This window comes from Mytilus trossulus, chromosome 10 (genome assembly GCF_036588685.1).
Source record: "Mytilus trossulus isolate FHL-02 chromosome 10, PNRI_Mtr1.1.1.hap1, whole genome shotgun sequence".
In the NCBI taxonomy this organism is placed as follows: Eukaryota; Metazoa; Mollusca; class Bivalvia; order Mytilida; family Mytilidae; genus Mytilus; species Mytilus trossulus.
In genome coordinates this window covers 66,664,281-66,808,459 of record NC_086382.1, presented here as the reverse complement: position 1 = coordinate 66,808,459, position 144,179 = coordinate 66,664,281, and the positions used below count along the sequence as shown (strand labels likewise).

At 31.1% G+C, this 144,179-nt stretch overlaps 5 protein-coding genes across 6 annotated transcripts; 4 read left to right on the top strand and 1 right to left on the bottom strand.

Annotated features, from left to right (window-relative positions):
- The first annotated feature begins 1,717 nt into the window (after positions 1-1,717).
- LOC134688094 (uncharacterized) lies at positions 1,718-12,251 on the top strand. Its single transcript, XM_063548563.1, has 6 exons — positions 1,718-1,738; positions 3,087-3,158; positions 3,784-3,916; positions 4,574-4,705; positions 11,812-11,889; positions 12,223-12,251. Exons 1-6 carry the CDS (start codon positions 1,718-1,720, stop codon positions 12,249-12,251), a joined length of 465 nt encoding a protein of 154 aa, XP_063404633.1.
- Positions 12,175-15,796, top strand: LOC134686518 (uncharacterized). The gene is made up of 5 exons (XM_063546185.1): positions 12,175-12,294; positions 13,030-13,237; positions 14,105-14,208; positions 14,604-14,697; positions 15,525-15,796. The coding sequence occupies exons 1-5, from the start codon at positions 12,283-12,285 to the stop codon at positions 15,764-15,766; spliced, it is 660 nt and encodes a 219-aa protein (XP_063402255.1). The 5' UTR covers positions 12,175-12,282; the 3' UTR covers positions 15,767-15,796.
- Positions 15,797-38,148: 22,352 nt separating this feature from the next.
- On the top strand, positions 38,149-48,133 carry LOC134688093 (uncharacterized). The gene is made up of 7 exons (XM_063548562.1): positions 38,149-38,216; positions 39,639-39,800; positions 41,513-41,592; positions 45,973-46,044; positions 46,754-46,877; positions 47,336-47,476; positions 48,027-48,133. The coding sequence occupies exons 1-7, from the start codon at positions 38,195-38,197 to the stop codon at positions 48,131-48,133; spliced, it is 708 nt and encodes a 235-aa protein (XP_063404632.1). The 5' UTR covers positions 38,149-38,194.
- A 1,966-nt stretch (positions 48,134-50,099) lies between these two features.
- LOC134686517 (uncharacterized) lies at positions 50,100-53,092 on the top strand. Its single transcript, XM_063546184.1, has 3 exons — positions 50,100-50,208; positions 51,044-51,146; positions 52,830-53,092. Exons 1-3 carry the CDS (start codon positions 50,170-50,172, stop codon positions 53,063-53,065), a joined length of 378 nt encoding a protein of 125 aa, XP_063402254.1. The 5' UTR covers positions 50,100-50,169; the 3' UTR covers positions 53,066-53,092.
- A 33,813-nt stretch (positions 53,093-86,905) lies between these two features.
- On the bottom strand, positions 86,906-143,806 carry LOC134688402 (aryl hydrocarbon receptor protein 1-like). Of its 2 annotated transcripts, XM_063549104.1 has the most exons (12): positions 143,747-143,806; positions 143,350-143,409; positions 122,753-122,940; positions 101,029-101,132; positions 100,568-100,657; positions 98,470-98,605; positions 97,444-97,517; positions 96,549-96,742; positions 91,384-91,490; positions 90,422-90,563; positions 88,528-89,754; positions 86,906-87,888 (listed from the first exon to the last, which is right to left on the bottom strand). In XM_063549104.1, exons 2-12 carry the CDS (start codon positions 143,400-143,402, stop codon positions 87,687-87,689), a joined length of 2,517 nt encoding a protein of 838 aa, XP_063405174.1. In that variant the 5' UTR covers positions 143,403-143,409; positions 143,747-143,806; the 3' UTR covers positions 86,906-87,686. The 2 variants fall into 2 exon arrangements, with proteins under 2 accessions (XP_063405174.1, XP_063405173.1); XM_063549103.1 differs by lacking the exons at positions 143,350-143,409; positions 143,747-143,806 and adding an exon at positions 141,406-141,574.
- Positions 143,807-144,179: the final 373 nt, after the last annotated feature.

Genomic DNA, 144,179 nt, shown 5'->3' with positions numbered 1-144,179 from the left:
GTAATTTGTTACTCCACAGAGTACCAGACACATGTACCAACTCGTGTCTGTCTATGTTCTGTAAACGATCATGTGGGAACTGTGGTATGTATTATATATCAGACGTCGACAACATACTATGTAATTTGTTACTCCACAGAGTACCAGACACATGTACCAACTCGTGTCTGTCTATGTTCTGTAAACGTTCATGTGGGAACTGTGGTAAGTATTATATATCAGACGTCGACAACATTCTATGTAATTTGTTACTCCACAGAGTACCAGACACATGTACCAACCCGTGTCTGTCTATGTTCTGTAAACGATCATGTGGGAACTGTGGTAAGTATTATATATCAGACGTCGACAACATACTGTGTAATTTGTTACTCCACAGAGTACCAGACACATGTACCAACCCGTGTCTGTCTATGTTCTGTAAACGATCATGTGGGAACTGTGGTATGTATTATATATCAGACGTCGACAACATACTGTGTAATTTGTTACTCCACAGAGTACCAGACACCTGTACCAACCCGTGTCTGTCTATGTTCTGTAAACGATCATGTGGGAACTGTGGTATGTATTATATATCAGACGTCGACAACATACTGTGTAATTTGTTACTCCACAGAGTACCAGACACATGTACCAACCCGTGTCTGTCTATGTTCTATAAACGTTCATGTGGGAACTGTGGTAAGTATTATATATCAGACGTCGACAACATACTGTGTAATTTGTTACTCCACAGAGTACCAGACACATGTACCAACCCGTGTCTGTCTATGTTCTGTAATCGATCATGTGGGAACTGTGGTAAGTATTATATATCAGACGTCGACAACATACTGTGTAATTTGTTACTCCACAGAGTACCAGACACATGTACTAACCCGTGTCTGTCTATGTTCTGTAAACGATCATGTGGGAACTGTGGTATGTATTATATATCAGACGTCGACAACATACTGTGTAATTTGTTACTCCACAGAGTATCAGACACCTGTACCAACTCGTGTCTGTCTATGTTCTGTAAACGTTCATGTGGGAACTGTGGTATGTATTATATATGAAAGACTGATGCTGGGTCTCTAGATCTTATATGTATATCCGATGATTTGTCTTACATGAATCTGTCAAAGTTGAAACAAACTTTAGGTTGTGTCAAAAAGAGCAGTCATTGTAATTGGCTAATACCCACGTCCCACGCCATTAGTCGGTTGCTGTTTTTCATATTTGGTTTTTGTTTATTGTTTATTGTTTATTATATAAACCAGGCTGTTAGTTTTTCTTTTTTTATTTCGGGCATTTTTCATAGCTTTTGGGGTTTCATTGGCAATCATACCATATCTTCATATCTTTCAGGGATAATATCAAGCAATTTTACAATAGTAACACAACGTGTATACCTTGGTGGTCAGGGACTATTTACTCTTTCTTACCACGTAAGTTCAACTCTGTTTTTGGTGGGGTTCGTGTTGTGCAATTTTTAGTTTTAATTTTATGTTGTGTTTTGTCGATTGATAACCGTGGGTTTTTTTTTGTATTGTCTGTGGCCATAGTTTCTTCTATTCTTATCGTCGACTTTCAATCTTCTCCACTTATAGAGTACACTATAAAGGGTCAAATAATAAGGTCTGTATCTTGTATTTAGGAAATGTATGCATATCAAATAACAAGAGCCCATATCACTTACAATTATATATGATTGTATAAACACACTCTGATCATGAGAAGTAGAACCACCGGGGTTTGTCAAGAAATTAGCAATCAAAGTCAATTTCGACGCGTTGGGTTCGAACTCACAGCCTAGGTGTTGACAGGCTTGTGATACAGTACTTGTACTACTATTTACCTCTTCTTAGACCGCGAGGCCACGACAGTTTGTATAATATGCAATCAAATAAAAATAGATACTTTTTAAAATTCATTTGTAGTTTTCTCCTTTTTCTGTAGGTTTCTGTTTACTGTTGTTTATTCTGTTCAACAGTACACATATAAAAGTTCCACTATGTACTATGCATTATAGCTAATCAAAATGAATACTTTAATATTCATACATGTACATGTAGTTATTATAATACCTTGACGATTATTATATATTTGTCTGTTTCCTTTTGAAGCCCTGAAATGTTATGATTGTACTGATATCAAGGATCCGGGTAACTGTACCAGCTTTAAGACATGTTCCAGTAATAATGAGGTAATTAGTCACGTGTTCCATTCTAACATCAGATAAGATGCTATTTCTGCTATCTCTTCGTTGTGATAAAAAAAGAAAAGGAATTCAATGAGACATCACCCAACAATAAAACAACGTAATGACTTTATGTTAATAATATGTTAAGCAGGATAGTAAAATAGAGAATATTACTTTAATATGTTTTTATAGATTTTCTCATTTATATGACGCATGATGCATTCCTTTCAAGAAATTAACGCTTTACCACTAGTAACTTTTGCTATTCGGTGTGAACCTAGGCACCGCGTTGAAGACCATACCTTGACTTACAATGGTTTACTTTTATAATTGTGACTTGGATGGAGAGTTGTCTCATTGGCACTCTTACCGCATTTTCCTATTTCTATCAGACAGTTAAAATACATGAGTTTAGTTTTTTTCGAGAGAAAAATATTCGACACCAATGTAGTGTGTTTATCTAAGGCCATCTTGATATTTTGGATGACACGTAACATTTTTTAACATTTTTTAAACTGAATCTTCTATTAAAATTATGAGCTGTTAAACTTTTGGTAGTAAGACAAAAAAATCATTGCGTGTTTTACTTTTATGAAATTTTAACTTAAGAGGGAAAAGGAGTTGCTTGTTCATGCACATTACTAGTTTGACTCAACTACACAGTCGCGCTACATCAACCATGTTTATTATATCTTTGTGTGTACGCTTATTCTATTTCGGAGGGTATGTGATAGGTTTGTTATCTGCTCTTTCGTCGGGTTTTGTTCATTGGGAATACAAAAAGGTGAATGAGTTTTTCCTTTTGTCAAATCATATAAAAATTTGTAATACAATAGTTTTTTTCTTTTGTTTCTCATTATATTTATAATGTACACTAACACTTAAAGTTACATTGCAGTACTGTTTCAGTGCCCAGTCATTTACTAACGATTTACATCTGGCTTTTCGTCTTGGTTGCAGTACTAAAGATGTAAGTGTTACTTTCAGTTTAGATTATGTCAAATATTTTATGGAAATAGAATAATACACAAAAGGACAAAATGTAGTCTTTTTTAGGAAAGAAAAAATAGATATGGTGATACAAAATAAAAAGTTTCAAAAGATAGGTGGAGGAAACCAAAAGGATACTCAAATTCATACGTAGAAAACGAATTGACAAAAAATAGCAAACAAACAAAAAACGACAAAATAAAACACCAGTTTATACAACATCGATAACTAATGACTGATCACAAGGGTTTTATAATTCAGGGGCTATGCGTATTCGTGAAATAATTTGTTGTTTGGTGACTCGTCTGTTTAGTTTTGAATTAGTAACTTTAGGTATTTTAAATATGAATAACGTATTTACGTAAAGAAAAGCTGTATTTTTTTTATGAAATATTGTAATAGTAATTCATATTATTTAGATACATCATAAGTAGGTAACCACTAAATGTAAACACACTATAATCCTTTAAGTCAGTGATTGTCGTTGATAGCTTTTTGTCATATATCTTTTGTTCGTTTATTGTTTTGTCAAAAAATAGGCCTTTGTTTGTTTTCATATGAATTTCTTCAAATTTTGAATAAACACGTAGTATATTTTTTTTCAGACTTGTGAACAGTTTGCCAGTTCAGAACAAAAGAGAGTAAATTTTGATGAAGGGTGCTGTAACCATGATAAATGTAACAACAAACCACCATCTTTGTTACATTCGACGCCTTTACCAACACCTAACCCAATCGGTATGTGCATGTTAACAAAGAACGCCAAATAACCCGATCATTAAATGTATACTAGCTTATATACAATAAGTTCCCACACATCTAACCAGAGTTAGTACAAAGACTAAAATATTAATCATTAGAATAACTTACAATAAATCAAGCTATAGGTCAAGGTATATACTGGATGAGAAAATAATCACAATTCCAGAATCACAACAGATTCAAAACAAAAGGGACGAAAGATACCAAAGACACTGTCAAATTCATAAATCGAAAATGTACTGACAACGCCATGGCCAAAAATGAAAAAGACAAACAGACAAACAATAAGAAACATGACACAACATAGAAAACTAAAGTATAAGCAACACGAACCCTACCAAAAACTAGGGGTGATCTCATGTGCTCCGGAAGGGTAAGCAGATCCTGCTCCACATGTGGCACCCGTCGTGATGCTTATGTGATAGCACTTCCGGTAAATAGTCTAATTCGGTAAGTCACATTCATGAAAGGGAAGGGGATCGATGTAAGGAACATATTCGATATCATCTGCGAAACGGTTATTCTATAACGGTCAACATATTCAAAATATATATATCAATAAAGCATAGATCTAAGGTTAATGCTATTAACTATCTTCTATCAAGTCTCCACTATTTTCTTTACATAACACAGTGCCTACTTCCGGTAGTGATTTCTGCGTCAACAAAGACGAAGACACGTGTCAAAGATTTGCTCTATTGTATCCTAATCCATGTCAGTACGACTGCGTCAAATCACTGTGTCCCCACATGTGTCAGCAATGTTGTAAGTAATGTAGTTATATTTATACCACTATCTATATCACTCTATTTAACTATTTATAAAATTGCATATCAAGGCTATTCGACGTCAATTACGTTGACCCTTTCCTAATAACTCAGTTAACCCGCACATATAGGCGACGTCATATGTACTGTTTTAATCGAGTTTGTTAAGTTTAACTGAACTTGTCCAATCATCTCCCGGCTTGCTGGGGAAACAAAGAACATACTTTCAAAAGTCGTAAAAACTGCCCAATAAACCAATAATCAGGTTATCTGCATTATGATATTCTAACAAACCAACTGATCGACACAAAATGAAGATTCGAAGTTGTAATTTTACAATATCAATATGCAGACAACCTAATTATCGGTACATATGTGTTCGTGTGACTTTTTAGCTCACCTGTCCCGAAGGGACAAGTGAGCTTATGCCATCACTTGGCGTCCGTCGTCTGTCGTCTGTCGTCTGTCGTCTGTCGTCTGTCGTCGTCTGTCGTCTGTCGTCTGTCGTCTGTCGTCTGTCGTCTGTCGTCTGTCGTCTGTCGTCTGTCGTCTGTCGTCTGTCGTCTGTCGTCTGTCGTCCGTCGTCTGTCGTCGTCTGTCGTCGTAAACTATTTCAAGAATCTTCTCCTCTGAAACTACTGGGCCAAATACTTTCAAACTTTAACTGAATGTTCCTTAGGGTACCTAATTTATAAATTGTATCCGAAGTTTTGATCTATCAACAAACATGGTCGCCATTGCTAAAAATAGAACATAGGGGTCAAATGCAGTTTTTGGCTTATAACTCAAAAACCAAAGCATTTAGAGCAAATCTGACAGGGTTAATATTGTTTATCAGGTCAAGATCTATCTGCCCTGAAATTTTCAGATGAATCAGACAACCTATTGTTGGGTTGCTGCCCCTGAATTGGTAATTTTAAGGAAATTTTGCTGTTTTTGGTTATTATCTTGAATATTATTATAGATAGAGATAAACTGTAAACAGGAATAATGTTTAGCAAAGTAAGATTTACAAATAAGTCAACATGACGGAAATGGTCAGTTGACCCCTTTAGGAGTTATTGCCCTTTATAGTCAATTTTTAACAATTTTTCGTAAATCTTAGTAATCTTTTACAAAAATCTTCTCCTCTGAAACTACTGGGCAAAATACTTTCAAACTTTAACTGAATGTTCCTTAGGGTATCTAGTTTTAAAATTGTATCCGAAGTTATGATCTATCAACAAACATGGTCGCCATTGCTAAAAATAGAACATAGGGGTCAAATGCAGTTTTTGGCTTATAACTCAAAAACCAAAGCATTTAGAGCAAATCTGACCTGGGGCTATATTGTTTATCAGGTCAAGATCTATCTGCCCTGAAATTTTCAGATGAATCAGACAACCTGTTGTTGGGTTGCTGCCCCTGAATTGATAATTTTAAGGAAATTTTGCTGTTTTTGGTTATTATCTTGAATATTATTATAGATAGAGATAAACTGTAAACAGCAATAATGTTCAGCAAAGTAAGATTTACAAATAAGTCAAATGACGGAAATGGTCAGTTGACCCCTTTAGGAGTTATTGCCCTTTATAGTCAATTTTTAACCATTTTTCGTAAATCTTAAAAATCTTTTACAAAATTCTTCTCCTGAAACTACTGGGCCAAATACTTCCAAACTTTAACTGAATGTTCCTTAGGGTATCTAGTTTGTAAATTGTATCCGAAGTTATGATCTATCAACAAACATGGTCGCCATTGCTAAAAATAGAACATAGGGGTCAAATGCAGTTTTTGGCTTATAACTCAAAAACCAAAGCATTTAGAGCAAATCTGACCTGGGGTTATAATGTTTATCAGGTCAAGATCTACAATGTATCTGCCCTGAAATTTTCAGATGAATCAGACAACCTATTGTTGGGTTGCTGCCCCTGAATTGATAATTTTAAGGAAATTTTGCTGTTTTTGGTTATTATCTTGAATATAATTATAGATAGAAATAAACTGTAAACAGCAATGATGTTCAGCAAAGTAAGATCTTCAATTAAGTCAATTTGACCAAAATTGTCAATTGACCCCTTTAGGAGTTATTGCCCTTTAAGGACTTTTTTCGCAATTTGTTCATCATGTTGACTTACTTTAAAAAATCTTCTCCTTTGAAACTGCTGTATCAATTTCAGCCAAATTTAGGCTAAATGAGTTTCGGAGTATTTAGTATAAATTTTATATTTTATTTCCTTGTATGTCAGGAAATATAGCTACTATGGCTAAAATAGAACATAGGAGAAAATGATTATTTTTTTGGGCTTTTGAAGAAAATAGGACGATCCAAAAAACATTTAAATAAATTGAAAAGCCAAAATAATCATTGATGAGAGATTTAACCAAAAGAATTAAGGTGAGCGATTCAGGCTCTTGAGAGCCTCTTGTTTGTATATGAATAAACTCATGATAGATACCAGTATTAAATTTTGTATTCACGCCAGACACGCTTTTCGTCTACAAAAGACTCATCAGTGACGCTCAAATCCTAAAAAGTTAAAATGCCAAATATAGTTCGAAGTGTTAGAGCATTGAGAACCAAAATTACTAAATGTTTTGCCAAATACAGCTAAAGTAATCTATTCCTGATGTAAAAACGCCTATATATTTATGCACGTTTCGGCAACAAAGATTAACGACAGAATGTAGGTATCCCTATGGACACTTATTGTGCCCCTTTAATAGCAGACTTGTTTTTGTACTGTTCCGAATCACAATTACCCAAATGGAAATACAGCTATGAAATGTTGATGGATTCAGTCGAGGATTTTGCAAAGCAATGTGATAGGCACGATAAGGAAGACCTAGACACTCTTTCCTAACGGATTAATGCAGTGAGGTCGTTAGTACTATTCAGAATTAAGAAAATTAATGGGTCTATCAATACCCATGCTACGTCAATCTTTAAACACCCAAAGGTTGCAAAACACTAATCCTACCTCTATGACAAATATGTTGTTGTCCCAGAAGATAAAGCCCCAAACAACATCGTGTATGTGTGTAAAACTCACAACATTAACTACTTGATAAACGAATAAGGTATTGATACTTTACTTGGAAACTCAACATATACCCTCACGACAAAAGAGGAAATCCTGGACTATCAAAGGTCTGTTCTATGTTCCTTTGGAATTTCAACCAAAGATGAAGAACTGGATCTTCCATCACTGTATTAGATACCTTAACTAACTACATAAGTGTCCTAACAAACAACGGTATATTGCTGGGTCTTCCAAGTGCTCCACGAGACCTCTTTCTAAAGTATTAACATCTATTTTATCAGCAATCAAAGATCGTCTTCAAAGTTATTGTGAAACTGTCTATTCTAGAGGTGGCGTGAATCAGATATGGATACTTGAAAATTCAAAGATCTTTTAAAGTACATATGATCTAACTTTCGTTCATCTTGCAATAGTATTAAAACTTTTGACTTTTCTACACTTTACACAAGTATTCCACATTCAAAACTAAAAGACAAATTGGAAGAGTTTGTATTGCTTTGTTTCATAAAAAAAGAATGGCTAACGTTGATGTAAGTATCTTGTCTTAGGAAAGGACAAATCCTTCTTTGTAAAGGATTTTTGAATTGATAACATGTTTGTTACGTTCGGAGAACGGGTTTTTCAACAGACTGTCGGCATTCCAATGGGAATAAAAAGTTAGCAATATACTTTGATACTTCTTTCCGCTATATAGATGACGTTCTTTCACTAAATAATTCAAAATTTAGTGACTTTGTTGAACGCATCCATCCCATCGAACTAGAGATAAAGGATACAACAGATACAGTTAAGTCGGCCTCATATCTTGACTTACAAATAGAAATCGACAATGAGGGTCGTTGAACACAAAACTTTACGATAAAAGAGATGATTCATGTTTCCAATTGTGAACTTTCCATTTCTAAGTAGCGACATTCCAGCAGCACCTGCATACGTAGTATATATCTCCCAATTGATACGATATTCCCGTGCTTGCATTTCCTATCATGATTTTCTAGAAAGAGGATTGCTGCTCACAAGGAAGCTATTGAACCAAGAGAAAATTTGATGGACGCCATTACGAGTTTGTTGACCGTTATGGAATAACCGTTTCACAAATGATATCGGATATGTTCCTTACGTCGTAACTACAATCCCCTTCCCTTTCATGAATATGACCTACTGGATAAGACTATTTACTGGATTTGTTATAACAGAAGCAACACGACAGGTGCCACATGTGAAGCAGGATCTGCTTACCCTTCCGGAGCACCTGAAATCACCCCTAGTTTTTGGTGGGGTTCGTGTAGCGTATTCTTCACTTTTCTTTGTTGTGTCATGTGTTTTTTTGTTTGTCTGTTTGTCTTCTTTCAATTTTAGCCAGGCATTGTTAGTTTATTTTTAATTTATGAGTTTGACTGTCCCTCTGGTATCTTTCGTCCCTCTTTTACGACTAAACTCAGTAATTGACAAATTCAATAACATTTACCGTTATCTTGATGATGTTCTTTCGTTAAATAAAAAAGAATTTTCTCAATATACTGCTGAAACTTACCCCAAAAAACTTACTTTGAATAAATCAAATTTTAACGGTAATAACTGTCTTTTCTAAGATTTAGGTATTTCGGTTTTAAACGGTTAACTCCACACTAAAATTTACGACAAAAGGGACGATTTTGCGTTACCTATTGTTAATTTTCCATTTTTAGATGGTGGTGTTCCTTTGGCACCATATGATGGCGTTTTAAATATTGCACAGTTTGTTTGCTATGCCCGTGTCTGTTGTGACGTTCTTGATTTTAACAAACGTATTCTATGTATAACTCGTAAATTATTATTACTAAATAGTTACCATAAATTACTTAAAACCTTTACATATTTTTTTCATAGATATAAAGATTTGGTTTTCGAAGTCAGGTTGTACCTGTACAAAACTTATTCAAAACGGGATAGTTGATCCTCATTTTTACGGAAATGTTGTTAATCGTGCACGGAAATTTAGAAATGATCCTTGTAAACTTATCGCTCCTGTAAATAAACTTATTCTAGAAGGTTACAAATTCGACACTGTAATAAGATCAATGAATATAGTTTTTATTTGTATAAATACTGATTTTGTTCTCGGTAAACTGAAAGCAAACTAAGAAATACTAGTATGTTTTTATAGGATTAAACGCCTTTTTTAAGGAATTTATTGATTATAAATTGGACCAAGTCACTCACAAACATATCATGAAGTCTTTTAAAGAAGTTTATTGGTGTATAAACCCGACCAATTCTCTCACAAACAAATAAAAGTCCGAAAGACTTCAATGATGTTTGTTAGTGACTTGGTTCAGATTTTACACCAATACATTCTCTTAAAAAGGCGTTTAATCCTTATAATTCTTTAAAATTAGAGATAGGGAATATATTTTACAACACTCGTTATCTCTATCACACATAAATTGTTTATTTATTTCATTAAATAGGCCTGGCGCGTAAAAATATATTTGTTGGTTAACACCTGTATGTTGGCATTGCACAAGGTCATATTTTTCTCTGACTGTTTATGACGTCTTTACACTAAATCCATTGGATGTTGGATGTGTACGGATTGGTAATTTAGATTTAGAAGCATGATTTATTTATTAGTTATCAGGGGCTTTGAACTAGCTGTCAGTTAACTGCGATTACTCTCAGACCTGTTCCTAGTGCCCTTTGTTGATGGGATGTACAAGTACCCGACCACGTCCACTTGTATTTTTGTCCATTCGATAGTTAAGCCCTTTTCAACTGATTTTTATAATTCGTTCTTATATTGCACTTTTATACCACTTGCCTAGGTTAGGGGAGGGTTGGGATCCCGCTAACATGTTTAACCCCGCCAAATTATGAATGTATGTGCCTGTCTCAAGTCAGTAGCCTGTAATTCAGTGGTTGTCGATTGTTTATGTGTTACATATTTGTTTTTTCTTTCATTTTTTTAAATAAATAAGCCGTTAGTTTTCTCGTTTGAATTGTTTTACATTGTCATTTCGGAGCCTTTAAGAGTTGACTATGCGGTAAGGGCTTTGTTCATTGTTAAAGGCCGTACGATGACCTATAGTTGTTAACTTCTGTGTCCTTTTGGAGAGTTGTCTCATTGGCAATCATACCACATCTTCTTTTTTATAATTAGTATTTCAAAAATTCTAAAGTTTTGTAAACAGTTTATTTATAAATATAAATATGACCATATCAATGATAACTCATGTCAGCACAAGGTAGACTTGTTTTGCTATGACAAATAAATACCCAGAACGGAGATAACATTGAATTGAAATGAGGAACATGTTACATGTAAAGAGTAGAAAAAAGGCAGTCGATGGGTCTTAAATGCAGCGAGAAACTCTCAGAGTTAGTCCTCAGCTGGCCCCCAAATAAAATTGTGTACTAAAATTGAGAATGAGAATAGGGAATATGTCAAAGAGACAACAACCCGACCATAGAACAGACAACAGCAGAAGGTCGGCAATAGGTCTGCAATGCAGCGAGAACCTCTCGCACCCGGAGGCGTCCTTCAGCTGGCCCCTAAACAAATATATATACTAGATCAGTGATACCGAACGTCATACTAAACTCCAAATTATACACAAGAAACTAAAATTAAAAATCATACAAGACTAACAAAAGCCAGAGGCTCTTGACTTGGGACAGGCGCAAAAATGTGGCGGGGTTAAATATTTTTTGTAAGATCTCAACCCCAACCCCACCCCCGACCCCTATATATAACTCCAGGCAACAAAGAATAAAGAAACACATAGCAATACGCTCCGTAAAACTCAGTTTAAAAGAAGTCCAAGTCTGATGTCAGAATAGGTATTAAGAGAAACTAAGCAAAAAAAAGAAGATGCACTTTTGTAACTTTCAACAGGTTAAATGTCAGCTCCTCAAAGGTCAAGGACGTCAGAAAACGAATTGACAAATTGTTAATTGAGGTTTAATATTTTCTTAAATTTATTTATAATTTCTGTCGCTATATAACAGAAAGTAATGAAATACTTTCACAGAAGGATTTAAACAATCTTATCCAGGCTGAATAGTTACATTCCTATTTTATATCTATGTTTTTTCTTTGAAGTTTATTGTCTTAACTGCGACGGAATTTCAAACCCCAATCAATGTAAACAGATAACCGTCTGTGGGAATGGGACGGCAAGTATAATATACCTCATAATAATAAGGGTGGCTTCAGAAGTCACATTAACACAACTAAAAGCATTACACTTTATGGGATCACATTTAAATTGGTCAAAATAAATAGATCCAATAACTTAGCTTTTAAACGTTTATTTCAAATATTGTAATTTTTCTAATTTATAATGAAGTAGAAAAACAATTTGAAAGGATATGGGGTATCCATCGATAACATATATTATTATGTACACTTTCATGTGTTAACTAGTTAAACGAAGATCACTTTACTTTTTTTGTACAAACAATACACGTATGATATATCTTTTATTATTATATTGAATTTTATTCATTACAGGTTTGCTATGGTTACGAGAAGCTAAATAATGATCTGCAGATTGTTGTGGAATTAGGCTGTATGGATTCTCAGGTATACATATTTATACTAATATTGATTGTTAATTCATATTATTAACAATGATGAAGCAGAATTATAACCATTCAATACATCATAGATATACATTGTATACTTTTTATGCAGTGACTTTTTTTTTAATTCAAGCTGAACTGTATATATCATACGATATTTGCAGTAGTATGAACTTCAACATTCAGTATTTCCCCGTACATTTCTAATATCACAACGCTTATGTTGTTACATCACCGGGAAGCTAGATAGATATAGTAAAATGTGGTTTGAGAGCATATTGTTTTCTGATGTCGTTTAAGCTGATTTGCCTCGGGTTAACCGGTGCTCTTCTTTCATGAAAGTAAACTAAATATTTTTTTATACAACATTTATTATAGTATTGCGATTCTATAACTGCTTAAATAAAATAATTTCAAAGTGTCATGTTATTGCCGTTTTAAATGTTTTAAACTCTTGATTATTTTTAGTTTTAAAAAGATTCCAGACTAAAATGTTCATTTGTTGAAAAGGGACGGATGATCATATGCTCTATGTCCGAACATCCTTGCCATCATATGGAATTGATATTTTGAAACAATAGACAAGTTTAAAGTTCCCTCCATTTCGACGATGCATAATGTGCGGTTTCTCATCATTCTCATTTCTTGAAGAATCTGTTCGCATACAAAACAGTATTTAGTTATCTCAATTAATAATGCCTTGATTTAGAAAACATTACGTCGATTTCTGTTATAGCAATGTTCGAATTTGATGTCACCTGCAAATCACCCATTCAACCAGTTTGGTAGAAAACGAGACTTTGGTTTGATTGGTGGATGTTGTACTGGTGACCGCTGTAATATTCATCCAAACGGGGTTCCAGTCGTAACTACAACACCTCTACCTACTTCAGCGATTCCTACCACTACTGTTACAGTGCCCAATCATACAGTTCCTGTTAATAGTATGTATACCTACCATACTTCAACCATTCAAGTAGCGTCTGCTTTTATAACATGTATTCCCAAGATAATTGCAGTTCCTGTCATAGTTTCCTTGAGATGATTGTTTGATTCTTACAAGGAAACTTTTAAAACTACAAGGGTTCCAAGTGGTGTAATTGATGGCATCCCATCGAAAAGTTTAAATTCCTGTAAAGAACATGAAACTTGCCACTATCCAAAACTGGAAGGATCAAATGGCTTAGTATTAACTCCTTCTGTAGATATCTGTTTATGTAAGGATTCACAATACAGTTTACTTTGATAAAATATGGTAAATATGGTCAAAGGGGTATAATAAAGTACACTATAGAACACGTGTACGTATTCATTAATTTCTAAGTGTATGTCAGTGTAAAGAATTGAATGAGATGTGGTAAGAATGCCAAATAAAAATCTCTCTACAAGAAACCAAATGACGGAGTATTTAACACCTATATATCAATGAGAAAACAACCAACGACAAGCGAATTGAATTCAACATAACAAGCTCTAATTTACTCGATCGTACCTTATATAAATCAAAACAAATTATGAAATATAAACTTAAGTAGTACCATCGAATGTCGATATTAACATAACCCAAATAATAACTTTTTTCCTGATTTGTAAAAGGCACATAAATATTCGACTAGGCGTAACTATGTAAAGTAAATCTATTTTTTTCGTCCTAATAACATGTAAAAGTATTTTATTATTTGTCTAAATGTTACTCTGTTTTAGTGATATCCATATGACGGACTCTGTACTTAGACATCCCGTCATTTTGTAAATGTTCAAGGTGAAATTTTTGTATTCTTTTCTTTCACTTTTAATATGTTTTATTGCAGACTGTACGAGCTATGTCTATCGGGACTGTCCTCCAAGTTTTGTTCCACATGGGCATTTCTGTTATAACATAGGAAATCAGACTGTTAACAAACAACAAGCTGAGGTATGCATGTATTAAATTATAACTATAATGTCTATGATTTCATTTCCTAAATATTTTATCAAACGTTTATTCTGCTGGATGTGGTCCTTAAGTTCAAAATTTCAATATAAAAATAAAAATGTGGTATGCTTGCCAATGAGACAACTCTACACAAGAAACCAAATGACATAGAACAACTATATTTAAACCAAAGTTGCCCTTCATTTCATATTTTGTTCTTTATAGCAAATGCATGGAAGTGATGCACACGAAGCACCAATATATATGTGTTGTAATTACCCGTGCCTATTATAATGAACAGATAATTGCTTAGATTGCATTTTTATTGTATCAACCGCTCTTGTGACATTGTGCGGCGTTATCTTTTTAATAACTAGCAGCATCTTTGATTTCAGGATTATTGCCATCAGCGATGTGCTAGTTTAGTCAAATTCTCGGATAAAACAGAGATTTTACAAGTATTCTCATATTTCCAGCATAAAAATCATGGTGAGTGTTTCGTTTCCTGGGAGTTTGCATAGAATTTGTCCTAGTAGAATCGAAATAATTCATGAGGGCTTGACTGAATCTAGATAGCCCCCAAGAATTATTTCTTAATTAAAATTTATCCAAATCTATCTAAATACGTTATTGTAAATAGTTTGAGCATGTCACTTATTCTGTTTGCTCCGTTCTTTTACGCCAATCTAAAAGTGCATTAATTTATGGGAACTGCATATGTTTGCCTTCACCTAGAGCGCTTCGATCCAAAAGAATTGCTGTATTTGTCCTATTAGGATCGAAATAATACATGGGGGCTTTAATATATCTAGATTTTACCACAGGTTGTCCCTTTATGCCGATATTTTACCCCCTCGCTGTGGCTCAGGTTAAAATATTTGTCATAAAGGGCCAACCCGTGGTAAAATCACGATATATTCAAGCCCCCGTGAATTATCTCTGATTTTTTTGTTTTTTTTTCAATAAGCAGATATTTTGCTCCCAAAATAGAAAAAGGCAAAGTTAACTAATTAATTATGAATAATATATATAGGAGACCAGCAGACGTGATATCACATTCAATAAAGGCGAAAGCAATAATTCGGATATTTAAAACGATTACCAAAATTCATTTTATCATATTTGGATTCAATATATGGCACTGATTTGTTTAGTTACCGAACAGTTAATTTTAAAGAAGTTCCGTGAATCCTTATTCTATCTACATATGTGTAAATACATTAGTTTTTTAAAGGGGATTTCAATTACACACCTGCAATATTTTTTTATTCTATGCACACATATATCTTTATATAAATAAAATATTTTATTTATAGAGGCGTTCACGTCACTTACAAGAGATATAAAGCACCAGTATTGGTACTGGGAAAGCGATGACACTATAGTGTCCAGTCAGCTGTTGGAGAATGATTTCCAGTTAACACAGGACTCGTGTGCTGTTGCCTACATTACGTTTTCTGTTGGTATACATTCACATTCAGTCTATACCTATGGACTAAGTCCAGTATCGTGTACACATAATGCAGTTCCAATGTGTTATATCCGGAGGTCCACATAGTGTCCTTTTGAACTTCACTTGTTAGCGTACTAACATTGCAATTGTGTCTAAATTGAGATTGCATTATGATGTTTATTAGAATGTTATTAAACCTTTAAACCTATATCGACTCCGATGTCTTATTTGTTATGTCGAATTTGAACATAATGAACCGACGAATGTTGTGTGTTGATATGGTAAATAAACTCATCATAGATACCAGGACTAAGTTTTGTATATACGCCAGACGCGTGTTTCGTCTAAAAAAGACTCATCAGTGACGCTCGAATCCAAAATAGTTAAATATGCCAAATAAAGTACGAAGTTGAAGAGCATTGAGAACAAAAATTCCTACAAAATTTGCAAAACGTGTGAGGATGATTGGGAAAGGTAGAATACCACGTACATGACATCATATACTAGTCCCCATAAAAAATTCAAAGTTAACGACAATCAGAACACGAGTCAATAACACTAAAAGATATCTTTTACAAGATGGGCGCCAGTGAAGTTGTGATCTAAACTAGCTCTGCAGTTTTGGCAGTTTTTATAGTGATTTTTGATATTTTCATGAGATAAAAATTTATACCAGAGTGTTCAACTTTTGAAATGCAACCGGGATTTGGGTTTATTTATGGACATAATTTCAATTTGTGAAAGAAACTTTTTTCTATAGTGAAAACAGTTTTGAGTGATTACTATTCAGTGTATTGAAAGTGAAACCCTAAACATGCCACCACCTCCGGCCATTAAGATTAACACCAAGGACAATAAGGAAATTAAGAACAAAGATGGAAATAAAACATTTCAGGCTTTATTAGCACCAAAGAAATATCAACAAATAGCTAATCAAGGAAATCCACCACCAAAGCGTGACAAAAGAACTTTCTCAGATGTGTCAGAGGAGAGCCTTGAGGTTATTCATTCAGATTTTAAGGACATCATAAAAGCCTTCTAGAGACTGTTAAAAAATCTGACTTATATAATCTTGTCAAACCAAAGGACTTAAAAGATCTTGTGACAATCATTGTAAGTAAGCTATTGTCTACACTGAAGGAGTCAATTACTGAGGAATTTAACACCAAACTGAAGGAAAGAACTGGAAAGTTGAAAGATGAGATTGATGCTCTTAATAAAGACAATGAGAACTGAAAAGAGAGACGTAGAACAAAAGATAGGCAAATAGAAGAGCTTCGAAAAAAGTGGAAGATTGCAATCATAGGTCCATAGATGCACTTAAATCTGCAAACTATATGAACAGTGCACCAGAAAACATAATATAAGAATGGTGAATTTTCCAGAAAAGAGAAATGCGAACTTACGAGATGTTTTCGTAAAAATGGTGAAGAAAGACTTAAATGTTGAGATAGAACCATCAGATGTCATAGCAATACATCGAATCTCTGGAAAAGAAGGTAACATCCGTAACACAGACATTAAAATCAAGATAATGAGAAATAAGAAGGGGTTGAAGAATGACATTAAATTTCATGACGATATAACCCAAAGAAACTCTATTTATAAATAGTGGAAAAGCTTTCTTGATTAATGGGAGGTAACTTTATATAACTAGAATGTTTTTTTTAGATATTTCATATATTATAAGAAATTTTTACTCATAACTTTCTAAAGAACATATGTTCAAAGATTTGCTTAGAGTTGAATAAAACATTCAAACTATATTATTGTACTAGTTCTTCATTTTCAAAACCATTATTTTTTATTTTTATCATAAAATCGTTCTCAACACACTGAAACTTTATATTGATATTGAAAAAAGAGAATAGTATACTAGGTTCTCATTTCTGTTAATTTGAAAAGGAAATAAAGCATTAACACCAAATTATCAGAATAAAAAATATGTTATTTATCATATGAAGCCAATCTGTAAAAAGTATCTGATGTATATTGAATATTGTTTCAAGCGCCATCTTTTGTGTATGTTTGTGATGTATAAATGTTTAATTAGTATGGGTATGCATTTTTATTTGAAGTATTGTACTGCTTTGCTTTTCTATTGTCTGATTGAACATATTACTTAATGAGTATTGATAATAATATTACAGTTTTATCTATGAATGTGAGGGGCATATTTTCGAGCAAGAAAAAAAAATTAGATATTTTTGATTGGGTTAGCGGTAAACATGCATCTTTTGTTTGTTTTCAAGAGACTCACAGTAATGAGGATATCGAGAAACAATAAAAGTGCTGGTGTTAGTGTGATTTTTAAAAGGGTCTAGATTTTAAATTCATGATTCTAAGATAGACCAGAAAGGTCGTTTCATTGTTTTAGACTTATCATTATATTAACAAAGGCTAACCTTTGTTACTGTTTATGGATTTAATACTGATGACCCATCATTGTTAAGTGATAGTTTACATCACATCTCTTGCTATACTTATACTAGCATCTTGATGTGTGGTCACTTATAATATTCTGCACAATAGAAATTTGAACTCTCGTAATAAGATTGACGAAATTTCACAAACTTTTGAACTTTTAGATCCATGGAGAACCTGTCATCCAGATGACAAAAAGTTTACTTGGCATCAAACCTCCCCGATCAAGCAGATTACGTTTTAGTGAGCGAAGACTTATTTTCACTTATGAAAAATGCAAAAATTATACCTGAATACAAAACCGATCACTCAGCCATTGTTTTCACATTTTCTGCCAGTCTTGATAAAAGGGGTAAGGCATATTGGAAGTTTAATTCACAGTTGTTGAGAGATACTGTATATATTGATAAGGTAAAGATTTGTATTAAAGATACTGTTTCTGAGTTCTATCTTTCATACAGTAGAGATGACCTATTTTATGTACAATTGTCTTGTAACGCTCATTTTTTTCTTGAAGTACTGAAGATGAAAATCCGATCCTTGTCCATTTCACACAGTATATCTATAAAATCAAAAGAAGAAAAAGAGCTACTCTGAAACTTGAAGAAGATATACTAAATACACGATGTTGCCCTCACCCATGATCAACATGACCTGTGTGAGGGTAACTTGACATACGAGGAATGTGCTTTAACATTGAGTAAGATGAAAAATGGGAAAACCCCAGGAAGCGATGGATTTACTGTCGATTTTTACAAATTCTTTTGGAGAGATCTTGGACCATTTGCTAATCGATCATTATTCTATGAATATGAATCTGGATTTTTTTCAGATTTTCAATATCAAAGTGTCATATCTTGTATACCAAAAGAAGTAAAAGATAGACGATATATTGGTAATAGGCGACCTATCAGCCTATTAAATGAAGACATTAAGATAGCTTCTGCAGCTATAGCAAACAGAGTTAAGTCTGTATTATCCTTTATTATAAGTGACACTCAAAAGGGATTTATCAAGGGGAGATTTATTGGGGAGAATACTAGATTATTGTATGATTTGATGCATTATCTTGAATATCACAACATGAGCGCCTTACTTTTATTAGTTGATTTTGAAAAGGCATTTGACTCTGTTGACTGGGTATGTTTACAAAAAGCATTAAAAAGTTTTCATTTTGTTCCTTCGATGTGCAGATGGTTTGAGACTCTCTACAAAAGTGCTAAAAGTTGTGTAATCAACAATGGCAATTTGTTATTTGTTTTCAATCTTCAGAGTTATTGGTGTTGAGTTATTATCGTTGAAACTTAAGTCAAACCCAAAAATTCACGGTATCCTTTATCAATAAAAAACAAACATTTTTAATTCAGTATGCAGATGATACTTTTCTAACTTTAGATGGTAGTGAGACATCACTACAAGAAAGCCTTAATTGTTATTTATTCGTTTTATATTATCTGGATTGAAAATGAACAAATCAAAGACAAGAGCTGTTAGGATTGGTAACAAAACATTTCTGATTAAATATTGTGTCCTAATTACAATCTTATGTGGTCACACACAAACTTTAGACATTTAGGAATATATTTTTCGCTTGATTTAAAAAGTATTCTTGAAATTAATTTTAGAAAAAAAGATCAAAGAGGTTTCAGCTATTCTAAAAAGCTGGCAACATAGAAAATTACCATTACTAGATAAAATTACTGTAATTAAGACTCTGGCATTGCCAAGACTGATTTATTTGTTGACTGCCCTGCCAAATTTACCTCACTCACGATTAAATGAGCTGAGTGCTATGTTTTTTAGTTGCATTCGAAATTGTAAGACTGATAAAGTAAAGCATTGTTCTCTTATTGCATATTTTTCACAGGGAGGATTTAATATGGTGCATTTGCATTCTTTCTGTACATGTCTTAAATTATCTTGGGTAAAGCGATTTTTATCAAATTCAGATGGTACTCGGCATACTTTATTGCTAACAGAACTGAAACAGTTAGGTGGTGACAGAGTCTTTACATTACAAAAGGATTAGATTAAAGAAATTTCTAATTGTGTAAACAAATCCATTTTTGGAAAGACATATTTGAATGTCTACACATGGCAAAGCCTTATACAAAGTTATGTGTTCCAGAAATTTTGTCATTGGATATTTTAAACCTTATACCACTATCTGAATACCCTGTTTATATGAAATGGAAATTATAAGGTATACAGTTTATAAGGGACATTGTAGATAGCCAAAGTAAATCACTACTAACATTTCAACAAGTAAGACAAAAACTTGATTTGGAAAAATTTTGAAATACTATAGTGTATTATCTAACATTCCAAAAAATAAAAAAAAATATATAAAAAATACATCTTCTGACATCAAACTCGGACTTCTCTTGAACTGAATTTTAATGTGCGTATTGTTATGCGTTTACTTTTCTACATTGGTTAGAGGTATAGAGGGAGGGTTGAGATCTTACAAACATGTTTAACCCCACCGCATTTTTGCGCCTGTCCCAAGTCAGGAGCCTCTAGCCTTTGTTAGTCTTGTATTATTTTAATTTTAGTTTCTTGTGCACAATTTGGAAATTAGTATGGCGTTCATTATCACTGAACTAGTATATATTTGTTTAGGGGCCAGCTGTAGGACGCCTCCGGGTGCGGGAATTTCTCGCTACATTGAAGACCTGTTGGTGACTTTCTGCTGTTGTTTTTTTTATTTGATCGGGTTGTTGTCTCTTTGACACATTCCCCATTTCCATTCTCAATTTTATCAAAGATTATTGTGATTTGAACTTAGAAAATTTTGCTCCTTTTGGTGCATTTTCTAAAAGGATCTTAAGAAATAAGAAGTTAAAATTTGTATACAGAGATCTTGTAGATAAAATATACATACTCCCATATGAGAAATTTTTAAAATGGGAGGATGTAACAAATTCTGAAATCTCAGAATGGTCTAAGTATTTTTCGCTTTTGAAGAGATGTTGTAGGGAGACATATTTAAAGAACTTTCAATATAAAATATTACATAGAATTATACTTACCAATACATCTTTATATATAATAATTTTTGGTTGTCATTTTTACAGAAAATTAAATTATTTGATGAGCATTTCAGCATTAGCAAGATGGAAATTTTATTGGGATTTAATACTAAGAGTTTGTTTACAAATTTGTTAATACTTATAGCTAAAAACAACATCTTAAGATGTAAGTTAAATAATATAGCTCTTAGTTTTATAGGACTTAAATTCAGAATTAAACAATACCAATCAAATGAATTTTATATTGCAAACACAATAATAGAGCAGCATCTAATGAAAGATGCATGTCCCCACTACATACAATTTTTTCATGATTTATTATCATTTATACTTTAAAATATTCTATATATAGTGAGCAGTGGTATTTTGAATTTTTACTTTATATATAAACATGCATGCATACTAATGGTAAGATTGCAGCGACTGTGTGTAAGTAGTGAGAGAAAGTGTGAGCTATATTCTTTGTTTTCTTTAATAACTATATTCTTATGAATTATGAATATAAATTTAAAAAAAACAAAATGGATATTCTTGTATATAACTTTCAATATTTACCCCAAATATCATAGTCAGGTGGTGATTGTAGGGGTATTGTAAAATCCTGATTATTGAAAAACAAATAAAAGATAAAACAAAAAACAAAAAACACTAAAGATCCACAAGTATGCACCTGTAGTTTCATAATCGCCATTTTCAGATTTGCTGCAAACAATTAAAATATTTATCTGTTTCCTAGATGTGAAATTAAAATCTTTTTGTGATGAAGATAGTCTATCATCTCAACGTATATTAGGTTGTTATAGTGATATAATCAATCATTATTGATATAACAAGTTATTACATTCTGTGAATGATATACCTATATATTTATGTAGCACAACAAGTATAAAATAATGAAAAAAAAATCAATGCGGAAACCAAAATTTTACAATACAGACATCCATGTGATCAGCAAATTCACATTTTTATCTAGTTTCCTGTTTGTAATGAAACACGCGTATTTACATGTGAATATTCACAAAGTTGTAAAGGCACACTACATGTAATTTGTCTACTTATATACTGGATTCGTGTATAAGGAAGGTATGTTTGTATATATATAATTAGACCTAATCTACTCTGAAACCAAAATATGCTTCTTAAAACGCCTTGAAAGAGCTTCTTTTATTTTTTCTTATTTTTCTTTTATTCTTTATTCTTTTTCTTTTAGTCTTGTGTCTCTACTGCTTACGGTTTTTTGACACTGTACTATTTTGGAAACGAAAAGAACGACCTGAGCATATGCATAACAATCACATTACATGATCGTACATTGTGTATCAATAATAAACACATAATTATCCAGTAAATATTACATGTAATAAGTATGTGAATGTGATAGAATGGCTATCATGACTAATACATATCAATGTCAGTTTAAATAAAAAGATGTAGTATGGTTGAAAATGAGACAACTAAAGGTTTTTATTTATATTTGATTCTAATATGGATCAGTTTGAAATAAATTTCATCTACAGCCCCTTCAAATATGATTGGTTTATTGATAAATTGATCAATCAAAAGATTAATTGATTGATTGATTGATTGCCATTGGATTGTAAATTTCTGCAAAGCAGATGAATAAAAACACTAAAATATAAATTTTACCACTACATCGATAGTGAACCTATGTTTCGCATATCGAAACAGTTAAAAAAAATCAAATCTGTAACGCAGGACTTGCCGAGGATCTAATATATTCAAAAATTGATTGCCAAAGTTATACGATCAACAACATAAAAAATTAGAGAAAAAAAAGAATAAAGCTTAAATCATTATCCATGTGATCCACATGAAATAATTTGCTTGCTGAGTTTATATTCCGTTTTGCTATTTTTAAATTTTAATCTTACATAATTAAATGAAATATACCAGCCTTTAGTTCTAATCAACAATATACGCAATGAACAAGAATAATTTTTGCCCCTCCTATATATCAACAAAATCTGAAACATAACGCACCACATTAATTAAACATTCTGAAGGATGTACACTTCTGAGGAGCCAAAAAGTTCTGGAATTAAACTTTTTTTTTAACCTGATTTTTGGGTTGATATGACTGTACAAAAATAGTTGGTGAGGAAAAAATCATATGGTGAAACACTTCTTTTGCTACAACTCTTTGAAAGTACCTCTATTATAAAGCTTGAATTACGATTTTCAACAACACAATTTTATCTTCGCATAATTTTATCAAAATAAATCATAATTTGACACACAAACATAAAAGTTTGAAAATTTATTCCAATTTACATGGCATCTTATGCCTTACATCACAATTTTATTAAGGAACATATAAAATATATGCCAACCTTGATGTTGGAATTGCTAGTTCGGTCAAATAAAAGTAGCATTTTTAGTTTTGCTTTAAATAAAGTAGATAAAAGGCTGAACATAAAGAAAAAATAACGTAATAGTGCTAAAACTTTCACTTATCATGTCACAAGGTTACATATTTATATAAAGAGATGATTTATTTTGCAGATGTGATGTTTGCAAATGTCCAAAATTACTCCTTATGAAGATTCCAGGCACGGCCAGCTGCTTGACATGTTTTCTATCAATAATGGATGGGAAACGTTTTATTCATCAAGTCCACCGTAAAATACGTCATCATCAGAAGTTGACCGCTTGCTGTTTATTAGTTTGCTGTTTATTGTCATTGTCATTGGTAATTTTGTTTAACATTTTCTTCCGTACGCTTTCAGTTGATTATGCGCCATTTATTTGGAGTTATTACAATCCGAGTTGGTTTAATGTAACCTTTATAGAATCCGCTTCAACTCCTGGTCAATTATTTGGCAGTGTCACAGTAGACTCAGAAAATATACTTAATCTGAAAGAAAATCACAGAGAAAGCTACAGACAACTCGGTGCTATATTGGATGATAATGATACCCAGAAGTTAAGGGCATGGCATGGACTAGATACTCGTTTAACACTTGGCGGGAAAATAGCAACATTCAACAACGTAGTTGTGTCGTCTGATGGTTGGATCGTAGACAGTAAATATGACCTTGCGGTTAGAAATGGTGGCTGCCATACAACAGCAAACTTCTTTGTTCGGAAATTTTTGGTGACGCGATACCAAAGTGTTATAACAATCGCCGCACGTTGGTGTGAAGGAATATGGCACTTTCCAATGGAGGCATTAGTTGGTTTAGCACATATAACAGATCTCAATTATCATAATAGCTTCATCCACGTCTCAGAAGAAAATAAATGGGTAATGCAATGGCTCGAATTGATTGGCGTGAATAGAAAACGAGTAATCCAGGGGACTATATTTGCAGATACATTAACTGTCCCTCAAATGGCAAAATGTGGTAGTCCCTCATTTGGTCAGCTCCAATGGTTGCGTAAAAGTATTTCTCTAAAAGTTCCGTTTGACAAACGCAGCATTTTATTAATAAAAAGAACTCGAAAACGTGTGATGCCGAAATTTCATGAAATTCAAAGCTTGGTTGAAAAGTTTGCCAAAGAAATGGATTTAAACTTTGTTCTCCACGATGATCATTCATTGCCATCATTAACTGTTCAGTTAGAACGTTTTTCAATGGCTTCCATTGTAATAGGTCCTCATGGTGCCGGAATGGTAAATCTTATTGCATCACACAATAGAACATGTGTCATTGAATTTTCACCAACTGATTCAAACACTTGTTATATGAGTTTAAGCTACCTATTAGGTCATAATTATTTTTCTGTGCCTTTGTATGAAGATCAAACAGTTCAAATAAATAAAGTAGAGAAAGCATTAACTGCTTGTAGACGAACTAAATAATGCATTGAAATCAAATATATATTTTTTTACTTGTTATGTTATTACTTCTTTACAATTGAAGATCTGTTAAAGCACCTTTGGCCACATGACCTTGGTTTATTACTTGGTTAAAAACAACTTTGTTCTTCCATATCCTTTTATGAATCAACTCCTATCGAAAGTGATTTCTTGATATCTTGCCATTATTTCAAAGAATCTCTGGTTAGTTACTAGACTTTTCAACAATAAGCTACTATAATAAAAGAGGAACGAAAGATAACATAGGGACAGTCAAACTCATAAATCCAAACCAAACTGACAACGCCATGGCTAAAAATGAAAAAGACTAACAGAAAAACAATAGTACACATGACACAACATAGAAAACTGAAGAATGAACAACACCAATCCCACCAAAAACTAGGGGTGATCTTAGATGCTCCGGAAGGGTAGCATCCTGCTCCACATGTGACACCCGTCGTGTTGCTTATGTGATTTCAAATCCGTTAAATTGTCTAATTCGGTAGGTCACAAGTAATAGGTATCTTAAAAGAAGTTTTTATTCCGTAATCGAATGTGTTCTTAACGCAAATTTTTATTAATACAAATTTAGTTTATCAAAGTAAGTTGTGTTATTAAACTTCCATTTAATGTGTACTTTTACATGTTTTATGACAGCATTGAAGTATGCACTTTGAAATTAGAATTCAAAGGTAATATCTGTTTTTCCAATATTACTACTGAGAGATACACCAAAACAAAAGAATGACTGAAAGATTTATCACACCATGGCTGTCAAACAAATAAAACAAATAAAACAAATCAAACAAGACACGAATCTGAACCAGGAAGTTAGAATTCTACGATTATCTTTTATTCAAGCCATTTATATATTTATTCCATATAGCTGGTATTCTGCGTTTGTTAAAAGCAAAGTTTTGCGCAGAATAGAAAAACAAACTTAGGTTGCATTTTTATCATTTTGAGCTATACCCACATATTTATGTAGCAGACATTTAATGAACATTGCAAACAAACATACACAAATCACGTCTTTTAAATAAAGTATTTTCTGAAAAAAAATATTGTTATTTTTATTTGTCACGTGTCGTATATATGATATAACATCTTAACTAGGAGTAAAACCTCCAAGCCACAAAAAAGCCTTGTAGATCATGTAAAATTAGCATTCGCTTAGAAAACTGCTTTTATTTTGCTTGCTGCTTTTCTTGTAAAACAAAATGGTAATATAAAGATCGTAAATTTATGAGCTCTCAGTTCAGTCACTTTGTTTATCAGGGGTTTAAAAATGTAAAGCGGAAATGGTCCCTCTGTGGTCTACCTACCTTCTACTCATGCATTTGTATGCGCCCATAGTGATGAATCAAATACATGTTATCTTTAATCTTCCACCAATTCATACAAAGAATCGAACTATAAAAGAACAACTGTCATATTCTGACCTGGTAAAGGACAATCTAAGATAAAATGTTTGGTTGAACCTGGTGTTGTGGCTAGCCAACCCTCGCACTTTATGGCAATGTCAAATATACCGCTAATATGATATTACAGGAATCCGGTACAAATAAATACAAGTACACTCAGGACAGAAAATACACAAATAAATAAGATATGATATTATATTGCCTCCTATACACTTCTAGGAATATGATTGATTAAAAGCGTCCGCGTGGAGGACGTTTATAATCAATATTATATTAGTAGGGAGGTGTGTCTCATTTCAATACACGGTTAGTAGTTGATATTTCATATCCATTACAAGAATATTATTATAAAATTGTAATTCTATAACTTATTATATTATCTTTAAACCAGACTTTTTGATTGGTACTGCATAATGGTTGCACACATAATTACATAGTACTAATGTTTGTTCACTTGGGTGCATTGTCGAAAAAACATTTCAAAACAAATGTCGAGTAAACTGCAGAGAAATACGCAAAAGTCATAGCTTGTAGATATACCCCTGATGTCTTTCGTAGATCGTGTGGATTTTACTCGTTTAACAGCTGTTGACATTCAGCTCAATCTGTTCCAAAATAAACTCCTAGACTTTTTATTGGTCCTTTATTCCATGTTATATTTTCAAACTTATCTTTACAATGTTTTAATTGTCCTAACCAAATGCCCTCATCTATGATCTATTTAATTTTAAACCTGATAGTGTTCCAAAGATTTCAATAATATTAAGAGTGTGACGTACTTAATCTTTTGATTTTAGAAAAAAAGTGTTGTGTCGTCAGCTAATTGAGAAATCTTTAAACTGTGTGTTTTAGTATCTAGCTTAATTTGAAAACCTTTTTTGTTGTTGTCTTGTCTTATTCTGCAGCACAAAATTTCTACAGCAATAACAACCAGATGCTCCGCAGGGCGTAGCTTTATACGACCGCAGAGGTTGAACCCTGAACGGTTGGGGCAAGTATGGACACAACATTCAAGCTGGATTCCGCTCTAAATTTGGATTGTGATTAAATAGTTGACACAACATAGGTTTCTGACACAGAATGAATGTATTCAAATGAACTTAAAATTTTTGTTTTCTCTTAGAGCAATTCACTATGCTGTTGAATATTAATCCTCTCAAAAAAATGTTTGAAGAAATTTTCTTTTTATTTATGAAATTTCAAATGAGAAAAATTTAACCCAATTTTTTATTCACATCCCCCTTTCCCTTATTCCAAAACTAATTTCAATTAAAATATTCTAATGGAGTTTGCAACAATTACTACTCATTTAAATACATGATGTAAAAAAACTGCTTGTTATCACTGAATGGTAAAGATTATTTAAATTTATCAGTTGGTAGTAAAAAGTGAATATACATTGTATATTGTATATAAAAAAGATTTAAGTTGATTCTGGACAAAGAAAGATAACTCCAATTAAAAAAATTCTTGCAGATATTTCTTGCTTACTATACTGGACAAAGAAAGATAACTCTTAATTAAAAAAAAATTTGCTATTTCACAATATTGTGAAATTAGATATTTCTTGCCATTGCACAATACTGTGCAATTGAAAAGACTTGCTATTGCACAATACTTAATATAATAATTTTAGATCCTGATTTGGACCAACTTGAAAACTGGGCCCATAATCAAAAATCTAAGTACATGTTTAGATTCAGCATATCAAAGAGGCCCAAGAATTTAATTTTTGTTAAAATCAAACTTAGTTTAATTTTGGACCCTTTGCACTTTAATTTAGACCAATTTTAAAACTGGACCAAAAATTAAGAATCTACATACACAGTTAGATTTGGCATATCAAAGAACCCCAATTATTCAATTTTTGATGAAATCAAACAATGTTTAATTTTGGACCCCGATTTGGGCCAACTTGAAAACTGGGCCAATAATCAAAAATCTAAGTACATTTTTAGATTCAGCATATCAAAGAACCCCAAGGTTTCAATTTTTGTTAAAATCAAACTAAGTTTAATTTTGGACCCTTTGGACCTTAATGTAGACCAATTTGAAAACGGGACCAAAAATTAAGAATCTACATACACAGTTAGATTCGGCATATTAAAGAACCCCACTTATTCAATTTTGATGAAATCAAACAAAGTTTAATTTTGGACCCTTTGGGCCCCTTTTTCCTTAACTGTTGGGACCAAAACTTCCAAAATCAATACCAACCTTCCTTTTATAGTCATAAACCTTGTGTTTAAATTTCATAGATTTCTATTTACTTATACTAACGCTATGGTGCGAAAACCAAGAAAAATGCTTATTTGGGTCCCTTTTTGGCCCCTAATTCCTTAACTGTTGGGACGGAAACTCCCAAAATCAATACCAACCTTCCTTTTGTGGTCATAAACATTGTGTTTAAATTTCATTGATTTCTATTTACTTTAACTAAAGTTATTGTGCGAAAACCAAGAATAATGCTTATTTTGGCCCTTTTTTGGCCCCTAATTCCTAAACTGTTGAAAATAAAACTCCCAAAATCAATCCCAACCTTTATTTTGTGGTTATAAACCTTGTGTCAAAATTTCATAGATTTCTATTAACTTAAACTAAAGTTATAGTGCGAAAACCAAGAAAATGCTTATTTGGGCCCTTGTTGGCCCCTAATTCCTAAAATGTTGGGACCAAAACTCCCAAAATCAATACCAGCCTTCCTTTTATGGTCATAAACCTTGTGTTGAAATTTCATAGATTTCTATTCACTTTTACTAAAGTTAGAGTGTGAAAACTAAAAGTATTCGGACGACGACGACGACGACGACGACGACGACGACGCCAACGTGATAGCAATATACGACAAATTTTTTTCAAAATTTGCGGTCGTATAAAAATCAGCAAACTTAACGGGCAGCCTTGTCTTATACCGCGTTTAATGTTAAATGGTGATGAGACCCACCCGTTGTTTAACATACGACCGGTTATGTCTTTGTACAGAGTTTTAACCCATTTGATAAAAGGATTTGGAAGGCCGAATTTCTTGAGTGCTTCATGCATAAATGGCCATTCCAATGAGTCAAAGGCCTTGGAAAAATCTATGAAGAGCAATGCTCCTTCAATATTGAAGTATTCTGCATGGTCTATTATGTCTTGAATTTGACGAATGTTGAAACCTATATACCTATTTTTTATGTAACCATTTTGGTCACTATGGATGATTTTAGTTAGTATTGGTTTAAGACGTTGTGCTAAAGAATATGTCATAAGCTTTGTATCAACATTGAGTAAAGTAATTGGTCTATAGTTGTCTATAAGAAGTGGGTTTCCCTTTTTATATAATAAAGAGACTACTCCTATTTTTTGTAGTGTGCTCATTTCTTCCTTTTGATAGCATGTGTTAATCAAAGAGCAGAATGCTCTGAGGGATACGATTGCCATAGTTTTCATTGACACATGTATAGCAGTTCTGCCAAATTTTCATTAAACAAATGCATGAGATTTGGCCAAAATTCAAAAGATCAAAGAGGAAAGAAATAGATCCAAGAATACTGTTGCAAAAAAAGCATGAACATGCGCGAGTCTCAAGCATTTTTGGCCGGTAACCCTGGTACAGCTGGATAGTAATATTCTCTAAACTAATTCAACTGCACATGCAAAATGTAACAATCTGAATAGTCACTCATCTTAAAGAATAGCCAATCCCCGTTACAAGTGTATGAGCCATGTACTTATTGTGTTTTATCGAATTATAGTTATCCTGTACCATTGTAAACTCGTACCATTAAAAAAAAACTTGTACCAATGCAAACTCGTACCATTGCTAACTCGTACCAACTTATTTAAATGCATTCAAATGGTGTTAAATGATGAATATACATGATATACGTTACTTTCACCCAATACCTCTTAAGTCTGTAAAATGTATATAATTTGAAAGTACAATGACCAATTTGTAGCTTATGTTCCTTGTATATTGGATAGAAAATACTGTGGCAGATGTAGATAATTAAGGTATATACAGTTTCACCCGAAGAAAATTTTTCATGAATAATTAAATCTTAGCAGTTAGTCAAATTGATTGCCAAAATTATTTTTACTGTCTATAAATAAATGTAACAATGAAATTTAACTGATTCCTGTTAAGGGGGTCCGCATTTTCCCCGCAAAAAAAGCACATGGCTTTCAACAATTGTAAACATAGCATTCAATTTGTGATCATGGATTACAGCTTTAATTAACTTAAATTGGATATATACATATATTCAACATGTTCAATTTTAATAAGGTACAGTTAAAGCAATGTTTTAACTTTCCTCTGGATTAAGTTCTACAGTGCCGGATCCAGAACTTTTCCTAAGGGGGAGCCCGCTGACTGACCTAAGAAGGGGCCCGCTCCAGTCATGCTTCAATGATTCCCTTTATTATCAACCAAATTTTTTCCACAAAAAAAAGGGGGGCTGGATCCGCCTATGTTCTAGTTTGAAAGATCAGTTAAAACATTAATGCTTTAAAACATTCTTTGTTTTTGTCTAAGTTTTCATTTAACTCCTGTGTAAAATTCAAGTAATTCAACTTTATTTCTATTAAGTTTACAAACAGAAACCCATAAAAGATCATAAAACATCATATTTTTTATATATTTTTCTGAATTTTACGATTTCCCAGTAGTACAAGTTAACTTTTTTGGTTCCAATGCCGTGGTACGAGTTAACTTGCTTCCGTATCTTATCACCGTAATTCTAGGCGGAACCCTAAACTGGACCCCTATTGTGTTCTCTTATCGCTACACTAACCTTCGGTGCGAAGCTATATATAGAACGGCGGACCAGTTTAGGAGGAACCCCATTTCTTACTCTTCAATTATTGAAGTTCCTTTGGGTCAGAGGGCATGACTCCTTTCCGTACACACTCCTCTGTTTACATTGAGATCGTTCTTAATATAATACGACGTTTACCGGCATTAACGAGTTAATTCTTCTTGACGTATACTTCGAAAAGGTAGACAACTCAAAACGATAACATGGAAGATTCCATTTCTGCTGAAGGGGTGTTATAGGTAATTTTTACGATGAAACATTTATTTTGATTTAAATTATGCATGTGATTTAAAATTATGCAACAACAATAGCCCTCCATATGCAGACAGACATAGAAAGAATCCCATGAGTTTCAAATTAATCAATGAAGCGGGGAATCACTCAATCTGATACCCCTTGAAATCAGGAAAACTACACGCATGTGGGGTCTCACTAATTAGCGACAAAAAGCGTCAAGAAGCGACAAGAAGAAAAATAATAAGTGACAAATTAAAAAGCAACAAGAAGCTATTTAGCGACAAGAATACATTTTGTTATCACATACATTAAAATATGTTTTAGGATTATATTGAAAGATGAAGAAATAAAAAAAAATCGATGAAGAGATTGTGTACTTTTTATTATCATATTGACAGATGTAGAAATTAAACATGTGTAAGAGCAAAGGAAATGTAAACGCTATAAAATGAAAATAAAAACAAAGATTTGTCACCTTCCTTTTGAAGGATTTAATAAAACAAAAACATGAAATATTATTTCCTTCCTAACTGTACAATTATTTTTTCCTGATAGGACCAACATTAGCTGTGGCTTCACTCTAAGGTAATACACAATTAAGAGCAACAAATGAGATTAACTAGGTGCGTGTCCTTTGTTTTATTGCAACAATAACATCCATTAACACCTTCATCAATTACACGCATCAGAATATAAAATTATTGTACCGAATAGTGAACACCTGTTGAAAACTCAAGATTGTCATCAGTTTCCTTTAATCTTCAATCTATATGCATAAACATGATAAATATCGTTAAATGAGACAATACACTAAATAAAATTATGAAAAATATTCACATTTTAATTATGTTTTCCTCTTGTTTGATTTCAGTTCTTAATTTGTATTTCACAATTTGTGTATGTATTTTCTGGACAATTATGCACAAATAATATATTTTGCAAGTTAATTATATATTGTACAAAAATGGTTTTAAAAACAAATAAAAAGACAAAATATACTTCCTGTGATACCTTATAAAATATCATTTAAATAAATGTAGCAACTGAATTCGATTTACAAGTTTCATTTTTCCCACTATCAAAATTAACTTTCCTGTCTTTGAAATTGTTTTCTTTTGCATATTTTTTTAATATTTATTTCGAATAAGTAATATAAATAAAAAAATGTTTTCTTGTCGCTAAATAGTTTCTTGTCGCTAATATTATTCTTCTTGTCGCTTCTTGACGCTTTTTGTCTCTAATTAGTGAGACCACGCATGGACATTAATACATAAACAAACCGCGACTTGCGATTTGGAACAAGAACGTTTATTAAATGATATGATGAATGGTTCTCCATTTCTTTATGAGAGTACAGTATCAAATATCAGTTTCATAACGGTAAAATATAGAAATACTCCACTTCAGTTCTTGTGACAGAAATAGAATTATCGATCGGCTTTCAGAGAACTCTCGCAAGTTATCAAAATTTGGGAATTCCCTCTGACGTGTTTCTAAATTTATAAAAACACTAAATATAAATACTGTTTAATTCTGATTTTCCGTATTGTTAAAAACACGCATATAAGTCCAGGAAAATATCACACATGAAAATTATGAGTAAAACATTACAGGAAAGTTGTTTATGTTCAATTGTTTTGCTTGTTTTTACCTTTTAAAACAAGACAATCATAAGAATCTGAGATGTTGCCGAATGTTTAGAATAAAACGAATGACGTGAGGGAGTGTGTCATAGGGTCAATGGTAAAAGTCTACAGATTGCTTGACAGCAATCGTATCCCAAAAACTTTAACAACAATTTCTTTTATATTTGTCCAGAAGGTTCGATAAAATTCTACACTGGTCCCGTCGATGCCCGGTGATTTATTTAATTTCATAGATTTAATAGCTTCTGTGCATTCTTTTATGGTAAGCTCCCCTTCTAGATTTTGAGTTTCCTCATGAGAAAGAGTTTTATCTACTTTTGTTTCTGTTATATATTTTTTTATTTCATTTTCATTAGGATTTGTACTTTTATATAAATTTTCATAGAACTTTAAAATTTCAGATGAATCTGTTATAATTTCTCCTTTTTCATTCGTAAGTGCAGAAATATTTTTATGAGTTTGTCTGGATTTTTCAAGGCCTATATAAAAAAATGTGTTTTTTTCTCCTTCTTCTGTCCATTTTACACGTGATCTAACCTGAGCTCCCTTTGCTTCATTTATGTAAAGGTTCTCTAGTTTTTTCTCAACATTGTTTATTCTATATTAACATTATTATCCTGTAAGTTTTCTACATTTTCGTTCAATTTTTTTTAATAACAGTTCTTATTTAATTATTTAATTTTTTTTTTAGCTTGTTTTTGCCTACAGTATTTAATAATTATGTCTCTTACTTCAGCTTTAAAAACGTCCCACTAGTAAGTATTTTCTGTTTGTAAGTTTGAAGTTTGAATTAAGTTATTAATGAGATTTTGATATTTTGTGTCATTCAATATACTGTTATTAATTTTAAAGAGCTGAATGTGATAAGCTGAATACTGAAAAAATAATACCGAAATTAATAAGTAATTGGAAAAAAAGAAATCTTACAATGATAGGTAAAATAGCAGTTGTAAAATCTCTTCCTATACCTAACCTTACATATTTAGCTTCAGTCATAAACCTATCACATGAATTTATTCAACAGTTTAAAACTATTATCTACAATTTTATATGGGATGGTAAATGAGAAAAAGTCAAACGAACCACCCTTAGCAAAATACTACTGAGGGAAGGCTTAAGATGACAGATATAGACAATTATATAACTGCACTACAAGTAGCATGGATAAAAAGACGTACTGCAGATGATTTTGGAAAGTAATTCCGACATTTTTACTTTAATAAATTTGGTGCTAATTTCATGCTACTTTACATGAATCTAGACAACATTTACTCAATAAAAACCTACATAAAACTTTACCAAAATTCTTCTTAGAAATTGTAAAGTCTTGGTTCAAAGTACAAAATTTAAATAATACCAAACTCAATATAATTTTAAAAACATTAGACAACAAATCTTATGGGAAAAAAAAACTGATAAAATTTCAAGGAAAGTGTTTAGTTTTTATAAATTGGATAAAAGAAGGTATTATATATGTTAACGATATAATAGACCAAAATGGTAATATCTCTCAAGAAATAATATCTAATAAAATATCCTCAAAATCCAATTTAATGTTTGAAATTTCAAAACTTAAATATGCTATACCAAATGAATGGCTCAAGGTAATAAAATCAGAAAAATCAATAAAATCAAAAGTAAAAAATATACTTAACCTTTGCATTAATACAAAAGAAAAAAAGTAAGATAATCATTTTACAAGTAATGGAAACAAAACAGATATACACACACATTAATAGTGGAAATGATGACACGCCTCCAGGTTTCTTTAAATGGAAACGTGTCCTAAATTTAGATTCGTTAATTCCAATTAAATCAATGCTAAACTTTATATTTACTTATTTAAAAGATAACAGATAAAAATATTTAAATGGAAATTGCTGCATCATATCCTTCCTTGCAAACACCTGCTTATTCAATGGAAGATAAAAGAAGACAGTAAATGAGACTTATGTAATGTAACAGAAGATTATAAACATTTTTTCCTAGAATGTCGTTACTTTAAAACTTTTTGGGAAAAGATCAAAATACTATTAAATAAAGTTAAAATAGGTCATCATATCCTAAACTACAGAAATCTCATTATAGGATATAAAATCTGTGATATCAATTATTATGATATAAATCTGTTGGTGACACTCATTACAATTTCTATCCACAAGTGCACTCACAGTTCAAATTATAAAACTACAAATTTTGATGTGTATGCCCTGTTTAAAAAAGATTTTTTGAACTACTTAAATATTTCGACACTTTCAGGTGGTAAACATGGTAAAATTTTGAAAGAAATAAGCTTGTACATATAATTATTCTCTATATATGCTATATGCTAATTTATTCAGCAATACATGCGTCTCTAAATTATTTAATCTTAACACCACGTGTTGTGGACTTCGTCATGATCATGATCAGTGATAAAGATTAAACCCCTACTATCCTTGACACATCCTTCATTTAATATATCACATACTCATAAATAAATATACTTACATAATGTACTTCAATTCGCAACCAAGTATGTTCACCTACATAATTAATATATAACAAACTGCTTCGACTGTTAATTTGCCTCCATCGTGTAATCCTTGATCAATAGGTCATGACCAGGTCAACTGACATATATACAGAGTCAAAGCGGTTCACGAATGTAATTTTTTCCGGAAAATAATTTCTGTAGTAATCTGTATAATCTATTAACACATTATTGTAACATGTAAATCTAACCATTTATTATTATTATTAATTTACTGAACAATCTCCCTGTTTGTTCAGTAAAACTAACACTTCAGGGATGCCCTGTCAAATGATGTGGGCATGGTATTAATTATAACAGCAATAGTGCAATAAATCAGATTTTAGATAAAAACAAAACAAAAAAAAACAACAAAAAAAACCCAACTGTTTACGTCACTGTCATAGTTTTTACTCAATGGTAATGAAGTGATTCCTAGGCTATCTGATCGCGAAATAGTATACTGTAAAACCAATTTTCAAGAGCTATATATTTACGAGTGGACAAATAGGGCAATTATAAATCGTCGCGAATATGCAAAACTTGGATATTATTCTTATTCAACTACACCAAGAACATTTGAAAATCACAAACTTTAAAAGAGTGGGCGAAAGATACCAGAGGAACAGTTAAACTCATAAATCGAAAATAAACTGACAACGCCATGGCTAATTAATAGCCACTTGTAGATGGACCACCTATTATCTGCTTTTAACGCCAAATTTTTTATAAAGAAAACCCAACATGAAATTTCCAAAGTTACTGACGTTGGATAGATATACTGATTATTTGTCTTCCTCACTGGAGACAGGTACATTAAACATACAATTTTTGTGATAATAGAAATTGTCTTATGTATTTTACCCTCCCGGTAGTATTTACACTGGAATTCCAATGGGGACTAACTGTGCACCACTTATTGCGGACCTGTTTTTGTATTTCTATGATTTACAACTTATGATAAAAAAAAAGACCCATCGAAACAACATATGATAAACAAATTAAATAATACTTTTAGATATTTGGATGATATTTTGGCTCTCAATAATGACGACTTCAGTATTTATACAAAAGTTTTTCCTGTTGAACTTACTTTAAATAAAGCTTATACTAACAATGACCACTGCTCTTTCCTCGATTTTGATATCTATATCACTAACTTAAAGCTTAATACTAAAATTTATGATAAAAGAGACGATTTTTCATTTCCTATCGTTAATTATCCATTTTTAGATGGTGACGTTTCGGTCGTATATGTAACAATGTTTTAGATTTTAACGAGAGAAATTCATGTATTACTGAAAAATTAATACACCAGAGTTTTCGATATCACAAACTAGTCAAAACATTTACTAAATTTTATCATTGGTATAAGGACATCATTCGTAAATATAGCGAAACATGCAGACTTCTTATACGTTCAGGTATTTAACATCAATTTTTTCATGGAAATATTCTTTATAAAGCACAAAAATGTCAGTATTCACCTCAGAAACTAACAAAACCTTTAAATAGACTAAAAGAAGGGATATAGTTACGATACTGTTGTCAGGTCATTAAAGATTGCATATTTTGGCGCTAATATTTATTCACTTATAGGGACTTTGCATCGGAACTAAACAAATTTATTCAAAAACCAGTTGTTGGCATGACACGGGTTATGTTTTTCTCGTATATGTTATGATGGTATGATACTAAACCACTAACGGAAAGAATTGTGCCTGATATTTATATGATGAAATCATAATCTTCCAATCAGTTTAATTGAATCTTTATTGCATTAGCAACAACATTGCTTTAGCATAAAACAAGTTATATACAACTATGACAAATATGACAGAATACAGAGAACTATTAAATAAATTAAATAATGCAGAGATAACTTATGATAATATGAATAATTATATATTAACTGATAATTTGCAATCTTAGTTTCCATGCAGCTTTTAGATAATTACATATATTTTTTTTAAGCTTTTTGACCCAGCTTGTAACAGAAAAATTAGCTTTCGTGTATTTGGCCATGAACAATGATACTTTGGCAAAAACATACAGCATACTGTTTTATATGCAGGACAAATAAACACAAAATGATATTCATCTTCAATATTATTCATTTTACAACATTTACAAATACGATTGTCTGTAGGAATATTGTCATATCGACCTGTTTCTAAAGTTTAAGGTTAATGTTAATTGAAGTGTGCGTATTGTTATGCGTTTACTTTTCTTCATTGGCTAGAGGTATAGGGGGAGGGTTGAGATATCATAAACATGTTTAACCCCGCCACGTTTTTGCGCCTGTCCCAAGTCAGGAGCCTCTGGTCTTTGTTAGTCTTGTATTATTTTTAATTTTAGTTTCTTGTGTACAATTTGGAGTTAAGTATGGCGTTCATTATCACTTAACTAGTATATATTTGTTTAGGGGCCAGCTGAAGGACGCCTCCGGGTGCGGGAATTTCTCGCTACATTGAAAACCTGATCGTGACCTTCTGCTGTTGTCCTTTTCATTGTCGGGTTGTTGTCTCTTTGACACATTCCCCATTTCCATTCTCAATTTTATCTTATAGTTGCCAACACAATACATATCTTATCTTGTTTGTAAAAGTTCATAAACTTGTCACATATTTGTAATGGAACTTCTTGTACTAATCTGTGAGTTTTATACTATTTTTAATGTTAAAAAATTAATAATGAACTTAGCACCATTGAAACATATAGCTACATCCAGATTTATTTATTTTTGTATTTTGATACATCCTTCGATAATTAGAAAAACTAATACCTTACATCTGACTATATGCGGCCCCGGAACGAAAAAAAATCAACTATTCAATTGAGAAAACAATCCGCCTATTTAGTAACAAAACAATAAACAATTAAGATAAACGTGCTGTTGTGACGTGTTTGATTTTTAACTTACGCAATCTATGTATTACTGGTAAATTATTAAACCAGGGATATCGTTACCATAAATTACTTAATATCTTCTCTTCATTTTTCTATAGATATAAAAATTTGGTTATACCTGTAGAAAACTTATTTCAAACGGGAGTTCACATCCTCATTTTTACGGAAATGTTGTCAACCGTGTCCGGATATTTAGAAATGATCCTTGTAAATTTAAAGCTCATTTAGATAAACTTATTGTAAAAGGTTACCAATTGAACACTGTAAAAAGATCATTGAATATTGTTTTTTATTGATATAAATATTGATTTTGTTATCAGTAAGTTAAAACCAAACTAAACATTACTAGTATGTTATATACATATATACATTCACGGATCTACAATCTGTCGACACCTTTACCTTGGCATTCACGAGGTCATATTTTTCTCTGACTGTTTATGACGTCTTTACACTAAATCCATTGGATGTTGGATGTGTACGGATTGATAGTTTAGTCTTAGATACTTAGTACATGATTTTTTGGTATTAGTTGTTAGTGGCTTTGGACTAGCTGTAAGATAACAGCGAGTACTCTCAGATCTGTTCCTAGTGTCTTTTTGGTGTCGGGATGTACAAGTACCCGGTCACGTCCACAAGAGTTTTTGTCCATCTGATGAGTTTAGCCTTTTTCAACTGATTTTTATAGTTCGTTCTTATGTTGTACTGGTAAACCACTGTCCCAGGTTAGGGGAGGGTTGGGATCCCGCTAATATGTTTAACCCTGTCACATTATTTATGTATGTGCATGTCCCAAGTCAGGAGCCTGTAATTCAGTGTTTTTCGTTTGTTTATGAGTTACATATTTGTTTTTCGTTAATTTTTTATATAAATCAGGTCGTTATTTTTCTCGTTTGATTGTTTTACATCTTATTTTGTATATGAACAAACAACAATCACTTGGATTTAAAGAATGAAGCAAGGTTTGTGAGCGCTCAACTCTCGTTTGTATGATTCAGAATTGAGTGTCGGGTCTATCTTGTTAAACTACTATACATTATTGTCTATGTGCCAGATGAAGCCCGCCTCAGGGTGTTGGAAAATCTGCAGGTTTAAGGTAACATGCCGTTGTTACTTACAATATGCAAGTAGCAATTAATCAACTATTATATCAATGATAATTTACAGCGATTCTGGTTATTTCCGGTACTCGTAGTGAGACTGTAGAACAAGCTGAAACATGTGACGATGTAGATAAAACTTTATGCGATGAAATATTTGCTAGGAAACCTGACATGTGTACAGAGTCTTGTATCACCAAACTATGTAAACGTTCGTGTGGATTATGTCGTAAGTGCTTTCTAATAAACAATTATAATGGTTTTTCCTTTACAAATTGTGACTTGGATTGAGAGTCCTCTCATTGGCACTTATACCACATCTTCTCATATATAGCAAACGAACCACACGTTGATTACAAATAAATAATCAACATGTCTGGAAAAGGATAAATGTCAAGAAAGGCCAAGAATACATATATGCGGTGGTGATGATACACAGTGATATTGCTTTTTTTTAAACTTCCACGCGGATTATGTATTAAGTCGTATTAATTGCATATTTCTCCTGGTACATATGCACAAACTTATTCAGTTTACAATTCTGACATATGAAATATTTTCAAATCCTGATACGTTCTCGATTATTTTTTCAATATCATGGACCATGTATAAACTAAAATCACAAAAATACTGAACTGAGAGGAAAATCGATTCGGAAAGTCCATAAGCACATGGCAAAATCAAATAACAAAACGCATCAAAAACGAATGGACAAGAACTTTCATATTCCTGACTTGGTACAGGCATTTTCAAATGAGGAAAATGGTGAATTAAACCTGGTTTTATAGCGCTAACTCTCTCACTTTGATGACAGTTTATTTTGATTCTACAAAACCATGAACCTCTTCATATTGACAAACTAGTCACAACGTATCCTACCGTAGTCTAAGATCGTTCATCTTGTCAGTTCGTTAGGTATTTGTGTTTGAACTTAACACACGGGGAAACTCCGCATTGACGTCACTATGGTACTTCTGGCGTAGAAAAACAGTGCAAAATACGTTTTTTCTGCACTTTTGAATAAAAAAACATTTCTAAAGGTAAGTTTTCATTGTTGTTCTCAATTATTGCCAAACAATGCCAATTTTCTAATGCCCGTTTCAATCCCAACTTCCGAATATTTAAAAACATTCTAGAACTTCACAAAATCCCATTTCCAGCCTCCATTGCTTTGTGTACATTCCATTCAGCGTCATCAATCTTGTGACAGGCAATATAGGTCAAGCAAAACGTATTTTTAGGAATTTAAAAATGACATGCTCCTTACCTCTTTCTCGATTTTCCCGCGAAAAAAGCTCAACCAAAATGAAAGGAAAACTATATGAAAAAACGATGCCCATGCCATAATTTTGAACAGGCATATAGAGTTGGTTAATAAGAAACCATTTACATTTATTTTTCATAGAATTTTCTTTTTATTCATTATAAAAAGATCGATATTCTGACCATCATGACTGTATGTAAATATTCATACAAAATTCCCTTGATGTCAAAAGGGATGGCAAAAAAAGAGTTTTCCTGTTGAATAAAACCCAGAACTATTGCAAACTATTTTGAAGCAATATCCCAGAAAGAAATAACGTAATTGCTGTAGACTGAAAAATCCCCTAATTGACAGTAGAGCAATTTGATTGGATATAACGAACTGACATCACGTGATTTTGACGCCATTGAAATTTTAATGTAAACAAACAAGGTCAGAAGGTTCCGTATGGGACATCATTGTACATTTAGTTACTGACAAACAATTACGAGTTATCAAGCTTGCCAATGCATGGTTATAAAAAATTAAAGCTAAGTCTACAGAAAAAAAAAGAAAAAAAATAGCCTTAGTATAACGACTTATCATTACACCTGGATACATTTGACATTTTGTTTTTGAAATTTCGTGTTTTATCTTTCGTATGTTCATATTACAATATGTTTTTTTTTTATATTAAGCACTACGATGCTACACCTGTCATGAGGTATCTGATGTCACTAATTGTACCGCAGAGTCTGCCTGTACTAATACTGAAGAGGTAGGTATTCTTTTATCTCAATACATTAGTCCAGTCGAAATGTGAAACAATTGCTCAGAAGGTGGTAAAAGCATCAAACTTTGCAGAGTGTTAGTTGGGGTCATAACTAACATTTATAGCTATGGACCCAATTCAGAAAATCAAAATGACGGCTCTGGGCGGCCATTTTGAAATCATGTCCAAAAAGTCAATAAAAATTATTTAAAAAATATGAAAAATCTGTTACTTAACTAATTTTGATAAACTTTCGTGTTTCTTATGACAAAGAATATAAACTGAGGACTATTGAAGTATTTAGTGGCCATCTTGAATGGTGGCCATTTTGGAAACGTAAATTTGCAATATATTATTATTCGCTGTCCTAAATTGTTTTTTGAATTTAATTTAATACTAAGTTTTATATGCATTTACAACTAGTTTTGCTAATCATTTATTAATGACTGTTGCTTTTCATATAAGATATATTCACCAAGTGCTCAAATAAGGTATGCTTATGTTAACAAATAACTGTATTTAAAGAAATACGTAAATTCTTTTAATTGCAGTTTAGTATGTAGGGCTTAGGTAATTTTTTACCATTAAAAAAATCCGTATATAAAATATGAGCACTGTATGTTGAACAGGAAAAAATACGTAGGTATCAAAATCACTAGAGTTGAACAAATCTAATAAATGAATAAAGAATTCCGCATCGGGAAGAGAGGACACGTGATGATTTACAATGCCAAGCAAATACAAAAAGAGCAGACATAGACATTTGAGCTTGTAATCAGTCATTTTTTGTAAGCATACAACTGTTCAACGATGATGAAGGCCATACAATGGGAGAACCACAAGGCAAAAGGTACTAATCCTGTCAAAGCAAATCTTAATATATATAGTCAGAAAAAACAAAATGAGTCAAGGATTAAAAAACCCAGTAGAATAACCAGCCACAGTTGTGATGAATTAACAAGAACAATGATTGCAGATATTTCTTTATTTCTTTGTGATGAGGTATCTGACTTTTATCATGAAGCATCAACAATTGTGATTGACAATAAAGTATTGGACTGTCACTTGAACTACTAACCATTGTTCTTTGAGCCAGATACAGTGCTGAAGATTAATATTTCAGGAGCCGATCTCATGCTAAATGTGTGTTAAAACTGCACAACAAGTCAATAAGACAGAATTCGAGACACAGAAAGAAAGACAAAAATATGTTATCCATTGCAATAGGGGTTGCCAAAATATTAGAAAACAGTGATGGCTCACAGTCTGGAACAGATATTGTTTTAATATTTGAAATTGATGATATGGAAAAATGGTACAGTAAACGTCCTTAGTAAATACTAGTTGTCATGGATGGAATAATTAATACAACATTTATGAAAAATTGAATACTAGCTACAATAGATGATATGCAAGCACACATGAAAGGTTGCGTCTTTCTCTGGATTCTCAATGAATATGTCGGGGGAAATCTGAAACAGGCCATGTCTTTTAAAAATGTTTAAGTCGTGATGGGGAATGCCTCTTCATAGTCAAAGTAACTAGAATAGTTTGAAGGGTTAGGCTTGCTACTATAGAAAGATTTACAGGGACATTCATTGTAGGCTTTCAAAATGATTCCGTTCCTCAATCTTTGAGACATCTTGCTCTCTATTGGAGGACTGATCAGTTGCAGTTGCATCCCTTCGATGACGAGTTGCACAATTGAACTATTATAGCTGAGAAATGGTGAGTGTTGTCTTCCACTCATCGATATTACTGGATTGTGTCTCGATGGTTGGCCATCCTTTGTTAGTTACATTCCTATTTTGTTAGATGCGTTACATCAGTCCTTCCTTCCATGATAACTACAAGTTGTTCCAGGCGTTTATTGTACAATTTAGCGTGATCTGCAAGCTTGGAGATTGGTACAATACCTCTGCCAGACCGTGTGTCGTCAATCTATTTTATATTTTTGAAAAGCACAACTCCAGGATAAAAGATTCTTGGCTTTCTTTCTATGTCTTTTATTCCGCCTATTTGCTATGTCAAGTTTTATCAATCATTAAGCAGGATACTGGTGCTTTGAAATCTCCAGCTCTTACTTTGGCTAAGGAAATATGTCTTGTAGTACAGTTGCACAGTCATGTCCCATTTTTGTCGATTTTTAAATTTCGAAGTATCATGGAAATCTTCAGATACATCACCACAGAAAAAATACATTGCAGTCATTGTTTGTGTTGATTCAGTATCACTTAACAGTGTCTAGTTACTTCTTGTTTTCTTTCAACTGGCAATTTATCTCCAACATCAGAAGTATGTTTTCCCTTTTACTGATGAAATATTTTGAGGTCTGAAAATTTGTTTGACAGGATTTGTGCCGTCTTGAGTGCTTCTGCAGTTCCATAACCCTCATTCAACTGTTTCAAATTGAGCGGAAGAAAAACAAATTCAAGACCCAACATTGTTGTATGCCTGCATCAAAAAGAGTGATTGCCAGCTCAAATGTCTATGTCTGTTCTGTTTGGATCTGCTTGCCTTTGCATGCAAACCCTCACATGTCCTCTCTTGCCGTTTCACACATTCCTTCTACTCTAAACGCTCATTATTTTCTTCTGATATCTAGCTCCAGTGTTTTGGAAATCTATAATTTTGATATTTTCCAACAACAACGTTCAGTCATAAATTATATTATATTCGTAATTTCTGTTTTACAAAGTTACTTAGGCAAACGTGTAGGTAACAGTTAGAAATTCTTATACTGTTATCTTTATTGTGTACACATGTGCATGCCTTATCTGACCATTTTATAAATATCTAATGCATATTAGTAGAAAAAAGTGTGAATGCAATCAGTGAATAAATAAGATTAGCGAATAATGTTATATTGGAAATTCATGTTTTCAAAATGGCCATCATTCAAAATGGCTACCAAAAAATCAATACATATGAAGTCCTCAGATGACAGTCCTTGTCATCTGGGATGAAAATACCATATGACTTTATAATAACTTCTTGCAGCAAGCGCTTAACTGATAAGTCAAAGTGAACACGGTTACTAAGGAAATGCAAATGTGTAAAGGCAGTATTACGTATGTAAATGTGGAGGACAATGTGATAGAACATGATAGACAGAGTGATGAGGTTTGACAAATCATGTACATTTCAGTTTTTGTTAAATATAATTGAGAACATTTGAGCAGTTGGTCTTCCTATAACATTAATTACTTGTATGATATGAAATTCATTATGTCTGCAATCAAGGTTTTTGAAAGTTGTTTCAAATGAACAATATCAACAAAACGAATTTTCCTGTAAGCAGCCAACTATTATAAATGACAGGTATACAAATATTTTTTTTTGCTTTATTTATACTTGTAAAATAAGATTCTCCTGTTATTCTATGTTGAACAAGCGGTGGCAGGAATATTGCTTTTAGAGTTATACATGTTATAGTTCATTTTTTGATCTTCTTTGTGGTCGCGTTTTAACTATGTCGATTACTTTTGAACATTAGAGACATGTACATTGTCGGAAAATATAAAGTTATTTGTACCCTCTACGAAACAAAAGAAAAACTCGGGGAGGGGGTTTATAGGGTCGCTTTTCGTCCTGTTTATATGGCTCAAACAAATACATTTGTATATCTTCGACATTGGTGTTTTTTTTTAAATTTTCATCGAATAATGACTACTTTTTTTGGCTTAAAAAACAAAGATTTTTCAAGATGGCCGCCATTCAATATGGGTAATATTTTCAAAAACTTTGTTCAACAAGACAATTGGAATCAGCACTGTTATTATATTACCCAGGTTTCATGTCAATATCTTCTCTAATATTTTTTTTTAGAATTTTGTTTATTAATCTATAGAGATCAAACGGCCGCCATTTTAAAAAGGCCGCCTCTTCCGCAAATTTTGACTTTCAGAGTGGGTCCATAGCTTAAAATGTTGTCCATGACATATACTTCCTCTATTCCAAATTTCATGCTTTTACCACAATCTGAGCAATTTTGTCAAAAATCTGCACAAATCGACTGGACTACATAGACAAAATACTAATAACGTAAACAAATTATATGGAGTATGAATTCCTCCGTAATTCCAATGTAAACTGTTTAAGGTAGTTCTTATTGTGTTGATGGAATAAAATAACTTACAAGTAAACGATTTTTAACAAGAGCTTTTGAGTTTTTCGTTCGTTTACCAAAACCTCTGTTTCATTGGGTCAAAGTATTTTGTCCAAAATATAATGAATATGCTTCCAAGGCAATCAAGAGAAACTTCACTTCCATAAAAGTTTCTGCATTTTACAAATCAAATACAACTTTTGACACAGTAATATGTATTTCCATAAAATGTTATCAGTATTTTAAAGCTTTATGTGTACTTTTTATTTTTCTTTTAGTTGTGCTTTACCGTGCAGACGTTCACTGACAACTTTGAAGAAGCTTACAAATTGGGGTGTGCTAAAAAATCGGTAAGATTATTAGTGTTTTTAACAGAAATATCTTTTAATTAAGTATCACACGATTTTTATCCAAGACAGCTACAGCTTACACAGTCAGAAAGTACCAAACTTATTCTTAATATTGCATAACTGAAAGCACAAAGGACAAACATATAAACTTTACTTACATAAATTCGAGTGCTGCGCCTTTTATAATTTTATTGTGATGTACTGTTGTAGTGTCGTACATTTATGAAAGGTGTCCGTTGTTTTTCGGTGGTCGGCATGTTGTACAAAACTATAATATTATTTATCTAAGTATTTCAATGTCCTGAGTGTGTATATTTGTATTGTATTCCTGTCACGTTATGTTGTCGTTTAAGGTTTATTTTTTATATTGCCAAATAAGCGCCAGGTTTAGCCAGCCATAAAACCAGATTCAACCCACCTTTTTTTTTTAAAGTTCTGTACAAAGTCAGGAAAAGTGCAGTTGTTTTCTAACAGTCCTTTTCTATGTTGCCCTCATTTTTGTTTCGTGACCCAGATTTGTTTTTAAGTAGAATCGATTTATGACTATTGGACAGTGGTATACTACTGTTACCTTAACATACATGTTCTATTATCAACTTGCTTTTAACAAAATCTAACTTTTTATTTTGTTGTTGTTGTTGTTTACTACGTCAGTTGAACTACTACTATTATAAAGATTAAATGCATTATGTTCTTGTCTTCCTAAAAGTTATGTGATAGCATGTCTAGTAAGAGAAAAGTGAATGTTGATGCTGGATGTTGTAATTCCGAGTTATGTAATAATAAGCCTCCCATACTACTCAATATTACAGACTCTCAAACATTATTAACACGTAAGATTTAATAGTAGTTAATGTATTTCCAGTAATATAAACATCTTTAGTTATTCGTTTATACAAGTTAACTTTATAGGATCTGATATAGGTCGTTCTCGTGTTGCAATTAAGTACTTAAAAGAATATAAGCCCTTTACTTATATTATAAAGCTATTGTTTTATTAATGGGTTTAATCTCGTACAATGCGATGTCTTTCTTTATATATATCCATGAACAAAGGTTCATTTCTAGTACAATGGATAATAATAGAGGGTAACACGTCACTTAGAGAATAGAAACTTTTTTTTAATTTAGTGTTTTATGCTGTCTTTAAACCGTTTTCATTGAAAACTACCAACTTGTTTACCGATTTTGAGCTTCCAAGTTTTCAACAAAGAGTAATACTGTTAACAATAATTAATATCAACCATTAGTTTAAAGAGAATTCAAATTTATTAGATGTATTTATTCACAGATAATACAACGATGAACGATACCAGCATGTGCGATGACATAGACAGTGACATATGTCAGAAAATGATGAAGATGGATCCAAACATGTGTAGTGATGACTGTATTGCTACAAAGCTATGTCCACATATGTGTGGTAGATGTTGTAAGTATTAGTTTGAACTTTACTGGATAATTGTCTCACTGGCAATTATTCAATAATTTATATATGTATTATGCACAGTTGGTTGTTTACATGATGTAGGTGACATAGTATTAAGTAAAATAACAAAAATACTGAACTCCGAGGAAAGTCCGTAGTCAAATCTTAAAATTAAAAGCCCAAACACATCAAACGAATGGATAGCAATTGTCATATATCTGACTTGGTACATACATTTTCTTATCTAGAAAATGGTGGATTAAACCTGGTTTTATAGCTAGCTAAACCTGCCACTTGTATGACATTCGCCTAGAAATTCATTGTATTGACAACAGTTACGCAAAAATAATGTCGGCTTAAAGCATTAGACATATTTGTGCCAAATACCGGTTTCTTGCACATGTATGTGTTTGTGTCCGCTTGTCTGTATTAGGTTTTGTTATAAACACGTGTGCACTTTAAATTGATAAACTAGATGTGAGCATCGGCTAACTACGGTTGCCTCTAACAAACATAATTTTCATTTTCTTTTATTTTTGTTATTTTCTTGTAGTTCAATGCCTGTATTGTGATGAGATAGACAATCCCAAAAACTGCAACATGACTACTACATGTGCAAATGAAAAGGTTTGTTTAATTCTATGTCCTGATTTGATATAAGAAAAATAACCTGATAACTACACAATACACAGTCATGGTTTAATTTGATCCTCAAGACTCGCTGATCCTTGGGAATTAAAATCCAGTTTACTTCTAAGTTTCTATCTATTAGTAATTCATCTTATTTTGTGTGATAAGCGGTTTATATATTTCGTTTTCTTTATCATATATTTAGCTTTTCCCCTTTATTTTACCTTAAGATCTTTCAATAATAGTGTAATGTTTTATTCCTTTTTTTTTGCTCTCATGTTCATCCTGAAGGATGAAGATCAAAAACATGTACGGAATTTAAAAAAGACTTTTTATATTCCTCAATTATGAAGAGGAGTCAACTGCTAAACAACAAGCAGCCACACACAAATAGAAAATAATAGTTCTCAGTAGGTTTATTTACATTATGCATAGTAAATGACGCCGCAGAATGTATAATGATACAAGACATGTTTGTTTCAGGAATGTTTTGCTTTGGAAACATTAACCTCAGAAGGAATGATAGCCACTAAGCTAGGATGTATGTCTAAACAGGTGAAATTTTACTAGTTTTTGAACTATATTGAAGCGATAACTGTATTGTATTCGGAGCTTTGCGAGGTCCTTTGGTAGTTTTTCTGTTGCAAATTGAGTTTGCGACGCATTGAATGTCAATAGTTTCATCTTCTAAACATTATTAATTTAAAATTATGACCTAAACAACATTACAAATATGAACGTAACGTTAATAATATAATAACGTTGTTTTTGTATCAAAATCAAGATAGCTAGACTTTGTTTTGTATCCAAATAGTTTATCCAGTCTTTCCTTAACGGTGCAATGAACATTTTGTATATAGATATCTTCTGTAATATTTCGTCTTATTTCAAGGTTTGTCAAAGAATTCAAGATCCCGTCAACCATATATTTGGCAAACGACAGGAATCGTTTTCTTTCAAAGGAGGATGTTGCACAGGAGACAATTGTAACCGAGACATTGCATCAACTACTACCTTGTCAACAATACAACCTACACAACATACAACAACAAGTACAACTACACATGAGGTGCAACATCTTACAACTCAATGTAAGACTTTTTCTGAAATGTATATTTCTTGTAGTCTTAAAAATTACGAAATACACATGAAAGTCACGTTAAAAAAATGTATTGTGTGTCGTGGCGATTTCTTGTCAGTTGTTCAGAAAATTGGACCAAAAATATCAAACGTCGATCTTTATATGTTTTGTTGATAGAGAAAAATATTAACAAACAGTCTGATTCTCAACATGCTAAATATTTATGATTCTATCAATGTTTAAAGTGCAAAACGTTGTTGCGTAGTTTTATCTACAATTTTCGGGCCTTAAACCAGTTATTTTTTTATATATTTTTTTTTCATCTGCGCAGGCTCTTTATATTACGTAGATAATTAATTTGAATTAATTTGTGTTTTCTTCAAACTAATGCATAAATCTTAGTTTTATACGGAATCCTACATATTTATAAAGTTGTTACCAGGAATATAACTGCCAACTTAAAGATTAAAAAAATGTTTAATTTTATATAGTTGTACAAGTACTAATAAAAAAAAATTGTCCATGAATCGTTCTGTAAAATAATAATTTCTTAAAATGTAACTCACAAATATACTTTAGTTCGAGACGGAAAGTCCCTAATCAAATGGGAAAATCAAAAGACCAAACACATCAAACGAATGGGTTACAACTGTCATATTACAGACATAGAATCAATGTTAGAGGTATTTTTCAAAGTTGTCGGTTCTGACTTAGTTTTCTAATGTTCAACGAAAACGAAGTTAAATATAAACATTTTAAAAACATTTTGTTTTTGTAGTTTAAACATTAATAAAATCATATACATTGAGCATGTTGAGAATCAGACTAGAAAAATAACTTCTATTACTTTCGAACAGCGGAGTACTACTGTTTACATAACATATGAAGAACTAGCTGTATTATCTGATTTACAGCTACACATTTTTGTAATCATTACGGACGAGGATGTCCACCAAACTACCAACAGATTGGCAATGGTTGTTATATGGTAGAACGACAGAGATTTAACTATGCAGAAAGCAAAGTACGTAAACATTTAATATTGAAAATGAACTATTTTTTATATTTTGTCCTTTCAATCACACATAAACTGTTCATACATATGACTTTTACCTTTCTGATTAAATGTATCAACTATATACATACACTTTTATACTGAAAAAAGTTTAATTTTGCTGCATTAATTTGTTTATTAATATAGATAACGGCTAGGTAAAAATAAAAACGATTTAAAAAATGTATGATAGGGAGACGTTAATCTCGATTAGAAAAAAAGGAGAAATAAATGGGAAACGTTATATTAATAACACTCAGTTTTGACTAGTTTTTGATAATAAATGATCGAAGAAAAAGAAGAATATGTTGTATCAAACTTTTATGACCGTTCTAGTAATAAACAGAGAAACGTACTTTTGTCAGAACTATTCCTTTGTTAATATATTAACAGAGGTCCGAAGCAAGGTTAACCAAGGATTACACACAGGGTTAAATTTAACCACTGGCTAAATAACAGAAAAATAATCTATAGTTAAATTTTACCAAGTGTATTCAACCTCAGGCATATATTACCTTAGCTGTATTTGTCGAAACTTTTAGAAATTTTGGTTCTCAATGCTCTTCAACTTCGTACTTTATTTGGTCTTTTTAATATACTTTTTTGGATTCGAGCGTCACTGATGAGTCTTTTGTAGACGAAACGCGCGTCTGGTGTATATACCAAATTTAGTCCTGGTATCTATGATGAGTTAATTTGGTACCGTTTATATTATGCCATTGTGTACTATTTAATTTGCTGCTCAGTATTATTTTGTTCGTAAAGAGATACAACTCTCGCTTTTTCAATGGAACTCTTATTGTAGACGTTTTGCAAAACACGATGTGGCGCACACCTCGCAGAGTTCACCAGCGTAGCCAAGTTTTACGAAGTCATGTCATTTTACAAAAAGTTTGTTCCGTTTATAGGTGAGAAATCTAAATGTAGAAATATATATACCAGTATCCGCATTTTAGATGCCTGAGATAAATCTGTTAGTTAAGGAGTGTATCTCCCTCTAGCAAAACTCTAATTCCTTGCCCGGCTTTGGCTATGCATGTTTGTCCTCTATGGTTTATAGCTCTGCCTTATTGATTATCGAAATAAACATCTGGTGCAGAAATTGGTACCTTATATGTTATTGCAGGATCTGTACTTCGACAACTAGTCTTTACAATCTATGTTATCAGTTTCTTGTTTCATATTTTATAAACCTCTACTAACTGCATAGTATTTGTGACTTTCATTTACTATAAACAATTGTCCAAAAATGTTATAGCCTGGTACCAATTGCTTTATTTTTAAATTCTAACACTTAAAAGAAGGGCGAAATATACATAAGGAATATTCAAACTCACAAGGCGAAAATAGACTCATATTGATATAGCAACAAAGAAAAAACAACGAAAGGACGAAAACGGTACACAAAACACAACATACAACGAAAGTGCTCATAATCAGGACTGGGATACAGGTCGTATTCACATGTGACACGCGTCGTGTTACTCGTGTAAGTATATATTGGGAATTAAGCTTGATATTACACATGGAAATGTCGACCCAAATGGATTAAATTTAGGATTTATATTTTTTTTATGAGGGATAACCTTATTATGGGGTGCAATGTTAATTTGGCGCAACTTCTGAAGTTAATTAAGTTTTATTACTAAACATTGTACTTAACGAACTTTTTCGTTTACAATTTGAAGATGCATATCTCATTTTCAAAAAGGAATTTGAAATATTTTTCCATCAATTTGATTAACGTTTTAGTATCATAGCACAATATGTGTACTTTTTAGGTTCTAAACGTCTGTTTTCTTAAGCATCCACATTTTTAGTGGTGACCAAAAATATTATAGACATGAACACATTAATTTCAAACAGGACTTATTTTTAAACTTTGAAAGTGGAGCTTGCTCGGTTTCTGACATCACAAGCACCTGACAGGCTTTGACATATCTCACTTTGAAACACACATTTATCAACATTGCTTCTTTTTTTTCAATAATACATACAAGGAACATTAAAACTATTAAACATTCCGCAGAGAAAAAAGACGTTCGAAATGTGAAAGGTTTTAACTGGACGAAATATACTCCTTCACTTGTTTATCGTGTTTGCTAAAAAACGAAAGAAACACACTTAGCACATTCTTGCTACCAATGGAATGACATCTAACGTGTTAACAAGATTCCTAGTAACACGTCATTTATGCATTTAATACTATGTCACATTCTCGGCAAAATTAAAGTGTATTATAAATTTGAGTAGAAGTACGATATACGGTTCGAACTCTATTTGACAATTTTGACCGTAGGTGGGTTTAGCTCTTCTTTTAGTGTCCCGTTTTGTCCTATTTCTATTTCAGAATACAAATTCCGATTCTTCGTTGCTTTCAAATATTTAAATTGAGCTTTTCTTGATGAAGATAATGTCAAAAAGACGCATGGAGGATATTTGCTATTCAACAAATGTAAGTTTTTAACGACCTTGACTGGCTATACAGCCCTTGCACGGTCGGTTGCTATTCATACTACATAAATTTACTTTTATTCAAATAATGCAAATTATATTTAAAAAAATGATAATTCATACTTTTTTTTTAACAGATATGGATCTCTATATCGGAGCAATTAAACACAAAGATAGTAGCATTTGGTCTTGGGAGGAAACCCATGCTTATGTGGCAAATAATTTATGGGTGGAGAGAAATGAAGCAAGAGGAAGTTGTGTAATGGCAAGAGGAAAATACAGACTGGTACCCTATCATTTAGAAGAGGGACTGGTTTCCGTATCATGTGATGAGCTCTTCAATCCTCTTTGTTATGCTCCATTACATTATTAGACTTATGTTCTAATTCGCCATACTTAAACGAAGATAAATTAGTTATACAATAAAACTCAACACATGTATCAGAAATGAGCTATCCTTGTGAGGGTAGCATGATTTTTATTAACGAATGTGTATAAATCTAGATCAAACAGTTCATTCAAGCACACTGCGGCCTGTTCTCGTTATTGAGACACTAAAAACAGTCATACTGGCTCGATTACAGTCAGCCATCCATAATAAATACAAATATATAAATATACACCAATAACAAAACAAGAAATACAAGTTAAATAAATCATTGTAAATAAAACACTACTTTCTACATGAAAACAATAGAAGGGGGGGGGGGGGGGGGTAATACAGACAATGCAGTAGTACGGCGTATGCTAACCAGCGTAAGGCAGAACTTCGATAAAAAACATTATACATTCAATTTAATGTATATCAAACAACAAGCACTAGAAACACGAGCCAAAATCATACGACATCTAGAATACCTGTTTTTAAGTCGCAATGCGACACAACATTGTCCAATGGAGTACATTGTAAACATAACATGCATTCTAAAAACACGTGTTGATGTAAACAATCAATTATAAACAAACACACGTGTTTTACCAAAACAAAAACATGTGTTCCCGTACTATTATTAAATATAAATAAACTTATCATAGATACCAGGACTAAATTTAGTATATACGCCAGACGCACGTTTCGTCTACAAAGACTCATCAGTGACGCTCGAATCAAAACAAATTAAAAAGGCCAAATAAAGTACGAAGTAGAAGAGCATAGAGGACCAAAATCCCAAACGTTTTGCCAAATACAGCTAAGGTAATTTATGCCTGAGGTAGAAAAGCCTTAGTATTTCAAAAACAAGAAAAATTTGTAAACAGTAAATTACCTTGTCATAACATTATTTCAGATAATGTCTTCGTATTTTTATTATTTATGCAAGTTGACAAATTTAATCTGTCATGTTTGCTAAACGTATATTTCTGACATAAAATCCATCTGTAGCGCCAACATTTAAGGTTATCGAAATTTTACCTTATTTTTTTAAGGGCAATATCAAACAGTCCTCAAAAGAGTAAAAAGAAACGAGTGAAATGCAAATTTCTCAATTGGTACAGGCATTTCCCGACGTAAATTGTGGCTTAAATCAAGTTTTAAAGCTAGCTTGACCTCCTATTATATAAAAGTTGTTTAAAGTTCCGTTATATAAAAAAAATATAGTAAAACATCCCAAACAGACATTATAGATACGCATTACATTAGATGGGAGTCTACAGTCTAAACTGTATAAACATACATCACAACTGACTTTAGTATTAAAAAAACCCAAAGAAAACCAAACAAAGACACTTACAAAACAATCAACTTACTTTTTACAGTTTGATAATAACGTTAAATTTACCTTAGTCTCAAACTTTCTAAAGATATCGTGCAGAATCGGCAAACTAAGGAAAATATACTTCAACTTTACAATATAAAAAAACAGAACAGTAAGATAACAATATTCTGAAATAGGAAAAGATACTATGAAATAAACCAATACAATATATACTATGAGTCGGGTAACGAAATTACCAAATATTTTACACTTTTGGTCGAAGGTAGAGCAAAGGTCGTAAGAGTATTTGTCAAATTTTATGATAAGCTCTTATGGAATAAAGTAGTTTACCGATGTTCAAATCGCACAACTCGAGTGAGACAATACAAATCGTGGCAACAGAGAGATACATTATAGTTTGGAACATAGTGCCAACATTATTTGAATATTACCTTTGAAAACTCATCAACAATACCAGAATTATAATGGGAGTTTGGTAGACATACAATTCATCATTACGACGAACCAAAGCAGAAAACTAATTCAAAAGTAGACAGTTTATGATTATCTACCTCCCCCCTTTCCCACAAAAAAAGATTTTATAAAGCGTCCAGTCAGACACTTTTACTTGTGAATTTATCACGGTGTGGTTACTAAACTCTGGTTGGATTATCGCTCTTTCACCAATGTTGTATATAAGGTTTGCAGATTCACAATAGTTTAATTGTAACCAAAAATATCCAATTAAGTGTGTGTTTTTTTGTTATTGTATTGCTTTTGTCGCCTGTAGCTTAGTTTTCATAAATTTTTGGAATATTTCTTTTTTCCAATGTAAAGTCTGCCAGACATACGCGTAGTGTTGTTTCATCTTTTTCTATGTCTATTTTGAATGTTTTCTTTTGACAATATTTGATCATATTGAAGGTTTCTTGCATTAGGGTAAAACATGAAAGATGTACAAGTTCATTTGGTTAGAGCAATATCGTCGACCATAATTTTACCAAATCCAAGATAAATAAGATGAGGAACATCACTATTAAGGACTATTAAAACAGTGGTGAACCCTATGGAACAATAACATCAATACTAATATGTGGAGTATTGGTAGATTTTCACTTACTGTGTTTTGTTTATTGAAATGGATGGTTTTTTGTTTCCTGTGTCAATGGTACTGTCTGTCTTTTATTCTGTTTTACAGTTTCGTGCTACCTCCTTTTATTTACATACGGTTACTTGTTCGACTCTCTCCTTATAGTACTGTTAGATTTTTATGTCTGTTCATAATTATATCTTGTAATCATGCTACTTTGCATACTAAATGTTTGATAAAGCTTCATTCAGTTCACTTGCTTTTTTATGCCCCACCTACGATAGTAGAGGGACATTATGTTTTCTGGTCTGTGCATCCGTTCGTCCGTCTGCCTGTCCGTTCTTTCGTCCGTTTGTTCGTGCGTCCGTCTGTTCGTTCGTCCGTCTGTCCCGCTTCAGGTTAAAGTTTTTGGTCAAGGTAGTTTTTGATGAAGTTGAAGTCCAATCAACTTGAAACGTAGTACACATGCTCCCTATGATATGATCTTTCTAATTTTAAAGCCAAATTAAACTTTTGACACAAATTTCACGGTCCACTGAACATAGAAAATGAAAGTGCATGTTTCAGGTTAAAGTTTTTGGTCAAGGTAGTTTTTGAAGAAGTTGAAGTACAATAAACTTGAAACTTAGAACACATGTTTCCTATGATATTATCTTTCTAATTTTAATGCCTAATTATATTTTTTATCCAATTTCTGGGTCCATTGAACATGGAAAATGATAGTGCGAGTGGGGCATCCGTGTACTTTGGACACATTCTTGTTTAATGATATATTGTACAAAAGATTGGCAAAATCTACCAGAGGGACAGTCAAACTCACAGATTGAAAACAAACCAACAACGACAGGGCTTAAAAAAAAGATAAACAGATAAACAATAGAAACATAGATAATTACAAGCCAAGCAACACAAATCCCACTAAAACTTGGTGTTCTCGGGTACAAATTTCGATAACGTAGTACTCAGTAGGCACACTCAATGCCTAATATTGTTGAGGCTAAAACCATTAAGCATTGTTAATCAAGGTGCGAAAAGAACAAAAAGAAAAGCAAAATAATGTCAAATTTGCAAATAAGTACGGAAATTACTAATAATAACGTTTTAAGTTACTCTGTGGTATAAATGATAAGGTTCAATACCATACTATCAATTTCGGACAAAAAAAATAATGAAATTTCGATAACTTGAAAGTGAATTGAAAGTGATACAATCGTGACAAACAATCGACAGCCGTTACATCAGGTCAAATGTGGGTGTGGATGACACGTATTTATATCTAGGTCTAACCTTTTTCTATATATTACTTGAACATGTATTTGCAACTTCATTTATCAAAAACGGTTTTCATGCAGCAAGTGATAACCTTTTGTAATGTATAACAAGTCCAGTGCTCAGAGATTAATTTTCTTTTTACCTGTTTATTGAGACAAATTCATCTTCATTTCATATAGATGAACATATGTTACTTTGAAATTTTTGAAATACTAAGTCCTTTCTACCTCAGGAATATATTACCTCAGCTGTATTTGGCAAAGCATTTGGGAACATTTGATACTCAATGCTCTTCAACTTCGCACTTTATTCTGAACCTTTTTTGTGGGGATTCGAGCGGCACTGGTGAGTCTTTTGTAGACGAAACGCGCGTATAGCGCAAATACAAAATTCTATTTTGGTATCTTTGATGAGTTTATTTACTTGAATGCTGTATGATTTAATTCAGTTTCCATCGTACATTTATTTATTTATGCATGACTTTTGCTGTTACCAAGACGGGACTCATACAGGCTTAATGACATCAATCATCTGCTACATAGTAAATAATGTTGCCTGTTCCTTTCTGCTGTATTACAATACTAATATTAGAATATAACATTACAAGATACAAATGTTAAATTTACGTACCATATGTGAATTTCTTAAACGGATTTTTCGACAGCTGAGCACAAAACAAAACAAAGGGTCGAGCAGGAGTAATCTGAAATAATACTCATACAAGTTACACATGTACATCGTAAATATATCCCGAGAACTATAAAAAAATATAGTATAGAGATGAAAATCAGGTTGATATCCTTGGTCGTTGTTCCTACAAAGAATTTTCGGTTTTTAATACTCTTTGAATTATTTTTTTTAAATTATTTTTCAACTGCTTTGGTAATGGCGCGACTAAGTATTTTGTAGTTTAAACGAACGTCTGGCGTACAAAATTATAAATCTGGTATCTTAAGTTGTTACTCTCTTGCAATGAATATTGTGTAATTTGTTTCCGCTATAATTTTAATGAAATTTCGTTGCGATGTATGCAGTCTTAGTACTCAAAATTCCTCGTAGTTTTATCCGTCATATTTTTTTTAACAAACAATGTGTTTTCATCTTTATGGAGTTAAAACAAAGGCAACAGAAGTATACCGCTGTTTACAAGTAAAATAAAGTAAACTAACAAATATACCGAACTCCGGGGAAAATTCTAAACGGAAAATCCCTCAGCAAATGGCAAAATCAAAAGATCCATCATACAATAAGCTACCAAGTTAATGATGCCCTCGGGCAATACTCCACCGGCAAAGAAACTTGACATAGACATGGTTGTTATAAAAGTAAAATAACCAAAATACCGAACTCCGAGGAAATCGATCGGGAGAATACAAACCCGGGTTACAAACTAAAAAAAGGGAACACAACAACTATGAGAAGAAGAAAACAAAGAAACAACAGGAAATCTGCTGTAAAAAAACCAACACCAGCATACAGAAAAAAAGAACTATTTGATAACACCTGGCTGGGTACTAGCAAGGAATTATAAATATTGTTTAACTGACTTGTGATAACACTTTATTTTGGCGATGATTTTGATTTTGGAAAGTATCTACATCATGAACAGCTAAATTATAGTTGGTTAATTGGTAAAGGGATTTGGATACAGACAGGCTGTGTTATCATTAATGTCTCAATAAACTATGATTAAAACCAAATGGAGGAAATGAATTTGCTTACTATGTAAAAGATATTCGGTTCTTTTAAAAGTATACGTATTTTATATCTACTTGCAAGCTTTGCTGGTGCACTTTATTTTATTTTATATACAAACTATCTTACACAATTCTTTCTTTCGAATTTGTAGTCTTAGAACCTAGATTTATAATAGAAGCGTATCTATTGATAATTTTCACTTAAAACATGTGTAATTTGTTTTAAGTGAAAATTATCAATAGACATGTACTTATAAGCAGATAGGTCTGTTTACCCTTATTATATTTGAGTTTGAGATTTAAAAAAAAATACGCTTCAGTAAAAGAAATAAACAAAAAAGTAGAAACAAATTTAAAAAACTTAAGGTCGAATTAAGAGAAAATAATTAAGGTAATACATTGTCCAAACTTTAGCATTTACCATTGTTAACAGAACATTGTATCACCAAGTTATCTCCCTTTTTTCTGACCTGTTATAGTGGTATATGGTTGATGTGTTATATATATGTGATTAAAAAATTACCCACCGAAGTTTTTCTTACAGTATATTTACATAATCGCGATGTCAAAGGGGAGTAATTTCTTATATTTTAATTCAAATTTAAACGAAATAAGATTGTTTTTGTTTTAATTTTACATGCAGTATTGAAATACGATTATCAATGGTTGAAATCCATACAATTAAATCAAATATGTATCGATTAATATTATGTATTTGTATATAATATCGATTTGTAATATTAAATCTATTTTTAACATTCAGATTTAAAATTAGACAATCGTTATTTACATTTTAAATATTTCTTCGTGCTCATCTAACACATTGCTTCTTTATTGTAAGTTTTTTTTGAGATATGTAGTCGAGCATTTGGTTTTAGTTCTCAAAAACCCCTACTCCTAACAAATAAAGGATTGAACCTGATATCATGGCTAGCCAAACATCCATATCTGGCAATGTTAAAAAATATCGCTCAAATGACAACATGATAACAGACGACATAGATGTTATACCATACGCAATGTAAGGCTTGTGAATTTCACAGACTTGAATTCAATTAGTAAATTCGTATTAACGTAACTACTCTATTCCTTATCACATTTAAATGACTTTATCCTTTCAGATATTTATTCGTGTATTTTTGTTGTTGTGACTTCGTTCGTTAACTGGCCTTTTAATCTGTGACAAAGACAAATCCCTCTATTGTTTATGCGCATATACAAGCGCAACAGTACTATGCCGTCAGCGATTTATGACGTCGGGGTTTCCGCGAACTGGAAACGTTTATAAGAGTTATTCCTCTTTGAGCCGATGGAGAGAGTAACAATCGCTTTGATAGGTGAATTTGCCGAGAAGAAAATGAAAATTGTTTTTTATATATATGACATGTTCCAGAATTGGATAAAATATGAAAAATGAAAAGAGAGTCAACTATACAGCAATCTAACAACAACAAAAAACACAAAAATGACTGTAAAGAATCGAAACAGAATCTGGATACTCGACAACAAGATGAGCCAATCAAATTATAATGTAATACTTTTTTTCATGAATATTCTACATGTATCGACTTTCGTAGGTTCTTAATTATATCCATACTTTACGTACCTATATATGGATATGGCAAATTGCACTGACATATTTTGAATGTGTACGGCACTTACATTTTTACATCAACACATAAACACCAGCAAAACAGTAACCGTACGTTGCATACATGTAAAACAAAGTACATCTAGAGATTTTAACATATAAGCGATGCCTTATAACATTGTATATTTTTTTATGACTATTCCGAGTTTGTTCCGATTTACCAAATTTGATATTTATGTATAAGCTGCGTAAGTTTTGTATAAAACAAAATAATCGTGTTGTGTTAAAAAGTTGTCGGAATGCATATGGAAAAAAATCAATTAAAAAAAAAAATTGAGACAAGAGGTCGGACTAGGTTTAATTCAAACTTACGGTATGACAGCTGTATGATTATACTTAGACTGAGTTTCTAGCAACATTACGGAATATTTCGATATTCTTAGATGCCGAAGGATGAATGATCAAAACAGAAATGATATTAATTAGACCCCGTTAACACTTGCACAGAAATTAAATCGATCTCTGAAAAGCATCTCGCATTTTCGATCTTAAAAGAACTTGTGCGTTTACATTTAGTATACATTCTGAAGGATGACTCCGGGTGCGGGAATTTCTCGTTACATTGAAGACCTGTTGGTGACCTTCTGCTGTTGTTTTTTCTATAGTCGGGTTGTTGTCTCTTTTATACATTCCCCATTTCAATTCTCAATTTTATTGCAGATCTAAATAATCGGTCTAACCATTTCGATAACAAAAAATCGTAGAAAATTGAATAAGGAAATATTTGGTTCATTAGATAATTATATGCTTCTGCATTTATTAATTCTATTTTTTTATTTACATGTTATAAGTAATTAAAAACAAAGAATTGGCAGAAAAAATACTTATAACGGTCATTTCGTTTGAAGATAAGTAATTTACAGGAAAAAAATAAAATAATGAATACAATTGAAAAGATTGTTTTTAAAAGGTGCACCGAATAACACACGTATAGTAAGCGAATATGGAACGAATAAGTAACAGGGCATCAGTCGAGCACTGAAACGAGTATTTACGCCTTAGTATAGGGTTATTTTACCTCTTAGAACCAATACATTATATAGCATCAGAGGCAAGAACAAAAAAAAAATGAAAAAAAAATGTCTAAAAAAGTGCGACCTATAACAAACACATTGTAAGCGAATAAGTAGCAGGTCATCGGTCTAGCGCTTAAACTGGATAATACGCGCTAATAGGTATGCTTCACTTTTATGAACCCATAGCTAACACCAGAGACAAGAAAACAACGGAAAAGATTTGTTTCGTAATAGATGCAATGTATTTCAACGTATAAGCAAATAAGGAACGAATAAGTAACGGTATCAGTCGAGCGCTGAAACGGATCCTGTCTCAACTCAGGAGTCTGTAATTAAGAGGTTGTTGTTTATAAAAAAAAGTTACATATTTGATTTTCATTTAATTTGTTTTTTTGTTATTTTCTAGTTTGAATTGTGTTACATTTGTCCTTTCGGGACCTTTTATAGTTGTGTATGCAGTATGGGATTTGCTCATTGTTGTAGGCCGTACGGTGACCCATAGTTAATTATTTCCTGTGTCAATTGGTCATTTGTGGAGAGTTGTGTTATTTGCAATCATACCACATCTTCTTTTTTAATTAATATATTTTGAGAAGAATGACGCAAAAACGTCGAATATATTTATTTGGTTTGTGTTATCTCCATGGCACGTTCTGTCAAATCATTTGAGAATAAACACTGAAATCAGTTTTTTTTTAAGAACATTTTTAAACTGACCATGCGCAGATTTATTTTCACATCTTCATAAAACACTTGGAATGTTATATCGATTGATTGATTGAAAAGTCGATCGCGATGTATCTTAAGCGTTTTCACTTGAAGAACAATTGGTTCATAAAAAAAATCGGTCTTTTAAAACTACATCTAGAGATGGAATGTTTACGTCCGATTGAAGATCGATCTTTCTTATTTTTGCAATACTAAAGATCGTCGATCTCAGAAATGATCGGTCTTTATTGTTAGTGGAATCGGAGTCTTAGATTTCTAATGATTTTAAGCAATTGCCATCAAAATAAAAAGGAACAACATTCTTAAACGAAATTAAAACTCATGACACCGGAAGCAAAGTTCTGTCTTGTCTTTCAGATATACTTTGATTGAACAATGATATTATATAAAAATGTCTTCACTATTTTAAAAAGAATTTCTGTTCAACACATAATCACTATGAATAACCTGAAATGAAATGTTCATAGAAGCATTCGTCTGTACATTTGTACAACGCATTGTTTTCCAACCACCGCATTTATATTACGTGTCTTTGATACCGACTGAAAACTAAGTACTATCATGTGTAGATTTATGTGAATTTATCGTAGATTAAAACAAACAAACAACAAAACAGCAATTGACAAGAACTGGGTTGTCCCTAATTTGCAAGAATATAGCCTAAACCGGCCGAACGTCTTTCGACGTTGTTTTTAGAATTGGCGCAATGTGTTCCCGCCAATTCAATTTGTTTACCCCTTTTTAGAAATATCTCTTTTTCCATTACGGTGACCCCATCTTTTTATTTCCTTATTTTGTTAAGATATAAACAACGCATATTCTATCAAAGACTCGTGGAGATATTATTGGTCAATTTTTTTAAAACTTGATTTTTTATAGGTATTTTACAATAAAAAAAAAGGCGGGAAAACTATTATAGCAACTTATCGTTATTATTTTCCACTCAGAAAATGGTGATATTAGTAAAATAGTTTGTATTAACAATTAGGTTAACAAAACCGACAAGTTTTTATTGGATACGGACTTTAAAAAAAATATTACACTGCTATTGACTAGAAGTCCTAATTTCCAAATTGTGTGAAAAAGATGGCGTTTTAAATCGAAAACGAGGTCGGTGACCCCATTTTTTTATTTGCTTATTTTAAAGCTTTTACCTAGCCTAAAATAAAAATAAAATATAAATAAGATATTATTGGTAGATCTGAATAGAAGGATTGGTCTTTAATGACGAGTATCGCGAGTATATGGAGTACACATCTTTAACTTTGGTATACATGATGGGTTTATTCTATATTACATTGCCATGTATCAATATTCCAACAGTACCTGTATATTGCATTCAACCTAACAAATGTATACAATTTCACAAAATATGCTGTAAGCTTCAAAACTTCATTAATGAAATATTGCTGCTTAAAATGGAGCCTAGCTTTATTGTGAAACTGCCTATTCTAGAGGTGGCGTGAATCAGATGTGGATACTTAAAAATTCCAAAGATCTTTTAGAGTACATACAATCTAACTCTCTTTCATCTTGTAACAGTATTAAAACATTTGACTTGTCTACTCTTTACACAAGTATTCCACATTCCAAACTTAAAGACAAATTGAAAGAGTTGGTATTGCTTTGCTTCATAAAAAAAAATGTTCAACGTAGAAACAAGTATCTTGTCCTAGGGAGGAATAAATCCTACTTTGTAAAGGACCTTTCTGATTCAAACAAAAAAATCTCTAAAACTGATATTATCAAGATGCTTGATTTCTTGCTTGACAACATATTTGTTACGTTCGGAGAACGTGTTTTTCAACAGACTGTCGGCATTCCAATGGTAACAAACTGTGCCCCGCTACTTGCCGACTTATTTCTTTATTATTATAACGCTGACTTCATGCAGGAACGTCTCAGGAAGAAAGATAAGAAGTTAGCAATATCCTTTAACTCTACTTTCCGCTATATAGATGATGTTTTTTAACTAAGTAATTCAAAATTTGGTGACTACTTGGAACACATCTATCCCATTTAACTAGAGATAAAGGATACTACAGATACATTTAAGTCGGCTTCATATCTTGACTTACATCTAGAAATGACAATGAGGGTCGATTGAAAACTAAAAAAGAGATGATTACAGCTTTCCAATTGTGAACTTTCCATTTCTAAGTAGCAACATTCCAGCAGCACCTGCATACGGGGTATATATCTCCCAATTGATACGATATTCCCGTGCTTTCATTTCCTATCATGATTTTCTTGATAGAGGGTTGCTGCTCACAAGGAAGCTATTAAACCAAGAGTTCCAAATGGTGAAGTTGCAATCATCCCTTCGTAAATTTTACAGACGCCATCACTAGTTGGTTGACCGTTATGGAATAACCGTTTCACAAATGATATCGGATATTTTCCTTACGTCGTAACTACAATCCCCTTCCCTTTTCATAAATGTGACCTACCGAATTATACTATTTACCGGATTTGTTATCACATAGACAACACGACGGGTGCCACATGTGCAGCAGGATCTGCTTACCCTTCCGGAGCACCTGAGATCACCCCTAGTTTTTGGTGGGATTCGTGTTGTCTATTCTTTAGTTTTCTATGTTGTGTCATGTGTACTTTTGTTTGTCTTTTTGTCTTCTTCATTTTTTGCCATGGCATTGTCAGTTGTTTAAGATTTATGAGTTTGACTGTCCCTTTGGTACCTTTCGTCCCTCTTTTATCCTAGGTTTTGTGTGGTTAAGTTTAAGTCATCTCGTCGAAAATTTTACAAGCACAATCTGGACTTAATCAATATCTCTTCTCAGTTCAGGACAATGCCGCGTCGATATTGACTATCATGTCCACAATATTATTTAACAACTACCTATTAGTTTATTTTTTGTATGTGCTTTTCCACGAGCACCATCATATAACTATGAAAACTTCAAATATATATGATACTCAACACTAAGCTGTAGATAATCAATACATATTCTTAGTTTTGTGTAACTGAACCAAGATTTTCAATTTTGGCTATTCACAATTGTTTTCAATAAATATCAGCAATAGAATGTTTTCATTTATTTTTGATATTTTTGTTATTATTTTTTTCATGATTTTTTTTCGTTATTATATTGTTCTTTTCATTAATCTTGCTGTTGTTTTCAAATTGGTAACTTTGACACAAGTTGTTATCCATTTGTTTCATGTGTTTGAGCTTTTGATTTTGCCATTTAACTAGGGACTATCCGTTTTGAATTTTTCTCGGAGTTCAGTACTTTTGTGATTTTGATATTTTTCTATATTTTGCATATGTCGTTGTTACATATTTTACTTATGTTCTTTTGTATTCTTACTTTACTACAGCTACCTTGATCATTATACCACTATTTTTGCAAGTATATCGAGGCTTGTAATACTTGCATGACATTACATTGACGCTTGAGTATTTGCCGTCAGTAAAATTAAATGTGTTTGTATTTCAATAGTTGTCATTTTATCATATAGATGGCCCTTTAATTGATAGTTTTTTATTTTCGTTTTATTGTTGTTTGCAAATATTCACTCATTAAATTTTTTCTGTGTTCTTAAGATATATAAGAGCTGGTGGCGGTATAAAAAAAGAAGGAAAGTGAAAATAATGGTGTATAGATAGAACATACGATTTGATTCTGTATTTTGTAGTTATATATACTAAATCTACAAAAAGTGTTAATTTGATTACTTATATGAAACATATATTTAAATTCATCTGATTTGTTAACTGTCAATTAATGTGATTTCTATTGGTTTGATATTGTAAAATGTACAACCTTTTGGAGTTCTACCGTGCAATCTCTTGAATTTCTACCTTAAATGAGGTGTAAACCTCTCGACTTCTGATAAATTTATATTATTTTATGTTAGTTACTAAAGCACTGTGAACACCATTAAACAAAATTTCATGGCCAAATACAAATTTCATCAAAATAAAACGAGCACAATAAAACATAAGACTTAGTTCTATAAAAATGTTACACCAAAATATTGGAATATACAATGCAAATTATATTTTTATAAAATGATGATTTTGTAGTTCCTTCGGCTCTGCTAGATAAAGGCAACTGTAGTTCGCCGGTGTTCATTTGTTTGGCTTTTTAACTATTTTGATCTGAGCGTCACTGATGAGTCTTATGTAGACGAAAAGCGCGTCTGGCGTATAAAATTATAATCCTGGTACTTTTGATAACTATTCAACACAATATCAAAAGCAGACAAAATTATGTTTGAATGCTCTTTCCGAGAGGAAATGACAACGTAATTGATTCTTTTTTCAATGCATTTCAAATTAACTTCTCAGATTGAAATAAGAAGAAACATTTTGGATAAAGAGATTGCGTAGGAAAATAAATATACATATTGGTGAATTGAGAAGACAAAATGATGAAAGTTAGAAGACAAAACGTATGCTTCTTTTTCTTCTTAATAAGATTTATTCACCTAATCAGATTACTAGAACAATATATAATCTTTTAATATAAAGTTCATATTTTGTTAACAGCTTTTGAGACTATTTTACGTTTTATGGATAGGTTATCATCAAATACTGCCAGTCACTGTATTAATTTCCAAATTAGGACTTAATTTCCGCACAAAATTTCATATTGGTAAAAGAAAATCAAAGTAACTTATTGGGATGAGATTGGAGTTAGCGTGTCGTCACGAGATTGAACTTCATAAATCTGCCATTTTATCAGGTGTGTATAATATGAAAAACCACATGACGGACTGTCAACCCGGAGAAGTTCATATACGGATATTGGACAGTAATCCTGTTAATTATCCAAAATCATGCAAGTTTTTAAATTTGATATTGTGTTATCATTTCGATTGTAATAAAATATTGAAATATGATTTAATTTTGAAAATGGAACAAACAATGAATATTCATTACTTCAGATTATTTCATGTTAATTTATAATCCAACTCAACATTTAAAAGTCGAAAATAAAATAACAACACCTTTTAAAAGAACAAACAATAGTTCACGAAATACAACATAAAAAGACTAATCAACACGGACCCAACAAACTCAGCTGCTGAGAAGGGCAACATGGATGCTACATACCTGTTATATGCCTGAATAGAAATCACTATTCGATATCAATTTTTAATACTTTGTTTCCTGTAATGCGTAGATTTGAAAGGTCAATAAAAGTCTTCCAATATTTCCAGATATACTCATTCTTTGGTACCAAAAATCAGAAGATATGGTTGGATTTCCAATTTGACGACTATTTATTATAGTCTAAATGGCGTGGATATAAGTAGCAATAGGTCACTGTAGTCACTTCAACAATGAAAAGAAAACGTTTTTATACATTTCTTTAATTGCAGCTGGTTTTACTCAAAATCTAGCATCTCTTTTTTTTAATGTTTTGTTGTTTTGGTCGCATTTCAGTTGTCATACTGGCAGCATTTTCAATTTGTGTCTGTCTTCTTTTTGAGTTTTTGAGTTTTTTCGCTTACCATTTTTCTCATTTATATCCATATTTTAAAATCAGTTATGAATTAAGATTGAGCATGATAAAAATGATAAACAATGAAATATTAATTCAAATATGCATTCATGTATCGTCTACTGTTTATAACTTTGTATTTATGATACTCACCTGAAACATGGTTCCCCTCATTTTCATTGTTTTATGAATCTCCCAACTGTAATTACATTTTCCGCAAATAACAGATGTAAAAAGACTAGTAACTTTTTTTTATTAACATAAGCTATAGTTGTAAGCACCAATGTCTAGGAACTTGCCCAATTATTTTTGGTAAAAGTACAAGCATCTGTATTCAGTGAAAAGGTCTTATAATTGGTATTAGTTAAATTTACAATATTAAGAAAAGGAGAAAAAAATAGACAACAGAAAGGCTAAATAGAAATCCAACGAAAAGACAAGACGGAACATTTGAAAATTAGCAGCACGAACTCAATCAAAAACATTTCCTGCTCATTTTATGACTTTCACAACAGTTCTCATGTTATTCACTTGACGAGTCATGCCAAGTGAATAAACTCTGTGCAATAGCAGATTGGTAAATGACTCATAGACATAACCAAATGCATAGAAAAAAAAAATAACAAGTGACAGCAAAGAAAAATATATATGCAAATTTCAATTCAAACTTTATTCTAGTTTTTTTAGATCTATATCCCACTTTAAATATAATGAAATACTGGCTGATAGCTACTTGCGCGGACGTTTATGAATCAGTAAAGTGGTAAAATCGGAGTAGAATACATGTATATTTAAGTTTGATAATACATTCAGTATAAACTCACTGTAGAAAAAATTAACTTGCACTTTGTTTCAATGATATATAACCGCAACTTTTGTAAGGCTGACCCGTATTATTTCTTGGCTGGTTGTCTTCAGCATCATGCATAAAAAAATAGTATGCATTATCTGAAAGAATAACAACTTCGAACGTATAGAAAATGGTAATTATTTGATTATTTTACTCTGATGTGATGGCATTTGTATAATTCACACCTCAAAAGAAATTTAATAGTTGTAGTTTTTCAGAATACTGAAAGAGAATTTAAATCAAGGCCTTAATTCAGGTATAAAAACTGATATATAGCAAAACATTAAGTTTTAATGATTTTCTTTGTTCTTTCGGATCAGGTAAAGCATTAAGAGTTTCATTATTGATAAAATCATTTTATATCAAAAATACGTTAAGTACACATCATTTATAAGTTAAAATTAAAGTAAAATCTCTTATTTTCTGATCTAAGACGGAATTACGACGGCCGCTGAACCGTCTTTGAATCTAAAACTACTCAGCATTAATTGCAATTTGACACGAACGGGCCGACTTAATCAGGTAACAGGTTAATAATGTATTCTTTCCATGTTGATTAATTACCATGATAACGCATATTGGACGGAAGTCCATCGATTTGACTAATTGTCTACCGTTGTTTAATAAAAGATGAAAATAAAAATGAAATAAAAAATACAAACATGAAAGTGAATGATCAATTTAAAAACGTACCGTTGATGACATCATTAACCAAGTTAAACATAATTTTAAAATATTAATGCAATAAAATAGCAAAATATACTGAAAAAGGTCAAATGTATTAATCAAATGAAAGGATTACATAATCAAAGTTTAAACGCATTTTGATTTGTTTTGATTTGTTTGTTAATCCTATGAATAGTCTGAACATTAAGACAAAAAGTCAATTTATTAGGACGAAAACAGCCGAAATTCACTTATGACAATTCTGTTTTATTTGCGATTTCTTTTTTAATAATAAGAGGGTTTTTTTCAACTTCTAATTTTTTTTCTGCAAGTGTTAAATTTTGAACCAGATGGAACAAAATTGAAAAGAAATCCGCTACCCAAATGTTTACCAAAAGAATTTGTGCGTATTATACGTAAATTGTAGATCCACAATTTGTGTTTTTTTTTTGTTTTCTATGGTGATGACATTGAAATATTTATTTGAAATTACATGGCAAAGCAAGTTTGCCGTTTTACATCTCAATAATTTTATAAGAAATCAGAAAATTCAGCCGCTGTGTATCTGTATCCTACCATCAAGAGGAATGTTAGATTATTATAAATGTTCTATCAAATTATTTCTTTAAAAAGATTTATAATAAAACCACTGTATACTGAACAAGTATGCCAAAAAACATATGACGTGATATAACTTGGCTTTGTTTCTAATAACTTTTAAATAATTGATCACTTCAAAAAAATTCTACGAACAATGTTTTCCTGGTAGAAACATTTTGACACATCAGCATGCCATATAAGGCTTGACGGTGACTGGACTATCTAATAAGAAGTTATGCGACACGATAGTTTAATATTAAGGTAATTTGTGTTTTTATTTTATTTTACTGTCTTACAAGAATTGTAGGGAACATGTCATTTGGACATTAGCCCAATGAGACTATTTTAAACATTTGAGGTCAGTTTAATATTCCCCCCCCCCCCATTCAATGTCAAATGTAATTTCATGAAGAAGCCATATTTTGTAAGTGTTCAAATTTAAATTATCATATACTATCAATGATGTACACATCAACCCTAATTTTCCTGATACATTATGTAAGATAATATAAAATATTGGATGATTTGCACGACCTCATCCTATTTGGTCTTCTAATTGTCTTTATTCAAATGTCTAGTATAAACACGGTTCTCGGTCATGAAAGATCAACCACATTGCACTCATTGTGTGCTTGATTTTACTTCATTTAATTGCTCTATCACTAGCCCTATAGTCAACGCTTATGACGTACAAAATTTGTAATCCTGGTAGAATGTGTTCGTTGAAAAGTAAGTCGAAAGACATCAGAGGGACAGTCAAACTCATTGATCGAAAAAAAATGACAACGCCATGGCTAAACAATAATAAGACACACAGACAAATAATAGTACACAAGACACATAAATAAAAACTAAAGACTAAACTAGGAACAAGAATCCCACAAAAAATGGGGATAGAGAACCAGAATGTCCTACAACAGAGAGATGTTTAATTTTATACAATCACTCCGGAATCAAAAGTTTGTTAAGTCTATTGAAAACGGATTATTTCTCGTATTGGGAAGATTACTAATAAGTGTTCGCTTCAATGAACAATGAGAGAGAGCAATGGAAGCAATGAAAGCAAAATGTTATTTTTTATATTTAGAAAATGCCTGTACCAATGCAAGTTAGAAATATGACAGTTGTTATCCATTCGTTTGATGTGTTTGGACTTTTAATTTTGTCTTTTGATTTTGGACTTTCTTTTTTGAATTTTCCTCGGAGTTCAGCATTTCGGTGTTTTTACTTTTTTATATACAAACATTATCAACCTTATACAGAGTTTAATCACAATTATCTGAAAATTCAAAATACAATGTACTATTTATAGTCGTTATATTAAAAACAAAACAAATATTATGTTTAAATCAGCATATGTTTAAAAGCTGTAATCACTGACTTTTCATTGTGCTTCCTTTCACAGAGGCGTTCCATTCCCGACACGGGAAAAACAGCTTCAAATGTTAGTTTCACTTTAAGATTAAGGATTCTAGAAATGAGTTTCTAGATAACACTATATATTAAATGAGTCCGGCGTAAACAAAATTATTAGCAATGTATTTTTGATAAGTTTTTAAATGTACATTTACACTTATTTTGGGCCCTAACATGGAGAATATATTGTTTTTCAATCAAACTGAATAGTTCTTACGCATAGATGTAAAATTCAAATCGCGTAAAATACTTAGGTGATTTTGGTATAAAATGTAGTCTTGATATACCTGGGATCACTGGTTGAAAGTTCACTTTTAATATTAAACAAGATTGTATGAAATGAAAAAAGAAAGGCATAGCTTGCTTATTTCTAGCTTAAATCCGAAGAACCTGTTTTACTTTCGAACACTTACGGCAACTTGTGTCCTCTTATATGCAATTAAATGTATGTTTAAAGTCCGTTTTATGAACTGGTATTTAGTTTTTACATGAAATGAGTTTTACCTAAAACTGAAGAAGTAATGTGAATAAATGCTGAAAATAGTAGAATCTTAGACAGAAGGATACAGGGTCATTAATGATTTTCCATTACAAAGATAAGTTGTAATATTACCATTGAATATGATATAAAAACAAATCTAAATTATTCAAATTCATTTTTTAAGTTCGGTTTTCAACATGAAACCAAAATGAAGTTAAGCTGTGTATCTACGTCTGGCACAGTGGTAAATAGACTCAGTTGTATACATTCAGTTGCATTTAACTATATTAATTTGTATATCATGAACCAAAAAAGGTTACAGTAGAATACTGATGTTCAAAGTCATTGAGAGAAAACTAAAACGCGGGAAACAAATCGTCTATAAGAGGAAAACATATAAGTAAAATCACAGGAATACTTAATAAATAAAGGCAACAGTAGTATACCGCTGTTCGAAATTCATAAATCGATTGAGGAAAAAAAAACAAATCCGGGTTACAAACTAAAACTGAGGGAAACTCATCAAATATAAGAGGAGAGCAACGACCCAACAGAAACACAATATTAAAATGTAACACACACAGAAACGAACGATTAAATAACAATGGCTTTTTCCTGACTTGGTACAGGACATTTAAAGAAGAAAAAACCTCCGACGAAAATTCATACAGGAAAGTCAAAATCAAAAGCTATAAAACACATCAAACGAATGAATAACAACTATCATATTCCTGACTTGGAACAGGCATTTTCTTGTGTATGGTACTTCTAGTTTAAATCTTTATAATATGTAATTTCTTAAATATTTTTGAAATCTATAACATAGTTGTCTCATTGGCAATCATAACACAGCTCCTTTCTCTATATTAATTTGATTTTATAACTAATCAGTTTTTAAACAGATTACTCCTCGTTGTCGATCATATACTGGTTTTATACCGGACATAATGACTTTTGCATACGCAAAACATGATCAGTTCAAAATGATTTATCTGCGTATGTTTACTATTTCTATTTAGATGTACATGAATATTAAATGTGATTTGAAAAAAAAATTAAATATCTCACACATTACGCAACACAGATAAACTTGCTTTTCCCGCTAGCTTTCAATTTACAATCAAAATGTATATTCCTCCTGAGGGAGACAACTAAAAAGGGGTTCTAGTATTACAGGATAGGTTAGGTTAATAGACTATTCCAGCACATAAAAATAAGATAAAGGTTCCTATGCCACCTAGTCAATCTCAAATGGATCAAGAGTGTAATGTGCTGCAATAATAAATTTGCTGCAATATAAAATTCAATTGTGCTGCAATATCAAATGTGCTTAAACGGGTTGAGTTTTTTGATGAAAAGATCGCTTTTTATGAAAAATATATTTGATAACACTCACGTTAAAAATTAAAACTGTCTCTTACTTCCAATTTCAATTTTTTTTTTTATAGTTAACTGTTTTGCCTTAACTGTTGTAGCAAAAACACATCTTTACCTGACTTTAGAAATGACATTTTATGGTGAGCTTTTGTCGAAACAAATGTTCAATTCGCCAAATATATTGTCCCAGATATATTAAGGTTAAAAAGAAAGAATTTACTAGAATATTCAATGTATTTATGTTGTACGGAAGGTTTAATAAATTCTTGAATATATAATTACCTTTTAACAATTTCATATATTCCTGTAAAAAAAGATTAACATTACACCGGAATGTTGGGGAGCTTTGAAAAAATAACTATTTATTTTTACAAAGCCTTGTTGAAACATTATTCAAAAGATATTTAAAAATAGCAATAGAAAGAAAAAAAGTATGTTTCTTATGATCATTTATATTTTAAATCGATAAATTTATCAAATACATCATACACCATTTTAGCGCAAGACAATTAGAAAAATAATTCATATATTATTTTTAAATTCAACCTCCATATTTACCTTGATTGTTTGTACAATATTAGTTTTATGCATAAATCACGACGGTAAATAATAGTTCGACAGCTGTAGAAGGAGGGACATGTTTAGTTGGTTGTTTTTTTTGTTTACAAATATTGGATGTAGTATATAAAACTTATTTAACCACAAATATACGTTATTCTACCCTAATATGAAAGAGTATTTTGGTTATAATTATTTTTTCAAACAAAAATATTTATCATACAAAATAAAAAAGTGCTTCATTTGATATATATAAAATTATGACTTGGTACCTTCGATAACTATTGATCTACCTAAAAGTATTATATGATTAAACTATTTTTCAGTAAAAAAAAACAGGATTTATTTTAAGAAAGCAGATATAATTGGTTATTTTTGTTTATGGTAAATTAAGGGATTGTTGATTTTAATATATATATATTGAATAATTCAAACATTTACAATTATCAACTTAGTTGTGCATGCAGGTAACATTGAGATATTCAGGTAGTCGGGCAGTGTTCAATAATTGATTTGCTGCACAAAAACAGTAAATAAAATTCCAAGCAATAATGTAATTAATAATTAACACTTGATCTTCCACTTACAATTTCCGATAAAAGCCTAATCCAATCTAGAAATGGACACTGATGGTGTCAAATCAAACGCATATTATTTGACGTATTCCGTCGTAAACTATATCCGTACACACATTTTATTATTCGAACGTATCCAAATAATTTTTGTTAAGAATTTCCCAGAATCAGTTATACACAATTGAAATATTTTCAGATGTAGAAAATCCAGAACATTTGCCTCACTGTAACATATACAAACGGTTTGGATGTTACAGAAAAGCTTACAAATATCTAAATGAGCTCGTGACAGTGGCCTAAGTCTTTTTATTCATGTCTCGCATGCTACATGCAAATTTTCTACATTTCGTGTGTTTCTACATTTGATGGAATATAGATTAATTAACCATATCTAGAAGAAGAAAAAAAACGCGACAACACACTTTATTTGCGTGCAAATTTCTATAATATGGGTGCATAATTTTAATCATTATTATATAGAAATACCGACAAGACCGTGTTTCGAGAATCCCTAAATTGACAGAAAGTTACTAGATGCACGAACTTTGTGCGTGTATTTGTAAATGCGTGATACACTGACTTGTCAAAGTCTCATCCTTATTTAAAAGCTTGTAAAGTGACTAAAATCACCTCTAAACATGAAAAATTATTTAAGGAAATTGGCCGTTGAAATGAATTACGGCTTCAATACTATTATTCGCCTAAGACACGATTTGAACTAGGTTTAACAGGAATTATATCCTTATAGACACATGGAATAGCTACGATTATTTCATTCAATGTCGGAAGAAAAGGCACTTATTTTACAATAACGTGACGATCATTCTAATCTCTTTTCAAATTTAAATAATCAAGAATTTAGATCAAATATCATTGTAATGACATTTATTTCAAAATCGTTTTGTAGCGTTTCTAAAAAATAAGAAGAATTTAAATGAATAAATGTCAAATAAAGTACATATTTTAGTATTAAGAATGGAAATATTTCTTAGCATCTGAGTATATATCTCAAAGACCTTGCTGGTGAGAATTTACATATTTTTTGTTTTGTCAATTCGGAGACCAAACAAAACTAAAATAGTTTAATGTTTACGTTTTATACTCTATAACGTTATCCCATTTATAATATTTCAAAAAGCAGAGCAAAATCTACAACAACAATACAAATAATAATACAAATAATAACTGAGAAGGCGTTGTATTAAATGTCAGATTTTCCATGCAAGGTAATTGAAATATTCTTAGGTGTAAGAAATAGTTGATTTTAATGATGATATTTCTGGATGATAACTGTAACAGAGCCTTTGTGAAATTTTCATCCAATCATATGATATTAGGTTTCACGTCAAGATTAACCTTCGACATCTTACTTATCATTTAACCAACCCCTTTTCAATAGCTCTATAACTTAGACCAAACATTGTGTAAAAAAATGCTTTCCTATCATAATCGTTCGGTATAATTGCTTTTGTATTACTGAAAACTGCAGTAATTTTAATTCAGATGTTGTATGTTTTTATGTCAATGAATCTTGTAAAATTGTACTCATGCGAACTTGTAAGTGATTCCGCCTGGTTAGTTTTATGTAATGACCCTATACATGACACAATCCATTTCCTTACGTTTCTACATGAAGATTTGGAATACAATAGATTATCTTGATTTTGTGGTGTTTTTAAACAAAGAATAATCTGTCATATGTACATATAATAAATGTAGTATTCACAGTTTTACCCTAGAAATACATAAATCACATTGTTTTACACCTGGTTTGGTTCTGGAACCAAATATTGACAGGTGGGAGAAATACATCAATTTCAACTCTGACAGAAACATGATCTTATAATATTTGAAATTGTATTAGCTAAGATTTCCTTTAATTAAACTTATTTTTATTATCAATAAAGGTAGCTGATTGTGTTTATTAATGCGTACTGTTTCGTGCCTAAGGAATAGATGGCCATAATCAATATTTGGCAAAGCCTTTCGGAATTTTGAGTCCACAATACTTTTTTTTTTTAATCTGTTATACAATATACTAGAAAAACTCGTATTTGGCAACGTCTTTCGGAATTTTGGGTCCTCAATGATATCCACTTTGTACTTTATTTGGCCTTTTTTTACATTTTTATTCGATTGTCACTGATGACTCTTTTATTATTGAAAAGCGTGTCCAGGATACAAAGTTTGAATCTTGGTATAAATGATGAGTTTATCCATGATGAGTTTTGTTTTAGCATTTAGTGCAACATGCGCTTACTGCTATTTGAAAATTAAATCTTATCTGCATTTATATATATAAACATGTACCGATTACTGGTTGACGAAATTTAAGCCGCTTCCGAATGCATACCCTGTGTGTTTAAAGTTTCCGAGTTCCAAACTTCATTTCCAAATTTCCTGTTTGGAGTACCTAGTTTAGCAACAATTTTGTTGAAACCGGAGTGGCAACAATATATCAGTAAGATTTCTTTAAAACGTTGATTTTCATTTTCAATTTGAATGCTAGTTACATTGACTTTACATTGTCTTCTATATATGTGCTGTAGGGCTTTTATAAATTATATTTCAAATGGCAATGTATATGCGCATTCTATATGATATTTAAAAAGGCATGTATGTAATGATATAACTACCAGTATTAAAGCAGGCAAAATAGGGAATTTTTAATTGTACTAATGTTGAATATTAAAAAATGGGATTGTTTTGTAAGTTTTTAGATTTTTGAACGATCTTCGAAATTAATTTGGTTTTCAAAATCTTTCACGTTGATAGATTTATTACGTCAATCATATATCATATTTATCAGAAAACGACCTTTCAAGAAAAGAAAACTTTCAACATCTCTTTAAGGAATCAGATGATGTCTTGTTTTTGGTCCAATAAACACGCTGATAATATTACACTTATTGAACACTTTTTTCATAACACTGTTGCTGCTGGACATTTACGAAGCAACCAACGGCAAAGCAATCACGGTATATATCATACCAACTGTTAGTTCTTTTTTCAATTTACTAAGTCATTTTGTAGATTCTCTGAAGTTAGTAAAATCGAAATGTTGATATAGTGGTAGTTTGAAAATAATGCAATTGAAAAAGCTTCTTTCCTTGTATCTGTCAGAGTGCATGTTTTTGGAAATAAAATCTGATTACTTTTGCAATACATCAAGTTTATCATTAAACGAAAGGTCTTATTTTACAAAATCTAGCAATAAATTTCCAAGTACAATTTGAAAAAAGGTTAATTAATATTCTGTATTCCTTTATAAATTGTTTACTTTTCTCATGTGGCGAGCAGTAATGAAACATTTTCGTAATCTCTCTTATTATTGTCAATTTGAACAATGTTCCTCAGACGACAAATGAACATTTCCAAGACAACAAATTCGAATATTACCACCGCAAAATAACTTTATTCATTTTTCATTTTATTTCTTTTGCAACTTAATTTTCTTAGTGTTCCCTGAGCGAAGCCGGTACCGATACATTGTACCAAGTTATTATACACATATTAACGATTGCGTGCGAAGAACGAAAAGTGAATTCATGCTTTGCATCTCTGGGATTTACCTCGCGTGCGGAAAGTCAGACGATCACAAAATGTGATGGCAGCTGTCGAAATTACCATTAGATGCGACAGAATCGTTTGTTTACTAATTTAGATTGTCAAAAAGAAGGGAAAATGCTAAATAATTGTCAAATGGTGCAATATTTCAACATTTGGCAGTATTGTAGTCATTGACGGTATCATCTTAGGGTCATTTTTTCTGAATGCTTAAGGTCACCAAATAACATAAAACGATTACAAATTTTCAACTAAGATCGACACAGTATAATCTTAGTTTTTTTCAGATATACTTTAAATTGGTGGGGGTTTTTTTTGTATAAAAAAGAAGTACGGTTTCGTTTCTACAAGGTGAACCTTAGCTTTATACATATATATTTTAACCAAGTGTAAAATATATAAAAGAGAGTAAAAACAAAATTGCTCTGTGAATATCTTGACTTTAAAGATAGAATAGTTCTCCATACTGTAAGGATTTGGCATGGTTGGTATAATTTACATCAGCCATGTTAGTGTCACTGGCAGGTAATGTTCGTACCGAAAAACTGTATGTGCACGTGGTTGAAAGTATCAATCGCCTACACTTTGCTTCTCTAGATCATAAATATAACTAAAGATATTCAGGTCATAAAATATAAACTGTTTTAGACAAGGCTTCCAATATTCTTTGTATATAAACAAACTCGTCATAGATACCAGGATTGAATTTGTATTTGGACCAGACGTGCTTTTCGTCTACAAAACACTCGTTAGTGCCGTCGAATCCAAATAAGTTGACCTTTGTAAAGAATTGTTGGTATGTCTCATAGTGTTTTTGATTTAATTGTGCATCTAGTAACTAAAGTATCAAAAAGCACTCCGAATGCAGACATTTGTTAATTATAAAGTTCGTAGTAGTTGTTAAAGACATAATGACTAACATTTGAGGGTTACCTTATAACTGCGCAGTTTTACATAGAGTTTTCTGTAATTAGTTTTGATTAGGAAAATTATATTTTGACAACTCTTGTTATTATTGAAACATAAACTGAGTACAATAGGAAGTCCTATGTTAGTCAATTATCTTTCTTAATAGTTTGTCAGTTATACATATAATAAGTTACAAATAAGGGTTGATTGAAATTAGCGGAAATTTATTTCTATACAATATACAAAATTATCAATTATTTTTTTATATATATTAATAGGACTTGTTAAATGTCTTTAAGATTTTTCGTAAAACATGCATTGTATTTATTCATAAAACAAGAACAATTAAAAGTTATGTCTTTGAAATGATATTTAGTTATGTCAAAATAAATTGAATATAATCATGGACACTTGTGAGTAAGTATTAAAAACAAACAAAACAAAAATGCTGAAGGAGTAAAATACATTTGTCAGACACTTAAATTATGACAATACAGAACCTTACGATATTTACCGTTTTGTCAAAATAAAGTATTTCGATAAGTTCTGTTGTCAAAATTTCTTTTAACTGATTATTTTTGATAGAATAAAGTTTACTATATTAATGCTGCATAGTATGATAATACAATCTTTAAATTGAGAAATGAAATGGGGAACGTGTACAAGCGACAACAAACCAATCATAGAGCAGACAACAGCATTCTCTAAACTTGAGTAAATCATTTCCAAGTAACAAATGTATTTAAGTGAAAAAAAAGTGGCAGTCGTTGCAACTCTCTAAATTTACTCATCATAGATACCAGGACTAAATTTTGTATATACGCCAGGCGAGCAGTTCGTCTAAAAAAGACTCAACCGTGACGCACGAATCAAAAAATGAGGACCAAAATTTCTTATGTTTTTGCCAAATAGAGCTTAGATAATCTATGCCTGAGGTAAAAAAGCCTTATTTAAAAAAAAAATCAAAATGTTGTAAACAGTTAATCTATAAATATAACTATATCTAAAGGTTTCTTATTCCGTACCTTTTTTGTTGGCATTTGTTTCAAATTATGAGAAAAAATATGAAATCGTAATAAAAATAACAATGCATGCAGGTATTACATCCAAATTTGCATCTAGTGAAAAATATGCATAATAAGGATGTGTTTACCTCTAATAATGTATCGAAGTGGTATAATACAAAACAATATAGTTAGTACACACTTTTACCTAGATTTAAAAATATTATCACATTAAAATGTGTATCTTCTTCTTTGATATGTATATCTACTTATAAAAAATAGATATTACAAACGACATAGAAATAATCATAAATAGGTATGCTTTGTAGATTTAAATGTAAAGTATATCGATATTTTATAATTTAAAGATATAAGTTAGAAAGTCATTCAATTATCATTAAAATACACAGCAATATGACAATTAGTCGAATGAACTTGAATAGCTATCTACTGATTATCACATTGTATTTAAACCTGTCTTATTGAATAAACATGTTTAATTTGGAAGAGAAGCATAATAATGAGTTAGTCCCCTTTAAAACCGATATGCAAATATCTCTTACCATTAGAAATGAATAGTTTAGTTTCAGTCATGTATATATTGTATTCCCAACAATTATTTATATAACAGGTCGGAAAAGGGAAGTAACCTTTGTAATACATTGTTTGACAACGAAGGGTAAATGTTAAAGTTTGAACAATGCATTATCATAATTATTTTCTCTTTGAGTCGACCTTATGTTTTTAAATTTTATGTTTACTTAACGTCTGTAACTATGATATGACGATAAAACAATTGACTTCCTTGTCAGTAAAAGTCTTCTGATAGAATTTACAAGCGATATCTAAATCAGGTCATATATAATAACCTGCCAACAGCCAGTAGCAGGGTCTAATACTGAAAAATATTATATTCAATATTGAAAAGATGTTTAAGTAAATAAATAATAAACATCTCCTAACATTTAAGAAACAAATACAATATACATCTTTATTTTACATTCTGATTTCAAGAGTAATGACTTCTATATCTTACATACAGGAAATTATGAGAAATGCACGAAATTTGTTGGGAATCAGATACTAGTTACTCGCAGTAATGTTAAAATAGGGAATAAACTAAAGTCAAAGCATGAATGTCCATCTGGTAATTTCCATTGTTTTTCACCCGACTTTACATGTCTATGGTGAAAAACTGAAACGTACGAAGCGAAAGATGTTTATGGAAATTCTGTCAAGTGGTGAATTTTTAAGAATGAAGCGTGGATTGAAAATTGATAATTAACGCGTGTTTTATCAAGCAAAACGATGTTAAAACTGCATTCTTGCGCTTATGATTTCAAAATATTTCCCTCATATCAATTTGAACTATAACTGATAAGACATTAACGTTTTGAGCGCACATGAGATGCCTTACCCCGTACACTATGAATGTAAATACAGATTTCATTTCCTGGCAAATTATAGTTGTATACTTAGTTGTAAGTTATCAAATGGCAAAATCAAACACTCAAACAACTGTTGTAAATTATGGTTACCGGTCCTTAATGTATTGGGGCACCTGTTGTTAATTATTGCCCCTTGTCGCCTTAATGTATTAGGGTACCTGTTGTAAACTCTTTTTGCCTTAATGTATTGGTGTACTTCTTTAATTTTGATGACTCTTCTGTAGAAGAGACCCAGACGCTTTACTTAATCATAAGCCAAGTATATTATATTTAGTGAGTTTTTATCTAACACATTTCCACAAACAAGCAAATGTTGTATCGCTAATTTGTATTCCCCTAATGATAGTGTTTCACAAATAACAAAAACAAAAACAAACTATATATATGAAACTAGTAAATAAACCAGGATTTAAATTGTATATTTACGCCAGGCGCGCGTTTCGTCTACAAAAGACTCACAAGTGACGCTCGAATTAAAAATGTTAAAAAGGCCAAATAAAGTACGAAGTTGAAGAGCATTGATATCTCTAAAGGGTGTGCCAAATACAGCTAAGGTATTCTATTCCTATAGATATAGGAAGATGTGGTGTGAGTGCCAATGAGACAACTCTCCATCCAAATAACAATTTAAAAATTAAACCATTATAGGTTAAAGTACGGCCTTCAACACGGAGCCTTGGCTCACACCGAACAACAAGCTATAACGGGCCCCAAAATTAATAGTGTAAAACCATTCAAACGGGAAAACCAACGGTCTAATCTATATAAACAAAACGAGAAACGATAAACACGTATATATTACATAAACAAACGACAACTACTGTACATCAGATTCCTGACTTAGGACAGGTGCAAACATTTGCAGCGGGATTAAACGTTTTAATGGGCCCAAACCTTCTCCCTTTTTCTGAAACAATAGCATAACATCACAACATATAAAAACATACGATAAAATATCAATTAGCAGACTTAACTCAACCAAAAAACGTATGATTACACAAAGAACGAATAAATTTGATCTAACTAGAAAAGCTTTAGTATTTCAAAAATTCATTTTTTTTAACAGTTAATTTATGATTATCAACATATCAATGATAACTGACTACTAAGCTGGTGATACCCTCGAGCAAATAAAGCTACACCAGCAATGGTATCGACCCAGTGGTTGTAAATAAACTCAACATAGATACCAGGATTAACATTTTTATATTTACACAGTAAGAGAGGATAGACAGTAAAGCTAAAACTTAAACAAATACAGTCATACAAATGGATAAGTCAAACCTCAATATATTATTTCAGTGTATTTAAGGCAGATATGTTTTTTCTAATACTCATAGCGCATGTATTTAGAATAGATAACTCAAGAAAATAAAGATTGCATGTATACAATTTGTTTCAGTACAATCTCTCCCTTTTTGCACGATAAATAATAAAGATTGCAGGTATACAAAATTGACTGTTTGCGGAACTTTGAATTATTGAGATACTAAGGCTTTTCTTCATCATGAATAGATGAACTTAGTAAAACTTTTAGGATTTTTTTCTCGGTGCTCTTCAACTTCGTACTTAGCATTTGGCCTTTTGACATTTTTTGATTCGAGCGTCACTTATGGGTCTTTTGTAGTTAAAACGCGCGTTTGACGCAAATGCTAAATTACGGTCCTGTTAGCTATGATTAATTTATTGCCAGTACACTCTTCTTTTTTGCTTGAAACATAAATAGAGATTGCATGTATAAAAAATTCATCAGTACACTCTCCTCTTTTGCATGATACATACATGTGTAGATACCAGGATTAAAATTGTATACTCCACAAAAGACTCATCAGTAAAGCGTGAATAAATTATATTCCTTGAGGAGAAAATGATAAGCATTTCGAAGTTTTGTGAAAAGTTTGTTTATAATTATGACAAAAATTATGATATCAATGATGTATTAACACATAAGTGCTAACTACTGGTCTGGTGATATTCTCGGGATAGAAACTTCCATCAACAGTGGTATCGACCCAGTGGTTATAAATGATTTCATCATTAAGATACAAGGATTAAAAATATATACGCCAGACGCACATTTCACCTACAAAAAATCTCATCAGTGCTCGAATAAAAAATTGTTGAAAAGGCCAAATAAATAAAGAAATTTTATAGAGGATACAACATTCCAAAAGGTTTTGCTAAATACAGAACAAGTTTAAATGCACAGTTCATTTTAACCTTCGGTTGGCTTATTTGTCAGACAGATGTTAAACATTCCTTGATACAAGCAAGACCTCTGCACAAACAACCATGTTAGTATTGTTATGTGAAATTGACTACCAGGCTGGTGATACACAAGGGAACAGGCGTATAACACCAAAATATGAAGAAAACGGAGATAACAAAAGTTGGTGAATTCTAAATACAGGATAGTATTTAATCATTTTTTTTTTGCAGATGGTCTTCAAATAAAGTAAGGATTATTTTTTGTCATGCTCTATAAAATTGAGAATGGAAGAGACAACAACACGTCCAAACAGCAAAAATAAAAACGAAGTCCACCAATGAGTCTTCTACATAGCGAGAAAATCCAGCACCCAAATTTGCATAATTGTTAAAGGAAAGTAAAAATATTTTTTAATTAAAAGTCGTGTTGCATATATACACAATAAAAATTAACATGAGATCTTTAAACCAACTGATATTAATAAATAAAACATACATTTAATAACATCAAATACATGTACAACACAACCATACAGACAGCACATATATTTATTAATACATAGAGAGCACATGCAGAATAAAAGCTAAGCAAGATATATTAAAACAATTGTCAAATATCAGCACATAATAACACATTGTATTTATATCGGAGTAGCAGATGCAAAATTAAACACTATAAGCACAAACAAAAGACTGTATGCAGCTATAGCAAAGGTATTGCATAAGCAAAAGAAATAAATACCTAAATAAAAAATAAAAACAACTGCGAAACATAAAACATAAAAAAACCAGCATGCTTCGAGATCAAGTTATCGGGCAGCAAGAAAGTATATTATTTACAGTTGAACATATCTTCATAACAAGCATTGGCCATGCAGAATTGAACAAAGAGCATGGCATGAATGAATTATTGACTTCTAATGTTAATATGCATAAGTAAGACTTAAAATACGTTCTGAAGGAAGCCATTTTGATTTGATAAAATAAATTTTACTTTATGAAGTGGACAATCGACTTATTTTTAGCGCACCTCTTCTAGCTTTTCACATACTTGGTGTTGTCGTTCGTTTAATTTTACAAACATTATCTCCTCGGAAACGAAATTTAACGAGAATCTACATCAATGGTCAATGGGGAATAAAGTATATCGCAAATGTGTTCTGCCTACAGGGTAAAATACAAATTTGTGTCAACTTTCTTCATACATCAAAATTGTCAGACGTCTTCGTAAAGTGAATACGTCAACATACCCGAAATTGTCAGTTAACTCTTAATCGAGTTATTCCCAATAAATGATTTGTGTTTGCCATAGATGTGATTGACTTTTTACTAGCTGTCAGTATCTGCGAGTACTCTCAGATCTGTAATAGTGTCTTTCTGTTGTGTGGATGTATAAGTACCCATCGACGCCCACTTTATGTTTTGTTAGAATCATTTCTATTTGTATAAATATGCTGATTTAAGCTTTTTTCAAGTGATTCTTATAGTGTGTTCTTTTGTGGTAGTTACATTATAATCCTGGAACATTTGGTAACTATTTACACCACTGCCTCAAATTAGGGGAGGAGTGGGATCCCACTGACATGGTGTATCTTCTTAATAACGTGTTTATAATATTATTTTGTTTGTCTTTATAAATATTACTTTTACTGTTTATAGATGAGAAGATGTGGTTTGGGTGCCAATGAGACAACTACATTTTTATTTTTGTCTTGAATTTTGGATAATGCGCTTTGTCTACATATTTGTTTGTTTTATAATGAGTAGGATCATAACTCAATGTTGACTGCTGTTTATCGATTTTTGACATTTTTACATATTGTGTCTGTTTGCTTTGTTAAAAAAAAAGTAAGGCCGTACTGTGACCTATAGTTGTTATGTTTGTGTCATTTTGGTCTTTTGTGGATAGTTGTCTCATTGGCAATCATACCACTTCTTTTTTATGTTGTCAATATAATGGAATGTTATATGACTGATACCAGTTAGAGGTTTACTAGCTATAACAATATGTTTATTTCACCATTTTTACACAAAAGAAATGCTTTTACCAAGTCAGGAATATAACAGTTGTTATCCATTCAATGATGTGTTTGAGCTTTTATTTTTGTCATTTGATTACAGACTATTTATTTTGTATTTACCTAGGAGTTCGGTTATTTGTCATTTTAGTTTTTAGGGTTATTTGTCCTTTCTTGAATTTAAAGGAAATTTAACTGAATCATGTAACTTGATACCCAATAGAATTATTTATAAAATATTTAAGGTATAACAAGCGAAACTGCGAGCTACTGCTCACTGATGATACCCCCGCCGCAAGTGGATAATATTAATAGTGTAAAAATATGCAAGTGTTCGGTAAACAGGAAGTTGTCAAGTGATGAATCTGAAAATGCATCACACGGTATAGCTGACTTATATAAATCCCGAAACCAAATTTCAGAAATTTTTGTACTGTAGTTCCTGAGAAAAATGCGACGAAAATTTTCAACTTGGCTATCATGTGTAAAATCATGCAAGTGTTTGGTAAACAGGAAGTTGTCAAGTGATCAATCTGAAAACGCATTACTCAGTATAGCTGACTTAGATAAACCCTGAAACCAAATTTCAGAAATCCTTGTATTGTAGTTCCTCAGAAAAATATTCATGGGACGGACGGACGGACTGACTGACAGACTGACGGAAGGACAGACAGAGGTAAAACAGTATACCCCCCCCTTTTTAAAGCAGGGGTATAATAATAATACAATTGGTTGGATATATTAATCACAAACAACTATTACTGTATCCATAAAATTTCTATTTTTCTTGGAAATAGGAATGAAATGAAATATTTTACTCTAGCAGGCTTTGACTGAATTGATACAGTTTGACTGCAAACATGTTTATCTGTCATTAGTCTTTATACAAACAAATAAGACAATAGTTGTTCTTTGTTAATAAATTGTTTATTTTATGTAATAAATGATAGATTTTAACATGATGAAGCACCAATAAATAAAAAGAGCATAAAAATTACACCATGTAACAAAAGGAGTAAAATTAGATTCACACATTCTTATCTTTAAGCTGTATTTGCAGAGTTCTCTAAAAGTATTATTCACAGGTTATAACTACTGAGTTTTGCTATGACTGGCTCGGTTCTGGTATTTTGCAATAGAAATTATAGTACAGCTTAGTTCATTTTCTTAAGGGACAAATAAGGGTAAAAGGATTACCAGAACTCTGCTATGATGATTGAATTCTATATAACATTAGCATACAAGTACTAGTGAAAGTAAACATGAAAACCAATCTATTTGACATATGCATATACATCAGATAGTTATTTTCATGGTGTTCTAAGACACATCTTTTCAGTTTTTAATCTCTTTTGTTTTGGTGCTAGTAAAGTTTAAAACATAGTTCACCACCAAACAATAAATTTAAATGAACCAGTAGAGCTCCTTATTTTATACTTAGATCCTAGAAATATAGCAACAAAAGAGAAACATTTTAGATATTTAATCGTGTGAGGTAATTAGGAAAGCATAGATTGTGCAGTATGCTTAAGTTTTCTTTTTACATAACTGCAAATTAAATGACAGTGTAGAAAAAGGAGGTCTTCACAATTATCTGAAAAATGCCTTCAGAATTATTTGACTGCTGACATGTAATTAGTTACAGCCTGATCAATTGTTTTTTGATATAATGTTGTCTAATGAGAAGTCTTTATGTTTATACACTTTTCACACTTGATACTTTAACTGTAGATGACAAATTTATTGATTGATTGACTCAGTGGTGTTTAACATCACTTTCAGCAATATTGCTCAATTTCATGGGGTAGAAAGTCAGAGTGCCATAAGAGAACCCTGACCTGCAGTAGAATCAACAATCCTAGTCAGTTAAGATTGGAGTTGACTACGCCTGCCAGTTGCCTTTTTCAAACTCACAATCTGTGTTGACAAACTAGTGTTTCAGTAACTTAACTACTTGGCCACGGAGGCCCTTGTAGGTGTAAAAAAAAGGTACCTGGCTATTCAAAACTTCTGAACAGACCAGTTTGACTTCAACTTAAACAGGAAAACATACAACAATTAACAACAAAACAGTATTTTTAAACAAAGTGAGTAACACCCTGTTTGCTCTATAAATGATTATTATTTACAAAATGACAGTATTATTTACATTCATATATCATCTAAACACAATGTCTTTATGCACCAATATGTTCAAAATAAATGCAGTGTTTACAACCAAAAGAATTTTATGATTCAATCTATACAAAAGAATCATATTTTTCATTTTATATCACATAGAACAAATTTCTCCCTTCTTTTACTTAAATGTGTAATCATGATCTATAGGGGACTGATAATTAAATTACTTATTTAGTTTGCATCATGGAGAGTGTTAACTTTACCAATAAATAAATTTGAGTAGCTTTTGTAATCTTTTTAACAACAAAAATATAGCCTGGCTATTTGATTAATGGCAAAATAAATGAGAAATATGTACGAGTGACTGTTACATATTATATCAATATATATACCACAATTTTGTGTGACAGTAACAAGCTACACATACAGTGCAATATGTATAGTGAATACTACATGTACCACATATAACAGCACTTTACTATGTTTGGGACTTTTTCAGGTTTGGCAAAGTCTTTCTCTCTGAGTATTAAAACACGATTACAATATCACAAAGTATAACAGTAATGTTTCTATTCACTGGATAGTCACTTTTGAGATATGTGCCATGGTGTCCGCTATAATTCCCCTTGACTTCTGATGACAGGAATAGAGGTCATTGTGAACTGACCAGTCTTTAGGATCACCGTAGGAGGAGTGTGGCGTGTGGTACTGTACCCATGGTGATGTTTTTACAACGGGAACTGGTATACCACCTAATGGCTGTTTCTCACAGGACCTACAGAAAAAAGTAAAACATTAATGTTAATATCTTCGGATGAAGTAAAAGAATATATATGTAAAAAGTAAAAACACAAAAATACTGAACTCCGAGGAAAATTCAAAAAGGAAAGTCCAAAATCAAATATTACTACTCATGGCCTAGTTGAACCCCTCTGTTCACACCAATTAATAATTTTATCTCTATGAAAAATGAATCTGGTAAAATACAGCCAAGTCTGGTATTACTATACAAGCCGTTGGTTAGGTTGTGGATCTTCTCAATATTTCTTTGGTCACATTTTTACAGAAGGTCTTTCAGTTATCTGTCTGTCTAAGTGGTGTGTGGTCACAGTTATAATTTTTTCCACCAAAAGTTTTAATGATTTGTGATGCTAGTTTTTACAAGTATGAGGGACTATGAGTAAGTGTTTGTGAGTTATTTTTCTGTCATCTTTTCATAAATGTTGTTGTTACATTTGCATTTATGTCATTCAATAATATTTTGACTACAAATTGGTCTGTTTAGAAATTTCTAGCAGGACCAATGTTAGGATACCATATTATCATAAAGTGAATGCAACATAAAAATTTAAGCAACTAATAAATGCCTTTAGAAAACTACTTTATTAACGATCTGAATATTGCGATATTTTACCTGTTTGGAGGTGACCTGTCCATTAAATGTATAGGTGTGTGTATAACTGATGCTTGGGTGGCCCCTGTTACAGGACTACTAGTAGACAACATCCCTCCATCAGATTTACCATGGCTCTGCTTGGGACTACAGCTATGATCAGACCGAGGTGTAGAATTAGGACTGGAATTTTTCAGACAAGGATTCCATGAGGAGCCTGGACTACTTATCACATTCCCACGTCCAGAATTATTGTAATTGTTTGATAAGTGTCCATTCACATGATCAGAGTTCCGTGAGTTTTGAATTGATCTTGGACTAGTATTATTTTTTATCACTGAATTATGTTGTAAAGGAATTGTCAGACCTTGACCGTTTTGTCCAAGGTCATTTGTAGAGCAAATAACTTTTGTCTCTTTTGAAGTCAAACTTTGTCCATGAATAATTTCAGGTTTGATCAAAGATGATGAGGAGTACCCTGACCCGTGACTGACCATTGAATCAACACCATTCACATAACCAGTACTACCGTACATTGATGATGACCTTAAGTCAACAGGTTCTAAACTTCCATTTAGACGAGGCTGAAGACGGTCACTACCATATTCATATGCATATTTTCTAAAATCGTTGTCAAGTCTTGATAAATCCTCACCGTAATGTACCTTTTTGGCAAGTTCAAGTCCATAACTATCACACCCAAACCCATACCCATATTTACTAGCTGGTGTCATTAAATCAGGATAGCCATTTCCATGGTAACCTAAAGTATGTTGATACTGTCTCCGATGTGAGTCCAGATAATAACCATTCGCGTAACTATGCTTCTCTGCTTCTGTGAAACCATAAGTATCTGCGGCAGATGGATAAACAGTTCCCGGAAACCCGGTATATCCATGTGGACGGTAAACTTCAGGTTCTATCCCAAAATTATTGGGTGGATATGGATATAGAATTTCTGGTTTAAAGTCACTACCTTCAAAGTTTCCGTATTGTGGATAGTTTCCACTGAAACCGTTGATTCCATTGATAATATCTCTACATCCAGTCTTTCTTTTCCTCCCTGGGGACTGTAAATATTCTCTTCCCCCCTGATTTTTCTGTTTCTTTTGCTTTCCATTTTTCATTTTTGACATCATTTCATCATTAGGAAAGTCAAAACCAGAACAAATATCTAAATCTAATAATGGATAGGGTAATTTGAATTCATTTCCTCGTTTGTGGAACAAATCCTGTCCTTCGTCATCACTGAAATAGACAAACATTCTTATATATCTAAATGACAAAATTATCAAAGGAGATTTGAAACCAAAAATTGAAGGACATAGTTTCCATTATAAAAAATAATTACTTCATTTAGTGGACCGTTATGTTAACTTTCTTCATGTTATATTTCTTTGGAGCAAAAAAACTTTTTTTTTACCAAAAAATCACAAAAAAAATATTCTATTTTAATTCTTATATCTGTAATCTGTGTTTTATTAGTTCATATTTTCTTTCCATGTAATTTGATCTGTTTCCATTTAAAAAAATCTCAAAGTTGTTGAAGGTTGACTTCATAGTGTATGATCAAAATAAATTCCATTGATTCTGATTGGTCAATAGTTTAATAAATTGAAGTTTTATAAATGAATAAAACGTACAATTGGTAGGCACTCCAACATTTACCAGGACTATTTGTAATTGATTTTTTTGGTACTATACAACACAACATATTTTTTTTATTATGACATATGTGTAATTTATTAGCCTGCATATCTGTTCTATTTTAAAATATGTAATTTAAAGAATGAATTCCATTTTGTGTTTTCAATATATATATATATATATATGGGCCTTGGTAAATGCTATTTAAAAGATTACCAAGAAAGGCATTGAATATTGTGAACTAATACATGTCGGTGTTTATACTCACGTAAGTTGTCTGTGTGTACAGATAACAAAGTCGGGTTTACTGTTTTTATAGATAACTTTACAACTTGACTGTAACCATATCCAGCGGAATTCTTTCGTTAACCATCGATACGCTATCAGTCCAGAACTGCCTGTCTTTATTACTGGAAAAAAAATAACAGTTCAAAAAAATACTCAAACACATATAAATTCTGTTGATTGATTTATTTTTATGGTACTAGTGATCCTGCATTGAGGAAAATATCTATTTCTTAAGGTATTTGACTTCTGGCTTTTCACAGATACTGCATGCTCAGCTGCTGAGCCCATGGTGAACTTGTTTTATATACCTTTAATTATATATCAAAATTACTGTAATGAAAAATAATAATGAATCTGGAGTCTTCAACAGTGAACTAGTAATCCTTTTTCTATTATTTAAATGGGCAATATCAACACCTTGAAAATGATGCAGAAATTTATAAGTTTGCAACTGCTTTGAATTCTGCTATTTTTTTTCTACCACATCTCATCTTTATATTTTTATCACAAACTTTATTCGATAACTGGTTCTTTTTCCAGTCTGTTGTGAGGAAAAAATTAACCCTTCATTTGTAACCTTTAACTTATATAAAATGTTATAGAAATTAAATTCACTAGTTCTAATTCAATCATATTACTAACTTTTTATGTGAGAACCAAATCAGTAATTCATTGTGTATATGTCAGTATCTATTTATGAATTGATGAATTTAAGAAATATGGTAAATGTCATAGATATATATTTATTCTAAGGGTCATAAGATTAAAGCAAGGTTGGCATCATGAGCAGAGAAGAGAATTAGATGAAACTGAATTTTATTGAACATTTAATTTTAACCTTTAAATATGAGTCAACACAAAACATGATGAAATTTTAACTTGAAATATAATGATTGTTTCACTGAGAGAATTTGAAGTGTTTCGCTGCCTTTATTAACTTACATTCTTGGTGAGCTGCTGAAAAATAGTTAAGATCATCAGGGTGAACCAGATCATAGCCAGACTTTGTAGCTAACTCTCGGTCAGAAAATCCAAACATCATTTTACCCCTGAAATAAAAAAAAACATCAATATATATCTTGCTCAATATTTGAAAAAAAACTCTGTCAGAAAAAGAAACCCTCATCTTAATCATTTGTTTCTCCAAGGTCTCAAATATTTTGGTGTATTAATGTTAGTGAAACCTTTAATATATTTTATATTATATCTTTCACAATTTCTAGGAGTACCATGATGATGTAATGTCTCATATTACTATCAAATATATCTGATCACTGACAAAAATCATTGAATATTAATGAAAATATTATATATCCAACATCAAAGAAATACCATAGCAAGATCATATATAGATACTTCATTTTACTCAAAAAAATAAAAAAATCAGTGTTTGCCAGAGATTTTAACAAGATATAATTCAAATCAAAATCAAAAGCCATCAATAGAATTTTATAAAATCGTAATAAATGAAAGAATAGTAAATCAATATGATGTTAAGGTCTCAAATCTGAATTCTAAATTGTAAAAATGTGAATTAAATTACATTTGATTTCATTTAATCTGCATATTTTGTTAATATCTGATGATTTGATCAATGAAGGGTTGTTGATGTAAAACTTGATAAATGGCTCCGCTGGGACAAGACAAACATATCTATTCAGATCCGGATGTGATTCAAATAGTTGTGGCATAAACTTTACTGCATGTTAAAACAGAATCTACATATTCTGTGTGAGGTAATACTATGTTGCAGTGGGAGAAAATCAGTTTTTAGAATTTATATACAAATGTCTATTCATAGATATTAGTATTTAAATTTTACAGAACGAATTTAGAGCATTCATTTGGGTCAAAATAAAATACAAGTTGAAGTCAATGTAACACACAACTTGTTCTTATTTTGTACCCTACGTACATTTTCCTTTTATATCTTAAGTTTGAAACGAATAAGAAGAGAAAGGATATTGGGTAACTGCACAAGAGGCAAAAATCCTGCAATAAATTACAAAATATCAACAGAAGAAATAAGGTAATTTGGAATTTACTTGAAGGCCTACTTCTATGAACTGATGTCTCTTTTATTTGTAACATATAGTTGCATACACCTACAACATTTGAAGTCTTATGGATTCTCATTGGATAGATGTATCATTAGTAAGCATACCACATCATCTTATCTATATATACATGTACATACATTTAATATTTGTTAATGCAAAGTCACCATGATATTTTATATATGTTTAACATCATAATATACATATAAAGACACCACGCATGGCATAGATATAGTCATAAATAACATACCAAAATAATCAAGGTCAACAAAACATGGTCAAGGTCAGTATAACACTGAAATTGCACCTCTTTACTTAGTCATACACTGTACTTTGACATCAAATCTTATAAAGATATAAATACTCTTGCTTTTCATTATAGTGCGTTTTAGTTCACAATAGTCCTAGCATTAACGGATGGAATTCTTAAGGAAACAAATTGGCAAAGCAATAATCAGAAGATAGAGATTCCTATTTTCAAACCATGTGACTGTTAATATATATGTATATATAAAAAAGCACAAACAAACAAAGCAAAAAGGTAATTCATTATAAGAGCTTATGATGGGAGTACTGACCCATTAAACAAGTCCCCCTTACTTTATAATTTAACACCTTAATTAGCATTGATTTTTATTGTTATTCAGTGTTCTATCTCTTCTCTCCATGATAAAACCAATGGTTGGAACACAAACCATCAGCCTGAGTCAAGGAATCATATTTTGTTGGTTGACTGGTCTGTTTTGCTGTCTAACAGTTATGGTCATTCCTGTTGATGCTTTTTATGTATTATTTTGGGTTTTTTCATTGATGAAGGCCGTACTACAGCCTATAATTGCTTACATCCACATCAATTGAACTGTGGTGGTTAGTTGTCTCAATGGCAATCATACCACATTTCCTCATTCTATATATCGGTAAGAAATTTTCACTAAAAGTACAATTTGACCAACTTGTTTTCAAATCTATCAAAATTCCACCCACTACCTGTTTAATGCCAAGTCACAGTATGTTATTTTATATGTGGGAACTTCAGATGTACGAGGTCAGAAATGAATGGATAGAGACCACAGGATGAGGTATGATATGGCCATAAATCTTCTTAATTTGTCAGTTGTAACCTACATATTGTAATTGTATACTCGTCATGACAACAAGGATGTTAGTTCTAGGGTTAATTAGAAAGGACAGGTTATCATCTATTTCATTGGTTAGTGTAATATCAGGCGTGAGAAAGAGTTGTAAGGATGTTTTTATGAATGACCAGTTTGAGGAAAATGTACTTTAGTCATTGTTACTCATCAATTTTGTTTGTTATTTATTTACTCATTTATTAATTTGTTAATATTTTTTTTTGGTTTTGAATGTTCCTACTCTTTACTCAGTGTGTGTATCAAAAGTATTATATATTACAAATCCACAAGTATCCAAAATTTGTCAGCCTAATATAGTTTACATTGATACATTACCAAAACAAAGACATGTATGCACCCTTCAAACCACATTTTATAAAACTTGTAATCAAAAGAATTTGATGTGTCTTTTTCAAAAGAATATTATTAAATAAAAAAACACAACATTATTAAAACTAACGTCAGACACACATATTTCAATTCTTGTTTCCCTGTCCCCTTTGAACAAAATCAATGACCTTGACAAGCTGAAGCGCCAGGATAGTGTGACTCCAGACAACTTTTCTTTCTAAAAACACATTTTTCTTCTCAAATAAATAATTAAGATGTGATATAAGTTTAAATTTGATACTTGAACTCCATTACGTAAGCATCATCATGAAAAACAGCGATACAAATTCTGTAAGCGCCAAGTGTTTTTGATTAAGACAAATCTACAGCCTTTTAACAGGTCAAAAATTAATTACATCTTTCCGTAAGTCAGAGTAAACCTTACAACTGTCCATCTGTAATTTTATATTTTAATGAAAAATGATCTACATATTTCTCGACAATAAGGTGACATGTATTACCATTAGACTACAAAACATGGCTAGTTTATCAAGGATAAAAATATCATTTAAATATTAAATTTCACTGTCAATTTGTACACAATTCACAAAATATTGTCAAATAAGACATAAATTTATATCCCCGATTCTTGTTCAGGTCTTGACATGGAGTTTTATCTGAAATCTGATCTTCCACTATCCAATTCAAACGGTAGATTTTGTTACGAGTTCCAGGTACATATTGAGAAAACATCTTCATTAAAAACACAAAACAAACTTTAAAAGTGGGCTGGGAAGGGTAATATCTTCATACTTTTTAATAAACAGAACAAGAATGTCATAGGTTACAACAGGGATCATCTCTCGATTTTAGCGTGACTGTGGACAATTTAAAACGTTAATGATTAAGTTTATACTTATGAGGGTTATGCTGTGAGAATGTTAGTAACTCGCCAGCCTTAGACAAGATTTATCACTCATTTAATGTACTTATGTTATCCCTACATTCACGTAAAAAAAACTTCACATGTGGGTGACTGTCTGACAACTGTATTACTGGGCAATTATATTTTTTATTTTAGTAACAGATTCACAACCAATCTTAATTTTAGATTTAAATTTTTTTTTTATTTGGATGTGTTTTCTGAGAACAAAAATTCATTAGATATTTTTTTTTACTAGTGTATATTTAGCGGAGCTTATATGGTAATAGTGTATTATTGTTCATGTTGATAAGAATTTAAAATATTGAATTCAATTTCCAGGAAAAAAGCCTTTACAAAAAAGAAATCACAAGATTACCAAACTTGAGTAATTGAGTAAAATTAAAAAAAAAGAGTCCCTAATCAAATGGCAAAATCAAAAGCTCAAACACATCAAATGAATGATTCTTCAAAAGTGATAGAACTTAAATAAGGAAGCATTCTCTTTTTTTGTCTCTTATAAAAGATAAGTTGAATTTTTGTTATTATCTCCCCTGGTACTGGTGCACATGTATATGTCTTCAATAATATTGTAATAGAAATTACATCTTAGAAATAATATGCAAGTTTTCATAGATATTTATCTTACTGCTGTATCATTTGAATTAGAAGATGCAATTAAAAAAAAGTATTCAATTCAGGAAAGAATTTTCAACTACAGTAATAATAATAACAATTTCTTAGTTTTATCCCACTAGAAAAAAAAGACAGGAAAAAACTGACATAAAAACTGGCCTCCTTGACTTCTGTCATGCTATATAACACGTTATACATATAAACTTGATGCTTAGATAACCCCATCTGTTTCTAGATTACCAAACCACTTTGACTTTCACATATAAATTACCAAACCACTTTGACTTTCACATATTATGGGATCAAATTTTCTAATCAGATACATGTATGTAGCAAAATAGCTCTAATATGTTCAAAACACCTGCAGTGTATTAATGTATATATCACAAAATACCTCCAATCTGTTAATTTTACTTTTCATGATATCTCCAATATGTTTAAAAAAAATATATTTCAATGATTTTTAATAAAATTTGATACTGAAAGATGACCTGTAATTTTTTCAAGTGAATAATTATGAAATATTTTTATAAATTTAATCCATGTTAATGTTATTATTTATGAGTGTGATAGTGTTGTTGATCTGTTATATGAACTTATATCAGGGAGTATAATATTAGATATTAGTAGCAATTATATCTCCCCTGTTACATGAACTTATATCACGGAGTATAATATTAAGATATTTGTAGGAATTATATGTCCGTACCACTCAGAACAATACGTTGGCATGACAGGCTTCTCTGTATCAAATAGTCATAGTATTAAAATAAGGTTGAATGTACTTCTCAAGAACAGTAAAAACAGAAACGAGGACCAAAAGAATGAAAAAAAGGTCATCAAACAGCTATATGAAAAATAAGGTTTAGATGTACTTTTGTAAATTGTTTAAAAAAAGAAAAAAAGTCCCCAAAAAACAAAGATACTGTTACCATAGAAAAATAGTAATCTAAAATAAAGGACAAGTGTACTTAAAAAAAAGAGAGTACAGACCAAAGAAACGCCAAACAGTGACAATAAAAATCTTACCGATTATCCATGGACATTGGAGAGAAGTCCATTTTATGTTTAGATTTAAAAGTTAATTCTCTGGACGGCAAGTCTAGCAGTGATAGTGGCCCAAACGGACAACATGTGGCAAACAGTCCCATCTGTGGTTCCTCTGTCGATCGGGGAGCAATATTATTATGCAACAATCGGATCCAACCATTAATTTCTAAGGTCTGCAAAATAGTAAAACATGTCTTCTAATATTTCTTGTTCAAAATCATGATTTCTATGGAAACTGTTATTCAGTGACTAAGTGGTAGTTTTCGATACTGTCTATTTTATTTGTTTTTTTTGCTCTTGTTATGATTAATTCACACATGAAGTTTACAATAAATGAAATGACTAAACTACAGTCATTCTTGGTTCAAAACTCATCATATTTTTCAAAATGTCCAGTACCAAGCCAGGAATATGGCACTAGTTTACTTTATACCTATAGTCTGTTTCTATGTTTGCTGGTGTTTGCTTTTGTTGTAAATCAGTGTTTCTGTTGTTCTTTTCTTCTTCTTATAGTTGACATGTTTCTCTCAGTTTTAGTTTGTTTCCCAAATTTTTTTTTGCTTTATCAAATAATGACTATTGAACAGTGGCATATTATACTACTGTTGCCTTGATTTAGTCAAATACGAAAATCATGCTAAAAATTTTATTACTACAAGACCTAATCTTGGTCAGATCAATAAATGTACATGTTATACATATATGTTGAAGGCCATACTTTGACCGATAATGGTTTACTTTTACAAATTATTACTTAGATGAAGAGTTGTCTCATTGGCACTCATACCACATCTTCTTATATCTATGGATGCTATGATTTTAAGTTTGTCCTAATAAACTTGATAGTAAAGAGATTAAAGAGCTTTGTACTTACAATAAATCCTGATGTATTGTCTAACAAACAACGAAATCTCACTGTGAAAGATCTGTGTAGGTAGTGGTAATTTTCTGTAATTAAAACAGGGAAATATCAAGTTATAATTATTCTGTTTGTAATAAAATAGTTGATCTTTTTTTCTTTAAATCATAATCCTTTTGTCAAAAATCTGTAGCAAAATATATTCTTACAAGATACCCCAAAATAAAAGAAATTCATTAAAATTTTCACTGTTTAGTTGAGAATTCATTTCCCCTGCAACAAGTCTAAGAATAAAATGTAACACAATTGCGTCCATAGTACATGCATGCCCCACTTTCACTATCATTTTCTATGTTCAGGGAACTGTGAAATTAGAGTAAAAACTCTAATTTGGTATTAAAATTAGAAAGATCATAATCATTGGAAACATGTGTAATATGTTTCAAGTTGATTGGACTTCAACTTCATAAAAAACTACCTTGATCAAAACCTTTAACCCTTTCCTCCATAATGACGCCTTTTGACGCCACCCCCCTTACTCCATAATGACGCCTTTTGACGCCTGTGTAGTACCTCAGTTGAAACACTTTGACTACAAAGTGTCTGCAGTTGACTAAATAAAGTTTGTATCCAATATGAAAAGGAATATCATAGGAATATCCAACTTAAATTTATTTGATGAAATAGTTGTTTTTCGCAATGCCTTAATACTTTAAAGCATAAGTTTAGCATTTTATCAAAAAAATCCTATGCGAATCAAGTATGCCAAAAAAAAATTTCAATGGAGGAAAGGGTTAACAGGTAGCTGGACAGACAGACAGACGGACAAAGGGACAGAAACTATTTAGATTTGGATTTTTTAAAGACAAATTTTAATAGCATATACATTTATTCAACTTCAGTTTTTTCTGAATTGTCTTTTTTTTTGTATGTGTATGGTACTTTATCTTACAAACAAAATCAGGAAAGTAAAAGGATGGGCATACACAGAGTTGCATAGGAAGTGGATAAAAATAAATTCCTGATTCTGAAGTAACCTACCTGGCATCATTATTTCATGTAATGTCATAGATGATTTTTCCTGAGGAAGTGTTGAATTCCAAGTCAGTTGTTTTTTAAATTCTTCTCTGTCTTCTGAGTGGATCAGCTCCATCACACTCTGGTGTATGATGTCTGACTAGAAATAATATAAGGGTGGGTTAATGGTAAAAATATAGCATATCATTTAGGTGGATCAAATCTGTGACACTGATGTATAATGTAGAATTAGAAACACGAAATCTATGAATATGTGTAAGTCAGTGGGGAAAAAAATATGATGTTATAAGTATTTACAAAATACAAAGAAAAATGAATCCAATTCTAAATCATAAATATTTAAAAGCTATACATAAAAGGAGATATGGGTATACAACCATGAGACAACAACCCAATGCATAAAAAAAAACCCACCAGTAAATAGAGCTCATAAATATATTTTTTTTTTTAATCATTTAAAATAAGAACATCCATTTTTTTTTTTAGAAATTTCTAACATTTCATATGTAAGATGTCAGTACAATTATATAACATTAAATGATCATTTCCAGAAAATGTCAGGAAACATTTTCCAATCTGTAACTGAAGTGAAAGATTGCTTTACGATTGGAATAAATAACTGTTTACCAACTGATTTTGAAGTCTCATTTAATTCCCATAATTTGATCAGTGATAAAATTATTCTTTAATTTAAGTATCAATGTTATGTTTAAGTTCACCAAGTAATGATCAGGCTGTTCTCTTGAAAGGCTATCAATGTCACATAATTTTGGACTCTTGATTAAAAAATCCTGACTCCAACCCTTTCCATCTTTCTCTATATAGATTGATGGTGTAATTGTATCTTTGAGATTTAATCACATTGTAGGTCGAAATTATGCCATCTTGAAGTTTAAAGGGTCAATCAATCAGGGAATCATAAAATACAGCAAAACTACCCCAAAAAATAGGAGATTGCACTTAGGGGAGATAATTAATGTCAGTCTTTCCCAGAAGCTTAACAGTAATCCTAGCTTAGTCCTCCTAATACCTCTAATTAATTGCCATGCTTAACTTAAAATCAATAAGCAACTTTCAGTTTCCTTAAACGATTTGACTATTTTTATGAGTCAAGAACAAAGAGGAGAGATCAGTAAGATGTAACTTCTTCCTTGGTCAATCAGATATAAATAGCTTCAAAACAACAGTAATTATTGCATTAAAGTATATTAAGTTTGCCAATTAAGTTGGAATTGACTTTAAGATGTACGGCATCTCAATCAAGCTATTGACTAGGCGGAAGCACAGCGACTTGTATTCTCTCCGTTACTTGCGACCAGGGTACCATTAACAATTTTACGCTGGGAGATCACAGTAAGAATAGGATTTAACCTTCAGATGCTTTACACGTTCGTAAAAAACAAATCAACTTTATAGTTTTATTGCATCATAGTAATTTACTATCAGAATAGAATTGGGAAAGGTAAATTAAACACCGTACATTCTCAACTTTCTGACTCTTAAGAATGGACATTAGACTAAATATGATTTCTTTATGTTCAAGAAAAATCCATTTTTGTCTGAATGATGTACATTTATATGTATATATACATTTATTTTTGTAATTATATAATATGGTTGAAATCTCTTTATTTCATATCCAAATATAGCGTTCATGATATAAAGTAAAGACTGAAAATGGGGAATGTGTCAAAGAGACAATAACCCGACCAACATCAATGAGTCTTCAACACAGCAATGATACGTTTTTTTTCAAAAATAAAAAAAAATATTTGTGATCTTTGAATCACATAAATATTACAGGTACATATGTTTAACACAATCATAGAAAAATGTAAAAGCCGCAGAAACAAGATGTAAATAACAGATTCCCACCTGAATGGAACTTAAAAGTAGGCGATAGATTAATGGGAACTCAAACTGACATAAAATCGTAATTGTTCAAGAATCCTTCTAACTGGTAGAAAGCTTGACACCTGTTAATCAGGAGGGTACAAAACATATTCATGAAAATATCACCTTACAGACTTGTATTTGTAGTCATGGTACATAAAGAGCCTCATCATTTGATAATTTTCTGGTACCCATAGGTATTCCTTACCTGATGAAAGCCAAGGTACTGTTCCACTGTTCTGGCAGCAAAGAACACTTCACCATCACAGGTCACAACAAACAGGAAACCATACAAAGCCTGTCAATATATCATAAAGGGTGAAAACCTTAGAAATAAACCTTATTTGCTTATGTATGTGTGTCTAGTCTGAAAACCAAAAAAGACTACCAACATCACTATAAAACTAATGTGGGTGTATCTAGTGTATGCAATCTTTGTGGTAGAAAAAGTGTTAGGATTAGAATCTTTTCTAAGTTTAAAATGTGGAATACAGATATCTCATCACAGACATTTCTCATGACATGTGGTTGGACTTGTTTACTTTTTCAATTTTCTAATAAATGTTTTTTTTTTTAACTTCAAACCATTTGGCCAGCAAAATAAGTAAACATTTTTTAACTTTGCATTACTAAAATTATTTCAAAGTATGATTTTATGTTTAAACTTACTTGTAAAATACTTTCTCCTTCTGAGAAGCCATTATGAGGGAAAAAATGAGATCTACTAATGATATGGTGATGTGATTCTAAGTTGTATCTGTCGGGTAAAACAGCTGTAATGTAAAGAACAAACATGATTAATATTACCGGTATACCTACTACATTGTACTGTAACAATACACATGCAGTTAACAGGATATGTATGATTTTGGTTTATCATTGTTCTGAATATGCATGAAATATTTCCTTACTATTCAACTATCATTATTTTTTAAGCACTATAGATTACTTCACTTTTTTGTATACAAGATTGTATACAGTGGATCAACAAAATTTGACAATACATGACAGCATCTGAATCTGTTCAAATATTTAGGTTTTTACAGCCAATATCGTAGAATACAATATATATTATTAGTCTTGGCAAAAGAGGAGATACAAGATTCAGAAAAATCTTAGCCCAAGCTAGATAGAAAGGGAAAATATAGAATATTAGTGACAGTAGAATATGTAATATCAAAATATTACATATGTGAAGGCCATGTATACAGAGACTTAATTCTGAAACATTTAAAAGTCGATTGTGACTTCAAAGTAAATCATAAAACATCTGCATGAGATAATAACCTCTAATGATGATATGACCTTGTACGACCTTTGTATGCACATTCTTCTGAAAAAACATAAATATGGGCGGGACTTTAATATCAGTAATCGAAGAGGGTCAGACAGGGTTGACAATTAACTCTATTTTTCTGCTTGATTTATCAGAAAAAATGTGAATATTTGTTGACAGTTTAAAAAAGATAAAGATAGCAAATTAGTACGCTAAATGATTCACAGAAGATTTGACCATAAAAAGTGTTGATCATATCCGACATAATTGATGTACGATTAACTCACATTTGTGATATGTTAATGTATAATTAGGCATAATACTGTTTTGTAAAAATATTCAAGGCAGTTGATGTTTCCACTGCAATTAAAACTTTAAAAGCATATCAAACAATCAAACTGCCTTTTATTCTCTACTTTCTTGTTTGATAATATCCAGGGTTAAATAAAACTTGTTCAGATAAAAAGTTGATTTCATGAAAAATACCCTGCTTTTAACCAATCTGATCTATTTCTACCTCAAAAGTAACAATCTTAAAGTAGACTTCGATGATATGTCCTGGACACATTTGTTCACACTAGTAATAAATCATACAGATCTGTTTTTATTCTGAGAATCTGTTTATAAGTGGAGAAGTAGCATACTGTGGATTCATTATTATTCGATGGATATCTATTTCTGTGGGTTTCGTGGGTTATAGATGAACCACAAATTCAAATGTTCAACGAATTACAAATGAGCCATAGGCTTTGTATGCAGAGATTGGCAAAACCACAAAATCAAATATCAACGAAATAGCAAGTTTTCCTCAATCCACAAAAATAAAGGAATCCACAGTATATTACTGTTTAAAGACTAAGATTCACCTAAATATTCTCCAAAGTCAATAAAGAACAACAACCAAACAACACAATTATTTATACATGAAATTATTTCCCTTCAATCACTGGTTGTTTGGTAATCTTTACCTAATTCACCTTCAACTTAATCATATCTACATAATAATCATTTCTATCTAAATTATGAGTCCAACTTCATTTTTTCATGTTTTTTTTTATCCAAGTCCATCAGTTGTCATATAAATCGATAACTTTTATCAATATCATATTTATCAATATTTCACAAATTGTAGCTTAAATTTATGACTTTTTCACTACTAAAGAGATCATCTAATTTTTTTGATAGCACACCATGAGAAATATAATTTTGATTTATTTTGACGTACTTTTCATTATGTGTCATTACAAAATGGAGAAAAGATGAAAAGGCAAATATTACATTACAACAGTAATTGAAATCAACGTCTATTTAATTGTCTATCACAAAGGAACTCAAACCTCTTCCTTTCTCTGACATAGAGGCCTCAGTAGGGGGTATCCAAAGTTATTTATAAGAATGGTGTCTTAAACGGTCTGTATCTGAAGCATATACTATTTCAGAATATAATTGAGAATGGAAATAGGAAATATGTCAAAGACACAACCCAACCGATGAGCAGAAAAAAACTGACAGAACAATTCAGTATGACAAATATGTTTCATTTGTCAAATAACTTTCATCAATACAAAACAGAAGAAAGAGATCAGTGTTGAAACAATGAGAAATGAAAGCTTCTGATTTTTTATACCATTTTAAAAATGTCTTCAAATTCAGCCCTGTATTGAACCCCTTTGTACAAGAACAGTGTTGTATAATCTACAAATCCCCCTGTATTGAACCCCTTTGTATATGAACAGTGTTGTATAAATGGCATTAAGACATTGTCTAAGAAAGTATGGATGTCAACCACTTTAAAAATTGCCATGAAATTTTACCCGATGATTGATTTGTTTTGAAAGGTAATTAAAACTATAAATCAAAACTAAATTTCCGCTCCATTTATGTACGACAGTGGAATTATCATCCGGTAGTTGCAATGACGGTTGACAATGGCCCAACATTACAAGTAAAACATGGTTAAATTAGTATTTCAAAGTAAAGGATGCTTCATACCTTATAATTAGATACAAGACCTTTTAGTTTTACAACCTAGAGTAGGGATGCTAAGAACAATTTCTTTTTCGTTGTTCATCAAGGACATATATCAGTAGCAATTCAAAATGTGAATGTGAACAACTATTATAAGCTGTTAAACACGTTGATAAGATGTAAGAAATGACTCAGTGATACAGCAATCCAACAACATTAATACACCCGTAACCGGAGAGCATGTATCTACTCTACAAATTCATATTGTCACCATCGGGATTCGAACCCTTGATGTCTGCGTGACAGTCAGTGAGTTAACCCACTGAGCCAAAGAGTCGATTCCCTAGCTCAGTTGATTAAGACTGGCTTTATATGTTCTACCTGTACTGAGGAGAAGCAACTCCGCTACACACCTAAAAAATAATAAAATAAAGAGGTCACCATACAACATGAATGAATGATATTAAGACATATTTCAAGATTTCAGTAGACTTTGAGAAATATGCAGTAGACTATTCAACTGTTGTTTCTTTTGTTTTTAAAGGTCCCTTTCTCAGACTCTCTGATGCTGTCATCGTGATGGGTTATCTCGAATAGTGCCTCAAATCAAATAAGATATAAGTTAGCATTAAAAGTACAAGCATGTTGATTTTTAATTACATTATGTTGTGTCACTTCAAAGCTGATTTTAATTCCTTGTAATTTGTAAATTACAAGCCAATATATTGTGCTCAGTCAACCATGACTTGAGATGAGAGCAAACTTATGTAAAAGTCAGATTGTATCTACAAATTGTCATAGAAATTTGATTGATGATATAAAACTAAATAGAAGAACTATGATGGGGAAAAACAAATACAAATCACATTGATCAAATTGGCCATGTATGGTACTGTAGCGACATGTTCTCCTAGCATAATTAAGACATATACATGGCCTACCAAAGGCAATACTAATATGGGTTTTATTGACACAGTAATTAACAATCTCTGTTGTGGACATGCTTGACCAGTCGTCCATGAAAATAGCTACCGTATGCTACTTGAGAGTTGTGTAAATACCATACAAGCAATTCTGTATAACCGATATTTGTCATAAATGTTTTCCATTGTAAATAAATTTCCCAGTAGAAATGTTGACTTATGAAATAATTAAACACATCAAAAGATTATACACTGCAGTTACAACTTAATCAGATTAACAAATTATACATCATGTTAACATGATTAACAAATTATACATCATGTTCAATTCTAATAAACAATTTGTATACAAATATATTTTCTTTTGAATTACAAATTAGGTTTTATTGGAAAGCATTGCATGGTCATAGATATATATATAGATTTAGCTATAATTTTGTGCATTTCTGTAGAAGATAAATCAAGAAAAGAAATTATGCAATCTCATTATAATACACATCCAGTGTCCAAGCTTCCCTTACAATGATCTAAAAACACTCTTTCTATTTTCTTTTTTTTTGTTACATCAGCCAATGAAATTTCTGCCTACAAATTTTGAAGGTGTGTATCAATATGGTGAAACCAGAGAATTCCAAAAGGTCTTTAAAACAAGAGTACTGAATGGAGTGTTTTCATATCATAAGTGTAAGCAAAGCTTGAATACAGTATCAGATTTCAATCAGATTAGCCTTAAGAACATATATATACAATTTATGTGTTATTGTCCTTCTTTAATTATACTGCCTTCCTTAGGCTTCTACGAAAGAGATACTAGAGTTATATAGCCTCCTTACAAATAGACTTGACAGGACTTGGAACAAATCTTATTTATTTCTTCTGAAACAAGACAACTCTCCTCTCACTGTGATATAAATAACATAAGGTGCCTTCCTTAAAAGTTTAAATTTTCCTTAAGTGTTGTGTAAACTTTCTTATGCTGTCTCTTTATTTTCAAGCAGAGTAAAATAAACCTCCTTTGAGTATTGTAACAGCTGTAATAAAACTATAAATCATTCTCAATGACTCAAAACGTGGACAGGTTTTTAAAAATGTCTCCTTTCGACTCCCCTGGATCCAAACAGTTTGAATTCCTGAAGGAGGTTAAATCCATCTCACATTAGTGTTGGTAATTAAAACATTAATTGTCCAAGGTGAATATATTTACAGTTTTTGTGTGAACACAAATTTACATATAAATTGTATTGGAACCACAGTTACATAAAAATTACATCTATCAATAAAAAGATATAAAAAGGTGAGGAAAAAATGTTTTTTGTTGGTATAAGGAAAGAAACCATCATAGAAAAACTGTCCAGCATCTTTTGACTGATACATCATCTTTTCACCATTTGGACATCAGACTGGCTGATAAATCCTTGGAGAAAAGGAGAAAGTGTTTGTAAAGGGTAGGCAGAAGGTCTTATCTAAAACTCTATACAGAAATGTTACTTTTCACTCATTCTGTGTTACCAGGATTGATTACAGAAAACTTGTAGTGAAATAATGAAGAATTTGAATAGATATAAGAAGATGTGGTATGAGTGCCAATGAGACAACTCTCCATCTAAGTAAAAATTAGTAAAAATAAACCATTATAGGTCGAAGTACTATATAGCAGGGTTGTACTTTTCCAAAATGCCTTAATCAAGATAGGACTAGAAAGCTCCATTATCAATTGTTTGGAAGAGGTTTCCCCAATAATATGTAGTCCTGTTGAAAGCTTTGTTTACATTATTATTTGATACTAGTACCTATACTGTCACACAAAAGGCCAGATAACATATAGATATAGGAAGATGTGGTGTGAGTGCCAATGAGACAACTCTCCATCCAAATAACAATTTAAAAATTAAACCATTATAGGTTAAAGTACGGCCTTCAACACGGAGCCTTGGCTCACACCGAACAACAAGCTATAAAGGGCCCCAAAATTACTAGTGTAAAACCATTCAAACGGGAAAACCAACGGTCTAATCTATATAAACAAAACGAGAAACGAGAAACACGTATATATTACATAAACAAACGACAACTACTGTACATCAGATTCCTGACTTAGGACAGGTGCAAACATTTGCAGCGGGATTAAACGTTTTAATGGGCCCAAACCTTCTCCCTTTTTCTGAAACAATAGCATAACATCACAACATATAAAAACATACGATAAAATATCAATTAGCAGACTTAACTCAATCAAAAAACGTATGATTACACAAAGAACGAATAAATATGATCTGCGATATCTGAATACAAATGCACAGTTAATTAAATGTTAAGAGACAAACAGTCATGACCAAAAGGCTATCAAACAAATTCAAACACACTGAGAAATATTTAACCAATCAATGTTCACTTTAGAAAAAAACCGGTTTTTTATAATCTTGAAGTTTATACAAATGTTGTAAGAATAAGTGAAAAATTGAAGATATTACAAATAATCAAAGCTGGTATACAGCCAAGATCCATATAAATAAAAAATGACAAAAAAGCATTATAAACAGTATCAACAGGTCGAATTAACAAGAAAATACGATTTGAGAGTACTCGCAGTTACTGACAGCTAGTTAAAAGCCAAAACCAATTAATAGTAAAAAATCATGCATCAGAGACTAAAATCGACTAAAACACATCACATGGATTTAGTATTTTAACGTCATTAATAGTCAAAGAAGACATGACTTGTGCAATGCCAAAAATAAATGTATCGACAGGTAGTAGTATAGTGAAGAGCGACTTCTATAGAAATAAAAGTTAACGTGGCTGTGTCCCCTATACATCTCGCCTCAAAAGATAATGAAATTTAGTTATGTTTTAATTTGCTAATGACAAAATCAATATTAGTGCCAATGTGAACTATATTCAGAGATCTAATTACAATATTGGTACGATAACCCTTACTTATAAGTTTGTTTAAAGGTTCGATGAGTTTACAAGGATCACATAGTGATTTCCTCGCTTTAAGTACAATATTACCATAAAATTTAGGATGAGAAATACCATTTTTAATAAGCTTTCTACAGGTATAGCCAAATTTACTAATCAAATCTTTGTATCTATGAAAGAATTTAGTAAAAGTTTTAAGTAATTTATGGTATCGAAATCCCTGACACAACAATTTACCAGTGATGCATTGATTACGTTCGTTAAAATCTATGACATCAGAACACACACGGGCAAACCGAACGAGTTGCGATTTATATAAACACCGTATGATGGAGCCAAAGGCACATCGCCGTCTAAAAAAGGAAAATTAACAATAGGAAATGAAAAATCGTCTCTTTTGTCGTAAATTTTAGTGTGAAGTTTCCCGTTTGAAATTGAAATGTCTAAATCTAGAAAAGGACAACTGCTGCTGTTTATGTTAGATTTAGTTAAAGTAAGTTCGTTTGGGTAAATTTCTGAAGTATATTTAGAGAACTCTGGATTATTCAACGAAAAAATATCATCCAGATAACGGTAGGTATTTTTGAATGTATCAACCAAATGTAACAATGATGGGTCTTTACTGAGTTTGGTCATAAACTGAGATTCATAGCAATATAGAAATAAATCTGCTATTAAAGGGGCACAGTTGGTGCCCATACATTTATTTAATTTACTTGGTTCAAGATCTTCAAATTGTCATTTATTTTGCTTGTTAAGCATTTAAAATGAATATTCTTACTTTACTGGTAAAATAAATATTTATTAAACAAGTTTATAATCGGTTTATCAACAAAATAATTTGATGAAAACCTGATGTAAGTGATATTATGATTATTTGGTTTTAACAAATGGCTAGTTCAATACCTGTTTATATTTGACATTCTGTATACAGGGTACATTTAATGTAAACAATCACCTATAATGTATGGCTTTTTCATTTTTATTGCTGTTAGTCAATTCAGCGGAAAATTCATACAAAAGTTCTAATTTATAGGGTAGAGATACTGGCTGGCTACAATCGTCTTATTTCTGACATATATGATTCATAAGCAATGTAAAAATTCTTTTCTGATGAAAGAAAGACACAAATTTGAACTTTTTATTTGACAAAGGAAGTAAACAGAAAAACAAATAAGAAATGCATTTCCATCATATCCGTGATTAAATATATTATATCAGAACACAACAGATCTGAACCAAAGAAAAGTTCTAAACCAAAAAAAAGTTTTAAGAAGCCAAATCAAACCATGTATATGCAAATAGTTAATTGTTCTGCAACTAGTTAATTATACTTAAGTAGAGTTGTCCTAATTTTTGCTGTATCCACATCTTTTAATTTCAAAACAAACCCATTAAATTATGTTTGGTTACTAGATACTTAATCTTAAAGAAAGTTTCGCACCAAAAACCACGGAAAAAAATCTAAGCACTCCATCAAATTGATAGAAAAGTAGCTTTTTTTCTGAGACGACTTGAAAACCTTCAAACATTTAATAGCGTAGGATGTTGAAATAGATGGCATTTGTCTGAGTCCATCGAGTGCTTGTAATAAGGCTGTCAGTACACGTTGTCACTCGACCTCTGTGTTAATGATTAGGTAATTCACGGTTGTCACCCTTGCCGATCAATGCAAGCTATTATTTAATGTGACCGTAAGTCTATGGTGACGAATGCTATGAAGACAAAATATGTCCCTTTCCCTTTTACTGACATTGATAAGTTTGATTCCGTTCAGAATTCATTACTTGTTACAAGTTAGTTATGGAAACTGATGGCACTCCATTCACAAATTAAAACACAGAAAGTAATTATAAAATGGTAAAAAAATAAATTGTAGAAAAACTACAAAAGGAAAAAAATGGGCCTTTTAGAAAATTTATTAGTTTTATTGAATTTCACCTTAATTGTAAAATAATTACTTGAACTTTTGATCAAAGAAAACTTTATGTAGCAAAATATCACTGATGAAAATCATAAAAATAATCAGATGAAAAAAATATCCCCATCACTTTGATTGATACAAAATAGTTGCCTTTTGACAATTTTCCAATAAAATCCTAGAAACATATTTAATAACTGTAGATTTGAAACAGCTGAGATTTTACCTGTAAAGCCGAATGAAATGGAACTTTGTTCTAAAGAAAATCGTAGTTGACAAGGGACTATGTTATAATTATCATGTAATTAATTGGAAAGTTGATTTTATTTCTGTCAATAATTTTGACCTGGGGGAGATGATGACTGTCATATTTAAAGACCTGACTGTCGCTATTGTAGGCTCTGTAATCCGTACGGGACATGGAGAAAGTTTTAATTACAATTGAAGGGCCATTTATGGAAACATTGTAAAAATTATACAAACATTACATGTTCATTTTTATATTTGTTCTGTTATGAATTTATCTGCAATAAATGTCTTTTTGCACTATTTCAATTATTTGGTGAATACAAACAAGAGTATTTCTGTTTTGATAGAGGAAGACATAATAAATATTAAAAGATGCTTGAAAATACCCACTCTCTAAATCCACCACCAAAAAATAAAAATAATGGATATGAGAGGTGCTTGTACAATTGAAAAAAGCCCATGTTGTATATGGAAAAATATTAATTGTATTGCTGTTCTTCTTCAGCCTAAGTGTCTTTAACAATATGTTAGAGGTTTAGGACATATAGCTATTTTACTTGGGTTATAATATTGTCATCAGTCATTACCTTTTGTTTTATAATACAGGTGACTTTGATTAGTATAAGAGGACTTTCTCTAATAAATGTGAAATAGTTAATACTCCTTCTGATCCTAACATGTCGAAAGTGCTGTAATTAAGTCTCTCTCATCAATTCAGATAAGATTAGAGACGACATTAGACCTTCGGGACATTCCATCTAACGAGACTTTGGCTACCTGGATCCTTTCAGGTGTAGATGATTACAATCATGATCTATTGGTTAATAACTTCTGATATTCTTTTAATACCGGCCTATGTCTGCACCTGAATCAGGACGTGTGCACATAAATCTAGGACACGTTCCACGTCATATGTTGGTCAGGTGTGTTTCTCTTGGTAAATGACAAAATAAATTTCATTTTACATGGACATGACTCTGGCAATAATAAGCCTCATTTTCTTTTCATCTGAATATAATTTTATTTCTTCGTAAAAATAATAATCAATAAGGTTAATTCATAAGGAAGTATAATTCTCAATCTTTTCCAAACACTTAAGAGTAGTCAGCAGTCATTGCAAGATGTTTTTATTATATATGAAAAAGAATTCTCAAGGATTCTTTATTTCTAAACTGAACTTAATTACTTAAATAATAAATATGTAGTAGCAAAGGGGTCAGTTTAATTTAAATCATATCTTGAGCTGGCCTATCTTAATACTGTGAATTTAGAAATTATTGCAATGTTTTTAATCTTTGCGAAAAATTAGACAGCTGGGTTAGAAAAGCAATAATTTAAACTCGCATTTTGAAAATTTTAAAATGAAGTAAACAGGATTATTCTCACTATTGCAAAAATCAAAATTGCAGTTTTGTCTAAAATGATTATATTGCAATAATAAATGCATGCAATAACTTCTGAATTTACAGTAGTCGTTATATGTATTCTGCTCAAAACTTTATCTTAGACCAATTTTTTAAAAAGTTTTTATATATCAGTTTTAACAAAATGAAAATAGAAATGACCAATTACTATAAAACTGGATAAAGCAGACTCTAGGTTTTAATTGTTTAGTATCTGTATGGAGCTGTCAAACTTTAACCATAGTTCATTACGTCATCTTTATTATGATTAGTATTTTATTTTTAATTTAATTACTTTTAATGTCAAACTGTTGCACCAAAGCAATCGTAACCATCCAATATGGTTCTATTGTAATCAAACTTTGATGAAAATTCCTTTTTTACCTGATTACTGTTATTTCTACCAATGTAACAAGGTAGGGTGTCCATTTCTCCTAATTACAGATCAATTATTAATTACAATAAGAGATTGTGGTATGATTGACAGTTCAAAGATAGATTTCAGTCAGGTTTCACTTTCCCCAGAGGTCTTATAATCATCTTGTTCAATCAGACATACCCAATTTAATATGAAATAACAACTACATTAATTACGGCAAATTCTTAATCAACTTTTGCTGCATTACCTTGTTAGGGCAATGAAAGTATGAAACAGGGTCCAGATGTTAAAACATCTTTCTAGAAAGTGAAGCTCTAGCACTATTTTCAAAGTATATTCTCATTTCTTCTGTGTTAACTCATTTACATATGGTTCACTTTTCCCCCCGATCCACAGTTAAAAATCAAATTAGAAAAATTAGAAACACATCTTAGTAACTTTTGAATTCTATAAATGTTTTAGAAATAAATAAAGTTAATTTGTCTATTTTAGATCCATAAGAATCACAGGTGTAAATAAATTTGTCAGTAATTAGTGTACAATTAATTACCATTGATGTCTAGTTAAATGTAATAGCTGCTAGGTTGTAAAATCACGGTCCGATTGTTAAACCGACTATCTTCTCGCATGCTGCATGCAATGTGTCGTGGAAGCAGCCATGTTTTGTTGACAAGATCATTGTTTATTGCCGTTATACCATACAGACATAACAAATACAAACCGTTCACCGTATTGCGTGCAGGACCAATTTGTTGGTGAGAGGAATTGTCTTTCTAAGTTTCCTGAAATAGGCGCTTAAAAAGAATTTGACTGATCATCTGATATTTCCGTAGAGCCGTCACGATACATTTAGTTTTTATATACAGATCACTAAACTGTTATATGTTATAGTAACGATGTCTATGGTCGAGTTATAAATACATACACAATCGGTATTCAATGACAAAAATTACTGGTTTGCATGTGACAAACATTTAATTATAAATTATACATAGTATTAAAATCACATTGTAATGTAATGTTTGTCTGCAGTAACTTGTAGAGTATTGGGGTCAAAATATAATTCTATTGATAGAAGTCGTGTATAATATTTAGACTTGTTTTCTTTTTTAGTTATAATTTTTGGACTATTATATAATCTGTAGGATTTTCTAATCATTTTGTGTCTCAAAAATGTTTTTGAATTATGTTGAGTTCACACGTAATTCGAATTTGATTGAACGAGGCATAATGTTAGTATAATATCTTTTATCACCAATATATATAGTTATGCTAGACTTTTTAAAAATTGTGCACAACTGCAAAATAATAAAATCCTGTAATAAAATTGGAAATAAATTTCATCAATTTCAAGTTTAACAATGAAAGTAAAAATTATTTGCAGTATATTTTAGTTGAAGAAAAATCAGAATTTGGCTCTATTGAAATATAATGATCATACTTTATAACATAGCATTAAGCTTTACTATCCTCTACGAACAATAACTACGATTTTGATGACACTATTTCATACAATAAACAAGAAATTATAGAATATATTAAATAGCTTTCAATAAGTTTGTATTTGCTCTGAATGGCTGATAATCCATACAGCAGAGGGGAGTGAATAAAGATGTCATCCCATTCAATAAGGCGTGACGCCATATCATCAACCTTGTCACCTTCTCTATGTCAACGTTAACTTTCACAATGGGGGTTCGATAGAGCCTTTTGTTAGAGATGGTATTAAAACCATATGATCTTATCAAGCACTCGATCAAGCAAATAAATATGAATTCTTAATGCTATAAACAGAGAAAAAAAAAGGAATTTCTATATTAAAGGTATTCAAGATCGGACAAAAGTGGAGATTTCATTTATAAAAACATGGGTTTAATAATTAAACGGAGAAATTTTACTTTAAATATTGATATTTCAATTAATGATTTGGCAAGATAAGTTATTGAAAAAATTATTTTAAAGCATGCTTTAATGAAAACACACATCTTTTATTACTGTATCCTAATACCGCTCTAAAAAGGTTATGTAAATTATGAAAAATAGTTGCTATATGAAAATTCAATTTCTATCTGTAAAACTCAACCCAACAATTATTTTAAGTCAAAGGTTATAATTTCAGTTAAAGTTTTGAAACAATACAGAAATTACAGGCTTAAGACAATTGTAATGTTAGACCTTTAATGGAACTCAAACATTTTTCTCGGCCAAGAGTTGGGTTTAATAAACCGAACTGACTTTCCATCCCTACAAATTTTTAATTGCATATCAATACTGTAAAAGAACCCGTAATTATTGTCTGGCAAATTTTATATTGCATAATATCATCAATGTCGTTAATGGAATAAACACAGTCCTTCGTTGTCTCGATGGTGCCGACCATCATTTGGAGAAAAACTAAGTGATAATTAAATCCATCATGTTCTGACAGTATATGAAATGACTGTCAGTATAGAGCTAGGATGAACAATATCTTCATTTATACAACTTATAAATGAATCAACTTTGTTGTAAATAAAATCATAAATATTATCATGTTGTCCGCCATTGTAGAGTTTACAGAGTCAAGTAGGAAACTCAATTCTGATTTCGGAAATACAAATATATGTTCTGGTTTAAGGTTTTTAGTTATATCTGAAAGACAGGTGTCATTTAACAATATCCCTTAGGTTAAATTGAAACAAATTTTATATTTGTCCGATTAAGATTTAAGATGTTGAATTTATAAAATAATTTAATTTAATTTATTTAAACATTTAACTTTCTTAGAATGTTTAAAAAACCTAAAGATTCTTTAAAAAACAGCCATTCAAACAGTATATTTTCCAGGTATAAGGTAAACATAAGGGTTGGTAAGGTTAATCAAAATAACAGGTGTATATTATTCTTTAGGGATTCTATCAGAAAACTATACTATTAATAGAAGGTCAATTCATATCACTCTCATTGTGCATTCTCCCAGGAATTTCACAATGTACAATGGGTTTGGAACTTAACAAGAACTTTTCTTCTAGTAATTTCTTCTTAAATGCATTAAAATTAGTTTGCTAACTTGTCCTGCTTATTTTAAAATATCATACTTAAATCGCCCATACTTCAAAGACAAATTTTTATAAATGTAAAAAAAATGATTGGTAACTGGTTACAAATGAATATATTACATGCTCATGGCTGAAGTTGACCTATAGTTGATAATTTCTATCATATGATATATATTTTACAACTGAATTTCTGCTAATGAAATGTTTGCAAATACCGTTTTAAAATACCTGCTTCAGTTTGTTGTAAAATTCTTTTTACATAAATGTTTGATATCTTAATTTGTTCGTATAATGTTGCTACATCCGATTGTTATACCTTTAAACATTGAATGGTATAAAGTTCAATCATGACAATTATTAAAATTATTTATTGAAAATTATAAGAACATATTTATTAGGGTCAATCAGGGTGAAATTATCATATTAATAAACACATTGTATCAATTATATTAAATAAAAATCAACATCTGTTTATGGCTCGCTCCAATGGATATTTTGTTAATCAAGCAATGTATATCACTAATTAATTCCTTTTTTACCAATAAGAGAAAATATCCTTTCTTTTCAGAGAGAAATGGTAATTTAGTGTAATCGCATTGTACCGACACATGTTTAATTTCTTCTACATTCAAACATTATGGTTCGTCTGATTTTTAAGGCGACATTTAAATGCAACAATCCGATTACGATTATTCAGGTAAATTGACTCAGGATCTACCTGTTTTTAATCTAACTAAGGATTGAATGATGACAAAAGTATGGTTAAATTCAAGATTTGTTTACGGGGTTAATTTCCCTGACTGATTTAAGTCTTTCATCTTTGGATAAAGACAGATTTAATAAAAAAGAAGTTTAACCATTGAATCTGCAGGAAATTTCTTTACAAATTATGCATCGGCAGTTGGACATGAAACATATGCAAATATTTTCTTTTTTCTGTCATTCGTAATGTTTTTATTGGGCTTATTTCAAAGAAATCAATCAATAGCAGAAAAAGAAATAAGAAATAATTTGAGACAGTAATAAATTCTTTGCTGCATGAGAGAATTATTCTATACTTAAGACAGGAAAAATCTATTATTTCTGTGGCTATTCCTTCAATCAATTCAGAAAACTAGAAAGTAGATGGACAAAGACGAGAATGAAGGAAGTCCTCCAAAATCATAAACACACTGTTTACAGACCGGAAGCTAGGTTGCGTATGAACCCATTGAACAACCCTGGCTACGGGTGTGATGTATGAAAACTATGCACATCCTTGAAAAGAGAGGAGGGTTGAAATCTTAAAAGAAATATTATAACTGTGCCAAATGTTAATGTGCTTGTCCCTCGTAAAAAATCTTTAAAGATTCTTTTTTTTTATTATTAATTATGGTATTGTTTTCTTTCTTTTCTTTTTGAGGAATTTGGCCTTACTTGTAGATCTGCAATATGTAGTCTCTGTGATATTTATTTTCCAATTTTCTAGACTTAGGCTGAATAAGACCTGGTCATATAAAAATACTGCAAAAATTGATGATCAATATATACAGAACATTACCAGTTGAGATTGAGAAAACTCCTAGCCATGCAGTCTGAAATGAACAAGCCAACCAGTCTGACTTCATCATAGACTAGAGACTGACAGATCATTTATATTTGACGGGCATAACATCATTGTTGAAAGAGACTAAACTTTGTCAAATTTCAAACCTAATAGTTTTATAAATTACACGTTTTTAGTTAAATTACCACTATCCCTAACAATAAACAAACCAGATTAGAATCTACTATGACCCCTATGGACCTCTAGCTCACACCCAGTCTATATAACAATCATCCCGACAATTTATCAGATGTAATAAACAAAGAAACACATACCACAAAAATACTTTTTTACAAATTTAAATGTAAAATATATTTTGTTCACTTAAAAACACAGAAAACAATTGAAGTACTTTTAGTTTGGATGTTTTTGTTTATTTGTGTGTTTCAGTTTCATTGTTTGTTAGTGTTATATAGGGTAGACACAGACACACGATACTCCTCATCTGCTGGCTAAATTATCATATTAATATATTGTGTGTAATAATGAAATACAATAAGATATGATATGATATCAAAAATTAGTTTGACATTTTTTCAGCAATTAAAGCGAAATCTAAACTTGAAATCTACATACAATATTGTTATATAGATCAATATTACAAGTTTACATACTATTTTCAGGTCAGCGACAAAGGACATTTTGTAGTACATTAGACAAACAACTTGTACGATGACAGGGGAAATTTTGTTATCTTTTAAACAAAAAAATAAATAACGTGCATTTTGACCCCCTAGATATTTAATATTGGTATTCTTATTACGTCGTTGTCCAACTGACCACAACTTCTTTCCTTTTATTTATTTTTTGTATTAAGTAATGTATCCTTGTGAGACTAACATCACAGTGTCGCCAGTTTACAGTCATATGAAACCAGTTTCTTGTATTACAATGTTAAGGAAATTATTGAACCAATCTATACATATACTAAATTAACTTTTATGTTAATATTTTTTTATAACAGATTTTGAGAATCCATAAGTTTTATTGACTCATAAAAAATATTTTTTGATATTGTATCCTTTTTTTACCCCGTCATGGTTTTTCCTTTTGAGCCCAGTTGCTTGTCAAATTTCTAAAAAGAAATGTTATGTTAAGGTTACTGCTAATCAATTTTGCAATTTGGGTTGCAGGTTTAACAGTCCTGAAATCTACAGAACTGGAGGTAGATATATGTTCTTCAGATAGCAACCCAACAACATATCAAAATTAGATTAGAAAATGTAATTTATCATGATTTTTAAAGGGGAAACAAGTTAATATTTTGAAGGTTAATAATGACCTAAGCCTATCAATTTATCCTGAGTGGATGTTAGGTAGCCATCAACTTATTTTGTTTTATTTTGATCTGAATCTCTTTATCTCTTTATCTGCACAATCATATGCTTCATCAATTTACAAAATTCAAAAACATCTAACCCATTTAGGCCTCAGAAAATGACAATGAAACATCTTCAATATACGACGATTACAGAAAGACAATGTTGCTTTTAAATATAACTACGATGTTTACTTCCGTGAGGAAATGAGATGTCTTTCCAGCTACGATATAAATAATAATCAGTACATTATGATCCCACATCTTGTCCAGTGAATGAATACACCCCAATAATGGCCGACCAGCCGCTTGCTCTGTATCTAATAGGAAATAATTAACAGTTGTTCACTAACTGAATGGCACAAGAAGATGGAATGGTTGTTTTCTAAAACTTTTTAATGTCTTGTGCAAGTTAATACACTCAATTAATTCTAACATTCACTGTAATTTTATACCACTAGCAATGTTAGCTGCCATTTTTGAATAATGACGTCTTTTAAGAAATCTACGGGATATGACACACTCCGGATGCTTACGGAGAAATATTTTGTACAATTTCCTCCTCTTTTGAATCACATAAGAGTCGTAATAATTAGCAGAACTTGTAGAATTATGGGTAATAAAACCTTTTATTGTCATTACTTTACCTGTGAAAATTAATGTGTAGATTTTATACAAATTGGTGTCAAGCCGAGTGATAAATAGAAGCAGAGAAAGGTTTCTATTGAATAGGTATCTGTCAGACAATCGGGTAATAATGTCAAAACATTTCACTACCTGATAAACACAGAAATCGTCTAAAAATATTAATCTGAACGCATTAAACTGCATTAACTTTAAAGTCTTTAATTAGTTGTTTAAAACAAATGATAATAGAGACATCTTATTGACAATATCATTTATGCATACATTCTAAATATTTCATAACGTATCCCTTTATCAGTACATTTTTTTCCTTTCAATAACCAATGATTTACAGTCAAAGCACATCTAAAATTCAAAGGTGTCAAAACCATCACACCAATACTGTTTTCAAGAATATGTAAATTGAAATTCACTGGGAAGAAAATGAAGAAAAAAGAAGGTGGAAGATATCAAGAAGTCAAAGGTCAACGAGAAACTGACAATGCATGAAAACACATGAAATGCTTGAATATAATTCTTACAGTTGACTGGTAATACTGGCATTGTCCAAGGGAAAGCAATTGATAAAATGTCTACTGAAATCATATTGTTACTTGTATGAAACTCTTTTTGAAACATTTTTCCAAGAAAAAAATCATATATATTTTCTTTTTCTTAACAAATGCATGTAACCAAACTAATAAATGTAATAGAGAAATAAGAACATGTGGTTTGTTTGCCAATGACATTTTTTTTTTTAACTCAAACAAATAGGTATATACATCTACATGTACTAATTTTCAAATTGCACTTATCTTACAACAATGTATATGATTAAGTTTAAAATATAAAGTTTTAAAGTTCTTATCAATGAGTATTATTACGGCCTTTTGTAGAAAATTTCAAATAAAGATTGTAATTAAATAATCGACAAAAATGTTGAAAAATCAAGTCATGGTAAAACTATGCAGCACCTGTTAAATTATCAACAATCTACAAAAATATTTACAAAAAGAAAAACTCTTTCTTTTGGCTTCCTTTTCCTTCTCAAACTGTACCCTATCACTTACAAATATGTTTTTCTTTTCAATAAAGTAACAACTACGATCGCTATCTCAAAAACAATCTGATTAACCTTAAAAACGAGTTCTAACAATCAACGTGAAATATTACATATTACAAACTTGAATTGTCAAACATAAATGCAATTAAAAACTCATGATACAATAATGATTTTAATTTTCTTTTATCATTATCTTAAATTTATTCTTTCAATGAATTGTGTCTCCTGCGGAAATGCTATGAAGTACTATTTGAACTGTCAACGATCCAACTCTTACAACACCCAAATCAATGTATAATTGTAAATAAAGCAATCGTCACTGGCCTGTGATGAGCCTCAGATTAAATCGTTATTAAATGAATTGTATTTATGTAAATAATTGTTTCTATTGTCTGGGTATTGATTGGACAAATAAAATACAATTTGTACTCTAAGTCGAAATATAATTCTGTGTCTATAGATCAGCCATTAATTGGAATTATCAGAAAAGATATATGTATCAAATGTATCCCTTCTTTGAGATCATTTGTTTATGAAAATTTAATATGGGGAAGGGATACACACAATATTTTGTTAGCATGACAGGATCTTTGAGGACAGGATATAATTAGCAATTTTCCAAAAACAATGATATTTTGCAGTGACAAAACATAGCACTGGCACCTTTATTGACTACGAACAGACATCAAGTTTGGCAATGATTGAAACTATTTCAATGTAAAAAATCGTAAAAATTACCATCAGCCACACAGATACCCTTAGAAGTATTCACATTAGCCAAGGTATACAGATATATATATATATATAATAAAGCTCTATAATAAACAGCCTGGTATCACAAACTTTAACATTGACTACCGTTACCATGAAGTGTTGTACAATAGCACCGGATATGTAGAATAAGAATATTGAACATCAATTAAGTCTGAACTATTAATAACAAGGTGATAATGGCTCTATATTGTTACATGGTCAATGAGGTAATATCATTAATTATTGACCATTAGGGAGGGCAACAATAGTTTTAATATACAAAGTTCTTTCTAATTACAGGGTCAGCCTATTGGCTTTCATTCCAAGGTAAAACAAGGTGGGACAAGGAAACTATTACTTATGTATGTTTTGTTTTAGAGTCTAATAATGGCATTGTTTTCCTAAACCTATTTAGTAAAACAGATTGAAACTAAAACAGCCACTTTTTTTATTCCTGTCATCTCCTACAGATGGCACTCACATTTTTCTGTTATGCACATTTACGCTTTTGAAAAACAATTTAAGAAACAAAAAACTGGAGATATTATTTTCTCTCCAGGGTGAAAACAATACATGCAGCATTTGAGACTAGAGAGCTACTTTGCAGATCTGCAGATATTACTTTCCACTAAATATAAACCAATTATTGCATATTATGTTTAATCTAAGTGATCAGAACAAAATTTCTTTATGGTATTAGTTTAACACTCATCTGATCTTGTAGATAAGCCAGATATATCAATATTTTCTACAAGTTTTATTTCAATAACAGCTTCATATTTGATTATCCCTTTTGAAGATAAAAATCACAAAACATCATTAAATTCCTTCTCTTCAACCAAATCTGTATCATTTTAATAACAAATAGTCAAAATTCCAGATTTTTATGAGATTAATCAAATCAATTTAGATTTTTAGTAATTTGTATGAGTCAATTACCTCCCTTGAATGAACTTCAATGTTCAATTTCTAGTAGCAGAAAATTTCTAATAATACTAATTAACACAGGCAAAAAATTATATGAGGCTCTAGAGGAATTAATTACTATTTATTACTTGTTTAAAAATTGTATGATTTAATTATTAGGTGTAACAACTGTGTCCGAAACTGCATTGAATTTCAAAATATTGCTATAAAAAAATACTTCATGCTCAAATACTTTAGGTATAAATTTTCTGGTATGAAAGCAAAAATTAGATCTGTGTTTGTTTTTGTTTGTTTACTATGTATTTTAGTTAAATATTTCTGATATAAGAGAGAAGTATATGTTGGATTCTCTATATATACCTTTACATTGCAATGACCACAGTTTGAAATTATTGTATTCTTTTGCCCTTCCAAAAATAGTCCCCCTCCCCTTAGTATAATAATCCAGACCCTCTATCAACCAGGTAGGCCTACAGATGGCGGGACAATCATACAGAAGTAAACTACTATTGTTTATTGATCAAGCCCTGGTTAATTCACCTGGGCCTAGAAAGGTAATTGTGGGTTACTGGACCATAATTTCACCAACAACTCAAACAGATGTCCAAATTCTTCTACCTTCATCAAATATTTACAACCAAACTTGGATTTGATTGCCTAGATTTTTTACGTGTAGTAAATGAGATATGAGGATACATTGATTGGCCTGAGGGAGACACTTTAATATGTTTTAATTTGATCTGACAGAGTCTGGTTTTCTGGGTTCCCCAAGACTTCACAATCTGTCAACATACCTGAAATAATGGCTTAATCAAAACTCAATTAACAATTATATTTTTATTAGAAAAAAAACATGATTATTTGAGCGTAATTTTCTGTAATTAAACAATTGAGGTAAACAGATACACAATCACCATCAGTGCCTGATTTCTTTAGCTGGGATAGTGAACAGTTTTGATTATAAATTTGTTTTGACTTTTTGAAGGGCTTCCAGGAGGATTGAGAGAACATGAAATTGATACACAACCAAAATCAATGCCTTTTTTTTATATAGCTGGGGCGAGTGATCAAGTTTAAATTAAAAAAAGTTTTACTTATTTTATAGCAATCAATTAATTTTAGTAACTTACATATTCTTCTGATAAAATATTTTTGGCAATATATATTTTAAGACCAAACGACTGCTGTAGGCCAAGAATTCTCCTTGGAGAAGGATGTTAGTGTAATACTGTTATGAAAGGTGTCAATTCTTATTAATTTACCCCTGAATTTGATCTCCGTTGACAGAGTTTTGCAGTTAAAATGATATGATTAATTAAGTGTTTTGTGGTATTGAATTTGTCTGTTGAATGTGAAATGGTCAGGCAATGTTGTCATTAATTTAGCATGGCCATATGATAATACCAAGCTTTTTTGTGTGGTCATCTCATAATAACATTGCTGACATCTTGATTTATTGATGGTTAATGTTTTATATGAATGTGAAGAAAAGTACAAACTTGTATCTTTGACCAGGCTAAGGGGAAATAACTCATTTCAAACTTTGCACCTGACTATTGAAATCTGGATTAAAAAGATCCTGGTTTGGATTATATTTAAGAAGTCCATTTGTTCTGGTCTTTAACTGATACAATCATACACTAAAATGAGTTTTATGCAACCCCAATGGATAATCAAGAGTCTGAGTTACAGGAGATAAAGTCCATCTATCAATGGTTGAAAAGCATGTACAACATACAAAAGGGCAACTGGTGCTAGAAAAATTGACTTAGTAGCAATAAAAAAAAAAAATCTACCAAAAAATGTTTAATCTCTGTACCAGAATAGAACAATACATCCATGAAAATATAATGAGCAATAATACTAAATGCATTCTTCATTACCTATATATAATAAAATGTACATGGCAATCAAGGAGTCAGTCCTTTTGTCAAATATATATAAAAAAAATTTCAGGATAAGTTACTAACTGTACCAGAAGCTTTAGCCTTCTTCAGCATTGAAGGGCAGTTCATATGTGTACAATTAATTACCAGTATCTTACCTTGAAAATAAGCTTTAGTCCTGAGAAAGCTGACAGCAAGTCTTAATATAGACAGTTTATCTAATTTTGATATGACACTTTGTTCAAATGGTAATAAGCTAGCTAGATGATCTAGTTCAGAATTAAGTCTCTCTCTATGTCGTTTACTTGGGTTACTTTTAGGAGGGTCCTTGGATGGTGCTTTTACACTGCAATAAAAAAAACAAAAATATTTAGTAATATAAAACAAAACAAAAATTTTAACAATATAAAACAAAATAAAATTGAATATTTCTAAGAACTGACTAAAAATAAACTTAAAATTATGTAAAAGAGCGAGAAAAATTGAGTAGTTTTGTCAGCGGTGGTCCAAAAGATCAAGAGTTCTCCTGAATAATGTCTCTCACAGTCTTAATTAACCTAATTCTTTCAGTGATCACAGGATTTGTATGGTGTATTAAATTTTCTAAATTATACAGTAAATATTAAATAATGGTTAAGTTTAGACAACATGGAGAATGAGAGCATTAAAATCAAATTAAGCATGTAATAAATGGTCCACATGTTCACACATTTTTACACAATATGACCATAAATGACTTCACATTGAAGAGCTCTCCAAACTGAAGTAGTCTGTAAATATTTGTTGTAATCATTACAAAAGAGAACTCTTGTGAAAGCTGACAAGTCACTTAACCAACTGGTAAAAATGTCAAACGCCATTCAATTCTAACTGGTTTTATCAAGTGCCATTCAAATCTAACTGTTTTATCAAGTACTGCTCTCTCTTTAAATCAATTAAACATTTCTTTCAGATACTTAATTCTTCCTATAGTTTTAACACTATCTTTTGTGTTTGAGGAGGACATATTTGATAATAGAAAAGCTAAACATTACAATATTTACTTTGTCTGCCTTTGTAAATTTCCAAAAGCCTTCCTTTAAAATATTTAAATATAAATAATATTTATTCTTATAATAATATGACTTAATCCAAATTATATTCAATATATTTTAGAGTTTTAAATTATCAAAAAGCAAAAAAATTACCATAAATGTAATATTTGAATAAAATTATGGAAAATTGACATATTCTTAGAAGTAAGATGACTATTAATTCACTCGGAAATTAATCCTGGCGTTTAATAATGAGATGACCAACCACCGCCACAGCAGGATGTACCATAAACCCCGCTAGTTTGATTGACAAGCTCAATGCACATTTCACAATATTTGATAATCTCATTGTGAGGCTGATACACTTCTCAAAAATACCATCATGCAACTTCATTATACGAACAATTACGCTTCAGTCACAATTGTTTGACTAGCATACAATGATGGAGGTCCAAGGGGATCAGCTATCATTATTCTAGGATAATAACAAATGTCTCACAACAAATTAACCCCTCATTATTCTGTTTCTCTCTCAATTGACTTGGATTTTGGGGCCACTTCAAAACACTCTAGAGACCAGATCTTCTTCACATCTGTTAACTTGATGTTTGAAATTAGAAAATCTTATAAATTTCTATGAATCTCAATGTATAAGAAGATGTTAAATATAGGATTACTAAGTATACCCCAGAGGAACATTATTCTTATTTTTTGTCCTGAAAATTCATCTCATCCTCAAACCGTTAGTATAATATTTGTTCAGTTTTGTAAATTATCTGGCAGACGAATAACTTCCGATGAGAAAATTTGGGTACTTTGTATTCCTATACAATGCTGATTTGTGTAGATTTTAAAAGAAGTATCTGAATTTTCATAAGCCACAGGCAGTCAGAACTTTTTCTCAGGATGTCAGCTGGCTTTTATCTTTTGACACCTCATTTTCAGTTTGTTAAATCTTTCTTTTTTTTGGTGAGGAATAATATCATAATATTCATATAATATAATTTTATATGGTGGAATTTTGGCAGAAATTTAATACAAATTATAGATTCAAAATATTAGATCTACAGCAGTGCATGAACATTTGTTTCGACGCAAAATTGACAGAATATAGAGATAATTCTTATTACTTCAAAAACATTTTCCTATTTCTTTTTTCATATAATGTTAAACTACAAAGAGAAACAAAAATGAGGACAAAAGAGAAGTTGGGTTAATGCAGCATCCAGTCTTTAACAAATCATAATTTATCACACTCCAAATTAAATTCAGAGAATTAAAAAGTTTTTTGAATATTCTCCAATGAAATTGATTAATGGAGTATGTACCCATTAAAGCAACAATAATTAGATTGATAATTCTAGAATGTACAGAAAATAACATCCATAACATTGTCTTATCATTTCTCCCTAGCGTAGAACTATAGTTCCCGCCACAAAACCACATCAAACTTCAAGCCATCAAAGTCTAATTTAAAATATCATTAATATCTTGTTAAATGAAAACCCAGAAGGTTGTAATTTCATCTGAGACCCGTCAAATTGCCCCGGGCCATGTAACTGTTGCCAAATGATCAAATATTGCTTTTTATCACCAATAGACAACAAGCCGATGTCAGCAGAGTAATTGAATTTTCCAGCATTAATGTCGAATTGGATGCCAATTTGGTAATATCATGCTCAAACAATCAGGGGTAAATCATGCATCAGAGTAACACCATACCGCTATTTCATTCTACATCAATCGCAGGACACAAATACACAAATGTTTTACCGAACATAAAAATATATTTCATTTTAGTTGATTTGATTACAAGACAGTAAAACGTTCGGAGCGAAAATAGATATAATACAATGTTGTTCATTTCTAATCAAATTAAGAGAAATAGATTAACCTTATCTGTATGGTATTTTATGTGTCAACCAACACATTACCAGTGAACAGACCTTACACGGCACGCACAACACGAAACTTTATACTAAATATTACAATCTGTGCAATATTTGTATCTATAACAATGTCATAGCGTTGCATTAATATTTTATCAATGAAAACAGTTCTCACTTTGACAATTTGGGCACTTAAGGTCAGAAGATATATGATAAAATCTGAAATGTATTTTGAAGGAATTATATTGACTTGAATAGCATTGCACTAAAATTCTTTAATATGCTTTGAAATGTGTTCATTCTGAATATTGACAATTTATATGTTTAAAATGGGAAAAAGGTCAAGACATGAACAAATATTGAAAATCAGCCACAATAGCAATAAGTAAAAAGACCACTACAATGATGGCTGTTTCTCATCCTGCTCCTTGAATGGCTATTCACCCAAAGAATTTTCCTCAATCAGTAAAAGTTTGTGACATGCTCCTAAGCCATCATATCACTATTACCCCTACAATTACTGGCTACAATGTTCAGTTACCATCAATGAAACAAAAAAGGGAAAATACAATTCTTTATATAAACATTAAACAATAGAAAAGTTTGGTAAAACCAGTAATCAAAGTTGTACATCACTCACAAGCCTTAAATGTATAGAGCAATAAACATTCAAACTTTGGAATAAATTCTCTTTTTACTATCACAAACTGCACATTTAAATGTGATAAATGTTGACAGAAGTACTTCTTACAGGGGGGAACAAATAAGGGGAAACATTTGTTTCATTTCAAAATTCCTCATAGTTTTAGAACAAAAGGATTTTCTTGTCAGTCAATGTTGAATTATTGTCTGTAAATACAGGGATTTTAACAAATAATTTATTCTAGTTTACTTTTATAACATTAAAAACTTTAAACTGATTTGAATCCCCTTTTATGTACCCCTGAAAAAGTAAAAATGAGCAACATTGAAATGATTTGTGCAGATTAATAGTGAAAAGTAAAAGGTCCAATTATCTGACAAGGAAATAACAGTTATAAAACTCACTGACATTTTTCTCTGCCTTTAAATTTACTGTTGAATTTGTTTTGAAACTGAAACGTTAAAATTACATGGTGTTTACCAGTTTATTTCAATCAAATAATAAAAATAATGTCCATGATAGGGTTTATGTTGAGAAATAGCATGAACTTTGTTACCATGATAAATTGTATCTTTATTAAGCCAATAAAACATAAGTATGTCCAAAACTGTATAAAAAATATATACTTTCTGTGCTAAAAATAGGAAATTTATAACTGAAGGAACAAAAAACCTGCATGGTAAAAATAAGCCCAACCTCTGCATAACCATTTATTTTGTTGGATGAATGGATATGAAAGGTTAATATACCATAGATACAACAGCCAAACAACACAGAAAACCAGCTGATGTCTAAAGGTCACCACACAATCTTCAATGATTTATGGTGGTTATCCTGTTTATCCAAGAAATCATGAGGATATTTTTCAATATTATAAAGGTGTAGATACTAGTATCCTTGCCAAATATCTTGCAATTTTTAGTATTAATGGAGATATCCCTAACAAATATATGTAGACGGAACATTTCTAAGTTGAAAGAAAGCCTAACCATCTGATTCAATATTTATGGGGTCTACTTCTATTATTAAACTATCTGGTAGAAAAGAAAGTTTAACTTGATTCAGAACCAAAACTATTTAATGTAAATCTACCGGTTTTAATTAAATTTTTGTGAACAAAAACACAGTTGTGCTGAAGGCCTTGCATCATGTCAACGTAAACTGAACAATAATGAAAATACAAACGGTTAATTCAGTGTTTGTTACGGGGTTTCCACATTTAAATACGGTATTTATATACTGTGTAATAAAGGATTACATGAAGCTTACGTCTTAAGTTAATTGTACCCTACATTTATATGAAATAGATAAAATCAAAACTACGACAGACTAATATACGTATCTTTTCCTACAATCAACAATAGTTTAAGTGAATAAATTGTTTCTTCGTTAAAAAATCGTCTATCCACACAACATCTTGTGCAGTCTAGCTATTATCACACTTGTAATTGAATTAATTTAAGTAATTCTGCTTAATTATCACAAACCAAGCCAAACATTGCATGATAACTGCTGGAATTAATTGAATATTAAGAAACTATTAGAAAACTTTCGACACGCATGTTCAATTATATACTTTCCCTTTCTGTTTGACAAAATAATTGGCACAACAGTCAACAGCACTTTTTCAAATCTTTTATTTCAACTGCAGACCAGAATTTTTTAATTATTATAACTACTAATAAATTGAAGAAATACAAATTCTAGTCCTACAAACTTAAACTTTATCTCATAATAAACTATGTCTTATCTCATGGATAAAATTCAGAGATTGCTCTAACATCTCAAAGCCTTCTCAATATGACATGCTGAGGTCCAACATGCCATGAAAGTTGCATAACAGTCACTGAAAAAATCAAAACATACCAAGCGAGACTTTCCTGAATGTTTAAAACATATGCCTTCAAAATTCAATTCCAAAGTGCTTACTTGGCATTTTCAGAGGGAAAAAAATTGTGCATCATGACTTTTTTACTGATAAGTAATTATTTTCATATTTTGCATTTTCTATTTTTCTATGAGCATGAGGCTTTTTTAAGTATTTTTATTTCCACAGAATACCTGACATAAAGATTGAATATACTTAATCTCCAAATATAAATTACAATTAATTCATTTTTCTTTTAATTCCAGACATTGATAAGAAAATCAAATCATAAAGAAAATCAAGTGAAGTGAAAAAGTTGATGGAGAGCCAAATACTTAAATATCTGGACCACCAAAGATTAGGACATCGGAGAGAGTCTGATTCGTTCCTCTATTACAGCTCCTTTTGTTTACAATCAAATGTAACGTTATATAAAAATGAGTAACAATCTATCACATTATAGTTTGTATATGATCGCCATTGTTTACAGCCACATCAGTTTTCAGCCTGCTCGCCTGACATCTGTCAACAGAGTCTGAACTGGCATGTCGGGAGTACAAACGCACGTTGTTTTATACTCACTGAACGATTAAGTCATTCGTAACCTGTCAAAAAGAACGGTGAAATGTGAAACCATCTCAAAACACTTCTCAATAAAGACATCAAATTCTCTAGCCACTCTATTTCCCTGTGAAAATTTCATTTTCTGCCATTTAAAAAACTGGTACAACAATTTTATTTTATAATTAGACATATTTCATGCTTACATGGCTTAAAATGAACATTAATTATTTAGAAAATGTTTTAAGAAAAATGTAAACAAATATGAAGCTGAAACATTGCTCAATGTTTATATGAAATATAGTTTGATGTAAATGTTTGAGGAGTTATAATTTCATCTTCTATTACCGTTGCACAATTTTGTTTAGCCTTTTCTTGTTTGTGTAGCATTTTCCTTTCTTAGTAACCTGAGATACCTGTTAGAGTTGATGGTCGCTTGTTTACTCCAATGCTTGAATATGTACTTTCAATCATAAAGTCTATAATAAAGGCACATTGAGTACTGGAGAAGCTAGTTTAACCCCATCATATGAAAATGTATTTGTCCCAGGAATCTCTTCCAAGTTGTTAATGTTTTGTTATGATTCACAAGTGATTCACAGTTTTCAAAATAGTGTGCATGCTTGACCATTGTCAGAGACCTTCCAAGGTGACTTCTTGATAAGGTTTTTGGTGAACAATTTGTTGTTTCGTTGCTGTCTCAAAGGTGCTCACCCCATTTTACTCTTATCAAAACCCAAGTTTAGAGATTAGATACAGGCTAAGATTGTAGAACTCATTTCCTGTGTTTGGGTGGATACATTACATTAGCCAGCCTTGATAGAGAGTTATCTCCTTACTATAAAACTCATTATCTTAATACAAATCAAATCTACAAATCTAGATCAAGATTACCAGTATTAAAAGATGGGGCCGATTGGAATTCTGATGTAGGTAAAGAAATCACTGTACAAATCAGTACAAACTTTTATCAACATTGGTGCATATCTATGTTATAGTGGTATTACTCATAACTTCTATATTTAAACAAAATTCTCAGGTCTAAAATGATTTAAACAAATTATTGTGAGTGCCATACCATTATAATTAGTATGTTACACAAAGACTGACAGTTATTAGCGAATTCTTACTGTAATTTTAACAGGTTTTAAGTTCCAATTCTCAATGACGATACAAAGTATTGAACTTTAAAAGCCTTCTATAACAACACCTGCGATTTAAAAGTCAAGTTCTTATAGTGTTTAAAAACTTCTATGGTTATCTCCTAAAACATTTCCTTTACAGGTTAGATGTTTATGTGAGCCCTGAATAAAAGGATATGTGGGGTTTATTCATCAATGAGACAGCGACTTAATGACAAAAATAGCCGAAAGTCATCTAGCTGCGGACGGTCCACAAATTGTAAAATAATATCATGAGGACCTTTAATAGAGCTATGGTCCTGCAGCTTATAGTCATCCTGTATGTGGAATTGTTTAATCAGGAGACACCAAACAATTTTATCCTGCATTTATAAAAAAAAAAAAATAATTGTTAGCCTTCAAAAAGTACAATAAAAAGAGCTTTTAATATAATAGTAAATAAAAAACTTTACATTAACTTGGTTCTTCATAAAATGTCTATAAGTAAAGGCTGACAATTTAAAAATCAATCAGAATGAATTCAATGCAGTTGAATAGAGAGGCCATAGACACCAAAGAGATATTCATATTCACAAAAGAACACAACTGACAACGAAAACAATACAAGAGAAACAATCGTCTATAAAATGCAACATCGAAAACTGAAGGCTGGGCAACACAAAACCCATCTAAAACCGGGGCAATTGAAAGAAATTATTTTTGATGCTCAAAATATATACACAGTAACACATATTTCAAGTAATGTAGAAATAAACTTTCATTCATATAATCATAATACGGTAATAATATAATTCAGTATTGTACTGTTGGTACATTATGTTTAACATTTGACATCAATATATCTTCCAGGTGACTGACCAAATCATAACATCAAATCTAAATTCTACAGCCCTAATTATATTGATTCAATTAAACTAAGGAAAAAATCAACAAACCGATAAACAAATTAAAGTGTTTAATTCTGACATTTTTGCCGAATGACACAGATCAAATTTACATAGGAGCAAGGTAACAAGATTTGTAACGATCGGTAGACCACCAACAATTCACCTTGCCAAGACATCTGACATCTGACTTCTACAGGGTCAAACAGGTGACACACCCTTTTTATTCAAGATTTTAATTTTCATTATCTTAAAACAGGAAGTTTGATTAATTTATTTAATCTGAACTATTTGAATTTTGTACTGAATTCAAATTTGTGGTCGAAATGTCAAAGATTGCTATTATTATGGGTAAAAGATTAAAATTCTGGAAAGGCCATCCATGAACATTTTTTATATATCCAAAGTTTGTTTTCTCTGCTAGCACATGTATTGACCTACAGGCATATGAAAGAGGTCAGACTTTCAATTCAATAACAATAATCCTTATATTAAAAGTATGCACTTACGTTCCTAAACATTCAAAAATTTAAAATAACTAAATTTCAAAAAAATAAATCCGTCCATCATTATATTTGTATTTAATACTAAAGGTAAACAGATGATTTGTAAATATGATTATAATCTATACAGTCTGAGTCTAAACAACAGATACAATAGTCGTAAAGATTAGCCGATCCAAATCGTCCTTGATCCGAGAACAACTGTCTGTTACATCTGTATACGTAGATAACATCGCTATTTTCTGTTTTCTGACTCGACTCTATTGTACACAAGTAAAATGGTGACATAATTGTTTAAATGTACCTCAGAAATACCTATTGAAACTAGCATTGATTATTAATACATGGGGACTGTAGATCATGTTGTTTACTTTGTGTTTCATATTATTGCAAACTGTCAAAAGCAGATGCCAATATATCCATTAATGTGTTCAGATGCCAATATATGTACGAATTCTAGTTACAACCCAACTTTACATGTGGTATAAGAAAAACAAAACAGTCAAACCTGCATAAAAGACACTTCTATTTATTACTTATGCATTTTAAAACTCAATTCAAGTCACCTCTCTTATAACGGCAGTGATCTGTAGCCCCAAGTTAGAATTTTATATAAAGGTTTGAATGTTATATTGTACTTGAGAGTATATAAATGTCTATTTTGTAATCAATGCCTCTACATCTTTTTGGGTCAGCCAATTTCATAAGGTTTTGAATACTGTTTTCATAGATTGTGTTTGTAATAATAATTACCACTTTATAACTTATCATGAGGGTTGACATGTACTATTAACCAATGACTGATTCAAAATATTCAAAAATGTACTGAGCCACTTAAAAGTATCATAAATGAGACTAATTGTAAGTCCAATAGTTATATAATTTTTGAGACCAAAGATATAAATAATTTTGAACTAACATTATAATAGAATAAGAAATGATTGAGTTCCATTCACCTGCCATCTTACAACATTTAATGGAGACTAATATGGGTTCTGTTATATTTTATAGTTGTCCTGTCTCCAGGCAAACAAATGCACCTAATGCCAAACTATCAAATTGTTCCTCCATTATACAATGATATAAACCAGGAGTTGAGGGCAGTCAGTTCGGCTCCACCTTTCCTTTACTTCACGTTAACTGTATTACAGGTTCTCCATTTCCTTTCGGTACAATTTACAATATAATACGCCATAAATTTCATTTATTATTAGACAAGTAACACTCCATACGACCAGCATTTGTGTTCATTCTCCGCTATAAAACCTGAACCCTATAATATTTACTCTGATAGTTGAGATGGTTGAATGGAGATTTGGTATGATTGTGTTTATACATTGTACCCATCAATGAAAATCTGCAACAAATTGAAGGGAATAAAACCACAATTTAATTGGCCATTATCAGATAACTAACTTTTGATAACTGGTCCGAGTAGTCTGTATAGAGTGACCAGCTATGACACGGGTCACTGGTCCATTTAGCCCTCCGCTCGCTGAGGCAGATGTAATTATATATAAATCAGTATGTCAGAGTATCAGGTAGGCGATATTTGGGGGAAGTTAGGACCTACAACGCAGCTGGGACGAACAAGAAATAAGCGTGGTTGAAAATAAAGATCTTACTGTTTAAATAAGTAATAATGTATATCACAATCCTGGGAAAATGAAAAAGGATACTGAAACTAAATGGTTCTATGGTAAATAATCCAGTATCTGTCTTTACAAATACAACTAGGAAATTAGTCACAGTTGAGTAAATTGGCTCATTTAGGTGTAAAAATGACATGTGAGAATTCCTATATACATGTAGACACCAATTATAAAATTGTGTAAAAATGTACACCACTGAAATTTACCAGTAATTCTAAACAAATACTACAAATATGCAGAAATTCTACACTTTTACTTTTAATCACTTTCCATATTTCTTTGCACGACATCTAAATTGTTAACTGGAAAAAAGACTTTGAAACTGAAAAACAATACTCTATAACCAATTTAAAGTTGTCCTGAAGAAAATATAAAATGTTGATTACTTTAGAAAAAGAAAAACAGATTTTTTTTAAACTGTATTGAAAAAAAGAAACTATAAATTCTGAAATTATTGCCTGCATTTCTTTTCCCTTTTTCTTTTTAAAGAATCGACAAAAATGTGAAATTAGCTTTTGTGACTTCAGGAAAATCTGCATACTGCTATATTGATCAGATACTAGAATGCAAGTTCTTATTCTGCAATACTAAACCCATACACATTAATCGATTCATAAAAATATTGCAATAATTTCTGAATTCACAGTAATTCAAATACTATATATTTTTATTCAAATACATACAATTATTTACTTCTAGGTCAATTCCAATACAAAAACAAGCTTTAAAATGCCTATCATTTTTTTTAACTATCAAAAACTAACTGCATCTATTAGTAAAGAGACTGAAATTTGCTGTTCATATTTTTCTAATCTGATAGAAAGGGGAGATGGCAAGGCATTTGTTTACCTAAAAATATAAAAATCGTACAAGTTATACTATTAGAACCTCAATAAAAATTACAAATATAAAAAATAAAGGTGCAAGATTTCTTCCTTGAGATTAACCTTGGTGTCAATATTTAATGGCAGCCCATTTTTCACAGGGCCAAACTCCTGGCATCTTTAATGCTCTGAAGAAGTCAACATTGGACATTGTAACATTGTATACAGGATCACTTGCAGTGTATTGAATACAACCAGAGTTTATGACTCGTCATTCAAGATATTTCTGCCCGATAAGATGCTCATCGTTCCAAGGAATGCTTCCATTCAGATTTAATTCGGGAGTTTACCGATCCTAGCATATTAAACATTAATATTGTGAAACTGGATCCCACGTCTTTTGTTTTTGTAAAAATATCCACTGTAACTACTTCAGATTAAGTTGTAATCAGGACTTTATTTCCCTCTATGTAGGAGAGGACTATGATATCAATGGGTTAAAGACCTATTCTAAAACATAAATTTTAAATAAAACGGTGAAATTTGAGAAAAAAATCATCTTGAATCTTACAGGGGAAAAAAAACATAGTATTTAATTGATTTGTACAAAATAAAAATTAGGAAATATGGTATGATTGCCAAAGGGACTTAGTGAAACTCCACCAGAAACCAAAGGAAAGGGTGTATACAACTATAGATCACAATATAAAGACATTCAACAATGAGCAAAAGTTGCTATACTATATAGTATATAAGGCTTAGCCTCTGTAAAAATCTCACTAGACCATTACAGGCATTACTACTATTTGTTACATCTCAAATATTGCTTACTATATGCAAAATTGTTCTTAACAGTAAGACCTAGGATTTGGTTTCTAGATCAGAGTCTGCAAAAAATCTCATGATCTGAAGCAACAATCCAAACAAGATCATTTCAACAAAAATACAACAGTTATTTTATGTTTTGTTTATTTATCAAAGGGATGCAACTTTTATTCTATAATCACATAGATTTATATCAGTATATTTCTATATGGATTTTAAAAAAAATGTTCTTGCATCAAACCATTTATTCAATTTGTATAATGTACCTGAACAATATTAATACAGTTTAAGTGTGAAAAGATCATTTAAAACTTTGTAATACTGGCCACTGAACAATAAGAAACTTAAAACTGGTTATCAATAGAAAAAAAACTTCAGATAAATCACTCAATTCTTGATAAAAAAATTGTAAATATATTTAGTGTTTTGAATAGTTGTCAAACATATTTACACTTCAAAGGGTGAAAACATTTAATAGACTTGTGAATTAGGACTAGCAGTAATTTGAATGACCAGCTTTCTCTCTTTATAGAGGACTGCCATGAAAACATACTATTCAATGTATAGTACATAAAGTCAACTATTCACGGCCACCTACTAACTTGATCAGAAAATTTAGATTTTGAAAATAGATTATTTATATTATTCATTCATTGAAACCATGAAGTACTTTGTCTGTTAATAATTTTATACAGATATATTGATGATTTTATTTAAATACTTAATCTTTATATCAACATTTTTGATTTCTTGAAATGTTTAGATTTTAAATAGGATTTTAAAATCAGCCGTAAAAGTTTTCAATATGAGAAAATAAAAGAAGCCATTAATCATATTATGTTGTGTACATATGTCATAGTTTACAATAGTAAGTCAGTATCAATCAATGTTATAAGTGTAACAGCATATGCTCTGACTTAAAGTCATCTTCCTATATTCAACTTCCTGCTTCTGAACAATTAAGTAAGATTGGACCTTGACAGAATGGACATGAAACAGTCTCATTTTGGAATACATACAGAAATAGCTATTGGAACAATTTCACAATGAACTACTGGGTGAAGAGTTAAAACCATGTTTAAGGCAAGACTCTAGTATTGGTATACTCAGAAATACATTCTTTCATATTTACTGCCACCATTGAAAGAAACTATAAAGGTGTGATCAACAATTCTCATATCAAAATAGTTCTTCCATAAGTTATATCATTTATTGCACAAAAACGAACTTTATGATAATTGTTTGAGAGCTACATAAAGTAAGAAATAGAATATGGAGACTTTGCCTTTTTATCTCAAAAAAGCAAAATGTTTATAAAATTGTAAGCACTGCAAATTTAAAATTTTAAATATTGATCATTGAAATGTTTAAACTTGTCATTTTCTAGACCAAAGGAAATGCCCCAATTAAGACATAAAAAACCTCTGACCATGGGAAATTATTACTGTAGAATTTTGTCAATATTTATCCCTTTAAACTAAAAAGCCACTGTTTACAATCAAATTGACAAAATGAACAAAGTATTCACAGTTTAAGTCCATAATTTATATTTTTTTTCATGGGTCTGTTGACATATACACCCTAATAAACAGATCAGGCCCAAGTAAATTGGCGGAACAACAGTAATTTACCTACTGCGTAGAGTGATTAGCATACCATTCAAGACGACAAACGACATTCGATAGTCTCTAAAGATGGCCAACAAACATTCTAAAATGTAACCAATGTGTATTTGTGGTTTTTAAAAATGCTGCAGAACAAATTAAAGGTAAACAAATATAATCCTGGTTAAGTGCATGTTTTGCAGTAGATATAGCTACAAAAATAAATGACATTCCTTTTTATATTCGTATTATAAACAATTTTACATCAGAACAGAATTCTGAATACATGAACTCGATGAAATAATCTTAGCTCCAATGTTTGGTATTATTACCCAATTCTTGATTACAGATATAAAATCTCAATCGGAAATTTCTCCATTTGTGAACCTCATATTCAAAGCTAAATTGACTTTCAGTAAATAGCAGTTCATCCAAAAAAGCTATAAAAACTGTGATATGGAAGATTATACTATAATACTCCGTTAGAATCAATAAAGAAATATCCTTGTCACTCTCTGCATTAGATGGGTTAAGTGATGTTTTCTAGTAACTGTTCACTCGACCGTGAAGTCGACTCCTCCTTCGATTGGGAAAATGAAAGGGATGATGAACATCCACTCTGTAATTATTAGAAATGGCAAATGATATCCGTAAAACATCTAACTTTCCTCCCGTAGGACTACAATGGCTTTTTCATTGTCATTATTTGCATTTTGATTTTTATATTTGTTTACTACTGTCAGTCCTACGGCTAATAGAGTAGACTATATATGTAAATTTGAACGTTTTACTTTCCAAACTACTTCTTTTAAATTGTTATTGAGATTTAGTTGTAATTTTATAGACTTGTAAAGTTCCCCTCCTAACAACAAGTTACATCATAAGAATACCAGAAGAAGCAAAATATTAAGTTTTATTTAAGAATCCTGTAAAATATAGTCCATATGAAAAAGTGATATTAAGGACAAAGTTCTAATCACTTTTGCATTATTTCTCCTGACTTGTGAGGGACTACAAGGTTCTTCTTATGTATTTATTTGGAATACATTGTGTATTTGAAAATTAAATAACTTAAGTTTAAAAAAAAAGGCTGAAGCAGTTCCCTTGGATTAACCTTCGACAACTACTGCAGAAAAGACTTAAAACTACAATAGTTTCTGTCCAAGTAAACATAATCCAAATAACCTACTTTAAGCAAAATTTTGGTACCCAAACGTTTTTAGGATGCACAAGCTGAATTTTCATTGCATTCATGTGGGTCTGATAAAATAATTTGGAAATTAGTATGGCGTTCATTATCACTGAACTAGTATATATTTGTTTAGGGGCCAGCTGAAGGACGCCTTCGGGTGCGGGAATTTCTCGCTATATTAAAGACCTGTTGGTGACCTTCTGCTGTTGTTTTTTCTATGGTCCGTTTGTTGTCTATTTGACACATTCCCTATTTCCATACTAAATGTTAATTCTCAATGAGAAATTATTCAAAATAACAGAAAAGTTAAACAATGATCAACTCAAACTCATAAATGGTGCATACCTAATAACTTGATTTTGCAGTTAAAACTTCCAAAAATAGCATCTAAATTTAGAAGTCCTCCCAAATGACCATGAGGAACTCCTGAAAAACCCTTTCCAATCATAAACACAGTAATTAAGTGACTCAGATGTAGTTAAAAAAAAATGAAGATTTTTACATGTAACAAACACTTTTTTTATACTTTGGTTTAATTACTTCACCATAATGTAATTATTGTTTTACTTTAGTTTCCATTTCTGCAATTTCTAATTAATGCAACAAAACATAGACAGAAATAAATATTGCATAATTTTCTATTGTAATTTTGGAAAAGAATTTATCTAGATAACATAATTTAAATGACTATGCACAATTCCATTTACAAATTGCAATAATTACAAATTTGTCCAGGTGTTTATACAACTAAATAGACAGGGCCCCAGTCAGATGTCAATAAAACACAATTTCCTTTTGATCATAATTGAATAAAAACTAAAAACCACCATTATATAACATAAACATTTCGACCCTAACCTTGCTGTAAAATCAAATAATAACAAGACTGTCACAAAGACATCATACACAAACTTCACTGTTCATTTTCATTATGTTCATTTTAAAAATTAGTTTTTGTTCACACCTAATTAACTGTCAGTAAAAATAAAATCTCATGTAATTTTGTGTCCTTGCTGTGTTAAGGTCCTTTAGGGTTATAAATAATACAGAGAAAATCTATTCTAATATCATTAAATTAGTCAATAATTTATTTCTTTATTATCCATTTCCTGCCCATTTTGTAAAAGAATAAAATCCCTGATTTTTCAATTCCTCAATTTCCACCTGGTATGGTTATTTGAACCTGTGTGACCCCTCTGTACCTGAAGAATACTAAGGTATCATTATTGTCAAATTAGGCCACTTTAGTGTCCTATGAGATGTGGTATAATAACACGTTCCTGTACACAACCACCCCTCCCCTCGTGTTTACACCTTGTTTCCATATTGTACGACAGATGGAATATCGCACCCTCATATCAAAAGTAATCAACGTCAAATTTGCCTTCCTTCCAATAAATCTACGACCTGCGTCAGTCTTCCTAATGAAAAGTCGTCTTAGATTTCATCAAATAGAAAGACAATTAAATGACTTTATGACAGTTTTAAAAAGAACATTTCTTATTGTTTTCCCCCAATTTTTTCTCAGTAATTTCTACCTGAGTGTTCACTGAATTTTTGTAGTTTCTTATTTTAAACTAAATTCCTTTACCTACAAAACCAAATATTTCAGAATATAGGTTACTTCTATTTCTCCTGAACCTAACTTTGTTACTTTCTGATTGTTTTGTTATCTTGATTGTAATCAGAAGAGGTTATCATTCAAAGAACAAGGAAATATATACCAACAAAAATTCGTCAACTTGATAGAACAAAGCTACTTTTAGAGAAGGAAACAAATTATGACTTTGTAGGTAAAATGCATTATGTTTTTTTTCCATTGTCTTTTGGCGACATCTTTAAGATTCCACTAACTTTATTAACATTAAAGTAAAGTATTTATTTGATACTTTTTGTCATATAGTATTGAGGTAAACAGGCCTATATTTGACATTTGTTAATTTCTACAATTAAAACAAATAGGAATTCAAATCCTCAAAAGACTTTTCTGTCAGCTTCCTTAATAGGCATTATTAATAATTCCATTCTCAAAATCTTAACTTTTAGTGAAACCAAAAATAAATGTCACAGGTTCATAGTTTTACTATTTTATCTATAAAAAATTCCATCTTAGACAGTTGGTATCAAAATCAGAAGTAATATATTAAGTAAGAAATTTTGGATCTTAAATATTCATAATTTTGTGAAGACACTCTCAGAGTCTTTCGCCATGAAAAATTGTGACTATAAGGACGTGATGAGGTTAAGGTGACGTTTTTCTATGTATTAATTCATTAATAAGGTATAACAATCACATGATAACATTGATCTATGATCAGGACAGACTTGACAATTACTTTTATCAGGTGAAATCAACACATCAGACCAAAAAATGCCCCCAAAACATTCGCTTTTCTTAATTATATTCCAACCATATGCCACCGATCACCTTAAGTTTTCTCCTTGGAAGAAACAAATGAAATGTGAGGTTTATTGCCTAATAGAGATGAATTAATTTGGGTTATTGTGTTTTTAGGAGTCAATAATTTTTGGTTCATATAATTTTATTACATCTGAAATAGACTTTGTTGTTTCTCTGTATGGAGCCGACATTATTTCAGTAAATTAAAAGTAAATGCATTGAAAGTAATAACTAATCAACTTTGATGATGATTAGAGAAAAGAGAATGTTTAAAACCCACTGGTTGTTCAGTAAACATTATATTAATTATGAAATAATAAGTGAAAAAAATGATAGATCGTGTTGAAATGTTATTTTGATGTAAAACTTTGTGAAAGCAGCAACACACAGCGGTTATGTTTGATTACCCTCAGTTTATTACACAAATTTGGACAAAACAAAGTTTAAGATAAGGATCTAAGAGGAATGTTTGTCCGACAAGTTAACTGGGTCAAAATAAAATATAACAACAATTTTCCTTATTGGTTAAATAATTTTTGCCAAAAGAATTTTTTGGTTTATTTCCTTAAAATGTTGTATATTAAATAGTATAGAACTCTGGAATTAGCTAAAACACATTGAATACTATAAAAAGTTACATCTATGTCTTGATTATATATCTACATATTTACAAAAAAATAAATAATGACAAAATCAACAATTAATATTTTAATATGAATTTTAAATAAGGGGTATAAATCAACGAGAGAACAACCCAACAACAAAATATAGTTCATTTATATATAAAAACGTTAGAAACAGATTGATTTTGTCAGGACCGATTTGAGTTGTAGTTTTTACGGGAAACCCCTTGTAACGTTTCATCAGAACAAACAAAACAATGGCACAAATTAAATCTAATTACACTAATTATATCGACAGCAATATTTCAAATTTCCAACAAGGCCGGCTTCAATAGGAAATATAAAATTAATGAGTTAGAACTGGGTTTAACATTCAATACTCTTCAATTGGGTTATTGAACACGGAGACACATATAACATATTTATGTTCTACGTTTCATTGGGTACAATTAAAAGCATAACTCCTGAGTACGAATACAGATTAAATTTGTGTAAAAACAAAACACAAAATACTACAGATGGATTTTTTCTCATTAGCTTGAATGAAATTTATCTGGATAAAATTTCTTTAAATGGAAATCTAAAAATTCTGAATGATTCCAAAACATTTAATTCCAGTCACAAAATGCATTTGTATTAATAAATTATTTAAATATAAAATTGTAGAAAATAAAAGTTAATAATATTTATAATATTTATTTTCTAACAGAAAAAGAACTAAAATAAAAAATATATTAAAAAATTGAAATATTTAATAATTAAAACAAGGGTAAAAATGGACTTATTCCAGTTACAAAAATAATTGTACTTTGAATTCTTTTATTATTTAGAGCACTATAAACATCAAAGAAACATTTATATCAAAATAATTGCTACAATAGTCATTTACCATACAAAGCATATTTGATAAAAAATCTATCAGTTAAAAATAACCTACAAAAACTCAGTGTTCAAACTTTGTATGATCATTTTATCAGATTTAAAACAATATATGTTACATTTAAATTCATGTTTTTAACTGAGTTGACCTGAACAAATGCCAAATGGATTTTAAAAAATTGCGTTAAGAATTGAATAGATGTAAACGCTAAATAAAGATTGAATAAGATGTCCGCTTATTGCTGCAAATTGAAACGAAAAGCGGCAAAATAAGACAAACTTTCCTACCTTTTTACAGTTCTCCTCCGACGCTTTGTTGCATACATAGTTTTTATGACCCAATCGTCAACCATTCAGGCGCTATTAGCTCATACACAATCCCTCCGCTTAACAAAACGATAAACAAAACCAAACATCCCAAAAATATTGCACTTTAAAATGAGTATAACTTCCGTCTCTGGTCATAAGAAGGCCGATTTTGGTCAATTTTGAACCTTACGGACAATCATTATATTAGAGTTATCATTAAAATGCATACATTAACAGTTTTAAAATACAACAATCGGGGCAATGATTTTCTGACACTATGGACTTATTTTTCCATCCAATTCCATGTTAACTACCCTCTGCCACGCGACCTGTCACAGAACCAATTAATCCCACCCACTGACATTAATCCCGCCCCATTCATCAATCACTACCAATGAAAAGTCGTGAAGCGTGAACTGTTCTTTTGACAAAGGTAAATGAACAGGTGAGTCCATCCTATATTATCTGATGAGAACCAATGTTCTAATTATCATCATCAAAAGATGACAAAAAAAATTCTAAACATTAATTTACAATGTGACAAATGATTTTCTTTGGATATCTGTCGCAATCTGGAAAAATTATGATTTTCTGATAAAGGTTTATGTCATTAATTCTGAAAATGTAGGAAAAGAAGATTTATGATAAAGTTAAGTAAGAGCACAAAAAATGAATCAAGAAAGACAAAAGAAAATATTAAATAGAAGAAAAGCCTTTACAGAAGTACTGCTTATAAAATCTGTGAAAATATGAATAGACAGACAATAGGATAATTAAATTTTTTTCAAGAAGTTAATATCTATAAAAGGGACAATTGTTCAAATCAAGGAAGTTTTTTTTCAAGATTTAGGAATTAATAAATATTGAATTATAAGGAATCCCCAAGTATCATGTGGTTTATCAAAATCATAGATTTTCAAATTTCGGAAAATGAAACATATAACAAAAAGTGGTGTTTTCCAAAGTAATCAAAACTATTTTTGTCTGTACCTGTTACAAGCCACTGGCAATTTGTTCTTTGCAAAGTGTTTCAAATGAATTCTTGAATTCTTAGCCGATTTTAATTTCATCTGATTCAAGACAACTTACTAATTTTGATGTGACAGTAAGTTTATCACTGACTTTTTCAAATAGTTTTTTTTACAGCTCCTTTGTAAAGAGATATAAAAATATGCATACAAATTTGAAAATAACTAACCCAAGATTAAAAAAACCCAAAAAACTGATTACCTATATTTTTCAAGTGACAAATAATCTGGAAACATCTGTACACATCATAGTACTGCTGATATCATAACATTATTATAGAAAAAATGTCAACTATGAGCAAAATGTATCAAGGGAAACGTATTAAAAAGAAACAATACATGACTGCAAAAAGGAATGTATCTCTAGCATAAAAGAGCATCTCTGTACAAACTGAATATTTTCCAACTATCTCAGAATTTCCCCCCAATTATTATCTGGTATGACATTTATATAAATGTTTGGTACTAGATATATGACGCTTTCCAAAGATCTGAAATCTTAAAATATCATCTCCATCAACCGTCAATTTCCTGACAACTTACTTTATTCCATCTTCGTGAATCTATAATATTTTACAAAACACTGAGACAGAACAGGGTAAATCCATTGTACAGTAAATTCTGAACAGATATAAGAAGATGTAATATGAGTGCCAATGAGGCAACTCTCTATCCAAATAACAATTAGTAATAAAAAAGTAAACCACTAAATTTACTATACAGAAAAGTCTGAACAGAATCTACTAAAAAGTCAGAATCCATTGTACAGAACGTCTTAATCAGCCATACAGAATATTCTGAAATCTACTAATTAAAGTCTGAAATGTTTGCATCCAATGGACAGAAAAGTCTAAATTCTGTGTTGAATAAATATCTAATATAATGTATTACTTACTTTAAAATGATTTCCAACAACTTCAGGACCATAACATTAACAGCTCTCTGCATCAAACATCTACAAGTAGAACCAAAACATATATTAAATCTTAGGACTTTCAAAATTGTAAACCTATCTACACTTAACTACCTAAGGTCATTGAACACTAGAGCCTACAATTTCATGGATAACATAAAACTCTTATTTTCAGGACTTTATTAAATGTTTTTCTTCCATTTGTGATAACTAATTTCAAAAACATATTTTATTTTCAAATTCAAGATGCAAACTCAAAGTTAGAGACATATCAATTTTTTTTTCAAATGATATGAATGTATTACAGATTATGAGTAAAAGAATCTGAGACAATTAACCATATTAACAAGAGCTTGTATAATTACCATACCATAATAACCGTTACATTTAACATTGTCAGTTTGCTTCAGGCCTTCTGAAACAGTAGCTTAACTCGTAACACTTCAAGTCATCCATTTCACAGCGGGATCCATCATTAAACCGTTGTTCATTTAATTGTTGTCTCTTTGTGCTGTTTTCTACAAATAATGATGGAATAATAGTTACAACATCTTAAACACCAATCAAATTATAAACTTTGATTTAGGGATTTAAGTAAATTAAATTTACTTACTGTTATCTTGAGAAAAGTCAAAGGTTTATAGCAGAGTTTAGACCACTTTAATTTATTCAAATTTTTAAATAGTTCTGAAGAATTTTTTACACATTGCAGTTTATACACTTAAATGTAACTAAAAGATGATGTGAGTATACATATGGACAATGCAGCACTAACAAACATGTCAACACCCCCACATTCTGTATGTACCTGT

What these genes read in the sequence shown, in the direction of transcription:
- LOC134688094 (XM_063548563.1), top strand. Translation starts at nt 1,718, where the DNA reads ATGAGAAGTAGAACCACCGGG. An exon ending in TGAGAAGTAGAACCACCGGG is followed by an intron (nt 1,739 to 3,086) that starts GTTTGTCAAGAA and finishes GTTACATTGCAG; the next exon opens with TACTGTTTCAGTGCCCAGTC. An exon ending in CTGTGGGAATGGGACGGCAA is followed by an intron (nt 11,890 to 12,222) that starts GTATAATATACC and finishes TATTCATTACAG; the next exon opens with GTTTGCTATGGTTACGAGAA.
- LOC134686518 (XM_063546185.1), top strand. An exon ending in TTAACAAACAACAAGCTGAG is followed by an intron (nt 14,209 to 14,603) that starts GTATGCATGTAT and finishes CTTTGATTTCAG; the next exon opens with GATTATTGCCATCAGCGATG. An exon ending in TTTCCAGCATAAAAATCATG is followed by an intron (nt 14,698 to 15,524) that starts GTGAGTGTTTCG and finishes TTTTATTTATAG; the next exon opens with AGGCGTTCACGTCACTTACA.
- LOC134688402 (XM_063549103.1), bottom strand. Translation starts at nt 141,470, where the DNA reads ATGGTTGACGATTGGGTCATAAAAACTATGTATGCAACAAAGCGTCGG. An exon ending in CGGAGGAGAACTGTAAAAAG is followed by an intron (nt 122,941 to 141,405) that starts GTAGGAAAGTTT and finishes TTTTTATTGCAG; the next exon opens with TGTAAAAGCACCATCCAAGG. An exon ending in GACAGGTCACCTCCAAACAG is followed by an intron (nt 87,889 to 88,527) that starts GTAAAATATCGC and finishes TTTTTTCTGTAG; the next exon opens with GTCCTGTGAGAAACAGCCAT.
- LOC134686517 (XM_063546184.1), top strand. Translation starts at nt 50,170, where the DNA reads ATGGTAGAACGACAGAGATTTAACTATGCAGAAAGCAAA. An exon ending in TTAACTATGCAGAAAGCAAA is followed by an intron (nt 50,209 to 51,043) that starts GTACGTAAACAT and finishes CTCTTATTGTAG; the next exon opens with ACGTTTTGCAAAACACGATG. An exon ending in AAAGTTTGTTCCGTTTATAG is followed by an intron (nt 51,147 to 52,829) that starts GTGAGAAATCTA and finishes TTTTTTTAACAG; the next exon opens with ATATGGATCTCTATATCGGA.
- LOC134688093 (XM_063548562.1), top strand. Translation starts at nt 38,195, where the DNA reads ATGGAACTTCTTGTACTAATCT. An exon ending in CCTGTACTAATACTGAAGAG is followed by an intron (nt 41,593 to 45,972) that starts GTAGGTATTCTT and finishes TTTTTCTTTTAG; the next exon opens with TTGTGCTTTACCGTGCAGAC. An exon ending in ACATATGTGTGGTAGATGTT is followed by an intron (nt 47,477 to 48,026) that starts GTAAGTATTAGT and finishes ATTTTCTTGTAG; the next exon opens with TTCAATGCCTGTATTGTGAT.